General features: G+C 41.6%; 1 protein-coding gene and 1 long non-coding RNA gene across 2 annotated transcripts in view; both read left to right on the top strand.

The window, feature by feature from the left end:
• Window positions 1-16,598: 16,598 nt before the first annotated feature.
• On the top strand, window positions 16,599-70,434 carry LOC138743642 (uncharacterized). The gene is made up of 3 exons (XR_011344964.1): window positions 16,599-16,688; window positions 50,201-50,277; window positions 70,194-70,434. It is a non-coding gene; the product is annotated as an uncharacterized lncRNA (long non-coding RNA).
• Window positions 70,435-111,838: 41,404 nt separating this feature from the next.
• Window positions 111,839-121,896, top strand: part of syce3 (synaptonemal complex central element protein 3) — an 11,559-nt gene continuing 1,501 nt past the window's right edge. Inside the window, exon 1 of the mRNA XM_069899168.1 lies at window positions 111,839-112,090. Within this exon, the coding sequence (XP_069755269.1) occupies window positions 112,052-112,090 (39 nt within the window). The 5' untranslated portion in view covers window positions 111,839-112,051. The remainder of the gene's footprint in view (window positions 112,091-121,896) is intronic.

The raw sequence follows: 121,896 nt of genomic DNA, 5'->3' as shown, positions 1-121,896 counted from the left end.
ATCATGGTTGAAGTAAAAACACAAAGCTGGAGAAACTCAGCAGGTCAAACAGTGGCGTTTTGGGCTTGAGCCTTCATCAAGGTACGGAAACATGTCAGCAGTCGTCTGAATAAAAAGTTAAGGAGGAGCACAGTCCCTAAAGCAGGAGACAAAAGGTGGAGAAGGGAGGGAAGGTGTCCTGGGTAAACTTGTACCTCTCACATTGTTTGTTTTAGATTGGTCACAGTGTTCGAGCTACCGAAAGAAAATAGACACACACACACCGAGAGCAGTTCAGTTTATACAAATGTTTATTATAAATTCAAAAGCTGATTTCAAACTACAATATGTAAGCCCTTCCCAATTATACTTATCAACGCCTGGACTGGTCCCAACTGCCGAAGCGAGGCAATGACCATACACTTGTAATGGGTTGTTGAGGTGCCGGTAGCAGCTTCTCTACCTCCCCCAACTGGGACGTTAGTTGGACTCTAGAAGTTCTTCTTGCTGAGAGATGTTTCCACCCCTCAGAGAATCTCCACTTCAGCAGTGGGACCACGGCTTATATTACCCAAAAGTTGTTTACTCATAGCTTATCTCTTTGAATAAATGATTTAATTATCTTCAAGGTCTCCTGACAGTCTGCGACCAACAAAAGACAATTGCATCTTCTTGGCCTCATGGTGGAATTTAGATGTGTCTACTAATTCATATGCATTTTGGGCCTCGTGGTGTAAATTAGATTATGTCTTCCTATATTCAACTGCATCCCTGGGCTCCATGGTGGAATTTAGATTGTCTTCTGATGCAACTGTGTCCCTTCTTGCATAAGCTGGTCTAAATCCTCCATTATAGAAGGCAGAGCAGCAAGCAAGGGGAGGAGGGATGGCTAGGTGAAGGGAGTGGAGATCTGAGGGGAAATAAGGCAGGGGGTAGGGAGGGAGAATGGAGGGCTGGGGTCTAGGTGAGAGTCAATGACCCAAGCATCAGCACCTCCTGCAGCTAAAAGCATCAAGACCTTCTGCAGATAGGAGGTTGGGATCCAGATTTCTTTTGAACAGTTATGAGGTTCTTGAACTTCCCTTTGTTACATTAGTCACAGACAACTCTGACACCACAAAAAAGATCGTCTTCACTATTGCAAAGTCACTTTTTTACTTGAAGAAGTTTAACTGCATATATTTATTGTCTTTCTTTATTTTGTATTGTTTCATTTTATTTCAAATATATTTTAATTCTTTTCCAATCTTTGGCTTGGCTTCGCGGACGAAGATTTATGGAGGGGTATATCCACGTCTGCTGCAGGCTTGTTGGTGACTGACAAGTCCAATGCGGGACAGGCAGGCACAGTTGCAGCGGTTGCAAGGGAAAATTGGTTGGTTGGGGTTGGGTGTTGGGTTTTTCCTCCTTTGTCTTTTGTCAGTGAGGTGCGCTCTGCGGTCTTCTTCAAAGGAGGTTGCTGCCCGCTAAACTGTGAGGCACCAAGATGCACGGTTGGAGGTGATATCAGCCCACTGGTGGTTGTCAGTGTGGCAGGCACCAAGAGATTTCTTTAAGCAGTCCTTGTACCTCTTCTTTGGTGCACCTCTGTCTCGGTGGCCAGTGGAGAGCTCGCCATATAACATGATCTTGGGAAGGCGATGGTCCTCCATTCTGGAGATGTGACCCACCCAGCGCAGTTGGGTCTTCAGCAGCATGGATTCGATGCTTGCTGACTCAGCCAGCTTGAGTACTTCGATGTTGGTGATGAAGTCATTCCAATGAATGTTGAGGATGGAGCGGAGACAGTGCTGATGGAAGCGTTCTAGGAGCCGTAGGTTATGCCAGTAGAGGACCCATGATTTGGTGCTGAACAGGAGCGTGGATATGACAACGGCTCTGTACACGCTGATCTTTGTGTGTTTCTTCAGGTGGTTGTTTTTCCAGACTCTTTTGTGTAGTCTTCCAAAGGCGCTATTTGCCTTGGCAAGTCTGTTGTCTATCTCTTTGTCAATTCTTGCATCCGATGAAATGGTGCAGCCGAGGTAGGTAAACTGGTTGACCGTTTTGTGTTCTGTGTGCCCGATGGAGATGTGGGGGGGGCTGGCTGATGGAGGACCTCAGTTTTCTTCAGGCTGACTTCCAGGCCAAACTTTTTGGCAGTTTCTGCAAAACAGGACATCATGCGCTGGAGAGCTGGCTCTGAATGGACAACTAAAACAGCATCATCTGCAAAGAGTAGTTCACGGACAAGTTGCTCTTGTGTCTTGGTGTGAGCTTGCAGGTTTTTCTTTTCCAATATTTTAGTTTTTTATAACAAACTTCAGACATATGTATATGACAATAAACTTGTTATTGTTATTATTATCAATACTCCAGCAAATGTTCTGATGACTCCAAACCAATAGCCACATGACAAAGTTTCAGGGTGAAAACAATCTCACGAGCCTGGCTCACGGGGAAAAATATCTCAGGGTTGAGTGTGATCTCATGTATGTACTCTGACAATATCTTTGAATTTTGCATCAAAAGATGCAAGCAGGACCAGAAAAAAAATATGGATTCAAAAGGGCTTCCAGCATTTGCTAATTAAGAATTGAGGTGAATGGTCCAAATTAATACAAGTGCTTTCTAATGGTCCCAGAATGAAGTGTGACAGAAGCCATGTACATTTACTCAGTAGATTGTGGCCAGCTCTCTTAATCCAGTGGCTAAAATATAGATTAAGAATACTGACATCAGTAAACACATGGAACTAAACAAATTAATTGTATGTTCAATGTGAAGTAAAACCAAAATTGAAACAATTTAAAAAAACTATAAACTTTTAAATGTTTAAATTGAAATTTAGACATGCAGCTCAGTAAAAGGCCATTTCTGCCCACAAGTTCGTGCTGCTCAATTTACACCCAATTAACCTACACCCCCAGTACATTTGAAATGGTGGAAGGAAACTGGAGCCCACGGGGGAAACCCATGCAGTTGCAGGTACAATGTACAAACTCCTTACAGACAGCATGGTGTTCATATCCCGGTCCCAATTGCTGGGGCTGTTAAAGCATTGTGCTATCTGCTACACCAACCATGCCATCCTTTATGATCTTGTAATGAATTGTTTTGAAAAAGTAACATGGAAGGAATAACAGAGGATTAAATAATGTTATTCAAACTTAAGGGTGTTGGAGGAAGAGAAAAAATAATGAGGCTTTGGAAGATTGACATGATTTATTATAATTTTCTTCATCATAAACCTGATGCACAAACAGAATGCAAGATGTACTGTACTTCTCCAAATATTTGTCCCTTTATGCAAAGAATATGGTTATTTTTCATTATATTGTTCAGTCCACTATGTAACCTACTAAATATGACTTAAGGGATTTTCTGTCACAACTATCCATTGCTTCAAATGTCATGGCATCTTTAATAAAAGGGCTATTTAGAAATTTGACATTTTGATTGTTCTGAGATTTGTTTTCAAATGAGGCAACATAAATTAATTGTGCAAAAATGAGTCCCAAAGTAAGGTCATGAGCAATAGTCATGACTAATAAGTTGAGGAGGGTATAGAACAGTTGTGGATATGATCATTGAGCCCCAGGCATTTACAGAAAGGAACAGTGGCAAACTACCTCAAGCTCCAGAATCGTCAGCATACCCAGTTAAAACCCAGGTAACTTTCACCTCCCTATACAATGGGATAAGACTGGTCAAGGCTCACAGAGCAGTGCAACTTAATGATGTTCTCCATAACTCGTATTCTGTTTAAATCCAAATATTGCACATATGGATGGTACTTGTTAATTCTAGATTATTTAAAACAAATCTTGAGTAATTACTCTGTTCCCATGTTTCCAGGGATCACTCTTGTCCATAATTACCTTGAAAATTGCCAAAGTTTGCAGTGAACCTTCCTTTTCACAAACTATGAAAATTACACCTATAACAATTTAACAGACATGACTTTTCCTTCTAACTCTGTTTTCAGCATGTAAAATGGTTATTTCTGTGTCTCAATGTCCTCTCAAAGGAATGTTCGATGCCTTGACTATGATCATGCAGTTTTGTTTTAATGTCTTTCAGAGGAGCTCATAAATGGGCTTTACATCAGTAATGATCTGAAGATTAAAATAGGTTTAGTGTAGGATCAGTGTAAATGGGTGCTTGATGGTCAACATGGACTTGGTAAGGCTGTTTGAATATCCAAAGGCTTTGAATCCAATCTTGATATAATCATGATCCCTGCTTCTTTTGATTTTTAAGTCTCCTTTTATAGTCAGTCCAGAAAAATTCTGAGATGGAAACAGGAAAACGAATGCCATTGAGTGTTTTGATTCTTGCAGTGTAGATAAAAGATCACACTTGACTAGATGAGAACTAATGCTTTTATTATAGCTTACAATACAAGTAGGGTTCAAGAACAGGTTTCAGAGGGGTTCTGAGTTTAGGAAGGAAACCAGGGTTATATATGGGCCCCCGGGGAAGGAGAAAGGAGTTGGGTTAGTACAGCACACTTCTAATGAATCCCAGTTCACTACATTCACCTCATCCTTCAGAATTAAGGGTCTGTGGATGAAGAGAACAAGGATGAGAAGCCGGTAATAGACACAGAAAAGAAATATTTACAATATAATTTACAGATTCAGGTGATCTGGGGGTCTGGAGATCCTGGTGGAGCACCTTAGTGGGGGGTGGGGGGTGCCTTGGGCTCCTTGAATCTCTTGGTCCACCTGTGATGGAAGGGTAGTGGGCTGGGGTTCCAGTTCGATGAAAGAGGGTGGGGGGCAGGTTCACACTCCTCCTGAACCGGGTCCCCTGAGGCCCTGATTGGGAGTGGGGAGAAAAAGCTCGGGAGCTCATGGGACACCTGAGGCAACAGGTCCCGTGTTCCAGCAGGTGCCAGGTCCCTGATGGAGACGGTGTCCTCCCAGCCATCCAGGTACTTCGCATAGGCATACGTGGGGTTGGCATGGAGAAATTTCACCCTTTCCACCGAAGGGGAATCAGTCTTGCTTCTCCTCACATGCTTCTTGAGAAGGACCGGGCCAGGACTAGTGAGCCAGGCTGGGAGTGTAGTCCCTGATGCTGACCTTCTATCAAATGTAAACATGAGCTCATGAGGACTGGCATTGGTCACAGTGTGATAAGCCATAGACATGGACCAGTCAAGTACTATACCAATACAGGGCTTTTGTTAACACTAGAACCACCACTAAATTGGTAAGTGGGAAAGCATCTCCATCTGTTATACCAGTAGGGTGGTGTATCTCTACAGCCATAGCCAATAGCAAGTGGTCAGTATAATATGCTCACCCCCATTACATCATCACACAGTGCAAAGTAGTGACCGAATTGAGTGGAGCACGAAGGGGAGGACATCCTTCCAGCATGAGTCTGGAAGGCATCTTTGCTTCAGGGCAAGTTTGACAGCCTTCCAGACCGTGGTGTTCTCTTTTTCAACCTGCCTGTTCCATCGGGGGTTGTAACTGGTAGTCCTGCTGGATGTGATGCCCCTCACCAGCAGGTACTGACGCAGCTCGTCACTCATGAAGGCTGAGCCCCGGTCACTATGAATATAGCCGGGATATCCGACCAGAGTGAAAATAGATTCTAGGGCCCTCATAACAGACAAGGCAAACATGTCTAGGCATGGGATGGTGAACTGGAAGCGGGAATACTTGTTGATGACAGCAAGAAAGTAGGTGTTCCTGTTTGTGGAGGGGAGAGGTCCCTTAAAATCAACGCTGAGCTGTTTGAAGGGCCTGTATGATTTAATCAGTGTGGTTTGCACTCAGCGCAGACCTGCTGTGACCTGGTCATTTCCCTGACGTCTTCTATTGAGTAGGGCAAATTGCGGGACTTGACAAAATGAGCCATCCGGGTGACCCCTGGATCCCAGAGCTCATTGTGTATGGTCCGCAGTTGACCAGTGTTTGCGGAGGCACAGCATCCCCTAGACAAGGCATCTAGAGCGTCTTCAAGGGTCCCTCCGGTAGGTGATGTCAAAACTATAGGTGGAGAGTTCAATCCTCCACCTAGCAATTTTGTCATTCTTGATTTTTTTTTCCCCCTCTTAGTGTTGCTGAACATGAATGCAACAGAGCGCTGGTCCATGAGGAGTACATCAGGCAGTCTTGGATGACAGCATACCCCTTCGCCTCTACTCTTGAGATGAGCGCCAACTTCTGGAGCTTGTCTGTATGGAAGACGTCCCTGGTCATATTGAGGAAGGCCTGGAAGCAGTCTAGCCAATATGCAAACTCCTCAGCCACATCAGGGAAGTGGGGGTCTATTAACATCATACTGGGCTTAAACAACGGCTCCATCCTTGTTTGTCAGCTAATAAAATTGTAGCGTAGATAAAAGCTCACAGTTGACTGGAGGGAGGACTAACGCTTTTATTAGCTCACAGCACAGGGAGGGTTCATGAACAGGTTTCAGAGAGGTTCTGGGTTGAGGCAGGAAAACCAGGGTTATATAAGGGCACTGGGGGTGGAGCTGGGAGGCAGGACCAATCGTTAGTGCAGCACACTTCTAGTGAATCCCAGTTCACTATAATTCTTCTCCATTCTGTTGGTATCTCTTTATGAATAGCATTTCCATTTGGTCACAGACTGTTTAAAAAGATCATTTAAAGGTCCCTTTGTTCTTGTGGCATATTGAGATATGAAGCATAATCAGTTTTTATGTGAAGGTAATAAAATTGCCTTTCCTGTACAGATGCCTGATCCCATGAATATTATTTTATTTTTGAGTCAGCTACATTCTTTTTCAGGTTTTGTTGTGCTCGTGAATCCAAAAATGGAAGCCTGACATCAGTGGCAGAGTACAAGGCATAATTGATTTGTCAGATGAGTGAGTGCTTCTAAAGAGTTGGCCATAAAATTTAAATCCACTTTACATCCATAAAATTGACAACTCCATTTTTGAAGTAAAGGACCAACATAAAGATTTTGAACAAATAAACAAAGGAACTTAAGAACTTTAAAAAGAACTTCAAAAACCTCTTGTCACCAACTGGAGTTGAGCATGAACTACATGTGTCTTGATCTTTGGGTAAGGAAGTTGCAAAGTCCCTCCAGAGCCACGACATTCAACATTTCAGATAGCTGGTTTTCAGGAAGGCTATTATACAGTTGCATGTACATTGGGTCCTCTTTTTCTCTCCATTGCAGATTGCTTGCATTGAAAGCAATGCTCAAGTCTATGCCTGCTTGTTATTGCTCAGGGGGGCCATTGCATGTTGATGTTAGCCAAAAGAAGTTAGATGCCAGAATAATATTTCAAATGTTGGATAGTCGAGGGTTAAATTTTCTGCCAGGTGTTTCTTCTTTTTTCTTTGGCTTGGCTTCACGGATGAAGATTTATGGAGGGGTAATGTCCACGTCAGCTGCAGGCCCGTTTGTGGCTGACAAGTCCGATGCAGGACAGGCAGACACGGTTGCAGCAGTTGCAAGGGAAAATTGGTTGGTTGGGGTTGGATGTTGGGTTTTTCCTCCTTTGTCTTTTGTCAGTGAGGTGGGCTCTGCGGTCTTCTTCAAAGGAGGTTGCTGCCTGCCGAACTGTGAGGCGCCAAGATGCACGGTTGGAGGCGATATCAGCCCACTGGCTGTGGTCAATGTGGCAGGCACCAAGAGATTTCTTTAGGCAGTCCTTGTACCTCTTCTTTGGTGCACCTCTGTCTCGGTGGCCAGTGGAGAGCTCGCCATATAACACGATCTTGGGAAGGCGATGGTCCTCCATTCTGGAGACGTGACTGACCCAGCGCAGTTGGATCTTCAGCAGCGTGGATTCGATGCCAGGTGTTTAGGATATGTAGAAATGAGCATAATTTTCCTTTGCTCTGGCTTAAATCTATTTTCATTTCCACAACATGATTGTTTACAATATTGTGAGAGTAACTTGTCAACCCATGTTTCCTTGCTTAAAATGTTCTACATGGCATTGCTTCATGCTCCAATGATAACTAAGTGTAGCTCTAAATACAGCAACAAATAAAACAATGACTCAGCACTCAAACACAGGAAGGCTCAAAGCATCAGGATTTGCGAATAAATACCCCATTATGGTTATATCCCTATCATTAATTCATTCTTTAAAAGAATCTAATTATATTTGAATATTACTCTCTGGTAATCACTGTTCTCGCTAAGCTATGCACGCACACATCTTGCAGCCGGCACACAAAGGAAATGAATGTGTGCATGTAACAATTAAAAAATGAGTTTTAATAATTTCTATTCTCAATTCTATATTTGTGAATTTTATCTCAATGAGTTACTTGATTTTACTGTCACTTTAATTGTTTCTGGTAGGTATGAGTTCAGTGATGCACCTCCTAACCCCTCTCTTCCTGTCTCCTACTGGTGTTACTTTGCTAAGGATGAGTGGGGGAAAAGATTGCCATTGGGCTATTTTAAATGCTTTTGTTGGAAAATGAATGGGTTATGTCCTCAATGTATTTTGTTCATTACTAATATTATTGTGTTCTACAGTTGGTTTTGTTTTGTTTTAACCCTGTGACAGAGTGTATATATAATATATATATGTGTGTGTGTGTGTGTGTGTGTGTGTGTGTGTGTGTGTGTGTGTATATATATAAATGGTTTTGGGAGATAAATTGGGAAATGTTTGTTAGAGCAGGTTACATACAAACACTTTGAAACAGATCTTATTTGAAATATGGAGCTCTGCCCATGCTAGACAGGAGGCAGAGCTATTTTTCAAGAGATTTGAAGAGTGCTCAAGAGACTTCACTAATGGATTGTTGTTTACCAAAGGCAACAGATGAAAGAGCAGGCTGGAGCTGCTATTGTCTGAAGGTGAACTTGCTGTTGTAAGATGGTCATGTGATTTTACAAGAAGAGAGAGTCAAACAGGTGTTCTCTCTGGGAGAAAGAGAGACAAAGAGTTCACTTGACAGTGATACAGCTAGCAGAAGTAGCTGGGACTGAAACAGGACAAACTGGTAAGCTTTTGTAAGATAGCCTGGTCAAAGCCCTTGTGGTTCATGCAAGAGGAGAGGACTGGCTGTCTAATGTTTCACTTGGAATAAGAGAAAGGAACTCTGTGGTGACCTGAAAGAAAAAAATTATCATCTGGGGCAAGTTTTATCAGCAAGACACTGGAGTGGAATAACAAATTTCTCTCTGAAAACTGACAAGAACCTTCCTGAGCACTAACCATTTACCTTTTGAACACCAAAGCCTGGTGAACTTTATACATGTTAGATTCTGTGCACAGTATAAGAATTGACTGCAACCAGTGAACTTGGAGGAATGAGAAGTGAGATTGGATTGTGAACCAAAGAACTTTTCTGAACTTTACATTACACACACGCTTAGAATTAGAAGGGGGTTAAGTAAGTTAGTGATAAGTTAAATTTTGATACTATTTTCATGTTTAAAATTAATTAAAAACAACTTTTGTTTAAGTAACCATTTGTCTTAGTGAATATCTATTGTTGCTAGGTTTTGGGGTCCTCTGGGCTCGAAACAACCCTTAATGTAAGTTTTATGGATGTTTTTATCTTACTGATGTTTAATGATGCATTATCATGTGCTGGTCATGTGATCAACATAACTCTGCTGAGATTTCACAGAGTAAATTCTGCTATTTTGCATGCTTAGGTGCAAAAAAGAAGAAAGCCCAGAAGACTAAGTCTTCTAATGGTTCATTGTTAAATGCATGATTCCAGCAAATTAATTCTTCTATGCAGTTTTTAACTCACCCCACAAGGTGCCACTGCTTTCACTTTGTAAAATTAGTTCTTTTTAAATAATTTGAAAATATTAAATGTTAAAATGCTAAATGTTTTCCTGGGCAAATCTAAAAAGCTCTCAGCTAATAGCATATACATAATTGACTACATTTTAAAATGTTAAATAAACTACATGTGCATATTTGAAGAAAAGGATGTATAGCATAGACACTATTACCTTGCTAAAGGAGCAAAGGGGTTTAAACAAAAAGGAAGAAAAACCAAAGACAATGATGGCTGTATTATTTTGTTTTCTAAAGGGAGGTAATAAATGCTTGAAAACAATTCCATGGGTTGTCTATTCTTCTACGCCTTATGCAAACCCATTACACACACAAAAGGTTAGTTACCTAGTTCAAAGCATAGAATAAAATCTTAACTACTGTAAATACATTACTTCATAGAGCATAAACATACTTGTATTTTGTTAAAATACAAGAGATTGAGAGATTGGCTGTGCAAAAATGATCTTGAAACAATTTCAAGTTTACATTTGCACAAGCATTCAGTGCACACATACTTTAATCACAGGAGAAAAAAAATTGCACAACATAAGATTTTTGCACACACTGACTACTGAAACTTAGAAGAAACATTGTAATAACATCCATGTCATTCCAATATAAATGAAATAAATATTTAATGATGAACATACAGCTCTAGAAAGAGTAAAGAAGACGATGATGAGGAGATAGTTGGATTGTTTTCTATGGAATATTGGAAAGCTGAAGGGAAATGTGACAGAACATTTAGAAAATTAAGAAAGACGTTGACAGAATCTTTTGTTCCCCAGAGTAAAAATATCAGATATTATGAGGTAGGGTGTAGGCTGGGGTGGTTGAAGATATGCTGGGCAAGGTGTTGAATGCATGGAATGGATGACAGAGATAATGGTAAAAGCATACATTTGTAGCATTAAATAGATTTCTAGATAAACATGAATATACAGGGTCTGAAAGAAATTGGATCATGTGCAGGCAGAAGACACTTAGTTTAATTTGGCAACAAACATTGTGGGCTGGAGGGCCTGTTCCAGTATTGTACTGTTCTATGATCTTTAGAATTTCAAGGGCATTTTCTGAAACAAGAATTTGATTGACACAATGAACCAAAGACAATGCCTTACTTTGACTTTTCATTCACTATTTTTAATCATTTTTATATGAATGTTTGCCCCGTGACGCTGCTGCAAAATGATGAATTTTGTGATTTGTTCATGACAATAAATTGTGATTGAGTTACATGAGCATTATCTTAAAAAAAGTAGTAATAGAGACCACATAGATGCAAAATATTTTCTGCAGTACTGTTTTCTCTGAAGTATCAAATCTGTAGAATTGTAAGTAAATAACTATATTGTCACGAAAACATAAAATTAAAAGCATAAACCGCAGTGCTTACAAAAACAGCATACACAAACATATAAAAATAATAAAAACCAAAAAAAATCAGTAGCTTTAAAAAACCACACAAAATACCATAATTGGTGAAGTTTTAATTCTCAAATGGCTCTGGGATAGAAATTATTCTTGAGTCTATTTGTCCGTGATTTATTGGACCTGTAGGTCAAACAAATGATAGTTCTTAAGGATATTGGCTGTTTTCCTGATTAAAGCAAGATCGAAATAAATTCCCAAAGAGGACCAGGAGCACCCAATGATGAAGTAAGTATGTAATTTGTACAGTGTAGTGATTATTTAAAGGGTAGTGTTAATGCAGATCCTGTGAAACTGTTCGGCAAATGTTGTTCACTGCTATTTTCTTTTTGCGAGACCCATTATTTTAAAATGACAACTCCATAACTTATTAACCAACTTGGAAGCAGTGGAGTACAACAAATACCACTTAAAACCATTACTTTTTAATCGTATCACTTTTCTATAAATTATAACTAAAGTTGCTACATTTGCTGACTTGATGAGTGACAGTAGAAGCTTGGATAATTTGGAACTAATTGAATTAATCTGACCATGAATCACATTTATACTTGAGTTCCTCAACAGATTTTGATGTCAGAGTCAGAATCAAAATTAGAAAATATTGTCCTGAATGAGTCATGAAATTTGATGTTTTACACCAGCATCACGGTGCAAACATTCATATTATAACCATCCTACTACATTACTATGAAAAAAATAGTGCATTCAAAGTAAGGCAGTAATTGGCTCATTGATTATTCAGGAATCTGATGGCAGTGGGGAAGAAGCTGTCCTTGTGCTGTTGTGTGCTCGTCTTTAGGCTCCTATACTTCTTACCAGATGGTAGTAGAGTGAAGAGGGCCTGACCTGGGTGGTGGGGGTCTTTGAGGACAGAGGCTGCATTTTAAGACACCACCTCATTGAGATGTCCTCGATGGAGAGAAGTTTGTGTTTATTCCTGTTCTGAGAATGAGTGCCTCCATACCAGGCAGTGATACAACCAGTCAGAATGCTCTCCATGGTACACCTGTGGTTGTTTATGAGAGTCTTTGGTGACGATCTCCTGAGGCCCCTCACAAAGTATAGCGGCTGGCAGGCTTTCTTTGTCATTGCATCAACATGGAGGCTCCAGGACAGATTCTTGGAGATGTTGACACCCAGGAATTTGAAGTTCTTGACCCTCTCCACTTCTGAGCACCTAATGAGGACTGGGTTGTGTTCCCCTGACTTCCTCATGAAGTCCACAATAATCTCCTTGGTTTTTATGATATTGAGTCAAGGTTATTGTCATCACAACATTCAACGAGCTGATCTATCTCCCTCCTGAATGCTTCCTCATTGTCGTTTGTGATTCTGCTGACAACTGGTATCATCATCAAACTTGTAGATAGCATTGGAATTGTGCTGGCCACACCGACATGGGTGTATAATAAGTAGAGAAGTGGGCTAAGTACACATCCTTGGAGTAGGCTCGTGTTGATAATCAGTGAGGAGGAGATGTTGTTTCCAATTCGTACTGACTGTGGTCTTCCGATGAGTAATATCAAGGAACCAGTTGCAGAGAGGGTTACAAAGGCCGAGATTTTGTAGCCTCTTGACCAGCACTGAGGGAATAATGGTATTGAAGGCTAAGCTGTAGTCAATGAAGTGCAGCCATATGTATGAATTGCTGTTTTCAAGGCAATATTGTATCTGCTAAGGAGTGATTGTGACGATAGACGAATTGCAGCGGGTCCATATCTGACTTTAAGTATGTGTTTATTCTGGCCATGACCAGCCCCTCAAAGCATTTTATCACAGTAAAAGTAGTCGTTAAGGCAGATAACACTATTCTTCTTGGGCACTGGGATGTTCAAAGCCATTTTGAAGCTGGTGGGAATCTCTGACTGCAGCATGAGAGGTGGAAAATATCTGTGAACACTCTGGCTTGTTACTTGGTGCAGATTTGCAGTATCCTGCCATGTATGTCATCAGGGCCTGATGCATTGCGTGGGTTCACCCTCTTGAATGATGTTCTGATGTTGCTCTCAAAGGCAGATATCACAGGATCTTCAGCCTTTTCAGAGGTTCTAGTAGGCATAGATGGTGATTGAATGGGAATTGAAGAATCACAGCCATCTACAGGTGTTTGCTTATCCTTTTATCCGAAGTCCTTGGGACCAGACACTTCTCTATATTCGGAATATTTTGGATTATGGAATTAAAATGATGGCAGTACAGATTCTCGCAAAACAAAGACACATGGCGCTGGACGGTGGGGAGGTTGTGACGAGGCTGGATAGGATTGGTGGCATCGGTACTGGATGGAGGGCTGCAGCAGCACTGCTGCTCGCACGCCTGAGCTTCATGTGCTCTCCCCTCACTCACTCTCCCTAGGTGCGCTGCTAATCTCCCCCTGCTCGCCCACCCGAGCCACTCCCTCTGTCAAATATCCTTTCAGCGGGGTTGCTGAAATTATGCTGGAGGACAATCCCTTTATTTTTCCTATAAACATACAGTAAAACTTCAAACTTGAACTGGTTCGAGAGCACCTGAAAATACGCTCTAAATGCAGTAAAAAAAAATGTTTGGTTTTCAATTTTCGGAATCGTGGATGAAGGGATAAGGACCTGTATAGTGTTCACCCTGCTTTTTAGGCTGTTCTGGCATGTGTTCCATGCCATAGGTGCCATGCATCTGTCTCTATTGCAATTGCCACTTGGATTCAGAAATGGCCTTTGGGAGATCGTATCTGATCTCTGGCCTGAAACACCTTTGTTCTATCCCTTAGCAAGTCACCAATTCTCTGATTCCATCATTAACAACTTTCCAAAAAGTTTATCATTTATAAACTGGCTGTGCTGCAGAACAGGCTGGGTGCTGAATAAGGTGTGACTGACTAATTCATGCAGAAAAACACATCTTTTGGGGCACAAAGATTTGGAGTTAGAAAATGCAAATCATGATCTTCCAATCTTCCCCTTTAAGTATTGCTTCAGAAAGATTAGCAATTTAGATTAAAATTCCATGAAGATTTGATATGTTGGAGAAGATGCGATGTACAAATTATAAAATAAACTTCAAATTATGTGCTGCATAAAAGACTGCAGATGCAATTGTTGATAATTGTGGAGTTATTGGCAGATGCAATATCATGTGGATCAATATGAAGTTTGAATGGAAAGTGTAAGAGAAAATGTTCTTGTGGACCAGTCTCTGAAGCCAATCATGCACATGAAACCAGCAGTCAAGAAGGAAAATAATTTCTCAGACTTCGTAGGAGAAGAATTTGAGAAAAGAGGCAGGATTTTCTTGTTAAAGGACTTTTGGTGAGATCATACTTTGAGTAGTGAACACTGTTTTGAACTCATTAAGCTCAAAAGGGTAAACTAAGTTTAGAGAAAGTGCTACACAAGTGGATTAGACTTACTATATGGTTAGGGTGCGGCGGCGCACATCCTCATGGCGATCCAGCCCCGCTTGTATCGCCACGTGACGGGGCAGCCATGGGGAAATGGCATCGTCAGAGGTTTCTCTCTGACTCCAGCATCCCTTCCAGCGCGGACTCGGGGCAGCGACTATGATGTCACAATGCACCAGGTGACTGAGCTCATGCTGCCCTTATAGGGGTGGGCTGAATTTAAATAAAAACTCGTTAATGACCCTCAACGTGGTGGCTGTGTTTCTTCCACGGCTCACACTGCCACAGTGGTGACCCCAATGAGCCCAGATGTTTTTCTGGACTCAAAACACCATGGATTCAGCAGAGGTTAACGCTGTCTCCATCAAGCTTCCCCCCTTTTGGACCCACCGACTGAGAACATGGATCAGATAGGCGGAACCACAATTTCAACTCCGCAACATCTCCTCAGATGCCATGATGTTCTATCATATCGTGAGCGCTCTGGACCAAGATACGGGAGCGAGGGTGGATGACATCATTCACCACCACCCCGGCTATGGGCAAGTACACCACCCTCAAAGACCTGCTGCTTGGAACATTCAGGCTAACTGCCCAGCAACGGGCTTCTAGGCTTCTTCAACTATATGGGCTTGGGGACCGCAGTCCGTCAGCGCTGATGGATGAAATGCTGGCCCTGGCAGAAGACCACAAGCCTTGTTTTCTCTTCCACCAGATATTCCTGGAACAGATGCCAGAGGACATCCAGGAGAAGACTTTTCAAACCCGAGGAGAGCAGCAGCACGTGCGGATGCCTCTGGCGCACGAAGAGGGAGAACGAGGCAGCCCTCAACCAGGTGGCATGACAAGAGGCCAGCCAACTGCAAGCCACTCCCAAGACCAAGCCAGAGGAGGGTCAGTCGACCTGTGTTTCTACCACCAGCGCTGGGGAGCACAAGCCCGTAACTGCCACCAGCCCTGCGGGTTTCAGGAAAACAACCAGGCCAGCCGCTGTTGACATGTAGGGCAAAAGGCTGGTCAACGCCCGAATGTTCCACTCCACCTGACTGATCACAGCAGAAGCCTGCAGGCCCAAAATTGCCACCGTAGCCACTGCCAGGGATGAGTTCGATGAGCTCCTCCATGAATTCCCCACGGTTCAATGCCGTCCTGCCCCAGCATGGGATCATCCACACAGGGCCCGGTGGCTCTGCCGCACTGGAAGTCGAAGTTCTTCAGTCTGCTCTTGGGGATCAAGCTCCACCACACCACAGCATACCATCCGCAATCCAATGGATGGGTGGCGAGGTTTCACAGGCACCTGAAGGCATCGCTTATTGCCAGACTCTCTGGACCAGACTGGCTGGACGAACTACCCTGGGTCCTCCTCAGGATTAGGATGACACCCATGGAGGATCTGCATGCTTCAGCAGCGGAGATGGTCTATGGCACACCGCTTTCCCTACCGGGTGAGTTCTTCGGCCCAGACCCTGACACCATGGTCACCGACAAAAATCTTCTGGCGGACTTACGCCAGACTGGCCTCCCTAGCTCCCCCACCACTGGCACACCATGGCACCCGGCCGTTTCATCTCCCCAATGAGCATGACTTGGCCCAGTTCATTTTCGTGTGGAAGGGACCACAAAGTACACCACTACAGCGACCGTACAAGGGGGCATACAAAGTCTTGCACCAGTCCGGCGGAACCTTCACCCTGGACGTTTGGGGGAGAGAGGAAATGTTTACAGTGGACTGACTGAAGGTGGCCCATCTGGACTTATCACAGCCAGTGCAGTCGACCACACCCAAGTGCCGGGGCTGGCCGCCAAAGCGACAGGATGCGTAGCCGGTTCTGGGGGGTGTTGTGTGGTGGCGAACATCCTCATGGCGAACTGGCCCCGCTTGTATCGTCACGTAGCAGGGCAGCCATGGGGAAATGGAGTCATCAGAGGTTTCTCTCTGACTGCAGCATTGCTTCCAGCGCGCATCCTGGGCAGCGATTATGATGTCACAATGTACCAGGTGACTAAGCTCATGCTTCCCTTATAGGGGCACGCGCTGAATTTAAATAAAAACTCGTTAACGAACCCCAACGTAGTGGCTGTGTTTCTTCCACTGCTCACACCACCTCAAGGTCAACTAAATTGGTTTCACTCGAGATTAGAAGAAATGGTGAGAGGGGGATGAAATTAAGAATCTAATTGTACTGTATAAATGTCTGACATGGCTAAATAGATGAGACACATGTTTTCCTTAGTAGGGGATTCTATAACGAAAGGTCACAATTTCACGAGGACTCCCATACTGTAAAAGGGCAGGATGCGTTAGAGTTTGTCAAATTCATTCAGAAAAGTTTTCTGAATCAATACAAAGAGGTCACAACCAGAAAAAAGTGCAATTTTGGATTTCCTATTAGGGAATGAGACATGGCAGGTGACAGAAGGGAACACTTTGGATCTAGTGATCATAAGACATTAGATTCAAGATAATTGTGTAAAAAGACAGATCAGATCCTTGGTCTGAGATTCCAAACTGAAGGAAGGACAACTTTGATCATATCAGAAAGGGAGCTGGGAAGTGTGGATTGGGACAGGTTGTTTTCTGGCAAAGATGTGTTTGGTAAGTGGGAAGCCTTCAACAAAGAAACTTTGAGAGTGCAAGTGTGTTCCTCTTAGAATTGAAGGTAAGACTAACAGGTATAAGAAAACTTGATTTTTGAGCGATATTGAGGCCCTGGTTACAAAGAAGGAGGTACATAGCATGAAATACTTGAGGAGTACAAGGTAAAGGAAAATCACAAGGGATTGTATAGATATATTTATGGGGAAAAAAAAGCAAATGACAAAATTGGTGCTGTTGAACATTCCAATGTCACAGTGTCTGGGATGGGAGAGTTTGCAACAGCACTGGAGTGGGTGAATACAGGAATGGGAGTTGGACCAGTCTGAGCAGAGGAGAACCTCCACTTCTCCCTTCTCGCCCCCCCACCCCTCACTCACCCAGCCCCCAAACACAAAGCAGTTCCTCTGTGTGAGAGCCCAGGCAAGGAACACCAGTGTGCCATTCAGTTTGGGGAAGACATTGTAGCTGCCTTGGATCTGGCTTCCAGTCAGCATCAGGTCAGCACACAGTAAGTTAAGTCCTGTCCTTGCTCGAGCTGGGTTACCTCACCACAGTTCCAGGCAAACTGCAGAGCTGTGGTCTCCTGAGTTCAAGATTCAGCTCACTTAAAAAGAGCAGAACAAGAGAAAAACTTACTCCCTGAATCAATTGGTGCAGTAGAATGAATAGGAGACTCAAAATGGCAGCAGCATCTAATGTTGAAACTAAAAAGTGCAATGTACGTACAGAGGAATTTATTGTTAGAAAATATGTTCTAACGGGCCACAGCTGAGTTGCAGGCTGTAGTTTGGTCACCCTGAGTTATAGAGTGAGGTGAGGTGGAGGTCCTCCTCTGCTCATGATGGTCCATCACTGATTCCAGCAATCATCCACTCTGTTTCTGCTACAAGCTCTCTATGGTTCTGTTAAAGGGCAATTTTGGAATAAGGTATGGAGGAATGTGTTCACTCAGGGAGTTGTGAATTTGGAGCCATAGAAAGATGCAAAGGGAAAGTCTTACAATATATTTAAAGGGAGAATAGGTAAATGGAGTGGAAATTGCAGATGCTGGAATTTTTTTAAAAATCAAAAAATGCGCGAAACACTCAGTAGGTCAAGCAGCATTTGTGGAAATGGAAAAAGAGAAAAGATTTCAGATCAAACATCCATCATCAAAGAGCTCTTCAGATCAAAGATAATTGATTAAATGTGATGAAATCCCTTTACCCTGAAATATTAATCGATCTGCTGTGCATTTCTAACATTTTCTCTTTTTAGCATGGAGATGCAAATGATTAAAAATGAACATACTGAATGATAAAGCATGTTTCACAAATCCAAAAGCCTTCTCCTATTTTGTAACATCCCTTTCAAAACTATTAATGTTTCTTCCTTAAAACGGTATAATGGTTTACATTTAATTTGGTGCTGTGAAAGTGATACTCAGTTTTCTCCTTGAATGGAGAAAACAAATAATGATGGAAGTACTCAGTTGGGTAACCAGCATCTGATGAAAGAGTTTCCCAGATGTGTCCTTTCATCATAGGAAAGAAACAAAAGCAAGTTAGTTTTCAATAACAAACAAAAATGGAACAGATAGGTAGAATAAACAAGATTTGCAGGGGGAGGGGAACCAGAGTGATTGAGCAGATAGTGAGGTGGAGGTCAGTAAGGGTCATGCAAAGACAGCATGTAAAGACAGAAAGCAGAGGTTTGTACATGATAGAAATGAACTCAGATGTATCTATTTCAATGCGAGGAGTATTGTCAGTAAGGCGGATGAGCTTATGGGATTATGACATTATTGTTATTAGTGAGACTTGGTTGCTGGAGGGGCAGGACTGGCACCTCAATGTTCTGGGGTTCTGATGTTTCAGACATGATAGAGGGGAGGAATAAAAGGGGGAGGAGTGGCATTGCTAGTCAGGGAAAATATCACAGCTGTGCTTAGACAGGACAGCACTGTGAACTCACCTACAGAGGCCATTTGGGTGGAGCTAAAGATTGGGAAAGGTGCGAGCACACTAACGGACTTGTATTATAGACCACCCAATAGTCTTAGAGAATTGGAGGTCCAAATCTGTCAGGAGAAAGCAGACCATTGTAAGAAACAGAAAGTTGTGGTAGTAGATTTTAACTTCCTGCACATTGAATGGGACTCCCATACTGTAAAAGGACTGGATGGCTTGGAGTTTGTCAAATGTGTACAGGAAAGTTTTTTTTTAAATCAATATGTAGAGGTACCAATGAGAGAGGATGCAATACTTGATCTCCTATTAGAGAATCAGGCAGGTCAGGTGGCAGAAGTCTGTGTAGGTGAGCATTTTGGGTCCAGTGACCATAATGTTATTAGTTTCAATTACTTATGATAAAAATAGATCTGGACCTTGAGTTGAGGTTCTAAATTGGAGAAAGGCAAATTTTGTGTAAATGAGAAAGGATCTCAATTGGAATAAGCTGTTTTCTGGCAAGAATGTGTCTGGTAAGTGGAAGACATTCAAAGACAAGATTTTGAGGTTGCAGATTTTGCATGTTCCTACCAAGATTTAAGGTAAAATTAACAAGCAGAGGGAACCTTGGTTTTCAAGGGATATTAGTGATATGATTAAGAAGGATAGAGAGGCAACAATGAGAAAATGAGGACTTGTAGAGTATGGAAAATGTAAGAGAGTAATAAAAAATGAAATCCGAAAGGCAAAAAGAAGGCACAAGGGTGCTTTGGCAGATAATGGGAAGGTAAATCCAATGGGATTCTTCAAGTATATTAAGAGTAAGAGGATTGCAAGGGATAAAATTGGTCCCCTAGAGGATCAGAGTGGTCATTTATGTGTGGAGTCTCAAGAAATGGGGGAGATCTTAAGCAGTTTTTTTTGATTCAGTATTTACTCAGGAAACTGGCATAGACCACGCAAATGGAAGTGAAACAAATGGAAGTGGCATGAAACATATGGAGATTAAGGAGGAGGAGGTGATTGCTGCCTTACAGCGAATAAAGGCTGGATATGATATTCCCTTGGACCTAGAGTGTTGAAATTGCAAAGGCCCTGATGGATATATTCAAAATGTCCTTTAGCCATGGGAGAGGTGCTGGAGGTCTGGAGAGTAGCTCATGTTGTCCTGCTGTTTAAAAAAGGCTCCAAAAGTAAACAAGGTAACTATAGGCCAGTGAGCCTGGCATCAGTAGCTGGTAAATTATTGGAAGGATTTCTGTGAGAAAGGATATATAGGTATTTGAACAACCATGGGATGATTAAGGACAGCCAGCATGGCTTTGTGCGTGGTAGCTCATGTTCAACAAATCTTGTAGAGTTTTTCGAGGAAGTTACCAAGAAAGTAGTTGAAGGAAAGGCTGTGGATGCTGTCAACATGGACTTTAGTAAGGCTTCGACAAGGTCCCACATGGGAGATTGGTTCAGAAGGTATACATAGAAGGGTTGTAAATTGGATTTGAAATTGGCTGTGTGGGAGAAAACAGAGTGTTAGTGGATGGTTGCTTCTCAGACTAGAGGCCTGTGACAAGTGGTGTGCCTCAGGGATCTGTGTTGAGACCATTGTTGTTTGTTGTCCATATCAGTGATATGGATGATAATGTGATAAATTGGATCAGCAAGTTTGCTGATGACACAAAGATAAGAGGTGTAGTAGACAGTGAGGAAAATTTTCAAAGCTTGCAGAGGGATCTGGACCAACTGGGAGAATGGGCCAGTAAATGGATGATGGAGCTTAATGCAGACAAGTGTGAGGTATTGCATTCTTGAAGAGCAAACCAAGAAGGACATACACTGTAAATGGTAGGACACTTAGGAGTGCGGAGGAGGAAAGAGATCTGGGGATACAAGTACATTGTTACATCGTAGGTGGACTGGGTTGTAAAGAAAGCCTTCATAAATCAAAGTATTGAGAAAAGGAGTTGGGATGTTATGTTAGATATTGGTGAGGCCAAATTTGGAATATTGTGTACAGTTCTGGTCACTTAGCTACAAGAAGGATACCAATAAGATTGAAAGAGTGTAGAGAAGATTTACTACTATGTTGCTGGGTCTTCAGAAATTGAGTGAAAGGGAGAGATTAAAGAGGTTCGGACTTCATTCTTTGGAATGAAGAAGAATAAGGGGAGATTTGACAGAGGTTTACAAAATTATGAGGGGTATAGACAGAGTAAATGTGAGTGGGCTCTTGTCACAGATTACAAGAGATAAATAAAGAAAAAAAGAGAGGACACAGCTTTAGAGTGAAAGGGGAAAGGTTTAGAGGGAAGATTAGGGGGAACTTCTTCATTCAGAGAGAGGTGGGAGTGTGGAATGAGCTTCCATCTGATATAGTAGGAGTGGACTCAATCTTGAGTTTTAAGAATAAATTGGATAGATACATGGATGGGAGAGGTCTGGAGGGTTATGGAATGGGAGCAGGTTATTGAGACGAGCTGAATAGTGGTCACCGCAGACTAGAACGGCCAAATGTCCTGCTTTCTGTGCTGTAGCTTTCTATGGTTCTAATGTCTCAGTTAAAACAAGGCCAAATGTTACTAGGTTGAAGAGCCTATTTTGAAAGCAAGAGTGAGTTACCTAAAGTTGGAAAATATTGGAATCAGAAGGCTGTAATGTTCCCCTGCAGAAGATCATGTGTTGTTCCTTAGTCCTATATCAGACCTTGTTACAGGAGGCCACAGACAGAAATGTCAGAATGGGAATTAAAGTGGGAAATGTCAGAGCGGGAATTAAGTGGCAGAAAACCGGAATGAGCATAGGTGCTCCACAAAGTGATCACACCATCTACATTTCATTTCTCCAGTGACAGGGGTGACACACTGGGAACTGGAAATGCAGTACACTAGAATGGGTGAAACCCAACTATTTTTTCCACTTAATTTGTCATCTCCTGTTAGAAACAGGTTTGTAAAGTCAAAATTTTCTTTAAAATAATGGAGACACCAAATGCATATTTGAACTAATGGTCAATGTCGTGAAAAGGTTTGTCATTACAATAGTGTCTGGGTTAACTACGGTTGTGACTTACTCCTGCAGGCAATGATAAATAAATCAGTATGACTATTATGCTCAATATGACAATGCCCAATAGCAATTCTTGTGAACATCTGGACCCCCTACAATGTCATATCTCTCAGGACAGCAGCTTTATACATTTGAATATTTTTGTAGATAATAGCTTAAATGGAAGAGTACTTGAATAGTAGATTGTGAAGTGTTAAAGTAACACTATCAAACTCCTGGTGGGTTACACTAATACTGATCATACTGACCTAGATTAATACAAGAAAGTTGAATCATGGCCATGAAAGTACATTAATAGGCAATATTAGAAAGTAAATTATAGTTTAATATGTATGAAGATATGAAATGAGTTTCCATACCTTGATGAAGGGCTCAAGCCTGAAAGGTCGGTTATGTATTTTTAATTTTACTATACGAAGGACACTGTTTGACATGCTGAGTTTTTACTTCAACCACGGTGTCTGCAGACTTTCATATTTTACTTCTAAGCCAAGTTTTCATTTTGAACTACAAAATATTTAAGCTTGAAATATTATTTAATGTTTTCACCATTCTAATGAAAACAAATGAATTTGTTTAAACAAACTTACTCAGAGCCTCATTAACCTATACTGCAACATATATTCAGCACAATTATACTGTAATATCTGGTCTTTTTAAAAATATTTCAGAAGTGTTTTTTAGGACATAGCAAACTGGACTTGATATGAAATAATCACATTAACCCCTCCACCTTTCCGATGCTATTAACTATAAGCACTAATATATTGTTATGAAATAGTGGGTTAATATAATTTTAAATGTTGGAATAATTCTTTGGCTTGGCTTCGCGGACGAAGATTTATGGAGGGGGTAAAAGTCCACGTCAGCTGCAGGCTCGTTTGTGGCTGACAAGTCCGATGCGGGACAGGCAGACACGGTTGCAGCGGTTGCAAGGGAAAATTGGTTGGTTGGGGTTGGGTGTTGGGTTTTTCCTCCTTTGTCTTTTGTCAGTGAGGTGGGCTCTGCGGTCTTCTTCAAAGGAGGTTGCTGCCCGCCGAACTGTGAGGAGCCAAGATGCATGGTTGGAGGCGATATCAGCCCACTGGCGGTGGTCAATGTGGCAGGCACCAAGAAATTTCTTTAAGCAGTCCTTGTACCTCTTCTTTGGTGCACCTCTGTCTCGGTGGCCAGTGGAGAGCTCACCATATAACATGATCTTGGGAAGGCGATGGTCCTCAATTCTGGAGATGTGACCCACCCAGCGCAGTTGGGTCTTCAGCAGCATGGATTCGATGCTTGCGGACTCTGCCAGCTCAAGTACTTCGAGGTTAGTGATGAAGTCATTCCAATGAGAGGATGGAGCGGAGACAGCGCTGATAGAAGCTTTCTAGGAGCTGTAGGTGATGCCAGTAGAGGACCCATGATTTGAAGCCGAACAGGAGCGTGGGTATGACAATGGCTCTGTACACGCTGAACTTTGTGTGTTTCTTCAGGTGGTTGTTTTTCCAGACTCTTTTGTGTAGTCTTCCAAAGGCACTATTTGTCTCGGAGAGTCTGTTGTCTATCTCTTTGTTGATTCTTGCATCAGATGAAATGGTGCAGTAATGGTGCAATATAGCAAAGAGAGATGTTGTGCCGTGAGAGTATGTGGATGCTGTGCAGGCTCAATACAGATATCTATTTATAAAACAATTACACAACACAACAGTGGCCCAGGAGGCCCGAGGTCCTGTTGCTGCCACCGCTGGAGGCCCGAGGACCCGCTGCCGTCCAGGGGGGCCCAAGGTCCTGCCTGAGTCCGCCTGAGGTAACGGCCGCATCGCCCGAGCACCGAACACAGGTTGGAATAATAAATATAGAAGTATTTGATGGTTTTATGTATTTGTTGCCATTGCATATTGTACTGAACCTCTAAAGACCAATTCACATTGATTGGTTTATATTTGCAGTTTTTTCTTGTACTTTAACATTTATAGGCACATTTTTTCTTCTCTGAAGGATAATGTATAAAAACAAACAAGACTAGGAAAGCCAGACATACTATTTATATATTCATTTGAAAAGACATTCACATTGCAAATAAATATTTCAAAAGTACCCTGTATTTCATCTCTCCTCTCTCCATGTTGAACAGGGGTGCAAGTCTATCTTGGCTACTTTCATAGCTGACTGTACAATTCACCAACTTCATTACAGGTACTCCCTGAATTATGACCGTAATTTGGACCGAAGGATCGGTCATATCCCAGAAAGGAAATATGTCGGAATTGTGTAATTACCTTGTTAGTCTGCATCCTGAGGGCTCAATTTTGACATGCAAGAAAAATTACAACAGGTACATGGATCAGAGGGGTATGGAGGGCTATTATCCACGTGCAGGTCAGATGGACTTGGTAGAATAATAATTTAGCATAGACTAGAAGTGCTGAAGGCCTGTTTCTGAGCTGTGATCTTCTAAAATATGTGAACTAAATTGCAAACATTTAATAAACTAAATTATATATATTTGCCATCTTTACTTGAATGCATTGCTTACAATTTCCACCTCCGCAAAACCAGAAACCATGGCTGAACAGCAAGGTGCACTCAAGGCCAAAGACCAGGAACATGCATATAAGTAAGGTGACCCAGACCTATAAAAGAAAACCAGCACAAAGTTATCATCAGAGATAACACGAGGCAGTACCAAACCAGAAATGAGTCCTTGATAAACCTCACAGATACTAGGCACAATGGCAGGCCATCAATACCATCACAGGCTACATAGTGAAGGCAGGCAGAATAGTAAACAACAGTATAATCCCTTTCGAATTACCTTAAAGCATTCTTCGCTTACTTTTAGCAGAAGGCGAGCACACCGCTCCTACCTCGTAGATCTGCAACCAAAGTCACTACTGCAGATATCAGAATGGCCTTCCAGAGAATGAACCCACAAAAATCAACCAGACTAAGATCCTGTCATGTCCTCCATACCTATGCAGAATGACTGGAGGTTGCACTAGCAGTTATCTTCAACCTATTTCTCCACAGGCTGACGTACCCACGTGCTTTAAGAAGGCCACAAGCATTCAAGAGCTGAAGAAGGTGATAGCAACAGGCTCTGAAATCCATCATCATGAAGTGCTTTGAGGGGTTGGTCATGGGTCATATCATCTTAAGCCTACCAGCTTCCTTCAACCAAATTCAGTTTGCATATCCACCAAAATGACCACATCAATTGCCATCTCCCTGCCCTAAATTTAGCCCTTGAAAACTTGGACAAACAACAAGAACACTAATATCAGACTACTAATCAACTACAGCTCCACTTTTAACACAATATTACTAAATAAACTAATTCCCAAGCTAAGTGATCATAATATCAGCACCCCTCCCTCAATTGTCTGCAATTGGATCCATGACTTAATATCCCACAGGCTGCAATCCATAGGATCAGTTACAGCACTTCCATCGCAAACATTCTTAAGGCAGCACAACAAGGCTGTAAACTTTGTTCATTCTCTAATGTACACCCATGAATACATGGCCAAACACAGCTCCAACTCCATCTAAAATATTTAAGGGTAACATCACAGTTATGAGCAGATTCTCCAACAATGATGTAGTGTAGTACAGTAGAGAGAGAGAGAAGGACGTGAATGTAAACAGGACAACAGCCCTTCCATCAACCATGGAAAGACCAAAGGGCTGGACATAGCCCCAGACGAGGAGTGGAACTTCACTCCCCAGTCCACATTCATGGTTGAGATAATAGATAGCTTTAAGTTGCTGGGGTAAACATCTCCTTGGTGCATTCTGATTCACTCACATTGATAAAATGGACGGGAAAGTGCATCATTACCTCAGAAGCCTGAGGAAATTTGGCTTGTCACCAGCACCACATAACAACACTTACAGATGCACTATCGAAAGCATCATATTGGGGTATATCATTGCACAGAATGGAACTGCTCCACCCAAGACAAAAGGGCATTGCAAAGGATTGTGAATGTGACTCAGACCATTACACTTCCCCCAACCCCCAACCCCCTATCTATAACTCATTGAAAGACTCTTCACAGTCATACCTCTTCAACCCCCCTCCCCTTTTCATCAGGAAGATTCATGAGTATGAAATCACACACCACCAGATACAGGGTCAATTTTTTTTCTGCTATATCAGACACCTGAATAAGCCCTAAAATTGTTTAATTATGTTGCCTTTATCCACATCAATTGACCTTTCTGTAACTCTGCACTTTGTACCTTCAGATTGTATCATACTTGTACTGAGTAATGAAGTGTCCACTAGTCTGCTTGCAAAAAAACCTCTATTATTGCATCTTGGTACATGTGACAATAGACTTGAACTTGAATCTCAGGACCAGGAACCTAATTAAAGTAAAAACAACAGGAGGCTTTTGCTTCTTATTTCCAAGATGTAGAAATGATATGAAGTCATGCTGTTATAATAATCATTATATTGCATTGTTAGTTAATCCAAGATATCAGCATCTGGGTTGTAAATTGCTAGCTAAATATTGATGAAACAGGAGAAAGCTCACTAATGCTTTTGCACAATTTGAACAGAGAACATATGAAATTGACTTTCACATCTTCCATCTGAGACAAATTCCTATCCAGAATTTGCTTAACTAATTATAGGAAATTGATGGGATTTTTAAAATTCTTCTCATAAACCAGCTACATTTATTCTATTACCCATATTAATAACAATTACAATTTCCCTGTATCATTCATTCTAGTTGTTTCGTTTTATTTATTGGAAAATTTGACCTTTACTTACTGTGATCTGGGGGTCTCTCCGAATTGTCTGGTGAGATTCTGCAATGATGCATGAACTTCTTTAGCTGAAGCTACTTTGACAGTTCTATTAAGTACGGAATTCTAGGATATCGATCCAAAGTTGATCAAGGAATGATGCTACATTTCCAGGGGGGTTAGACTAACAAATGTTCAGGGTAGTGAATGAGGTACCAATCAATCAGGTTGTTCCTTCCTGGGGGAATTCAGTTTTTTGACTGTTGTTGGAGTGGCACTTTTTCAAGTAAGTGGGGAGACCACACTCCTTACTTATGCCTTGTAGATGGCCAAAAGGCTTTGGGGTATTAGGAGAGGAATAATCGACACAGGATACCTAACTTTTGATGATCTTATAGCCATTGAATTTATATGACAAGAGTTTCTGGTCAACCTTAAGAGTTTGGTGCCAGATTCAATGATAGCAAAATATTCAATGTCAAAAGAAGGCATTTAAGAACTCTTTTTTTGTTGTAGGTGGTCAGTGTCTGACACTTTTGTGGCACATATCTAAATTTTGTCAAGGTCATCCTGCATATTTGATTGTCGAACATGGCCCAAAAGAGCTATGATATAATGGGAAACCTACTAGTGTGGGTACAGCATTGTCTAATTAACAGGAAGCAGAGTTAGAATACAGGGATCATATTCTGGTTGGCTATCAGTTGCTAGTGGTGTTCAACATGATCAGTGTTGGGGCCATTTCTTTTAATATTATAAAATTAATTGTGGTTCAGCAAGCAGACACAAAACAGATAAGAAGACAGTACAACAGTGTTTAATCTATTTAAACTCAGTTGTACACCAGGAGTAGTCTCGATGGCTGCACGTGTGATTGGCTGAGAGGGGCCGGCTCCAGCCTATAGACAGGTCAATGATTGACAGCTGGCCTGGTGGAGTCAACCTCCCAAGTCGTCCTCCTGCAGGTACAGAGGTCAACCCCTGCAATAGGTTGGTGGACACGCGGCCCAGTGCTTTGGTGGTATCACCACATTCACCCCCTTCTTAAAATGAGTCCTGGGAGTTGGGGGGAGGGGTGGTATGTCTCGTTGCTGGGTAGTATTTACAAGTTCGGGCATTTCGGCAGCTGTCTGTGCCTCTGCGACCGTCACACGGTCAACTCCTGGTCCATGGTTGGTGAGGGCGGGGTTACCTGAGGGTCAGTCAAGTCTAGGGTGACCGGCAGTGTGGTGTCTGGCAGTGAAGGGGTGTATGTGTGGGTCTGGTCCATGAGGAGTGGGGCCCTCTGGAGAGGTGGGTGAAGGAGGTAGGGTCCTAGTGTATCTGGGTGGGCCAAGGGTACCCGTGGGGGAGGGGGGGGCAGGGCCCCAGCTGGTCAAGAACGTATCTTCACATCCATTGGGGTATCTGTCATAGGCGTAATTTGGGTTTGAACGGAGAAGGAGCAACTGAATGTCAAGGGGGTCAGACTTGTGGGTCCGCACATGCTTGCAGAGGAGCGTTAGCCATATTGGGAGGGAGACACTAGTCGCTGATTTCCGAGGGAATGAGAAAAGGTGCTCATGTGGGGTTTGATTGGTAGCTGTGCACAAGAGCGACCAAATGGCATGGAGTGCCTCGGGGAGGGCCTCTTGCCAGTAGTCGACAGACCAGCCTTTGGACCTCAGGGCCAGGAGTTCTGCCTTCCAGATCACCCTGTTTTCTTGCTCCACCTGCCCATTGCCCCTGGGGGTTGTAGATAATTGTATAACCAGCTTCAATGCCTCACACTATCAAATACTGGCGCAGCTCCTCACTCATGAAGCTGGACCCCCCAGTCACTGTGGATGGCTGAACATGGTGAAGATCTGCCTCAGTGCCTTGATAACAGTGGCGGTGGAGGTGTCAGGGCAAGGGATGGCAAAGAAAAAATGGTAGTATTCATGTACGACCAAGTGGAAGTAGACGTTCTTGTTCATGGAGGCGGGGAGCCCTTGAGGTCGACGTTAAGCTGCTTGAAGGGCCGAGTGGCCTTGATGACATGAGCCTGTGGCTGGTGGAAGAAGAGCATTTTGCACTCAGCACAGATGCTGTATTGACTTGGTCATGGTCCGGACTTCTTGGACTGTTTCCGGGACTTGATGAAATGATACAGGTGCTTGATGACTGGGTGGCAAAGTGTGTTGTGCAGCGCCTGCAGTTGGTCATACTGCACGCAGGAGCAGGTCCTGGACAGGTGCCGGGGGACTCATTGAACTTCCCCGGTCTGTACTGGATGTAGTAGATGAACATGGCCAGCTCAACTCTCCAGCAAGAGATCTTGTCGTTCTTGATCTTGCACCTGTGGGTGGTGCTGAACATGAATGCCACTGCATGCTGGTCAATGAGAAGGGTAAACCTCCTGCCTGCCAGGTCGTGGCACCAGTGGCGAATCGCTTCGATGATCACCTAGGCCTCCTTTTCAATGGCCGAGTGCCCAGGCTCAGAATCGTGGAGGCTCCTGGAAAAGAAGTCCATGGATCTGCCACCTTGGTTGAGAGTGGCCATGAGGGCAACATCAGAGGCATTGCACTCCACCTAGAATGGGGTGACCATGTCCACGGCATGCATCATGGCATCATGGCTTGCGTCTCGTGGGGGGAAGGGGAAAGGTAGTGGCTTCGGCCAGTGGGCAGTCCTTGTCCAAGAAGCAGGGGACCCACTGCGATTAGTAAGAGAAGAGTTCTTTCGAGGCACCTGCAGGGAGGGACAGATTCATTAGGGGGCACATGCGTTTGAGGTTGGGATCAATTACACCATGTTCCACAATGTACTCCAGGATGGTGTGGCGGGTAGTGCTGAATGCACACTTTTCCTTATTCTAAGTGAAGTTGAGCTCCTTGGCCATCCAGAGAAATCACTCCAAGTTGGTATCGTGGTCCTGCTGGTCATGGCCGCAGATGGTGACGTTGTCCAAGTACAGAAGCTCACTCTTAGATTGTGCCAGTCTACCATGCAGTCCATCTCCCACTGGAACACAGAGACACCACTTAAGACCCCAAAGGGAACCCAGCGGAACTGGTAGAGGCACCCATCTGCCTCAAAGGCAGTATAAGGTTTATCCCAAGCATGAATGGGGAGCTGGTGGTAGGCTGACTTAAGATCATTTGTGGAGAAGACCTCATAATGGGCTATCTTGTTGACCACGTCAGGGTATTCAGGGTAGGGGAGTAGGCATCCAGATTGGTGTACCATTTGATGGTCTGGCTATAGTTGATAACCATCCTCAATTTGCTGCCTTCTTTTACAACCAGGACCTGGGCTCTCCAGGGGCGGGTGCTTGGTTCTATGATACCTTCCGCCAGAATCCGTCTCAGCTCTGCCTTGATAAAGATCCTGTCGGCTGCATAATAGCGCCTGCTCATGGTAGCTATGGGCTTGCATTCTGGCGTTAGGTAGTTGAAGAGGGATGGAGGGGGGACCCACAGTGTGGAGAGGCCGCAGGTGGCCTGGGGGTGGTCGCTGGGCTTTGTGCTGTGGACGGTGAGCGGGGGGAGTGGGCCACTGAAGGCAAGGGTTAGGCTTTGGAGGTGGCATTGGAGGTCCAGTCTGAAGATGACAGGGGAACAGAGCTTAGGCATGACCAAGACCTGAACCCTTGATATATTTCCCGATCCACTATCAGATCCAATGAGCAGCATCCGACTGCCAAGATAGAGTGGCCCTGAGCAGCGAAGGTGATAGAGAAGTTTGTAGGGTATACCTTAAATTTCAGCATCCAGGCCACATTTGGGTGCACAAAGTTCTCAGTACTGCCGCTATCAAAACTGACATTTTGTTACTTTCCTGTTGTCAGCGATGTCCATCATTGAGTGCCCGAGACCATGGGGAGTGGTGGACTCTAGGACCATCTCAGGGTCCTGGTCGCTGTTCCCTGATGGTTATGGTGAATAGAGGCCAATGGCTTCTCTCTGGGGTGTGGGATGCTTCAGATGCACGATTGTGTGCGTGCACATGTTGATCACATCTTCCCGTCGGCAAGGTGAGCGAGTTGGGGCAGTCAGGGGCCGCTGGTCCACGATGGTGGCACCCGGTGGATACACATGACATCAGTGCGGTCAGGTGACCTGACCAAAAGTGAGGCCAGAGGTGATGTCATCAGTGCAGGTGGAAGTTGGGTGGAGGAAGATGGCAGTGTCTGTGGTGAGCACACAGCAGCGTTGAGGGTGGGTGGCCGGACCAGAAGTGACATCGGCGTTGTGGGTGGAAGTGGTGGGCCAAGTAATGGTGCTGCCTGGTCTTTGCACGTGGTGTCATCCAGGGGGGCTTCCGGCTGATCGTGAGGGCCACAGAATTCCTGGAGGATCTAGAGAGGCACACCTTAGTGAAGTGACCTTTCTTACCACATCGGGAGCTCTTTCAGGAGCGACTGTCCAACCCACACAGGGACATGCAAATACTTACAGCAGTGAGTTGCATCGGCGGTGGCGATAGGCCCTTCAGCGACAGCAGTCGTTGGCATCAGGCAGGCTGGAGGTTGGAGGAGTCGGGGATCAAAAAACTTCTACATGATGGACTGCAGCTTCCAGAGAGCGACTACCTCCACGATTTTGGTAAGGGTAGCAGTATTTTCTTCCAACAGTCTCTACTGGGTGGACCTTGATCACAACCCTTGCACACAGGCATCTCGGATGAGTCGCTCCATCTCCCTTTCGGTCACCCCACTCTCGGTCAGGCACGAGCGAGCTAGCTCAAGCAAAGCCGCCAGACAGCACCTGCAATCTCACCTGGCTGCTGCAACCTGATGCTGAGCACATACCAGGTGTAGAGCACGTTCGACTGGGGCCTGTATGTGTAGTCCGAGCAGTGTCTGATGTCCTGGAAAACACGGGGGCCCAGTTTGGTGCAATGTACCATGAGTTACTTTTGGTTCTTGTTAATCACCTCAGCCTGTGTCTGGATGATTGCCTCAATCTCATGCTTCTAGATCTCGAAGCACGCCAGGGCATCCGAGTGTTGTGGGTCGATTTCCAGACTCCCAATGGTGAGGAATTTCTCCATGTTCTTTACATTTTAAGTGGATTAAATTGTGGTGCACTGTGGTGCAGCAAACATACACAAAACACAGAAAAAAACTGTACTACAAGCTTCAATCCACTTAAACTCTGTTGGACACCAGTAGTAGTCTTGATGGCTCCACATGTGACTAGCCCAGGAGGGGCCAGCTCAAGTCTATATACAGGTGATTGACAGCCGGTCAGGTGGAGTCAGCCTCCCAGGTTTTCTTTCTGCAGGTACAGAGGTCACCCCCTGCAGTAGGCTGGTGGGCATGTAGCCCAGTGCTGTGGTTGTATCACCACAATAATGATTTAGATTATAGAATGAATGGCTTTCTGGCCAAGTTGGCAGAGGATACAAAGATAGGTGGAGGAACAGGTAATGTTGAGAAAATGGGGAAGGTGCAGAAGGATCTAGACAGATTAGAAGAATAGACAGATAAATGACAAATTAACTATAATGTTGGAAAGTGTACAGTCATGCACTTTGGTATAAAAAAAAAATGACTCTTTTCCAAATGGGGAGAAAATTGAAAAGATGCAAATGCAAAGGGACCTGTGAGTCCTCGTGCAGGATATCCTAAAGTTTGAATGTTGGTGATGAAGAGGGCAAATGCAATGCTGGAATATGATGCTGAGTATTCCAAGGCATTGGTGAGATCTCACTGAGTACTGTGAGCAGTTTCGGGCTCCTCATTTAAAAAAGGATTTGCTGATGTTGGAGAGAGTTCAGAGGAATTTCACAAAGATGATTCCATGAATGAAAGGGTTATCATATGAAGAGTGTTTGACAGCTCTTGGCCTGTACTCATGGATTTTAGGAGAATGGGGGGGGGGGGGGATCTCATTTAAGCATTTCAAATGTTGAAAGGCATGAATAAATGTTGAAAGTTTGTTTCCCATGGTGGAGACTCTAGGACAGGGGTGGGCAACCTTTTTTAAAAAAAACCTCACATTCCAACTTAAGTATCCTCTATGCCATAAGTGCTCCGTGTAAGGGATTACTTAAGGTGATAAGAGAATGAAAAGAAAAATTTTAAAAACCACTATTTTAATCATACCTAATTGCACGATTTCATAACTCCAAAGGAAATGGACCAATAACAATTTTTCTCAAGCAAAATATTTCACAAACAATTGGGTCTTGAGCAGTGATTCTCAACCTTCCCTTCCCACTCACATACCACCTTAAGCAATCCCTTACCAATCACAGAGCACTTATGGAATAGGGATTACTTAAAGTGGAATGTGAGTTTAAAAAAAACGTTGCCTACTCCTACTCTCAGACAAAATTGCTTGGAACAGAGAGGCAAAGAAATTTCTTCAGCCAGGGTGTGGTAAATATGTGACATTTATTGCCACAGACAGTTGTGGAGGCCACGTCATTGGGGATATTTAAGACCAAAATTGATAGATTCTTGATTTGCCAGGGCATCAAACATTATAGGGAGATGACTGGGCAGTGGGGCCAAGTGGGAAAATGGATCAGCTCATGATTAAATGTCAGGGCAAACTCGATGGGCTGAAGTAGCCTATTTCTGCTCCTATGTGTTATGGTCATGTCCTTGTAATTTCCTTCATCCATGGAAACTTGTAAATCTCTTTTGGACCTTCAGATTTATTGTCAGAATACAATACATGACATCAAATATAACCCTGAGACTTTTTTCCTGCGGGCCAGGCAGAATTTCTACTTATTTGTAGTACAAAAAACCTGTACTCAAAAAAAACTATCTATACAAGAGAGAAATGTAAATAAAGAAAAATGTAATCAAACTGACTGTGCACTACAGAAAAAAAAAATCAGTATTAAATAATGTGAAAAGTAAGAGTCCTTAAATGACCTCTGATTGAGTTCATTGATTAGGAGTTTGATGGTGGAGGGGTAGCAATTGTTTCTGAACCTGGTGGTATGAGTCTTGTGGCACCTAAACCTCTTTCCTGATGACAGCACTGAAAACAGAGCATGACCTGGGTGGTGTGGATCCTTTGTGATTGCTGCTGCTCTCTGACAGTAACATTCCATGTAGATTTTCTCAATGATGGGGAAATTTTTGCCTGTGATGTACTGGGCTGTGCACACTGCTTTGTGCAGGGCTTTCTGGTCAGAGGTATTTGTGCCTCCAAACCAGGCTGTGATGTAGTAGGACAGTACATTTTGCACCACACATCTCTATAAGTTCATCAAGGTTTTCAGTGTCTTACCTGAGGAAGTAGAAGGACTGACTTTTTTTTCTTTACAATAACATTAATGTGTGGGGTCCAGGAAAGGTACTTCAAGATAGGGACTCCCAGAAATTTTAATTTGCTCATCCTCTCCACCTCTGAGCCCCCAATTATCATTGGATTGTACACTTCTGTTTTTTTCCTTCCTGAAGTCAACAATCATCTCCTTGGTTTTGGTAATATTGAGTGCAAGGTTGTTGTTAGGTCACCATTCAGCCAAGTTTTCAATCTCCCTCCTGTATGCTCTCATCACCCTCTTTTATACAACCCACTACCATAGCATTACCAGCAAATTTGTAGATGGTTTTGTTGTAATACCGAGCCACACAGTAATAGGTATAAAGCAAGTAGAGCAGGGAGCTGTATATGCAACCCTGTGGTTCTCCAATACTGATGGAGATTGTGGTTGAGATGTTCTTACCAATCTTCACTGATTATGGTCTGGGGTGAGGATTTCCAGGATCCAATTACGCAGTGGATATATATTCCACATATCTTGAGGTCTGTTGATCAGTTTTGAGGGATGTTGGTATTGAACACCACACTGTAGAATGGAGATCCTCTCCCAGGGCTGATTCATTTATCTGGAATATCTAGTGCTGAAGTACCAATCTTTCTACCTTCCAAGGGAATTCACCTTCATTACTCTGACTTCTGTCTGTCACCCTCCACAAGAAAATGTTAAGTTAGCACGTGCCATGATCAAACATCATACGGACATCATACGGAGTATCCCAATATCTTCTCAGTCATCACTGGGGACTTCAACCCAACCAGCTTAAAGAAGGTTCTCCCAAACAAATACCAGATCTTCTCCTGCAACACCAGATAATTGAGATCTCTCAAATTCTACTACATTACAATCAAGGATGCCCTCCGCTCCATTGAACATCTGCACTTCAGAAAGTCAGATCACCAGTCTGTGTTTTTTTCTTCCTGCATACAGACAGAAACTTGAGAGCATGAACCAATGGTGAAGACTGTACAGAATTGGCCTGGGAAAGCAGAAGAGTGGTTTTGTGACTGGAGTCAGTGAACTAGGCCATGGTCAAGGACTCAGCAATGGATCTGAATGAATATGCCACAATGATTACCAACTTTATTAGAAAGTCAATTGTGTTACTTTAAGACTATCTGGATATCTTCTTTGGCTTGGCTTCGCGGACGAAGATTTATGGAGGGGGTAAAAAGTCCACGTCAGCTGCAGGCTCGTTTGTGGCTGACAAGTCCGATGCGGTACAGGCAGACACAATTGCAGCGGTAAAGCCATGGAGGAATGAAGAGACTCACAAATTATTGACGACCAGATCTGTAGTACCGAGATCAGCAGATTCAGAAATACTCTATATAGAAGTATCAGGTACAACATCCAGAAGGCCATTACCAGAGTAAAAAGGCAATTCTGGACCATTAGAGTCTCAGTCAGATGCTCAACAGCTTGGGCAAGACTTGTATGCCATCACATCAAGCAAGACAAAACAACTCAGTTCCTTCTCCGCTCACTTCAAAAGGGATAAATGATGTACCTTCTCAAGCCCCTACAGCACCTGGCAACTCTCTGCATCCAGTTTCTGAGCTTGATGTGAACAGAATCTTCAGGAGGGTGAGTCCTTGAAAACTGTCCAGCCCAGACCTTTTGCCAGACAGTGCCCTTAAAACCCATGCAAACGAACTGACTGAAGGTTTTGCAGTCATTTTCAATCTCTTGCTATTATAATCAGAGGTCCTCATCTGCTTCAAAAGGACTTGCAAGACAAGGTGACCTGCCTCAATGATGATTGGTTGGTGACACTCAAGTTCACACTGATTAAGTGCTTTGAGAGGTTGGTTAATTCCAATCTGAGGAAGGACCTGGGCCAACTTCAATTTGCCTATCATTACCACAGTCAATGCTATCTTGCTGATTATGTTTGGCTTGTTATCAAGTTTTACATCTCTTCATTCTCTACATCTTTTCTCATGCTATAGAGATGTATCTCTCAGAAAGGTAAATCAAAGCTTATGAATACAGATGAATTTGCATCTTGCTCTGTTTCATGAGAATAATGCATAGGATGGAGAGAAGATGTGAAATATGTCAAGCAGAAAATCACCTGAGCCCATACAATCAAGCACCTCTTAGAGTAATCACATTTCATTCTCCCCATGTTCTCATCAACTCCCCCCCCCCCCCCCAGACTCTACAACTCACTTACATACCAGACCAATTTACCGTGGAAAATTAATATACCAATCCACATGTCTTTGGGATAAATATTCAAATCAGAATATCAGACAAAAGCTATGTCATCACATGGAGAGCACACAAACTCAACTCAAGTTGAACCCAGTGCTGGAACTATGAGGCTACTGTGTCTGCAGCATGAGTAGAAAGAAGAGGTTAACCAGCAATAAGCTAAGAAAATATTTTAACTCTAAATGTTTAATAAATGTGGAATACCATTCCAAATATTGTTATTCTTCAGAAAATTGTCTTCCTACAAGACCTCTAAATGCAGCTGCAAGTCTTATGGTCCGAAATTATTCCTTAGAATGACATTCTCTATTCAGTAATGGTAAACAACTCATAACCTGTTGAAAAAAGCATGCTGCAGTACTAAATTCAGACATTATTGCTTGTACTGACATGTGTAGGCAAACTGAACAAATATTAAAATGGTTAGGTAAATTAAAAAACAATTATCTTTAAATGAGGTATAGAATAAAATGACAGATGGACATGCAAAGCAGTAGGTGTTGTTGGAATAATTTGATCAGCAAATAGGAAGTTATTTATTTTTTCCAATGGTGTAAAATCTCACAAGGAATTTTAGATGGTGAACATGTTTGTCCAAGAAATCTGGCAATAACATTACAGCAAATTGGATTGATTAAACGATGGAAAGATGATGATTAGATGTTCTTTGTTGGCTAGAAAAGTGTGCTAATCTTGCAGTGCACAGATTTTATTGATAACCTGCAGTTGAAAAATATAATTGAATGAAGTTCAGTTGAGCTTTGCCAAAACTTCAGAACTTGGGGTTGGATTGGCAATTGGGATGAGTGGAAATAGTGGTGATTGGGAGATGATAAATATGGAATTGATGTTTTTCTTCCAATCAGGAGTTGCAAAGGTGGGGATGGTGCAGTAGTGAGGAGAGGGGATGCAAATGATGAGAAACAGGCTTCAAACTGGGAGAAGTGGATCTTCTTGGACCTAAGAATGAAGGGTAAAGTGAGTTTAAAGAAGATGTAACCCAGTTGGAGAGGGATGGTGCTCACTGCATGCAACTAGTACTGGATGCATTCTAAAAATGTTAATGATCGCAAGGCAATCAATGCATGGGAACATACTCCCTTATGCTGAGACACAACATTTGACATCTTAGTTGAAAAAATAACTTGTTCATGATCAGAAGCAGAGGAATAAAGATCATCTTCAAGGATTGTGTGAGGTAGAATTGGTAGTGAGGATATGGTAAGTGCCCAATGGTGTGATTGTTGTTTGTAAGCATGCTGTTGATGGTATTGAAGCCAGTGCAAGACTGGTCTCCTTATATGTGGGTAAGAACATGACAGCTGAGGGATATAAGAATTCTGGTTAGGAAGGTAATGGGGAAGTGGCTTGAATAAAAGCCAGATCAATATAGATCTTAGAGATCACCTCTGTGTTCAGTTCCCAGGGCTGGCTGAAATCTATTCAGATTATCTCTATAATGCCACAGACAGCCTCCTTCCATATGGTCCATGCATGAGTACCCAAAATTGATGCAAATATAATCCACATGTGGATCAAAAGTATAATTTTTTTAAATGAAATATTAAATTGCTGTATTTGCTGCCTGATTTAACATGGGACCTTACAACAACATTATTTATAATAATCTATTTTTGTTATTTGAAACAAAAACCAAGCTGCATAATAAAATTATAACTAATTCAGGAACAGTTTTTTTTGTTTGAGGATGTACTGGATCAGTACTTCTATAAATTAAATATAATAAAACAATCAACTTATAACTGCTGCATCCTCAAGTCAGTCAATCAAAACAAAGGAATCATAAAACTGAAACTTACAAAATTAATTTGATTTTTTTAAATTTGCTGTTGCTACCAGATGGAACTTGGGAACTGACTGATTATGTTTATTCTGATGAAGCAATAAATTTTCCAAAAGTCAAATTATATATTTGATAATCATGTTTAATACATCCCTTCCTTCAGAATAAAACCACATACTGTGCACTGTGTCATAGAACTACAATACATTATTGAAAAATGATTAGTTTGTTCAGCAAGTTATCAAAAAATTAACTGTATTGAAATGAAGAGTCTTGAAATATATGACAAATCAATCAGTTTATGGTTACCAATGATTCACTTATTCCAATGCCATCCTTTCTTGCCCCAATTCTTGCTATTACATAAAAATCAGAAAATGATAGAATGGTTACAGCCATGAAAGAGGCCATTTGGCCCATCCAACTCATTGGTTCACTGGAAGAGCAAATGATCAGTTCAAGGCCTCAGCCCTATCTCTGCGCCCTGGCAATTATTTATTCACCACATATTTATGTAATTATTTCTTGAAGGCCAACATGGAACTTCTTTGCACTCACTGGTCAAGCAGAGTATTTCAGTTTCCAAACACATAATACACAAAAGAATGTTTTCCTCACCTCATTCTGAATATTCTTCCCTTTTATTTTCTACCTTTGATCTCTAATTTTTGACCACTGCACAAAAGGGAATAGCCTGGTACTATGCACTTTGTCCTAACTCCCTCATTATTTTATATTATCCGCACTTCCTCATTGTCTCTTAAAAAAAATACATGCTAGTCTCTCTATTCTTTACTTGTAACTCTAGTACCTCATCCAGCAACCATTCTCATAAATCTTTTCTGAGATGTCTTCAAGGATTGTTTATTGTCATGTACACAAAATTTGTTTTATTTTGTTTCTCCAATGCTTCTATTACAAGGTAAATGCAGAAACAGTGTGGCCCAAAGGATCAGCATGACTTTCCTGCTTTTTTTCGATATTTTTATTGGTAAAGCCTAAAATGTTGTGTGCTCTCTTCAATCTTCCATCCCACTTTTACTGACTCATCCACCCTATGCCAAGGTTAAAAATAAAATTTGCCCATTTAAGACAGCAATAAGGCAACTATTCTCTCTCACATGATTGTAATTGTTTGGAATCATTTTCTTTAAAGTAGCAATAGAAACAGATTCTTTGCAATATATTGAAAGCAGAGGTAGAAAGATATTTGATTAATTGAGGGAAGATGAAAGATTAGAGTGGGTAATCAGGAATGTTGCAATCAAATTAGGGGTCATCTTGTTAAACAGCAGTGCAGGTTTGAGGGCTTGATAGGATTATTACTGTTCCTACTGCATATGCACATATTCTGGCATGTTATGCCCTTGCCTTTCTGTCTTCTAAATATCAAGGCCAATATTTAGTCAGATATACATACATATAGCATGGTTACAGGCCCTTCTGGCCCACAAGCTCATGCCACCCAATACCCCAATTCACTTGCAACCCCCTCAAGTTTTGAAGGATGGGAGGAAACCCATACAGAATGGAGAGAACAGATAAACAGCGCCAGATCCAAACTCAGTCACTGGAGCTGTAATTGCTTTGTACTAACTGATGCACGAACCATGCCACCTTGCTGAAATTGTGCATTGAAAGTGATGCTAAATTGCATTATGATGTCTGCCTTTATTGAAGGGTATCTTCCATGATTTGGGGAGTACTCAATGTTTTCCCAGGGGAATTGTGGAGATTTATTGTAAGTGGCAACTTTAGAAGATCTATGTTATTCCATCAGTTAATTTGATTACCTTTCTGGACAATAGACCTACCAGTCCCCCTCCCAGACTCAGGTAACCAGACCCAGGTCAGTCTGGACTGGTCAACCTTGATGTAATATGCTCCATTCTTTTCCTAATAAAAGCCTTGGTTTGAGTCAACAAGTCTTTGAGTCATTTGACGTGCTACAGTCTCCCTTGTCGATTCCTCCCTCTCCACCTTTCGTCCTCTTGGGTCCTACCACTGGGAGTGCAGGAGATGCTCTATTGTGCATATACCTCCTCCCTCACCACCATTAAGGGCCCCAAATAGTCCTTCCAAGTGAAGCAACATTTCACTTTGGATCTGCAGGGGTTATCTAGTTCATCCGGAGCTCCTGTTGTGGTCTCTTCTACATTAGAGAGACTGGGCGCAGACTGGGAGATTGCTTTGTCCGCACCAATAGCATGGATCTCCAAGTGGCCACTCATTTCAATTTGCCATCTCATTCCCTTGATGTCATGTCTGTCCATGGTCTCATGCACTGCCAGCCTGAGAACAATACCTCATCTTCCAACTGGGCACCCTCCAACCAGATGGCATTAATGTTGACTTCTCTGGCTTTCATTAAACCCCTTCCCCACTTCATAAGTGGTACCTTTATGATAGGATCCATTTGGACCCTGAATATTCTCTGCCTCCAACTTTTCAACATTTCTGAAGGACATTTTGTAACTTGACATACTCTTGCCACACATTTCCCCCATTTACTTCAGCTAAGTAAATTTTATTCTTCCAGTGAGGCCTTAATCAATACTGCCCATCATTTTGCCTCTGGAATATATAGATATATAGTATATAATTATATCGTTTAGTACCATCATTAAGATGTTGAGAATTAATTTATGAATTAGTTAGTTAGGGTATATTTTAAAAGGTTTTGGCTTTCATTATGTGAAAATATCGAATGCATAATGCAATGAATACAACGAAGATATTATGGTCAAAAAGGAAATTAAGAAATTACTTGGATAGGAAGAACAGAAGAATATTGAGACAGATACCTTTAAAAAGTTTGAAGGGATGGGTTTTTACCAGAGCTCTCCAGGCAACAGTTTGTGTCTCAATACCAATTATTCTGAAGAGCAATAAAATAAGCGCACTATGCAAGTAGAGAAGCAGGTCAGGAAAGAATACTTTTAACAGACAAGCCAATTAAGATGATGACATCAGAATGGTCTTTACAGTAAAAGCTGTCTAAACAGCATAGATGATAAAGACATTATTAAAATCAGAGTTGATGAAGGATAACAACCACATTACTTCATCAAGGAGGAACTGGTTGGTGATATTTGTTTACTTGTAATTGGTTCACAAATAGGCTGAGCCAATTAGATAGCGGTGGACAGGGAATATTTGCCAACCCCTTGAAATAGAATACTAAAGTTCATGTACAAAGGGTTAAAAGTACGCAGCAAATGAAAAAAGGAAGAAAAAGCTATTGTTGCCTATCATGATAGAGTTTGGAACAACCTCATATATTAGACTATTATTGCAAGGGAACTGTCATATCGGTTAGGGTCATTCGTCTGTTTCTTTATTGATTAACACCAAGACACAAGAGCAACTTGTCCGTGAACTACTCATTGCAGACGACGCCGCATTAGTTGCCCATTCAGAGCCAGCTCTCCAGCGCATGACGTCCTGTTTTGTGGAAACTGCCAAAATGTTTGGCCTGGAAGTCAGCCTGAAGAAAACTGAGGTCCTCCATCAGCCAGCTCCCCACCATGACTACCAGCCCCCCCACATCTCCATCGGGCACACAGAACTCAAAACGGTCAATCAGTTTACCTAGCTCGGCTGCACCATTTCATCTGATGCAAGGATTGACAAAGAGATAGACAACAGACTCGCCAAGGCAAATAGCGCCTTTGGAAGACTACACAAAAGAGTCTGGAAAAACAATCACCTGAAGAAACACACAAAGATCAGCATGTACAGAGCCGTTGTCATACCCACGCTCCTGTTCGGCTCCGAATCATGGGTCCTCTACCAGCATCACCTATGGCTCCTAGAACGCTTCCATCAGTGTTGTCTCCGCTCCATCCTCAACATTCATTGGAATGACTTCATCACCAACATCGAAGTCCTCGAGCTGGCAGAATCCACAAACATCGAATCCACGCTGCTGGAGACCCAACTGCGCTGGGTGGGTCACGCCTCCAGAATGGAGGACCATCGCCTTCCCAAGATCGTGTTCTATGGTGAGCTCTCCACTGGCCACCGAAACAGAGGTGCACCAAAGAAGAGGTACAAGGACTGGTTAAAGAAATCTCTTGGTGCCTGCCACATTGACCACTGCCAGTGGGCTGATATCGCCTCCAACCGTGCATCTTGGCGCCTCACAGTTCGGCAGGCATCAACCTCCTTTGAAGAAGACCACAGAGCCCACCTCACTGACAAAAGACAAAGGAGGAAAAACCCAACACCCAACCCCAACCCACCAATTTTCCCTTGCAACCGCTGCAACCGTGCCTGCCTGTCACGCATCGGACTTGTCAGTCACCAATGAGCCTGCAGCAGATGTGGACATACCCCTCCATAAACCTTCATCCGTGAAGCCAAGCCAAAGAAGAAAGAACTGATAATTGTAGCAAATGTAATTACTTTATTAAACAATAACATTTACTTATTTTTCAGTCATTCATTCAGCAATTTGTGATATTTCAAAAAAGTTAAACATCTAGATTCTTTGAACCAGTAATAAACCTTTTTCATCTGCTTCTACTTACTCAGTTTTTCAGAGCTATGGATAATGTGAATCTTTCCAGATCTGTAGGTTCTAAGGTGCCTGAAAAGGCCAAATGGGATCTACTGAGAACCACAGTGCTTGATAAAGCTGGCAGATCAGTAATTTGGACCTTCTGTGTACTCACAAGGAGTAGACTCAATATTCCAATTTCACCACAGATGTTCCTTAATTTTGAGAGTCATGGGCAAGAATCCCACAATCAGTGAGGATATTACATTTCAAGGAACTTTTGAGAATGTGACTGAATTATTTCCTTTGTCTGCCTGTTAGAGTCCTGCTGTGATGAAGCTCAGAGCCTTGTGTCAGGCATGTAAATGATGTGGTCTAACTATTGTTAGGTCTGTTTTGTTCATGAATGAGTAAGTCAGACACCAGACTGAGTCGAAATCAAGGTTCTTTGTTCTTTATTACCGGATTGTAACACTTGCAACTAACAGTGTTAGTTGGAGAAGGCGCATTCTGCCGTTATCAGCAAGTGGTGTTTTTTTTATACCTCAGGATACGTACTTAGCAAATTATCATACCATTACATTGTCCAATGAATAAACTGTTGCTATCCTTCTCTGTTAGTCTGCTGCACATCATTCTTGTTAGTGCAAAGCTGATCTTGAGTGTACAAGGTCACATCTGCATTCTGTTACTCCTTAGTACTGGGTGACTCCTTCTCCGGTCCAATCTCATGATGTTTTTACCTTACAATATTGAAGCTGATTTTGTCTAATTCAAGCCTCCATGCAGTAGATATTGTTCTGGGAAAGAAAGCTCATATTGGTTCACTTATTCTACAAGTGGATTTGCAGGATTTTGATAGGACAATATTGAATTCTCCATTGCTCTGAGGTGTCCTCTATGAGTAGTCTAAAGTGTACAAGAGAGCCTTATAATGAATAGAGTAGAAGACTGAATATCGAGGCTACTTGGGGATTGGGTCAGTCCAGATTTTTGAACTTTACAGATTCTCGGGCAATACTTTTAAAAATCAAATTTAAGGAGAAATAAAGACAGGTAAATTTTGATCATTTATTCATTAGAAAATGCAGTATTGCTTCTGCTTAAATATTCTGTCCACTAGTGGTTTTAACTTTGGCATCCATTTCAAAATCAGTCTTGTTTTAAAAACAAAGCTTACTGCCAACTATGAAGTTGAATTCAATGCATGTGCGAGAAATCTTACCATCCAAATCTTTCAGTAGTTTCATTGCAAAACTTGCCATGTCTACGAAAAACACATCAAAATGGTGGAGGACCTCACCCGGTCTTTTCAGCATTCATTAAATTCAAAGATACATCGCCAACGTTTCAGGCCTCAGCCCTTCTTCAAGGAATAAGCAGAATGCGACAGGAAATCTCAGAATTCAGACAGTACCGGCCGGGGAAGGGGTCCAGACCAACAAAAGGCGTTAATTGGATAAGATAAGGGGAAAGGTGAGAATTTATCCTGTCTGAGCACTGAACGAAATGAGACAGGGAAGGGAGAGACAGAGCTGAGGGAAGGGAACGGGGTATGAAGTGGGGAAGGGGTTTAATGAAAGCCAGAGAAGTCAACATTAATGCCATCTGGTTGGAGGGTGCCCAGTTGGAAGATGAGGTATTGTTCTTCCAGTTTGCATGAGACCATGGACAGACATGACATCAAAGGAATGAGATGGCAAATTGAAACGAGTGGCCATTGGGAGATCCATGCTATTGCTGCGGAGAAAGCAATCTCCCAGTCTGCGCCCAGTCTCTCTAATGTAGAAGAGACCACAACAGGAGCTCCAGATGAAGTAGATGAACCCTGCAGAAGTGAAATGTTGCTTCACTTGGAAGGATTATTTGGGGCCCTTAATGGTGGTGAGGGAGGAGGTATATGTACAATAGAGCATCTCCTGCACTCCCAGTGGTAGGACCCAAGAGGACGAAAGATGGAGAGGGAGGAATCGACAAGGGAGAATGTAGCACGTCAAATGACTCAAAGACTTGTTGATTCAAACCAAGGCTTTTATTAGCAAAAGACTGGAGCATATTACATCAAGGTTGACCAGTCCAGACTGACCTGGGTCTGGTTAGCAGCAGCCTTTTATGACCTGCCAGTCAGCATGGCTAAGGCTCTCAGCCAATCACTACGACTATATGTAAATATATTCAAATATATACATTGGTGATAGTATTCTGTACTATCACAGAGTCATAGAGGGAGTGGTCCCTGTAGAAGGCAGAGTGGGGAATATGTGTCTAGTGGTGAGATCATGTAAAAGATGGCAGAAATGGCTGAGGATCATGTGTTGAATGTGGAGGAGGATGTGTTGGATGAAGTGGCTAGTGGGGTGATTGGTGAGGACAAGAGGAATTCTGTCCTTGTCACACATGGTGGCAAAGTGAGCCAAGGAAGATCTGTGGGTTATGCAGGATATGTGGGTGAGTGTAGAGTTGATGGTGGTAGAGGGAAAGCTACATTGTTTGAAGAAGGAGAACATCTCTGATGATCTGGCTTGGAAGTCCTCGACTTGGGTGCAGATGCAGAAGAACTGAGATAATGGAATACAATCTTTACAGGGGACAGGGTAGAAAGGCATGTCATTGAGGTGGCTATGGGAGTTGGTGGGTTTGTAGAAGATGTCCATTCAGAGTTTGTCTCCTTAGATGGAGACAGAGAAATGGAGGAAAGGGAGAGTTTTACTAGAGATTGACCAAATGAATTTGAGGTCGGGTGGAAATTGGCAGCAAAGTGGATGAAATCAATGAGCTCATCATGGGTCTATGAGGCAGCATCAAAGTAGTCATCGATGTAGTTGAGGGGCTTTGCTTGTGTAGGCTCGTAGCATGGATTGCTGCACAGGCCAACAAAAAGGCAGGAATAGCTGGGGCTCAAGCAGGTACCCATTATTATGACCTGGAGAGAGTGGGATGAGTTAAAGGAGAAATTATTGAGGATGAAGATGCATTTTTCCTGCAGGATGTAAGGTAAAACATCATGAGATGGGAATGTGTAAGGAGTTACCCTGTACAGGGCTGTAACAAGATGTGAATGCATCCTTGTACTTACAAGATAAGAGAGACATTGATGGATTGAGAGGCAGGAAGCTAGCAGGGAAAGGATAGCAACAGTTTTAGTCATTGGACAAGTAATGATATGATGATGTTCTAAGCACGTATCCAAGGGTATAAAAAATCACCATTTTGCTGATAACAGCAGAATGCATTCTCCGACTAACATGGTTAGTTGCAAGTGTTACAATCCGGTAATAAAGAACAAAGAACCCTGATTTCGACTCAGTCTGGTGTTTGTCTCACTCATTCATGAACAAAGCAGACCTAACAAGGAGGAGGGTGGCAGTGGAGGGGGACTGGTAGGTCCATTGTCCAGAAGTAAACAAAGTGCTTTGAGGCTTTCAGTATGGGGAATGGAGGTGTATAGTGATTGGATGCCCATAGTAAACATGAAGCAGTCAAGTTCAGGGAAATAGAAGTTATTGAAGAGATGAAGGGTGTGTGAAATGTCCCGGATGTAGGTAGGGAAGGACTAGACCAGGGGGGACAAAACTGAGTCGAGATATGCGGAGACCAATTTGGTGGGGCATTTATACTGTTTGCTAGTGTTCAATTATATTTTAAACCAATTTAACAAAATAATTGTTTTCGCTGTAGCTTGTCCAGATCAATTGGACTGGGCTACAGAGATGAAATACCTCAGTCTGCTATTCTGCTAGCTACATAGTTCACACAAAATCCGTAGGTGAATCTCAACAGTTGCTGAGTATGCAAAAGACAATTCTTCAGTGATTAACTAACTGTGAACTACCACTATGCCAAACCATATTCCTGAATGCAACTTCATTTCTTTATTGATTACCACAGGGCAATAAAGTGAATGAAAGCTTTAAAAAAATAGAATAATACTTCAGGAAAAAAATACAGAAATAACTGTCACCTTCAGTGACCCATAATGTAATCAGCAACTCCTGTTTAGAATTGCAAATGAAATGCTTCCTTTGAATGGGAAAAGATAAAATCAGCTATAACCAGTGCATTGCAAAACAAAGATTTAAAGAAAAATAACATTTGACAAGAATATAAACATAATTTTTTTTTCACTTGCTGTCGCTGGGCATCTGTGGCACTTAAGCATGCATGCATACACATAAAAGCCCACTAAATTTAAAAAAGTTGGGAGTTTTTGAAAAGTCCAGATTCTGAGACCAGGTTGACATGCTCCCAGGTTTGTTTTTTTTTATATATTGTCTCCTTTTGTTTGTTTCTTTTAATGCGTTCTTTAGGTTGCTTGGATATCTTCTTGGCTTATGTTATCTTTCGATTATTTCTGTGACCCATTTGCAAACAATGTAATTCTGTTCCATTTTCTTTTCTTTTGTAACTGTTATGTGTTTGTTGATTTATCATTTTGAGGTGGGGGGATGAGGGAGGGGAAAAAGACTTTATATTATACTCTGTAAAAGGGGACTAATGTTCTCCTGTGCTGTTTGAACTGCATGAGTCTGTAAAATCAAAAATAAATTATTTTAAAAAAACTCCAGATTCTTGGGTGGTTTGGACTTCTGGCATCCAGATTATTTAACTTCCACTGCACTATGATTTGCAGCATAATGACCACAGTGACCGAGTTTCAATCCTGATCGCTAATGATGTTTGGAGTTTACACATTCTCTTGCTGACCATGTGCAGTTTGGAAGAATCTGCTGAGCCTCTGAATGCCCATCTGCGAGGATGTGACTGAGCCGTCCTCTTCCTTAAGACTGTGGATCTCAGAGCTCCCTCTGTGAACCTTTTGGAAGAAGCAGCATGAGTACATCTCATCCTCTTCCACTGTGTGGATTCTGGATCAGAAGATAATCTTGAAGAACTCCAAAGTGAATAGTGTGGCTTGAATCCACCCCTCGAGACTTTAGAAGAGTTGCTGGAGGTCATTCTGGAGTTAGTTCAGTTCTCTCTGCCTCTGCCTTACTCTCTGAACACCTTTGAGGATAAAGAACCTCTTGATGTTCTCCTTGGTCGCTTCCCACCAGTTCATTGAGGAAATCAAAGAGGGGTTTTAAGTTTCTGCAACCAGCATTCTCCTTTTTAATTCCTCTACATTTTATGTGGTCAGTAACTTCATATTCAGTTTCCATTTTCCCCTGCCTGCCTTCTGAACCTCCTGTAGGTGACAGGAGGCATGAAGGAGGCAATTGTCAGAGAAGAACACCAGCTTGATGTCAGTGGTTCTGTCAGTGATCACCTTCAACACGAAGAAGTTTATCCGAGATTGGGTTGAGCAGTCTGATCTTGACCAAGTAGACTGTGGCTGTGCACCACCTGAAGACATCATATGGCTCTGCGTGATGGTCTCCAACAGGAATCTGGAGGAATGGTCCTGTTTGCTGTTGGCACTTAAGCCATCCAAGGAGACTATTTAGTGATTTACAATCTTTGTTGGACTGTCTCTAAGGGAAGTCTATCCATTTTTTATATAAGTTGACCAAATTATATACAATCTAGATCAGTGGTTTTCAAACTGCCCACTTAACCCACATTCCATCTTAAGCAAGGGATTGCTTAAGGTGGTATGTGAGTGGGAAGGGAAGGTTGAGAACCACTGCTCTAGATTCTTGAAAAAAATTGTCATTTGGCCCATTTTCTTTGGAGTTATGAAACCATGCACATAACAAGTCAATTAAATACATTTAAAACAGTGATTTTCAACCTTTTTTCTTTCCACTCACCTACCACCTTAAATCATCCCTTCCTAATCACAAAGCACCTATGGCATAAGGATGACTTAAGGTGGTAGGTGAGTGGAATATAAAAGTTTGAAAACCACTGATTTAGACTATGTTACCCTGGAAGTTCTGGACTTACCTTTGGGTAAGTCAACAGGTTTATATTCCACAACTAGATCTCTGTGGCAAAATGTAGCCAAACCAGTGAGGTTCAAGCATGTGCTGCTGGATTTCAGCATTTATGCACAGATCTCAAGATTAAAGATATTTAACAGAGTAATAACTGCCATATCTGTTGAGGACAGTCTTTTTTCCATAAATTTCAGACCCTTTTTATTTCTGGATTTTCAAATTGATGAAGGTTAGCTGGCATGATGAAGACAGGCACCGTTATTGATCATGGTAATCCTCTCGGTACCATAGTATCCATGGTGATGTCACTACAAAATCTGCAACTAACAGTTTATGTACTGACTTTTGTCAATATCATTGACCTCTTGCCTTGATTTCACTGGTAATTTCAAAGATACATGAGAAAAAGATGCATATGCAGTTAATACCAAAATCTTTTAGTGAGTGATTTTCATTGTTACATTGAAATCCACATTAAACTGAGAGAATTTCTTTTTCACAATCTAACATGTACATTAAAAAAAAACTGTCAGGTCTTAAAGTGTATTTAATCTTTTTTCTGCCCCAAACATGTATTTTGCTAGACCCAAAGTGTACATTTAATCTCAGTTCGTGTGATTAACCTTTGTTTATTTCCTGACTAGCTGTAAATCACTTATGGAACATTTTGCAAAGTAATTTATCATTGAAAATTAAATTTAATTCAGAATATCGCTTTCTATTTCACAGCTTAACATTGCGCCTTTCTCCATATTCTGTCAGTGTAAATTTCTTTGCTGGCCTTAAATTATTATAGAGCAAAATTAAATATTTAGCTGATTCTGGAGAATGAGCAAATAAATTACAAAGATAATTCACGATGGAGAAAAATGAAAAACAGTTCATAGAACATAAATAGAATGACACATTATCTAATATCATTAAAATGGACAATATGTCAGTGTTCATGCTTTACCTGATGAGCCTTTTCCATTATTAATTCATCTTACTCTATTAACTGTTCTTTCATTCTATTCTTCAACATATACTTATCGGGGGTTGAAGGTCAATTGGGTGTAATTGGGCTGCATGGTCTCGTGGGCCAAAAGGGCCTGTTGCTGTGCGATATGTCTAAATTTAATATTTACTTTTGGATTTCCTAACATTGAAACATTTTTTATCAATCTAATTACATGACTTCATAATTTTTAACATCTCCAAACAGACCTCCCTTAAATCTTCCACTTTCTAGTATAACTATAATTGGTTATTAGTTTTCTTTTGAACAGAAGGTGAGATGTATAAAATTATTAGAAACCTGGATCAAGCAAGTCGAAAGGACCTATTCTGTCAGCATAGGGGTTATAAAACTAAGGGATAGATATAAAACTAAGGGGTAGATATAAATTAATCAGATTCGGAGGTAATAAAAATAAAACCCAAAGGATGATAGATATCTGGAACACATTGACTGAAAAGGTTGTAGAAGCAAACACACTAATAACACTTGAAGACCTATAACTTGCATGACTATAGTTCAAATGTCAAATGTATAGGCTAAGCTACAGTTGGTATTTCATTTTTTTTGACTGGCTCAGACTGAATGGTCACTTCCTGTGCTATTAATTTTCTATGATTCTCTAGCTGCTCAGATCTGGATTCATTAAAAAAAAATGCTTATTTTCCAGTGCTTAAAAGTTTGAAGGGATTTGACAGGTCACTAATTTTGAAATTTCTCTGGAAATCAACTTCACAACATGAAGAGGTAAGATGCTAAAATGATCACCCTTCCAAATCTGCCATGCTCATGTTTCTTTCCATTTATAAATACAAGGAAGAGCATTAGAGGACAAATATTTGTTTCTATTTTGTAGTGGAGTTTCACTCTCTTGTTTCATAATTTCTGTTTAACAAGCAAGAAATCTATGTGTTTTCTTAGAGAAGGCATTATTTCCAATAGAAAAACATTCTGTATGTGACATGTCCAAACTTTCACTTGATTGCCTCCTTAAGTTCATTGCTGGTATTGATTATTCTGTGTAAGCTACTTGACGCTTGAATTTAATCATGCTTATAAGCTTAGTTGTCCACTATTCTGCATCTGCATCAATGTTGTTCAATTAGATTGAAGGTTGGAATCATTTTTTAAGTCTTTATAAAATTGTGCATGACTTATTATTCATATTTGATGCTTCTTGCAACATGATTAAAATGCTGCAGCAAACAACATTAGGTCTAATTTTCTTCCAGTCCAAATTAAGTTTGCAATACTAATGCCAATAAATTTCAAAAAAGATCGGTAGATAGATAAATAGATAGACAGATAGAGATATCTATATAAGAATTACAGATTGGTTAACAAAAATAAACAATGATTAATGCATTAATATTAGATTTAAATACTATAAGATGGAGTTACTGTCCAAATGGAAACTAAGGTACCTAATTGAGTTTGTGAAATTAGACCACTCCAATAAGCCAAATTTAAACATGCTGTATACAAAAATGTCGTAAAGATAAAAATACATAACCAACATTTTGGGCATGAGGTGTTCATCAAGATATGAGAAAAAAAAAGAGGCAAGACCCTGAATGAAATGGTGGGGTAGCTGGCCAAAATGGCGCTGTCGGGGGTTTTCTCCCGACCTCGGCACCAGGCTCAGAAGCCTGCGCTTGGCAACCCACGTGATGCCCCAGTGACACAGGGGCCTCCCAGTTCTCAGCCAGATCCGGGCTGGGAGTATAAGACCAGCCAGGCAGCCTGAAATAAATCAGTTTTTGCTCACTGAACTCAACCCGACTGGTTGTGCGATCCTTCATTTAGCAGTGTAGCTGCCACTACAATTGGTGACCCCGACAGGTTTAAACATCTTTAAATCCGACATGAATGACCCTTCGGTCAACGCTATAGCCATCAAACTTCCTGACTTCTGGGTTCAGGTGCCGGAGACCTGGTTCAGCCATGCAGAGGCTAAGTTCAACCTCCGCCAGATTTCATCGGATTTGACCAAGTTCTACCACGTGGTCGCCGCCCTGGACCAGGCCACCGCCAAATGAGTGCTGCACCTCGTTCAGCACCCACCCGCGGAAGATAAATACGGGACCATTAAGCGGGTGCTCACTGGCTCCCTCGGCCTCTCCAGGTGCCAGCGTGTCGCTCGGATCTGCACCTCAACGCCTTGGGGGACAGAACTCCAATCAAATTGATGGATGAGATGCTCACACTCATGGGCAATCATACCAACTGCCCATTCTTCGAGCATATCTTTGTCGACCATCTGCCTGACGAAATCCGGCCGTTGCTGTCCCAGGAGAGCTTTGTTGACCTTAGGAAGGTCACTCAAAAGTCTCAGGAGCTATGGTTCGAATGATTCCCGGGAAGCTCAGCAGTCCAGCAGGTTACGAGTCATGGGTATGACCACGCCAAGCCCTCCTCTAGCGCTGCGGTGGAACACCCGGCCCCTGCAGGGGCCTCAAAGAGCATAGCCAGAAGCAAGCCATCAACTTCAGGCCTCTGCTTCTTCCACCAGCGCTGGCGAGCCAAGGCTTGGAAGTGTCTTTAGCCCTACTCATTCCAGGAAAATGAGCAGGCCGGCTGCTGTTAATGGCTGCAGCGGCTGGCCAACAACACAGCCTTCTCTACCTGTGGGATTCAGTCAGTCGCTGACATCACAGCCTTGTCTACCTGCGGGATTCAGTCAGTGGCCAACGCTTCCTTGTCGACACTGGGGCCCAAATCAGCGTCATTCCAGCCACAGCCATCAAGTCCCGGAACCGGCCTCGAGGACCTCCCCTCCATGCAGCCAATTCGACGGAGATCCGAACGGATGGAGACAAGATTGTCCACTTCCAGATTAGCCAGCGGAAGTTCTCGTGGAGGTTCACCGTTTTGTCTCTCCCAATCACCATCCTGGGTTTCGACTTCCTCCTTGCACACGTTCTCCTGGTCGACATTCGAGGAAGGCGACTGGTAAATGCCCATACCTTCCAATCCGTTCTCCTCAACGCCTCCCGCATAGAGCAGCCACAGATGGCCACGGTCAGCATGCCCAATGACGAGTTTCAACGTTACCTGGATGAATTCCCATCCCTCCTCAACCTGCAGTTCTCCGCCGCCTCATCATGCAACGGGATGTTTCATTACATCCCCACCCAAGGCTCACCGGTCCATGCCAAGGCACGCCATCTCTCGCCGGATAAGCTCCAGATAGCGAAGGAAGATTTCTCGCATCTGCAGGAGCTGGGGATCATTCAACACTCTGTCAGACCTTGGGCCTCACCACTCCACCTGGTCCTGAAAGCCTCCGGTGGCTAGTGCTCCTGTGGAGATTATCAAGGGCTTATCGACGTGACAGTACCTGACCACTACCCGATCCCTCACATCCATGACTTTACGGCCAAGCTTCATGACGTGAGGGTATTCTCCAAGGTCGACCTGGTGCGCAGATATCACCAAATCCCGGTGCACCCTGAGGACATACCCAAAACGGCCATCATCACCCCCTTCGGCTTGTTCGAGTTCCTACGCATGCCATTCAGGCTCAAGAATGCCGCCCAGACCTTCCAGCACCTCCTGGACACAGTGGACAGGGATTTGAATTTCGTATTCATTTACGTGGATAACATCCTTGTCACCAGTAGAGACACTCTCCCGACTGGCTGACTTCAGCCTAACGATATATCCAGCCAAATGCCAGTTCGGGAAAGAGTCCATGCAGTTCCTGGGCCATACCATCAAAGCCGAAGGAGCTACACCTGCCGCTACGAAGGTCGCTGCAGTCAGGGAGTTCCCACGCCCGGACAACCTCAAGGGTCTACAGGAGTTCGCGGGTATGGTCATTTTCTATAACTGCTTCATTCCAGGCGCTGCGCGCATCATGCAGCCGCTCTTTGCTTTCATCGCAGCCAAAGACAAGACACTCGGCTGGACTCCATTCGAAGCCACGAAAGATGCCCTCACGAAGGTTACCCTGCCCGTCCACCCACACACCGACCTACATATGGTGCTCTCCATCGATGCTTCTGCCACAGCCTCAGCGCCATCCTGGAGCAGCAGATGAATGGACAAATGGAAACCACTGGCATTCTTTACCCAACTTCTTCACCCGCCAGAGCACAAGTATCGACTTCGATTGTGAGTTTCTGGGCATGTACCTGGTGGTGCACCATTTCCGCTATTTCTTGGAGGGGAGGCCTTTCACCATTTTTACTGACCACAAACCCCTCACTCAGGTGCTTGCAATGGCAAGAGATCCCTGGTCAGCCCGCCAACAGCGTCACCTCTCCTTCATTTTGGAGTTCACCACTGACATTCGGCACAAGATGGAGAAGGACAATATAGTTGCCTATGAACTCTCATGACCGGCCATTTGCGCGCTGACACCTGGCCTCGACTTTGACCAGTTCTCCCAGGACCATAAGTTCGACGTGGAGACATGGGCCTGGGGTTCCAGGACCTCCCAACTCCTCGTGGTGAGGGCACCGTCCTGTGTGATGTCTCCATGGTCACCCCGCATCCAGTGATTCCCCAGCAGTGGTGCAGGCAAGTCTTCCACCATATCCGTGACCTTTGCACCTTTCCATCAGGTCCACGGTCTGTATGGTGGCAGAACATTTCATCTGGCATGGGTTTCGAAAGCAGATTGCGGACTGCACCCATTGCCAGCTTTCCAAGGTACACAGGCACACCAGAGCACCCGTACAAGATTTTGAACACGTCCAGGCTTGGTTCAGCCACATACATGTGGACATCGTCGGACCCTTACCCATTTCCCGAGGTAACCGTTACCTTTTCACAGTGGTAGACCACACCACTCGTTGGCCCGAGGTGATCCCGATGCCAGACGCCTCCACGGACCTGCTCCCGTGCATTTTTGAACGGTTGGGTTGCCTGGTTCAGCATCCCAAACCACCTCACCAGTGATCGGGGTGCCCAGTTCACCTCTGCGCTCTGGGCACAGCTCGCCAACAGGCTGGGGATTGAGCTACATCACACCACAGCCTTTCACCCACAGGCCAATGGGCTAATCGAGCGATTGCACCGCCACCTTAAGTCGGCAGTGATGGCCCGCTTCACTGGCCCCGATTGGGTGGATAAGCTGTCTTGGGTGCTCCTGGGCATCCACTCAACACACAAAGAAGACCTACAGGTATCATCAGCTGAGCTGGTCTACGGTGCACCACTAGCCCTACCCAGTGAGTTCGTCAGCGCACCTCACAACCCCCAGCAGTTACTGCACGGTCTACTTCCCTGCCTCCGGGCTCAGTTGGACTCCTGCACAACCCCAGACATGGGACACAGGCCTCTTACGTCTCCAGCGAGCTGTACGTTTTTATCAGGCAGGGCCCATCCGCAGCATCTCTACAAAGACCATATGAAGGGCTGTACAAAGTCGTCCAGCATTCAGGATCCACTTTCACACTGGACATTGGTGGTAAGAGAGAACTGTTTACGGTGGACAGGTTAAAGCCAGCCCACTTTGACCCCACTGAGCCAGTAGTTGTGGCCCAACCCAAGAAGTGAGGCCACCCGGCAAAAAAGGACATTGGTGCTGGTTCTGGGGGGAGGGGGGCCATTAGGCAGGCAAACCGCCCCCGCTTCTCGCGCACATGGCGGGGCAGCTGGCCAAAATGGCGCCGCCGGGGTTTCCTCCCGACCTCGGCACTGGGCTCAGAAGCCCGTGCTTGGCGACCCACATGATGCCCCAGTGGCACAGGGGCCCCCCAGCACAGTTCTCAGCCAGGTCCAAGCTGGGAGTATAAGACCAGTCAGGCAGCCTTCAATAAATCAGTTTTTGCTCACTGAACTCAACCCGTCTGGTTGTGCGATCCTTCAGTTAGCAGTGTACATGCCGCTAAACATCCTACATTTTTTTATAGTTGCACATTCAGATTTTTTATTCTACTTCAGTCGTCTTTAATATGTAACCTTTGAAATCCTGCCTCATAAACATTTTTCCTTTTTCTGTCTGCAGACCAAAGTTTTATTCTACCTATTTCAATGGTAGTCATGTATCACAATTGGTTCACCCATTTCCACTCTTAGGGTACCCCGACACTTGGGAAGAACCACATTAAGCCAGGTTTATATTAGCAATTGCAAAAATATCTGTCCATCACCCCACCAGGTGTCATCTGAGGTAAATGCATTACCACATTTTGCTGTTCCCATATATATTCCAGTTCGGCCCTACTAGTCCATGCCGTAACAAATCCCCACCCTCCTAGTCCCACTGACCAGCACCCGGTCCATACACCTCCAGTCCTCTCCTATCCATGTAACTATCCAGTCTTTCCTTAAATGTAACCAATGATCCCGCCTCGACCACGTCTGCCGGAAGCTCATTCCACATCCCCACCACTCTTTGCGTAAAGAAATTTCCCCTCATGTTCCCCTTATAATTTTCCCCCTTAAATCTTAAACCATGCCCTCTAGTTTGAATCTCCCCCACTCTTAATTGAAAAAGCCTATCCACGTTTACTCTGTCTGTCCCTTTTAAAATCTTAATCACCTCTATCAAGACCCCTCTCAATCTTCTACGCTCCAGAGAAAAAAAAGCCCCAGTCTGCACAACCTTTCCCTGTAACTCAAACCTTGAAATCCTGTTAACATTCTCGTGAACCTTCTCTGTACTCTCTCTATTTTGTTTATATCTTTCCTATAATTTGGTGACCAAAACTGTACACAGTACTCCAAATTAATGTAAGACAATAATGTTATGACAATAGCAGTCATGACTGGAAAAAAAGGCAGAATTGATTGTTGAATATTTATGGATACAAAACTAATAAACCGCAGATGTTTGGACATCTTGAAGGTGGTTCATCACTAACTCAAGCACAATTGCACAGATGCTGACATGTTGTAAATGAATAAAAAGGCTCTTTCCTTTGTTCAATTTTCTTTGCTTTGTATCTTTATTCATTCAATGTTCCTCATTAGTGCTATATAGTCCTCTCTTTGCATATTACATGGCATATTTTGAAATTAAATTAACAATCTTTGTATTTTGACCCAGAACTCTCTTGTAATTATTTTGGAGAAAAAGCATATTGTTTTTTTTTTAAATTACAGGGCTGGGAACAATAAATGAGCAAGCCCAGTGCATCATGCATGGGCTTACTCATTTATTGTTCCCAGCCCTGTAAGTTTCCATCATAATTTAAATGTTAAACAGCTCAATAGGCAATCCTACCTGTTAAGTATAAGCCCACCCTCTGCTGGACATCATGACATTTACCCTTACATATATAACCCTGTGTGTAAGTAACCATGTTAGTCTAATAGAAGTAAAGGATGAGAAAACATCACGTCTCCAAGTCCTAAATGTGTAAGTGCATACACAACAGTGTTGACGAGGAATGAAATGCACCCTACACTGACTCCATGCACCAACCATGATAAGGTAGAAAACGACTACCCAACAAGCCCAATAAATTCCCTACAAAAGATCAAGTTGAAAGCATGACAAGATGGCAGAAAGAAAGTTTGGGGAATTCAACGAAGTAGAAGAAAGTTGGGATAATTACATAGAATGGTTTAACCACTACTGCATAGCCCACGATATTGTGGAAGGTTCAGTAAACCGCAAACGTGCCCTCTTCCTTAGTATAATGGGCAGCAAAACATTTGACGTCCTTAAAGAGGATCCAGGGATGAAGACATTCAATGAATTATGCATAGCTTTAAGGATCCATTTAAGCCCCAAAACACCAGTTATGGCAGAAAGGCATAAAAGGAGACAAGGACCAGGAGTAACAGTAAGTGAATACCTGGCATCATTGCGCAAACTGGAGGAGAATTGTTATTTCGAGCAGTTTCTAAATCAGACAGTGATGGGGCTGGTAAATCGCCAAGCAAGGCAAAAATTATTAGCAATGGATGAAGATGTAACATTATAAATTGCATACAGAGCTGCCTGCAGCTCTGAAATGGAGGATAAAAACTTGGATTTGGGTCAACCAGACCTACTGGTCGGGAGGTCTTCCCACCAACAATGCTTCTGTTATGGGGAAATAAAACCACCAACCAGAAAATGGTTTCTTCAAAAATTCTAAAAGCAACCATTGCAAAACAGAAGGACATATCAAAGCTAAATGTCTGCTTCTAAAGCACAGGTGGTCTGAAAATAAGCAGGCAGCTAAATTCAAAACAATTGCAGAGAGAGAGAGGCAACCTAGCAAAGATGATGATAACACTCCAATGGCTGATCTTCAAGCTCCTGAATTTTCAGCTCCTAAGATATTTCACATCCGAGGAATAAATAGAGGAAACACAGCAATCTTTATACAGCTAAAAATAAACGGACATCCCCTGAACATGGAGTTAGACACAGGAGCAGAGGTGTACCTAATGTGTAAAGGAATGCTTGCTATCACGCCTCCCGGTAAAAGCAACTGAAATGACTCTAAGATCTGTTACAGGAGACGGAATCAAACTGTTTGGAAAATGTACAGTCCAAGTACAATACAAACAACAGCAACCAAAAACATTCTCTCTCTATACTGTAGATATCCAGGGACTAGCACTTTTCGGAAGAAACTGGCTAAAACACATTTCCCTGGACTGGCTGGAAATCAATTCAACACTAAATGAAGACCACATGGACACCTCCCAGCCAGAACTTGACCCAAATGCTCAAAAACCACGTTGTGGTTTTACAACAAGAACTGGGAAAATCAAAGTTGTTCAAGCTGAACTGCAGAATTGATAATACAGAACCAAAATTCTTTAAAGCCAGAGCACTCCTATTTGCTTTGAAACTGAAAATTGAGGCTGAATGAAACAGACTAAAACATGAAGGCATATTAGAACAAATGCAATACAGTGAATGGGCAGTGCCCATCATACCCGTATGAAAACCAAACAGTGAGATTCGCATTTGAAGCGATTACAAAGTCACCATCAATCTATCACTCAATACCTGAACACCCCCATGCCCAAGGCAAAAGAATTGTTCCAAGCACTAAACGGAGGGCAAACATTCACAAAACTAGATTTGTCACAAACATATCAACAGATAGAATTGGACAAAAAAATCAAAGGAATATGGGACAATCAATACTCATCTGGGACTATTCACCTCTACACGCATGCCTTATGGAATTTTAGCAGCACCTGTGATTTTTCAAGCAACAATGGATTCTGAATTGGGTGTTACCTAGATGATATCATCATCATGGGCCAAATTATAGTGAACCTTGAAAAGGTTTTAACTGTACTACAACAGGTTAATATATGATTGTGAAAGGACAAATGTGTCTTCATGCACACCTCAATAACATATCTTGGATTTACAATCGACAATGAGGGAGTGCGAACGAATCCAGCATGAATAGAAGCCATTCGCAAGGCCCTATACCCAACGAACAAATTGGAATTACAGTCCTTCCTAGGACTTGTTAATCACTACCGAAAACATATCCCTAATATGTCTACACTATGCAGCCCGCTGAACCCTAACTCAAGAAAGATTAACCATGGTATTGGAATACAGAAACTAAAAACAGTCGATCAATTAAAGGAAATATTAATATCAACAAATAAGATGTTGATCCACGACGACCCTAGTAAAAAAGTTACTCTCGCTGTGGATGCTTCACCAGTGGGACTAGGAGCGTTAGTATCCCAAATCACAGAAAAAAGTGAACAACCAGTAGCGTATGTTTTGCGAACATTAACCACAAGCGAACCCAATTACGCCCAACTAGAAAAAGGATTGGCAATAATTTTTGGTGTAAAAAAATTCCATCAATATCTTTACAGAAGAAAATTCAGCCTGATCACAGACAACAAGCCTCTTCGTTTAATCCTGGGGCCACTCAAAGGTATACTAGTATTAGCTGTGGCCAGAATTCAAAGATAGGCCATGCTACTAGCGGCATTTAACTATGATATAAAACATAAACCTGGAACACTCAACAGCCATGCAGATGCCTTATCATGCATGCCGCTGTCCGAGACAGAACAACGAGAAGAAATTATTAAATGGACAGCAGAGGCAGCGGGGCATCAACCAAGAACAATTTCAACAACTGCCCATTATAGCCCAGATGATCGGGAAGGAAACCTGAAAAGAGGCAACATTAAGCAAAATCCTATATGTCACCCTTAATGGGTGGCCCAAATCTGAAGTCATCCCAAAAGATCTAAAACCTTACCACACATGCCGTTATGAACTATCAGTTGAAGAAGGATGCTTTCTATAGGGTACCTGTACAATTATTCCAGCCAAATGGCAAAATATCATGTTATCAGAACTGCAGCACAACCATCCAGAAATGGTATGAATGAAGGCATTGGCCTGGATGCATGTCTGGTGCTACCCCCCCCCAAAACAGAGACATTGAAACAACAATAAGAGAATGCAAAGTGTCAGTCAATATAGCCAAAGCTAATCCCATGGAAATTACCATCCAAACCCAGGCATCAGATCCATGTTGACTTCACCAGACCATTCATGGGTGAAACTTTCCTTATAGCTGTGGATGCACACTCCAAATGGTCAGTAGTTTCACAGCTGAAAAACAGCATAGCAGATCCCACGAATGACTGTCTACAAGCTATCTTTGCCACTTACAGATTGACTCATGAATTAGCTATGGACAATGGGCCTCAATTTCCATCAGTACATCATTAAAAATTTATGCACGACAACAATATCAGACATATTTTGTCTGCACTCTATCACCCAAGTACTAATGGGGAAGCAGAACGTTTTGTACAAACATTCAAAAAAGTAATGAAAACCATGAAACTTCTAAATGTCTCCTGGACACACAAAATCACAGATTTCCTATTGGGATACAAAAAACACGCCACATTCTATCACAAAATGCACCCCAGCAGAACTAATCTTTGGCCGCAACCTGCAGACCAGGCTGTCCACAGTTTATCCAGATCTGGGTCTCTGATTGCAAAAAACAGCATCGCTACAAACCTAACCTAGAACATTGGAAGTGGGCAAGAGAGTTTTGGTACAAGATTATAGAAAATATAAAGACCCATGGGTAGTAGGAGTAATCTTACAAAAACTGAGCCCCTGGTCATACTCTGTTCTAGTGGGGGGGGGGGGGGGGGGGGGAATTGTGGAAGCAACACATTGACCAATTATGAGCATTAACTGACACTAAGGTCTATGAAATGCCTCATGAACTGGAGGAGGTGGAACCAGACCTGCTGTGGCCTGCCCCAATCATCACACCCCTCAGGCCGGGTGAGGGGGAGGGCAGAGATGGTCGGGGAGCTGAGGAGTCCAGTAACTGAGACACACAGCCAGGAAGGCAGCGAAGACGGGCATTCACCACCGAACGTCAGCGAAGGCGGGCAGTCGCCGCCGACTCAACCACCGACCCGACTATCTACGGGTCCAGAGCAAATACCGGCACAGCAAACCACACTGAGGTGGTCCAAAAAAGAAAGAAGACCACCTGAATGTTTTAAGGACTATGTGGCCTGATTATTATTAAATACTTTCACTCTTATAATTACTCATGAGATGAGATCTAATTCTCACTTGTAATCCTGGGCCCAAAGTTCGAAGGGGCCCAGTCAACATTAATCGCTGAGGGGGGGAGAAAGAGTGTTGGGTATAAGTCCACCTTCTGCTGGACATCATGACACCCACATCATGATGTCACCGTTCCATATATAATCCTGTGTGTCAGTAGCCATTTTAGTCTAATAGAAGTAAAGGATGAGAAAACATCATGTCTCTGAGTCCTAATTGTGTGAGTCCATACACAACACTATCTGACTGTTCTGACATCACTTACGGAGGATCAAATAGTTAAATCATCCATGATGTTAACGGAATGTTGGCATCTTTGCCTTTAATTATCCTTGAGTCTGTATTTAGTCATCTCTGCAGAAAAAAAATACATTCTAAAAGCAGAAATAAGATGGTATGGCAGAAATGAGAATTAGCTGGAAAAAAATCACCAGAATAACCCTAGCATCTGCAATTTTCTTGTTTTAACAATTTGTTTTTTTTACTTGTCACACTTGTGCTATCGTTTCCCTTCATTGATGGTGCATTCATCAAATCGAAGGCTTCGAAAAGTCCATATGCTCACATAATTTCATTTTATCATTATATTCAGGATTTGAAATGGACTGGCTTGAACATAGTTACTGCCTTTTCCTAGTCGACCTAATTCTGTAAAATTTATCTGTGTGGTGTGGGATTTCAGCCACATGATAGGTTTTATGGTTTGGAATGATAAAGTCTACTCCCTGAGGAATAAGTGAACCAATGAAGTTTTTACAGAAATCTGCCTACAATATCATAATCCCACAAAGTTATCTGTTTCTGCAGCTCATTTGATCATGTGTCTATAGACAAATCACTGGATTTAAATAATTTAATTTTAACATCTGTTGAATAAGATCCTAAGATGCCTGAACTGCTGGCCCATTAACACTTCACGTCACTTTTATTTTCATTTGATTTTCTATTTCTCACCTATTTTCAAGTATGGCTTCTTCATTATTCTTGTCTCCAAATGGTGATATGTAAAGGCAGAAGCTGAAGCTCATTGCACAAAATTTGAAAGGTTTCTGATGCTAACAATTCAGTGCTAGCTGCATAGAGGGTGTAACTATAATTGCCTAAGAAGTAAAAATAATAATTCCCCCAACAAAAAAAAACTTATGATATATCTTCTCAATATCATTCATTGAAATTATTGTATGAATATTAAAAATCATAGGTATTTCTGAGCCTGACCCTCTAAAAACCTGAAAATCAGTAAAGGACTGGTAACAGGAACCATGCAATATTTTTCTTTCTGAAAATTGTCCTAAATAGGATGTGTGAAATCACTCATCATTCACAGTTATATTTAACTGATCAGTGCTTGTAAATTAACTTTGTTTCATCGTGATATTCTGCATTCACTCAAATTCTTCTGAGGTTTTTGCCACACTAGTTACCCAAGTTTAATATCTGCAGCCACAAAATCAGTTGGGATAATTTCAGTGTGAGCTTCCTGCCCCAGTGGTGCCACTGAAGAGCTGCACTGGAGCAGAAAATATATCCGGTTGAGTCACCTGCTTGTGATTCGTATAAGAGAAGCATTTAAAGCAGGTCTACAATTATGCTGCTTGTTCACATTTTTAAATGCAGAATTAAAAACAATTCATGTAATCAAGAATGTTAAAATGCCATTCAGCCAAACAAAATCAGCCCCAAATGAAAATTACAGAAATTGGGGCTGCCTGATTAGCTGCAGAAATCCAGTGATACACTTGAAAGTTTCAGGCTGGAACAAAAGTATCCTTATTAAAATATCTGGATCCATTGTCTGTGGTAGATCTCCCTTTTCTTTTAACAGATTTATATCCTTATGTCATTGACTTGAGTATTAAAGGGAAGACATTAGGTATTCAACCTTTTCTATAAAGGTAGGAGTTTCCACAGGAGCCCATCATCTTCCATTTGTGGAATTCGCTATTCAGGACAAACTTTACTTTGTATCCCGGAGGGTGATTGACACCCGACAAGGTGGGGCTTGATCCATTCAGGCCGACTAATTGACAGCCGACCAATAGTATCTCACAATAACGTGGAGTCACTTATTTTAATCCAGTAACCAAAATGAATTCTATTGCTAATGTGCTGTTTACAGCCCAATGGCGCTCTACTAGTTATTAATCAGATGACTTGCACTGGTTTTACTTTGCATCCCCTTTCTGATTTAGCAAAATTTATTTTATGAAATTGTTAATTGTTAAACCTGCAGTTTAAACACCCAGGATATACATTTTATTTTACAAAATGCTTTCATAGAAACATAGAAACATAGAAGATAGGAGCAGGAGTAGGTCATTCGACCCTTCGAGCCTGCTCCGCCATTCAACGAGATCATGGCTGATCTTAAAGTTCAGTACCCCGTCCCCGCCTTCTCTCCATAACTTTTAATACCCTTATACAGAAGAAATATATCTAATTCCCTCTTAAATATATTTAATGAACCTGCCTCTACTGCCCTCTATGGGAATGAATTCCACAGATTCACCACCCTCTGGGTAAAGAAATTCCTCCTCATCTCGGTCCTAAATGGTTTGCCTATTATCCTCAAACCATGGCCCTGGGTTCTGGATTTTCCCATCATTGGAAACATCCCATCTGCATCCATTCTGTCCAGTCCTGCCAGAATTTTATATGTCTCTATGAGATCCCCTCTCAATCTTCTAAACTCCAGCGAGTACAATCCCAATTTGCGCAATCTTTCCTCATAAGTCATTCCTGTCATTCCAGGTATCAGCCTGGTGAATCGCCTCTGCGCTCCCTCCATTGCAAGAACATCCTTCCTTAGATCAGGTGACCAAAACTGCACACAATACTCCAGGTGGGGTCTCACCAAGGCCCTGTACAGCTGCAGTAAGATATCCTTGTTCCTATACTCAAACCCTCTTGATATGAAGGCCAACATACCATTTAACCGCCTGCTGTAACTGCATGCTCGCCTTCAGAGACTGATGTACAAGTACCCCTAGGTCTCTCTGCACTTCCCCATCTCTTAATATATTGCCATTCAAATAGTAATCTGCCCTCTGGTTTGTATTACCAAAGTGGATAACCTCACATTTATCCACATTGTAGTGCATTTGTCATGTATCTGCCCAGTCCCTCAATTTATCCAAATCACACTGGAGCTTCCTGACCCCCTCTTCCGTGCACACAATCCCTCCTAGCTTAGTGTCATCTGCAAATTTGGAGATATTATATCCAATCCCCTCATCCAGATCATTAATGTAAATTGTGAACAGCTGGGGTCCCAGTACAGATCCCTGTGGCACCCCACTGCTCACCGCCTGCCACTCAGAAAACGAGCCATTTATCCCAACTCTCTGTCTTCTACCTGCCAGCCAGTTCTCAATCCACATCAATACTTTGCCCCCAATCCCATGAGCCTTGATTTTGTAAGCCAGTCATTTATGCGGGACCTTATCGAAGGCCTTTTGGAAGTCCAGGTACACCACATCCACTGGCTCTCCCCCATCTATTTTACCTGTCACCAATTCCAATAGATTTGTCAAGCACGATTTACCTTTTGTAAATTCATGTTGACTCCATCCGATCCCTTCTCTGCTAGTCATATGCTCCGCTATTACATCCTTAATAATGGATTCCATCATTTTGCCCACTACTGATGTAAGGCTCACCGACCTATAATTCCCCGCTTTTTTTCTACCCCCCTTTTTAAATAGTGGGGTAACATTAGCTACCCTCCAATCCATGGGTGTTGATCCTGAGTCTATCGAGTTCTGGAAAATAATTTTTAAAGCATCTGCTATCTGAATGGCCACTTCCTTAAGTACCCTAGGATGTAGATTATCAGGCCCTTGGGATTTATCTGCCTTCAATCTCATCAATTTCCCCAAGACCATGTCCTTAGAGATACTGATTTCTTTCAGTTCCTCCCTTGCATTAGTCTCTATGTTTCCCAACATCCTTGGGAGGTTATTTGTATCCTCTCTTGTAAAAACAGAACTAAAGTAAGAATTTAATTGGTCTGCCATTTCACGCTGCTGAAGATCCAGCTGCGCTGGATGGGTCACGTCTCCAGAATGGAGGACCATCGCCTTCCCAAGATCGTGTTATATGGCGAGCTCTCCACTGGCCACCGTGACAGAGGTGCACCAAAGAAAAGGTACAAGGACTGCCTAAAGAAATCTCTTGGTGCCTGCCACATTGACCACCGCCAGTGGGCTGATAACGCCTCAAACCGTGCATCTTGGCGCCTCACAGTTTGGCGGGCAGCAACCTCCTTTGAAGTAGACCGCAGAGCCCACCTCACTGACAAAAGGCAAAGGAGGAAAAACCCAACACCCAACCCCAACCAACCAATTTTCCCCTGCAACCGCTGCAACCGTGTCTGCCTGTCCCGCATCGGACTTGTCAGCCACAAACGAGCCTGCAGCTGACGTGGACTTTTTACCCCCTCCATAAATCTTCGTCCGCGAAGCCAAGCCAAAGAAGATTATATATTCCCCTGATTCCGACTGCAAGGGACCTACTCTGGATTTCACCAATCTTTTCCTCTTGACATATTTATAAAAGCTTTTGCAGTCGGTTTTTATATTTGCCGCAAGCTTACTTTCGTAATTTATTTTTGCTCTCTTGATTAATCCCTTTGTCCTCCTTTGGTGCATCTTGAACTGCTCCCAGTCTTCGGTTGTGGTACTTTTTTTGGCCAATTGATATGCTCTCTCTTTGGACCTAATGCTGTCTCTAATTTCCCTTGTTATATTTGTTACAGTCTCAGGTACAATGAACTAACATCTCCCAATAGTTTGTTTATTATAATAGGACAGATCTTCTGCCATAAACTCAGCACTTACACTGAAACTAAAATTGCAGATGCTGAAATCTAAAATAAAAACAGAAAATGTTGGAAATACATTGGATGATGCTATAGCAGCTAAAGTAAGCGAATTTATTGCTAATCCCCCGGCAGACAACCAGTACACCAGGTTCCGTTAATTTCTCCTGAACACGCTGGAATTGACTAGGCACAAGCGCGGCATGCGGCTTTTAAATATGGAGGGACTGGGTGACAGGAATCCATCCGATCTAATGAATGAGATGCTCGCATTAGCAGATGGTCATTCTCATTGCTTGCTTTTTGAGACTCTATTCCTGACCAAACTCTCAGGTCATGTTGCAATACCAATAGCTAACATGGATTTCCGCCGGCCCCATGGCGTTGTCCGGGAGGCTGACAGGCTCTACCGTACACCAATGCAAGAGTCTGCTCTCACATACAGCCTATTTTCACAGCAGATACATCTCCCATGTCCTATGAACCTCCTGAGTCAAAGAAGGAGGAACGTACTGACAGGTGGCGAGAATGGTGTTTTTATAACCATCGCCATTGGGGAAAAAAATGCCTATAGATGTGTCTCACCATGTAGCTATTACAGAAAATAGTCGGGTAATGAGAAAGCCGGCTGCCAATAATGGTCTCGGCAGCTGGCACAAATACGGGCCTACAGTATCTTCAAGATGACGGTGGTAAACGCAAGTTTCTCGTAGTCAGGGATGCTGTGTCATATTGCTCCTGCCAACCTATTTTGAGAAAAGACATCAGCAATAACACCTGGCTCTTCAAATGGACTTCCATTCTCAGCTTTGGCACATGACGGGTCACAATTGGGATAGTAGGTGCGATATTCCATTGGAATTGCGTCTTGCTTTCTGTTGCACAGCCCATTTTAGGTGCAATTTTTTAAGATCCTATGACGTGCTAGTAGACGTGAAGCAGAGGAAATTAGTTAATGCCACCATTTTTCAAATACATACCCATTGGTATGCAGCAAAGGGAGAGTTTCCCAACTCGGGGTGCACACCCTGCACAAAGACGCCTATGTGCCCTGCTCAGCAAATTTCCTGGTATTCTCTCTATTAATTTCAGTACCTTCAAAACAGCCATTACATCAACACCTCAGGCCCACTGATTTATGCCAGGGATTGCCATCTTCTGCCTGATAAGCTGCGGCAGGCAAAGGCAGAATTTACTGCAATGGAGTACCCAAGAAAACAGGTGGATGGAGACCCTGCAGCAATTACCGTTGGCTCAGTAATATAACTACACCACCTGACAGATACCCTATTCCTCATATACAAGATTTTGCTGCCCATCTGCACAATTGCCGTGTTTTCTCCAAAGTTGATTTTGTCAAGGGATACTATCAAATCCTAGTCGATAAGGATGACATTCCTAAAACCAATGCCACCTGTCAGTACGCCTTTTGGGCTTTTTTAATTCCTTAGGACACCATTTGGGTTGAAGAACACCGCTCAAATGTTCCATAGGCTTATGGACGCTTTGGGTAGGGATTTAGAGTTCGCTTACATCTACTTAGATGACATCCTCATTATGGTGCACTGTTAGCCAGAATCAGACACACACAAAGATTAAGACTGTACAACAGTCCACAAGGACTTCCACAGAGCCAGGCTGGCTGTGGCTGCAGCAACTCTGAGTGAGGCCTCGGGAGGCCGTCGCAGGCTTATATCCCGGAGGGTGATTGACACCCGACAAGGTGGGGCTTGATCCATTCAGGCCGACTAATTGACAGCCGACCAGCTGTTGTCCTGTCCCCTTACACTCCTGCAGGTACAGAGGTTTCCCCTTGCAGTAGGCCGGTGGTGTACCACCACACTCATAGCCAGTCAAAATGAGCTGAGGAATTCAGTCTTATCATCAACCCTAACAAATGTCAATTTGACAAGTCCACCATCGACTTCCAGGGACACAGAATCATGGCCAAAGGTGTCTTTCCCTTATCCAGCAAGGTAGACGCAGTCTGTGCTTTTCTGAAACTTACCATGGTTAAGGGACTGGAGGAATTTTTGGGCAGGATAAACTTCTATCACTGCTTCATTCCAGCAGCCACTGACATTTTTTGACCACTGTTTCAGATACTCAACACTTCTGATCTGTTTTAGAGAGTTGGCATTTCACTGCAGTTATGGACCATAAGCCACTCTTTTTTGCCTTCAGCAGAATAACGAATCCACGGTTGCCCAAGCAGCAGCGTCACTTGTCATACATTTCTGAATTCACAACGAATGTATGCCATGTCTCAGGTAAAAATAACCTCGTCGCTGATGTGCTGTCCAGGCTGACTGTACATCATATTCAGGGTGGTGCTAATATTGCTGAATTGGCCAGTGCACAGGCCATGGACACGATTTTCAGACATTCAGTACTGCCATTACTAACCTGGACATACAGCAGGTGGCATTACAACTGGGCAGCCCAACCCTACTTTGTGACATGTCTTTAGGCTACCCTAGACCAGTGATTCCGGCATCTTGGTGATCCCTTTTTGACCAGGTACATAGCTTGTCACATCGATCCATCAGAACATCCATCAAGTTCATGTCGTAAAAATATGTATGACATGGACTGAAAAAAAGACTTTGCGCATTGGGCCCGCACATGTACCTCCTGCCAGACTTCAAAAATTCAGCGGCACACCAAGGCGCCTCTTCAATCTTTCCCAATGGTTTGAACATGTGCATGTGGACCTAGTTGGGCCATTGCCAATATCTGAAAACATGACATACATCCTAACAGTCGTAGACTTTTTCACGTGCTGGCCAGAGGCTATCTCATTCCCATCCAGTGACACTGAGACATGCACCAGAGCATTCATTGTCAATTGGATCTCTAGATTTGGTGTCCCGACACACAAATTCAGATTGCGGAGCGCAATTCACCTCTGCATTATGGACTGCCCTTCTGCACCATGTCACAGAATAACACCCATAGTCCAACGGCCTTGTGGAACATTTCCACAAGCAACTCAAGTCCGCACTTAAGGCTCCACTCACCAGTCCCAATTGGCTCAATGAGTTACCATAGGTTCTACTGAGAGTGCGCAGGCCTCCCAAGAAAGACTTGCCTGCATCATCTGCAGAGATGGTTTATGGTATGGTACTTTCAGTTCCAGGGGACATTCACTTTGCATCCAACTCTGACCTGGACATCCTTCAGCAGCTTTGATGTGGTGTTGCAGTCTGCAAACCTACTCCAAATAATTGGCATGGAACCCCTAAACGGCATGTGCCCCCACCTCTCCTTGATGCTGACTTTGTTTTTGTACACAGACAGGTCCCAGGAACACTGTTGCAATGACTGTATGAGGGTCCTTTCCATGGATTAAGAAGGACAGGGTTGTATATACTTTGGACATGAGGAGCATTCACAACTGTTCAATGAGGACAGACTCAAGCCTGCCCATGTGGATCCCACTTCACCGTCAGCCCAGGCGGCAAGGGCATCCACCTTAGGTGCATGTGGCTGGTGTATTGGTTTATGGCGACGGTTCTGGGGGGGTGGTGTAGCAGCCATTTAGTGGGCCGAGTGGGTGCACAGTGCAGTATCTATCTTGGGTAAACTTGTACCTCTCACTTTGTTCATTTTAGATTGGTCACAGTGTTCGAACTACCGAAAGAAAATAGACACACACACCGAGAGCAGTTCAGTTTATACAAGCCTTTATTACTAAATCTAAAGCTGAATTCACACTACAATATGCAAGCCCTTCCCAATTATACTTATCAACGCCTGGACTGGTCCCAACTGCCAAAGCGAGGCACACTTGTAGTAGGTTGTCAGGGCGCCGGTAGCACCTTCTCTACCTCCCTCGACCGGGACATTAGCTGGACTCTTTAAGTTCTTCTTCTTGCTGAGAGATGTAGCCACCTCTTCCAGAGTCTCTCTCTTCAGCAGTGGGACCAGGGCTTATATTACCCAAAAGTTGTTTACTTCAGATCTTATCTTTTTGAACAAATGGTTTATTATCTTCCTCTTGCTGAGAGATGTTGCCACCTCTTGGAGAGTCTCTCACTTCAGCAGTGGGACCATGGCTCATATCACCCCAAAAGTTGTTTACCTCAAATCCTATCTCTTTGAACAAATGGTTTAATTATCTTCAAGGTCTCCTGACAGTCTGCGACCAACAAATGTAAACTGGTCTGGGCCTCATAAGTGTAAATTAGATAATGTCTTCCTATTCAACTGCATCCTGGGCCCCATGGTGGGTGTTTACTAAATATGCATCCTGGGCTCATGGTGGAATTTAGATTATGTCTTCTGATTCCAAACAGGTTCTCACCCTTGCAGCTGCAGAAGTAAAAACACAGTTTAATTCTTTCATTACAGTATCGTGAACCGTCGTCTGGGTACTCACCGGTTAATGGACTGCACACGTGCGGTACTGCATGCCGAGTTGGTTTGCTGTGCCTCCTGCCAGAAGACGTGGGACTTTCACTGTGCTTAATTTAAACCTGCCAGTCCCGTGGATCGGCGGCAAACTCATAATGATGTCACCACCCTGTCCAATGGACCCAGGGACGTGAGGTATATAAAAGAAGCATGTAAAGCCCAAATAAAAAGACTTGTGTTGACTAACGTGGTGTGTGTGTATTGCTTTATAAGCTCTACCAAATTAGTCGCTACAATTTCTGAATTTTATGATTCTCAAGTGCCTCTTTTTTGCTTCTCTTTCTCTTCTAGGTAAGGATATCAAATTAATGGTGCCTCTTTGTGTGCCTTATGGGCAAACAAAAATTTAGGTCACGTCTCCAGAATGGAGGACCATCGCCTTCCCAAGATCATGGCCACCGTGACAGAGATGCACCAAAGAAGAGGTACAAGGACTGCCTAAAGAAATCTCTTGGTGACTGCCACATTGACCACCGCCAGTGGGCTGATATCGCCTCAAACCATGCATCTTGGCGCCTCACAGTTCGGCAGGCAGCAACTTCCTTTGAAGAAGACCGCAGAGCCCACCTCACTGACAAAAGACAAAGGAGGAAAAACCCAACACCCAACCCCAACCAACCAATTTTCCCTTGCAACCGCTGCAACCATGTCTGCCTGTCCCGCATTGGATTTGTCAGCCACAAACGAGCCTGCAGCTGACGTGGACATTACTCCTCCATAAATCTTCGTCCGCGAAGCCAAGCCAAAGAAAGAAGAAGAATAAAGGAATCAAACTTTTGCTGACAATTGTTGGAATCTAGGGGTTAAAACATTATGAAAGAAATGATTAATTAATAAGTGTATATTTACTGCATGGGTCAGGGAAAAAGAGGAATGTGATTAAGTGGCAATCACAGCATGGAGCAAAGTTGGCTGAGCAAAATGGTCTGCTCCCAAATACAGGGAGAGGAAATGCATAAAACGATTTAGGAGGAATGCTCAAACTGAAGGAGGTGGTGAGTAGCACAGGAGACACACAGGCCAGACCAGAACAAAGAATGGCCTGCAAGAAACAAAGGGAATGGAAAACCAGTCTAGGAGGAAGATTAAGGCATGAGGATGTGTTAAAGAGAACAGCAGAAATTGGCCAGACAGGAACAGAATGGTGATTAGAAATATCTGGGGATGAATTAATTTCTGATCAACACAACAGGATAGTCTGGCCTGGAGGATTAAGATGGGAGTGCTACACCCCAGATATCTGCAAAACAGGAGATGACTTGTGATAACCCTTATGCAAAAAGATCTAGCAAAGGAAGACAACTTTTGTTCTGTATGATAAGATTGATCTATATAAACTGAGCGAACTGGACAATAGGGGTCAGTCTTGGGGAGTAGCTCACTGTGCAGGTGACCTATGAACTAATGAGTGACCCAGAGCTCTGTTAAGTTTTATTCTTGTGCTGTGTAATAAATTGACTGTTGAACCGAATACCTTCTCCTACCACTTCATTCAAAGAACGCGCTGGACTCAGACTACACATAGACTAAATTAAGAGTAAGTTAAAGCCAGAGTCCGACACAATCTCTATCCTGCCTCTACTTTCACGTGGTTAAACCCTGATCTTTCATTCCCTTCTGGATCTTGCTGTCTCCATCTCAAGAAATAGGGTAACTATTAACATGCATCACAAGCCTACAAGTTCCACTGAAAGCCTTTGACCAAAAATACTAACTCTGTTTCTCTTCCCACAGACATAGCCTGGCCTGCTAGCTATTTTCTAAATTTTCTATTTTTAATCTTACAATGGGACTTAACCAGTGAACACCTCAGAAGTCCTGGTTTCCCATGCAATTGCAGGCCAAAGCTTCTGGCAGTTACATTTGTTCTGCTGCCACAGGCTGTGTCTGTGTTTTGTTTCACTTGAGTACTTCATGGGCCTATGTTACAGTGCAGTCTTCTGCAGGCTTCCCAGTTGCAGTTCCATTAAAATTAATGTAAGAAATCAGCTGACAGGAAAGAAAAATGGTTATTTTTAAATTATTTAATTTAGTTTCAATGTTTTTTTCATATCTGATTGTGCTTTGTTACTTTTTTTAAATTTAAAATACCAAGAGTTTTAACAAAATTAAAGGTTCTAAGTGTTCCATAAACTCATCAAGAGGTCATAGTTTTGAACAGGCCTACTCATGAAAGAGGCTATCACAACCCCAGAATGCAATAAGTCCCATTTTCACTCAATGAAATTTAATGAAACAAGTTTCTTCCAGAGGTCCATTACCTCCTGTAAAGAGAACCACTTCTCAACATGTAACCCACTGTGATAGTACAGACCTATCACCAACGTATATAGTTACAGTATCTAGAGTGTAATGACTGTGCTTATAGCGATTGGCTGAGAGTTTAGCCATACCTATTGTCTGGGCCTTAAAGGGTTGTGTCCCTAGCCAGGTCGGATCATTCCGGATTGGTCGGCCACCTGTGAAGAGCTCCTGTCTTTTGCTAATAAAAGCCTTGGTTTGGATCAACAAGTCTTTAGTTCTTTTGACGAGCTCTACACCCACAACTAAGATTTGATTGTAAAACTGTGGTCCCCTTGTTCTGTCTAATCTATTTAATTGAAACACATTTCATTCCTTTCATCATCCTAAATCAACCAGACCACCACCAAACCTAACTTCCTTTTTAGAGTCTAAAGCAGTGGTTTTCAAACATTTTCTTTCCTCTCACATGCCACCTTATTTAATCCCCATGCCGTAGGTGCTCTGTGATTAGTAATGGATTGCTTAAAGTGGTATGTGAGTAGGGGAAAAAAGGTAAAGAACCACTGCTCTAGACCCAATTGTTACTGAAATAGTTTGCTTGAGAAAAATTGTCATTGGCCCACTCTTTTTTGGAGTTATGAAACCGTGCACGAGTCAATAAGATACAATTAAAACAGAGGTTTTCAAACTTTTCTCCCCCACTCACATACCACTTTAAGTAATCCCTTACTAATCATAGAGAACCTATGGCCTAGGAATTACATATGTGAGTGGAATGAAAAAGTTGGAAAACTCAGGTCAAAAGTGTTGAAATCCAATCTTCTAGGCTATCTGGTTAATTAATGTCATCTTGATAATCATATGGAGTTTATTGTCTTATATTTCATGGAATATACGTATACATTAAAATTCGTACTTGCTGCAATCAAACAGGTATTTCAAGAAAGAAAATTACAATAGTATACATAAATAAAAAAATAAATAATACAAAAAAATAGTTAATATTCACAGTTACCATAGTGCAAGAGATTTAAAAAAAACCCTGACGTTATAATAAAAATGGTTTATAACAGCCCTTTTTGACCAGAGCTCTCTAATGATTAGTGTAATATGGGCAATTCAAAAACCAGAAAGCCATTGGAAAGAAACGGTCCTTGAGCCTAGAGATGCTGAACTTCAGTATTCTGTTCTTTCTACTTGAAGGTAGCAGTGAGAAGAGGTCATGACCAAGGTAGTGGGGGTCCTTTATAATCTTGGTGGCCACATAGATGTTATCAATGGATGGGAGGTTAGAGCCTGTGATGCACCTGGCTATACTTGTTACCTTACAGCCTTCTGTGTTCCAAGGCACTTGAATTTCCAAAGCAGATGGTGATACAACCAATCAGTATACATTACAAAATGCACCTGTAGAAGTTTGATGGAGTATTTAACAACATGCCAAATCTCCTCAGACTTCTCAGAAAGTAGAGCCTTGGTGTGGCTTCTTCACAGTTAACTCAATGTGTTGGCTTCAGAGAGCTCTTCTGAAATATGAGCTCCCAGGAACTTTAAAGTACTAGCCTTCTCCACCTCCATCCCATCAATGCTGACAAATGCATGGTCCCTCAACCTGACGTTCTTAAAATCAACAGTAACCTATTTGGTCTCAGTGATATTGAGAGGAGGATTATTGTTTTGACACTACTCAATCAGATCTCCATCTGTATTCTGCCTCATCACTTTCAGTTATTTGGCCAAAATTCATGGTGTTGTCAGTGAATTTATAGATTGTTTTGGAGCTGAACTTGGCTACACAGTCATGAGTGTTCAGAGACTAGAGTAGTGGACTAAGCACACAGCTTTGGGGTGCCCCTGTATTGATTATCAGTTGCAAATCTGTGGTCACAAGTTTTACTGGTATGATAGCTTTGAATTCCAAACTGGAGTCAACAAGCATTTGTTTTGTGGTCTAGGTGAGCTAATGTTGAGTGGAGGGCCAGCAAGATGGCATCTACCTGTTGTTACAAGAGGCAAACTGATGTAGATCCAGTCAAGTCTTTTCTGACATAGGAGTGGATATGCTCCATAGTCACTCAAATCTTTTCATCATGATAGACATACAGCCTGTACTAATGACCTATAGTCATTAAGGCATGTCACCTTGCTTTGGGTGGGCACCAGAAGCACCTGGGGACTTCTATTGTCATAAGAAGCTGATAATGCCACAAAACCTACACCCAGTTGTTTACATTTTTTAAGGACACAATCAAGTACACTGTCAAGGCTGGAAGCTTTGTAGTACTTTATTAAGACTTAGCATTGTAGATATATTGGTACCAAGAAGAGTGTGGTAACCTGGCTAAATCCTTGCTTACCAATGACACTCACATCCAGAGTGATGAAGTGTTTTGAGAGGCTGGTGTCTGAGCGGTGACAAGGATCCATTCCAATTTGCCTACCACAGCAACAGTTCTACGGAAGATGTCATTTCACTAGCTTTAGAGAAAGCCCTGGAATACCTGGACAGCAATGAGACCTAGATCAGGATACTTTTATTTAATATAATCAGCTACCAGTTTGGCATTCAACATTGTCAAAACTGATCAGCAAAATTGAAGAACTGGGCTTCAATACCCCACTGTGTAATTGGATCCTGGATTTCCTCACCTCCAGACCATAATCGATGAGGATTGGTAAGAACATCTCCTCCACAATCTCCATCAGTACCGGAGCACCACAGGACAGGGTTCTGAACCCTCTACTTGCTTTACACCTATGACTGCATGGCTCAGTATGAGATCTATCTACAAATTTGCTGATTACACCACAGAGGTGGGTTATATAAAAAGAGTCAGTTTACAGGAATATTTAGTCATCATTCATCATTGGGGATCAGAGATGGAGAGGATGACCAAATTTCAACTTCTGGGAGAAGGACCTTTCTGAGACCCAATGCACTAATGCCATCATGAGGAAAGCACATCAGCACCACTGCTTCCTCAGGATTTGCATAAATTTGGTATACATTGAAAACCTTGGCAAACTTCTCTGGATGTGGAGTGGAAAATGTGGAGTGGAAAATGTACATCATGGTATGCGGACACCAATACATCTGAGTGGAAAGCCCTGTAAAACATAGTCGACACATCCCAGGACATGACAGGTGAAATTTTCCCCACCATTGAGAATGCTGCAGCAATAATCAAGTACCCACACCAGACATAACAGGGTCTGTTCTTGGTGCTGCCATCAGGAAAGAGGTATAGATCAGTGGTTCTCAACCTTTTCCTTTCCACTCACATACTTCTTTAAGTAATCCCTATGCCATCAGTACTCTGTAATTATTAAGGGATTGCTTAAGGTGCTATGTGAGTGGGAAGGGAAGGTTGAGAATCACTGCATTAGACCCAATAGTTTCTGAAATATTTTGCTTGAGAAAAAATTTCATTGGACTATTTCCTTTGGAGTTATGAAACTGTGCACATAATGAATCAATTAAGTAATGATTAAAACAATGGTTTTCAAACTTTTTCTTCCCACCCATGTACCATCATAAGCACTAATCACAGAGTACATATGGCATAGGGAAAGGTTGAGAACCACTGGTATAGATCATACTACCAGTTGCTACTCCTCCAAGATCTGCAGGAAAAAGAATCTCAAGGTTATATGTGATGTCATGGATGTACTCTGACAATAAAACTGATCATTGAACTTAATCTATTCAAAATCTCCATTATCAACTTCTGTTTGAGACTAAAAATGCAGTTCCAAGGCTGCATACAATAAAACTAGTCAACCTCTAATTGTTGAAAGACTGTATCCAGAATCCTAATTACTTCATATGATGCATGACCTAGAATGTTCAGATCTTTCTTTCCTCAGGTTCTTTCATGCGTTTCTCAAAAGTGGGTAAGAACATTGAGCTTTCAGCCTCCTCAGATGCATAACACTGAACTCATTCAAATTTATCAATCATTTATGATTTACCAATCGTGACCCTAATCACTAAAAGCATCATTTAGCAGAGCATTTAACATGGTATAATATAATATGGTATCATCTACAAATGTATCAATAAGATTGAAAGGGTGCAAAGAAAATTTGCAAGGATGTTGTCAGGACTGTAAATGCTGAGTTATATGGAAAGGTTGAATAAGTTTAGACTTTATTTCCTGGAGTGTTGGAGAATGAGGGGAGATTTGATAGAGGTATACAAAATTATTAAAGGTATAGATAGGGTAAATGAAAGGCTTTTACCACTGAGGTTGGGTGAGTCAAGGGTGAGAAAAAAACTAGAGGACATGGGTTAACATTCACTCAGAAGGTGGTGAGAATGTGAAAAAAGCTGCCAGCGAAAGTGGTGGATGAGAGTGTGAATTCGACATTTCAGAGAAGATTGGTTAGGAACACGGATCAGAGGGGTATGGAGGGCTACGTGTAAAGGATAAAACCTTGTGTTTTTTAATTCTGAGTTAATTTTGTGCCTATCTCTTTAAGAGAGCTATCGTTTGTAGTGTAACCATAATGACTATGATGTAATATGTTGTAATATCCACCCAGATTAACGGCTTGCTTATCATTCTTCAGGATGTGAAGTGTGAGCATGAGAAATATTTCTTTTAAATTTTTTTGCATCCCTTTAAATATTATGCATCTCTTTAAAGTTTGAGCTTCTTTATATAAATTTTATATCTCTATCATTATACAGTAAATGCTTTGTTATTCATTGTTATGAAAGTCTTAATGTGAAGCTATGCAAAATATTTATCTGTTTTAGCAATGAATTAAAGCAACATTTAAAGCATCAAGCCACCGAGTTGGGTTTATTGAATTAAAGAGAACAAAATTTGGAATATCATAGCTCATCCTTTGGAAGATGATACTTTGAAATTAGGATATATTAGAATTAGGAAAGTGTTATCAATACTATGGTCCGGGTGCAGGTTGATGAGACTAGGCAGAATAATAGCTTGATGGGCTCTTAATTGCTTTATTTTTCTCAAGAACAAGAAATATTAGTGACTTCATCTCAGAAGTGAAATTTAGCTGTTACATAATTGATAGCTGGATGGGAAATTTTGATAAAATGGAAAGACATCTCTCCACCTACTCATATTCAATGGTTACAGGTCATGTGCTTCCCAAATTTAGAAAAAAAAATCACATAATGTTAAAGATATAAAGGTGAATTTTTATAAGACGTGGGACCCTTTCATGGAGTATTACCATAATTTAAAGAATTAAGGTGTTTGGATGGTTCTGAACAGCGTTGTCTGCTTTTTGAATATCATCCTTTGTTTCCTATTTATATTAGATACGCATGTTAGCCTTGTTTAGAGGAAGAGGTTTGATGAATGGGCTTTTTTTTTCTTTTTTAATATTTTGATATAATGGGTTTGATTAGAAAGGGTCTGCACAATTTGCTCTATGTATGATCAAGGATTGATTTTAAATGTACAAATTATCTGTCTTTTCTTATATACCATCTTATGTATTGGATTTATATGTGTGAGTTTTCTATTAAACTCAATAAAAATATTTTAAAAAGGACTAGTTGGGCTGGAGGGCCTGTTTGCGTACTGCAGTGTTCAATGGCTCTCTGGTTCTAAATTTTCAGTTTGAGATGCAACCTTCAGAAAAATGGTAAGTAGTAACCAGTAGCAATTCCAACCCTATTCCCTGACAAACAGAGTTTGTTGGGTTTCTCTCACCCATCAACCTGATCAATGGCTTCATGCTTAGCAAACTTTATGGTGCCATCTGTGAAGCCCAGATCTCCCACCCTGATGGTGCCATGATTGTAGCTAGTGATTTCAACCACATCAACCTGAAAACTGTTCTACCAAAAGCCAGTTCACAGGGATCATACGCCAGGCTGCTGTTCATCGATTTCAGCTTGGTGTTCAAAATGATCATACCCTAGAACAGGGGTAGGCAACCTTTTAAATTCTATGCATCAAAATAAATGGTGGCTGCCATGTTGTATTTGGCTTCGGCCTTTTAATAGGTTGAGAATGAATGGGGGGAGAAAGAGGGGTGGATGGAGTGGAGAAGAAAGAGGCATGTGCTTATTGTATGTGGGGGTTGATGGCGGCGGTGACCATGGAGAGTGGCGGCACTGGGGGGGGGGGGTGGTACTGGCTGGGGGTGGGGATGGCACTGGCCGGGTGGGGTGGCTGGTGGCACTGAGGGAGAGGGAGGAATCATTCTCCATCTACACTAATCATGCCTTTCTACACTTAACATGCCACCTTCTACCTTAACCGACACTCCTTCAATGCTACACTTCTAATAATCAAATAAGCTACTTTTGGTGCATTTGCCATATGTTGGCCATCCATCCATGCCCTAGAAGCTCATGGAGAAGTTATCTTCACTGGGACTTAACACCCCTCTCTTTAACTGGATTCCAGACTTCCTAATGGAAAGACCATTGTCTGTCTGGGCTGGTAGCAGAACGCTGAGCACCATCACACTGAGCACTGGCACACCTCAGTGTTGTGTGCTCAACCTGCTCTTGTTCACGCTACTGACCCACAACTGCACACCAGATCTAGCTCCAATGGAGTCGTCAAGTTTGTAGATTACATGACAGTAGTTGGCCTCATCGGCAACAACAATGATTCGATGAAAGAGGTGTGAAATGGTGCAAGAATAACAACCTTAATCTCAATGTGGACAAGATGAAGGAGATGATTGTAGGCTTTAGGAGGACCAGGGTTGATTACCCTCTACTAAACTTAATAGTTCATGAGTAGAGAGCATAGAGAGCACCAAGTTCTTTGGTGCTATCCTGGACATAAAACATCTCCTCACTTGTCAGGAAAGCATAAAAGCTTTATCAAAAGCATCCTGGCTGGCTGCATCACAGTGCAGGAGAGCACCAGATCAGAGGTCAATCCACAGGATCATAAGAGCAGCAGAGAGGATCTCTGGGATTTCCCCCCCCCCCCCCACCCCCCATCGACATGATCTACTGGGATCATTGTTTGAAGAGGGTGCACAAAACCACTGAGGTCCCCTTCCACCCTGTACACAGCATCTTCCAGCTACTCCTGTCAGAAAAGAGATGCAGGAGCATCAGAGCCAGAATCAAAATCTGAAAGTCTATCCACTCTGTGGTTAAAGTAAAAACACAATATTGGAGAAACTCAGTAGGTCAAACAGTGTCCTTTATATAGCAAAGATCAAGATAGAGAACCAACGTTTCAGGCTTGAGCCTTTCATCGAGTTGTAGAAATGCCAGAGGCAGAAGCACCAGGGCTGGAACCAGCATAGCTTCTTCTGATGGGCAGTGATGAACTGCTCATACAAACAATCAATGATTCAGTTATTTATTTAACAATAATATTTATTGATTTTAATATTTGTATAGAAGTACTGTGCATATGTACCATTTGTCTGGATGTGTGTTATGTCTGTTTGTGTATTTGAAGTATGTTGCACCAAGGGCTAGAGAACATTGTTTCATTGGGTTGTACTTATTCAATCAGATGATAAATAAATCTGAACTTGAATTAGATTTGTAAAACAAGGCTTATTTTTTATAAAGCTACATTATATGATTCAATATGTTGCTCTATGAAAACTATCCAGTATGACCTTCTTGATAATTCTATTGTGCTTTTTTCTTGTTACTGATGTTTAAATAATGGGTCTATGGTTCATTGAAGTTGACATTAGCTTCCTTTCATTGAATAGAAGATGTGATAGTGTGTAGTGAACCACAGACAAACATCTTCCTGACAATTATCAAGTGAATATCAGTTGCTCTATTTTCTTAGATTAATAGAATCATAAAAATAGCAGCACTAATGTGCCACGACTGGCAAAGAATGAAGTGCCAACAATACAACTTCAGAGATATTTACTGAAGATCATCATCTGACTCTCTCATATTCATGAAACAATATTTATTTATTTATTTGTATAGATGAAATAAATACATGTCCTGCATATGTATTGTTCATCTGTATGTGTGTTTTGACTGACTGTGTTATGCACCGAGGACCAGAGAAACATGTTTCGTCGGGTTGTACTTGTTGAATCAGATGACAATAAATTTTACTTCTTGTAATTCCCATAAAAAACATAATGCAGGAAACTTTGTTTCTACATCTAACAAAATAGAACAGAAGTGAAGATAAATTTTCAAGTCCAAAAATTAAATATTGTGACCTACCTATTCCTGCAGAAAGCAATTGAAAATTTTGTACCATAGAGAAGAGTGGTAATGAATACTTTCCAGTCATTTTGCTTCATGCTTTAATTTCAACCTGGCAATTCCTAGATGAATCATATATTAGACAAGTGTATATCAGATGCCACAGAGATATTTATTTCAAGAACACTTTTCTGCATGAAACATTTTTTGGACTGCACGTTCACTCGATTTCTGTCCCCCTATTTACTTAGCGCATTCCCTTTCTAATCTCTCGTCCAACCCACCAATCTCTTCCCTCAACAATTTTCTGATCAGATATGACTTTCCCAGTGAAAGTCAGTGAGTTATAATGCGATGTATTATGTAAAGGAAGATTTCCGTTTGTTAAGTACAGCAATCAGGCATCCTATTTGGGAATATCCAATATCATGAAAAAAAAATTCTAAATATTCTAAAATTATTCAATGACATCAGTCTGCAAGTACAAGTTCAAATTTATTATGAGGACAGACATGACATCACATACAACCCTGTTCATTTTCCTACTTATTGGTAGGGTAAACTGTACTCAAGAAAAAGATAAGTATACCTAAGAGAGAAATGTTAACAAACTGACTGTGCAAATACCGAAAACAAACAGAAAAATATTCAATAATAAATAATGTGCAAAGTAAGAGGCCTTAAATTTATCTCTGATTGAAGTCTGATGGCAGAAGAGTAAAAACTGATCTTGAACTTAGTGGTACAGGTTTTGTGGCACCCACACCTCTTTCCTAATGGCAGCAGTGAGAACAGAGCATGAGTTGATGATGTGAATCCTTGATGATTACGGCTGCCCTCTGACGTCATGAAGGTGGGAAGAATTTTGCCTGTGATGTTCTGAGCTGTATCCACCTCCTTTTGCAGAATTTTTCTCTCAAATGTATTGATGTCCCCATACTAGCCCATGATCCAGCCAGTCAGCACACTTTCCACCACACATTTGCAGAAGTTTGCCAAGGTTTCTGTTGTCATGCTGAACCTCCACAAATTTCTGCAAGACCAGCCCTGAGTTGTCAGCTGCCTGCCAAAAACATTACATTTCACTCTGAACCAATTGTTTGTGGCCTCTTGCAATGTGACATGGAGGCCCACCATAAAGAACAGCTCATCTTCCTTCTGAGCATGTTGCATTCCTCTGATTTCCATATCAAATATTCTAATATTGGGCAAATCACTCTTTATTTCTAACTGTCAGTACCAGATATCAATATTTCTGCCACTCATCCATATTTGACTTTTTTTCCTGATTTTTTTGTTATTTCATTAGTATAGTTTGGCCTGTTTGGTATTTCATACAGCTAAACTACTTGTTACATATAATGAAGAGAAAGAACATTATCTGATGCTTAATGCCACATTAACTCATTTGATTTCATTCAATTAGTTATATCCCTTTGTTCTACCCATCAAACTAACTTGTTTTCACTCTTTCCTGTTTTTAGGTGTTTTTGTAGTGCAACTCTGCTTTGAAGATGGCTCAGTGAAAAGAAAAAGAGTTGAACTTACCTTTTATTGGAGAAGGCCTACAAGGCAGATCCAGCATTGCTTTCAACTCAGGAGCGTCTGGGGTCATCTTCTGGAGCTGAGGGAGGCGGGGTGAGTGTTCAGTACCTACGCCTATTGTTGTGACATCATCCATATGCGCTGAGAGGGAAAGCAGCCTACACCCAAAATGGTGACTAATGAGCAGGTAAGAGCACTGGAGATGTTTCAAGGAGTCTTAGAACTCAGGCAGATCTCCTGCACAACATAATTACCTTTATTAGGTCATATGGGATTTTAAAAATCACACTCCTGGGTCACGGGCTGACGACATCAACATGACATCATCAGCCCACCCCTTCACAGCCACTTTCAACGGGTTTGCCTTCAAGGAGGAAGTGGAGAGTGTTGCTCCACCTATGACTCTAACCGCGCCCCCCCCCCCCCCCCACACAGACAGATCAGAGATCGCCTCCTGAACCTGTTCTGAGCTTTCAACAAGGCAAGTTGTGATGTAAAGGTGGAGAATATCTGCCTTTACATTCGCTTTTGTTTTCCCACTATAAAAAGGCCTCGTGTTCAATCTTAAGTGTAAGGAGCACAAATAATGATGGCTACTGACCCCTGTATTCCATCAGGAATTTTTATTTAAATATATATTACAGGATTTCTTATGTTGATGGCAGGATCAGGACTTCATCCCCATCTCTAATTACATGCATTCCCAGGAACTTAAAGGAACTAGCACTATCCACCACCAATCAGAAGGACAAAAACCCAAACACTATCCTTTTGTCAATTCAAGTTACACCTCTAAAGGTGGCTGTGCAATCTCCAGCTGAATGTTAGAAAGTATGAGACAACTTTACCAAACTAAATATATCCCTCACAGGACAAAGAAGTGAAGGACTGACTAACCACGCTAAGTCATGACCTACTTCAGTAAGAGGAAACACAATACAAGTACAGGATCAGACTGTGTGGCTAAATACAGGAAATTCAGCAAGTTCCTTCTCTACTTTGAGTATTCCATAAAAAGTATCCTGCGTAGATGCATCACAGCTTGTTCTGTCGACTCCATCCAAGATTGCAAGAAATTCCAATATGTTGTGAATGCAGCTCAAGCCACCACACAAACCTCTCTGCTCCGTCAACTCAATCTATTTCTCATGCTATCTCAGGAAAGCTGGCAACATACTGAAGGACCCAACCCACCCCAGTCACACTCTCTTCTCCCTGCTTTTATTAGATAGAAGATAGAGGAGCCTGAAAACACTAACCTCCAGATTCAATCACAGTTTCACTTTTACTGTAATCAGAATTTTTAATTAACGACTCACTGATTGAAAAAAAGATGCCTTCACAGCATTAATGGTGCATTTCTCTATACACCTCTCTTTGTCTTTGTTCAATAACCCTGCATGCATTGACTTATTGTAACACAACACCCAGCACATTGTTTTAGTATTGCACTACCTGCTGTACCTAAGTATGGGTTGACTTGCCTGAAAAGTACACAGAATAAAGCATTTCAGACTATTTCAGTCCATGTAACAATGAATAATTCAATTCACTACAATAGTTATGAAAACCTGCCATACAGTTACATTAGATTTACGATGTCTATTAACAGCATACTGGGCTTGAGTAACGCCTCCATCCTTGTTTGTAAGCTAATAAAATTGTAGCGTAGATAAAAGCTCACACTCAACTGGAGGGAGAACTAATGCTTTTATTAGCTTACAACACAGGTAGGGTTCATGTACTGGCTTCAGAGGGGTTCTGGGTTTAGGCAGAAAACCAGCATTATATATGGGCCTCCAGGGCAGGACCAGTCGTTAATACAGCATACTTCTAGAGAATCGCAGTGAGCGAGCAGCCTGTTGAGCTGAGCTTCATTCATTCATCACCTCCCTCTCAATTCCCTTCCCTTTACTCACTTTGTTCTTCTCTGGACCTGCAGAGACTGGATGGTGACCTCAAAGAAAGGAAGATGGGGGGGGGGGGGGGGGTATGCTTCATGTTTAACTCTTTGTGGTGCTCAGACCATAAGGCAGAGAGTCACCACTTTGTCCAGCACCGCTCACAGAAACCTACACCACCTGGTGTCCCTAGGCAGTCTTCCCTCCAAGTATTTACCAGTTCTGAGTCTGTTCATACATCAAGTAATAAACGTGAAATTGCCACCTGCCTTAGTTTGCTATTTCCAGACTTACGAGGGCAAATATTAAACAGAGGGATTTTACCAAGACTTTCAACAACTATTTCCTGAAACTACATGGGATTCTCTTTTGAAACATGTTCACTCATCGTCTCTTTGTGTTACGCATTCATTAATACAATTTAAAGTAGTCCAGCAGGCACATTTTACCAAGGTTCAGTTAGCTAAATTTTATCTTAATATTTCTACTAAATATGATAAATGCATAACTGAGGAAGGTACTTTGTACTACATTTTAGCTAAGTCCTTCTCTCTTCAATTTCTGGTAAGGGGTATTTCATACTTTATCATTTGTTCTTGATATTAAGTTTACTCTTTGCTCTTTTTTTGCTATTTTTGGAGTGAGTGGGGCCAATGGGATTTAATGTTGACTTCTTCACAATCCCGTATAGTGGCATTTGCTTTCATCATTGCTAGAAGGGCCATTTTGCTGAGATGGAAAGATGATACTCAATGTGTCGGATGTGATGGCACATCTCTCTAGAAAAAGGTGGGTGTTCTACTACTACAATAGACTTTCTCTTTGCAGTTCTTTTCTGTTATTTTCAAAATTTATAGATTGATTATTTTTGGGTTTTTTTCCTCAACCTCATTGTTAATATTTTTAGTAGTGGAATCCTTAATTGGACAGCAGCCCTCATAGGATAGGTCTAGATTCTTAATTTAGCAATTTTTTTTCTTTCTTGCTGTTTTTTACATTTTAATAATATGGGATCATATGTAATTTGTTCTCTGTATTTTGGTATTTGTTACTTTATCATTATTATAATATGTACCCATGCAATTAGTGTCTGTTAAAACCAATAAAGATTGAAAAGGAAAGAATGGACGGATTTCGCTCTACTTAAAAGAGAGGATGTAATTTATTGCGATTACAATTATTCTGTTATGGAACTGTGAATTATCTGTTAAATGCTGATCAGTGGTGTGGAACAGGTGACTTGCATGCTGAATACTGCTTTCAAAATCTATTCCTTTACCTTCAATAAAATGAATGTTAGAGATGGAGAATAATGAACTGATACTGTTTGGGAGCATGTTTACTACCCAAGGATGAAATTTCAGGAAAATCATTTTTTTTATTTACAGCATGGGAAAAGCAGATCTGACTATTTAAACCCATGTCGCTCAATTAACACCCAAATTAACATAATCCCGTATGGTTTAGAGGGTAGGAGGAAACCAGAGCACCCAGGGAAACCCCACAGTGGCATGAGGAGAACATAGTCTGTCAGGTACAGTATGCCATTGTGGTGATCCTTGGTATTGCATCCTTGTATGTAGAATGGATGACCGCAGAAATAAGCTGACTAGGGGGAAGTAGTCCCCTTGCTTGCATATGTGTTCCAGTCCACTGCTCTCAGCTCAGACTGGAACTAACTCATAGATGGCTAACACTGCCATGTTCTTGCTAATAAAATCCTATGTTATTCACTAACTCCTGTCTCATGAGTTATTGAGTGCAGTTCAATTTTATGAGGAAAGTTCGTGCCCGATCTGAAAACAGAGTCAGGGATGAAGACAATGCAAGTTGGAGGAGCATGGGTTTGCTGACCAGAGGCTCAACAACCGCCTCCTCCATTCCATCCACTGAAGGCTGAAGCACCGGTGCATGTTCAAGCCCCACAGCCAGTGTAGCTTCCTGCACCACCAGAACAGATGCCTGCATCCAGACCTCAACCTCTGCTAAGAATGGAGCAAATTCTGAAACCTGATAGGCTCGAGCTCGACCCACGAGCCCCGGAGGCTGCGACTCTCTGTGAGCATTGGCTGTGGTGCCTGGAAGCATTTTTAAATGTGGCTGGGATAGTGGATGATGACCAGATGCTACTCCTACTTCTGTCCCGGAATCACACCATGGCCTATGTACTGATAAGAAACAAAGAGACTTATTCGGCTGCTATCGTTGCTCTGAGAGAAAAATATGTGGGCCAGCAGAATGAAGTATATGCCAGACACTTGCTGGCTACTCGTAAGTGACATTATCCTGACCCTTTCAAAGCTGGGGAAAGCCTGCTTAAGGAGAGTAGAATCTGTTGAAGAATTTGTTGCTATACTGTCCTGGACTCATTGGTCTCTGGAGTGAAATCAAACTATACGAGACAGTGGCTGCTAGAAACAGGTGAGCTGGATTTAAATCAAGCTATAAGAATCAAGTCTCAAGACTTTGCGTTTAGAAGGGGGGGGGATATCTACTCATCTGAACCGGCTGCTGAATCATGTCTGTGTGCCCTGCTCTACTCCATACTCTGCCGATCGACTCGAATGTCCAGACTCAAGACTTAGTCATTGGCCCTGCCATGGCTGTGGCTCCACAAAATCAACTGAAATGCAACTTCTGTGGACAAGCTAAGCATCCAATGCACTGGTAGAGAGACTGTGTGTTTTAAATGTGGCAAGAGGGGTCACTATGGAAAGGTCTGCAGAGGGCTCTCTAAAAGGACAGCCAAAACTGCTGTTATCTCTGGGGAAGAGCTGGGAACAGCCATCAATCCTTTCTGCCTGCTTATCTCAAAATCTCCTGCCTGCTCACAATGCTTTGTGTGAGTCTTGTTGGACAGCACCACCTTGTTAGGAATTAAAGTACCTTTAAAGAAATTGCTCGAGACAAAAATTGAGAACAAAGAACATTTATTACTACAACAATGCAAAGTTGGGTGCTTCCCCTTACCCTGGGAATACACACACACACTGGGGCTCACCCAACTTTTATACAGTTGATTTCAGTGTAGGAATACCCTCCCCCTTACATTCTTCTGCCTCCTGCTGGAGAGGTTTGGCATTAGGCAATCCTGCCTGCCTACGTGCAATTTCAGTATACTTGGAGAACCAGGGGGGGGGTATCCTGTCGGTGTCCCTTCATGTCATTGTCCTTATTCACACCTTCCTGATTCTCGGGGCTACAGTCTCTTGATATGCAGAGTTGACTCATTCTATCTAGGGTTGGCTAATTTCATATGTATAAATCTGTGTATGGTTAGCTAATTAGAAATGTATGACTTGGTACTTCTGTCCAGGGCTAGGAGACCCTTATCTGATCCAGACTACCTCAACTTCCTACATTCTATTGTACCTTACCATTCCTTATCTTAGTCCTATGGTCTTGTCACAAAGGATAGAAGATTCTTATGTTAATCGTGCTGACTCTGCTTTCCTGCATCCTAAGCCCCAAACTTATCCTGTTTGAACTGGTTTCAGCCATTTTACTGATGAACTTTAGTTTCTTCCATGTTCATAATTTTAGATCAATTTTCCCATCTCTCACAATCCTCACTTTTCTTTTAGATCAGTAATACTGATCTTTCACCATGATCAGTGTTACTGATCTTTGGTTACTAGTGTCAGTGTGACTGATCCCCCCCCCCCCCCCTTCCTCACTTTTCTTTTAGATCAGTAATACTGATCTTTCAATTGTAAGGTGTAGTTTTACCCAGCTGGTCAATAACCGAATTGTAATGTCTGTGTAAAGTCTTTAGGTAGGGGAGCACCATGAAGGTCAGGGGAGTGAGTCCAGCTGCTTATTAGGGTTTGGAGTATCAGGCTCCAGTTCTCAGTAAAGAGTCTAGTCCATCCCATACGTTGAAATATTGAAGCAGTGTCTTTGAAGCACACGACCTTTGTAAGTGTTGTCCCGACGAAGTCTGTGAGAGGCGCTGCCTTCAGCAGCGAACGAGTAGCAGTCTATGAGAAGTGCTGCCTTCAGCAGCGAACGAGTAGCAGTCTCTGAGAAGCGCTGCCTTCAGCAGCGAACGAGTAGCAGTAGTCAGGCGGTTCCGTTTGATTGTGGCTCGTATCTGATGTCCTCTTCAGCCCCGAACCCTAGGGCCACCGATCTCCGAAGGCTGTTTGGAGCCTGATATTAAAGTGTCAAGCAGCTCACGTTGTTGGAAACTGGTGCTCCCCTTCACGGGGTGATGAAAAGAGACCAAGCTGGGGGGGGATTGTTTCTTGTGATTTAACTGTGTGTTGCAGCTTGTCTGCTAACATTAGCATATGTATCATTGAACTTGTGAGTTGCAGCCTGTCTGTGTACATTAGCATATGTATTAACTCTCTCTCTCTCTGTTACATGTACAATCCTGACTACCATTCTGTCTGTCTTTGTCCCACCATGTCCTTTGTGCTATCGCTTCAAAACTCCTGTCTTTAATACCTGTGTAGGCTAAGATACAAATTAAATGTACTCCACTAAAGCTGTTCAGTTCCCCTGGTCCGTATTGGAATCCCTTGTTAACCCATATCCCACTATGACTATACATTAAATCTATGCCCTGTCTACATTCTAAAGGAGCACAATTGTAACCTCTGCTGCCCCTATTCCAGGGGGACTTAAAACATTAACGAACAATATTCCAAAAAATGAGTAAAACAACAATGAAAGTAAAACCCATTGAAAGCAGCAATAAAATATAACAATAACTGAATAAACAACAATAAATGTAAAGCTCATTGAAAACAGCAATAAAATACAACAATAACTGAATAAACCACAATAAATGTAAAGCTCATTGAAAACAGCAATAAAATACAACAATAACTGAATAAACCATTAAAGAAACGAAAAAAAATGTTAAATTACGGCACTTTGTAACAATCTGACTTTCCTTTGTGTTAGTGTAAAAATTGTAAAATGAAACACAAACCATATTTGCATGGGTTTTGAATATGTTAGACCTTATTAAAATGCAGTTGGAGCTGCTTGTCTGTATGGGGCACAACCCTCCAATTTGTTAGAGTGAGTACATAACAGACATTGCAGCACAAGAGCCCCTGCAAGAGAACTTGAAACATATTCAACCTTTAGTTCTGCCTTAAGTAAAATGCCTTGTGCCACAGCTCACAGGAGCTGGCCTTATTTAAAACAGTCTGTAAAACAGGCACCAAAAAAAGTTAAAAGATGTTCTTATGAAGATTGCACACACAATAATTTAAGTACAGGCTAGTTTCTATTATATTCCACTTAAAAGTTCTGCTGCATGAATCCTGGAGCTTGTGGAGTCATTATTGAATCAAGAAATATTGGTGCCATGCCAATCTCATTCTAACATGCCAATTTCTCCAGTCCTTAAGTCAAGATGTACTGAATAGCATCCGGTACAAGATCTGTGAGTTCTTAATGATATTATTCTTATGCACCCAATTGTTCTGAACTATGCCACCAATTTAAATCATATTCCACCTATTGCAGTACTCACACAGCACCATAGACCAGTTCGCAGGTTTATTTCTCCATTAAGCTGAATCCAGTCGCGCAGGGTTTACCTCCGTGATTATTTACAATGTAACTTCTGCACTACCGGATTTAAATATAAACCTGATGAATGGGGAAAGTTATCATGAATTAAATAACAGCGGCAATACAGAGAAATTGTGCTGAGGCATTAATTTCACTCCAGAGGAAAATGCACCAGAGAAATGAATGATTAAACTTATAGGAATCCCCATAGGAATCCCCAGAGGTATCTTTATTCTCCAGAGGTGGGTGATCTTTAAACTCACGGACCTTGACTGCTGAATGTGTAGAAGAAATGTATTAAATGTGTTGATAGGGCTCCATACCTCTAACTGCAAGACAAGAGCCTGAAGCCTCAATTTCAAGTGCCACAGTGCACTTAAAGGGACATGCACACTCCTGCTTCAACTGGCTGATCCAGCCACTTTACACATCAGATCCTTTCTTTATCTCACATACACTTAAAGTTAAGATGTATAGAACTCACCCTATTTGCGCAAACATTTCTCCCTGCAAATGTTATAACATCACTCAACTCTCAGGTACTCCCTGTGCAAAATCACATTTAAATACAATTTATTTCATAAATTGGAATTAACTGGTAGTTAAATTCGCTAATTCTACAGTATTGAAAAATGATCCTTTATGACATTTAATTTTTAGCATGAATTTTAATCAATATTGGTCAGTGACTGAAGTGGGAAGTCGTGATTTATGAAATTATCTCTGGTCTCTACTCTCCCACTCCCTGCACTTCTCCCAACATTCAGGAGCTGGCACACAGTCCCTGCCTTTTCCATGTTACTCATCTACTATTACTTTAACTGCTTGCATCAAAATGTTAGCCTTTGCTTTCTGCTTATCCTCAGATGTCTGGACAAATGCTTTTTGTGTGATCTGTAGAAGCTGGGTTATTCCCTGCTCATGCCAATTTTCTGTCTTTTGTAATTTTCTCCTAATGTCTGGGGCTGAGTTGGTAACAAAACCTGTTAGTACCAATTGTTCCCCTGCTGGGGATTCTATGTCGAGACCCCCATATTGTATATATATATGGTCCCAAAAATTGGTCTAACTGTTCGGCACATCCCTGGGGATCTTCTATCAGGGAGGTCAGTTCTTTCTTAAAGTTACACACTTCAGTACTGGTCAGGGGCACATTTACGAAACCGAGACCCTCTCCCATGGGAACTTCCCGCAGTGGTCTCATCCAATTGGTTTCTGGCTTATTAGGTCTGGGTTCCTGCTCCCTGGGAAATGAATCAAAGGGTTCTGCCCTTTCTTCCTGAAGAGTCTCACGCTGTTCTGAATTAAAGTTACCTCTCTCTCCTGCCAACAGAGGTGGTAATCGAGTGCTTTGTGAGCAAGTTATCATACCACTCCTGCTCTCTTCTCTCTTCTCTAGTGGTGGGGGAGGTGGGGAAGGTGCAGAAGGGTAGGTCATAGGAGGGGAAGGAAAGATAGGAGCTGGCATAGGAGGAACATAGGGTGGAGGGAGGGAATGTAACACATCCCAACCCTGTGATTCAGGGACAAGAGGTTCCTCCTCTCTCTTATCCCTGGATTCTTTCTCATTCAAAACCAGCTGTTCAATGGATCCCTTGAGCCAGCAGGCTGCATATTCCCTGCTCTCAACATTGTCTTTCTGGTTTTGATAGAGCCATAGGTTCAAAGCTTTACACATCCATTCATCCTCGGATCCGAATTTTGGCCAGTACACGGAGCTCCCTTTAACCGGGTATTTAACCCATTCATTACAACAATACCTGACCATCGTCAGTTTGTCTTTACCGCGGGTCTTTCCTGTGCCCCACTCAGATAACATCATCCCAAGCGGGCTGTACGTAGCTATCTGGTGGTCACGTCCTGTGTCAGGACTCTCATCTCTACTGCCCGCTATTCCCATGCTTAGGAACAAGTAAAATACTCTTACCGAGTTCTGGCAGTACTGCTCTAGTGCGCGTCCTTCCGCCGTTTGTTCTCAATGCCTCTTCTCGGATATCACTCGCTTCTTCCACTGACCAGCCACCCGTCGCCCGTGAGTCCAGCTGAATCAGCCGGGGTGCACCTACTCTCGTCGTCGGGGTACTCTGTCAGTGGAGGGAGTGTGATCCCAAAGAAATTGCTCGAGACAAAAATTGAGAACAAAGAACATTTATTACTACAACAATGCAAAGTTGGGTGCTTCCCCTTACCCTGGGAATACACACACACACTGGGGCTCACCCAACTTTTATACAGTTGATTTCAGTGTAGGAATACCCTCCCCCTTACATTCTTCTGCCTCCTGCTGGAGAGGTTTGGCATTAGGCAATCCTGCCTGCCTACGTGCAATTTCAGTATACTTGGAGAACCAGGGGGGGGGGTATCCTGTCGGTGTCCCTTCATGTCATTGTCCTTATTCACACCTTCCTGATTCTCGGGGCTACAGTCTCTTGATATGCAGAGTTGACTCATTCTATCTAGGGTTGGCTAATTTCATATGTATAAATCTGTGTATGGTTAGCTAATTAGAAATGTATGACTTGGTACTTCTGTCCAGGGCTAGGAGACCCTTATCTGATCCAGACTACCTCAACTTCCTACATTCTATTGTACCTTACCATTCCTTATCTTAGTCCTATGGTCTTGTCACAAAGGATAGAAGATTCTTATGTTAATCGTGCTGACTCTGCTTTCCTGCATCCTAAGCCCCAAACTTATCCTGTTTGAACTGGTTTCAGCCATTTTACTGATGAACTTTAGTTTCTTCCATGTTCATAATTTTAGATCAATTTTCCCATCTCTCACAACCTGAAGACAAACAACATGAAGAACAGGATGTTGCAACACTGACAATGCTGGCTGGCCTCGCTGGAGCTAAATCTGGCAAGTAGCCATGACTTAACACATTCCATGCAGAATATAGAAGTAAATGGACACCCTACAAACTACCTGTTCAACAGTGGAAGCACCGTGAGCTTTATCAACCCTTGTGCGGCTGCCCTCTGCACTCTCGAAGTGCGAAACACTAACCGTAAAATTTGCCTAGCCTCGAGCTCCCACACTGCAGAGGTACACAGCTACTGCCTTCCTGACCTGTCCATCAAGGGCACTGAATATTTACGACTGTTTTTCCTACCAAATCTCTGTGCCCATAATCTTAGAGCTGGATTTTCAGTGCCAGCACAAAAGCATAACCCTAGATTGCAATGGACCCCACCCGCCTTTGGTAGTCAGACAACCCTCCTGCAACCTCTCAACACTGAGGGTGTCCCTGTCATGACTATTCACCAGTCTCACACCCGACTCCAGACCCACAGCAACTGGTGCTACTGCTGTCGACCGGTCATTTATCAAATCATAAGTACAACGGCTTCCCATGGCATGCTCAAGTCGTAGTAGTAAAACAAGGAAAAAAAGAATTGGATGATTGTCGATTACAGCCAAACTATAAATAAATTTGCTCAATTGGATGCTTATCCTTTAGCAAGAATAAATGACATGGTGAACTACAAGGTTTTCTCCACCATAAACCTAAAATCTGCCTATCACCAGCTGCCTATTCATGAAAGTGACCGTATTTATACAGCTTTCGAAGCTGATGGTAGGCTATATCAATTTTTCTGCATCCCTTTTGGGGTCATTAATAAAGTGTCTATATTCCAGAGAGAAATAGACTGCATGGTGGATGACAATAACTTAACTGCCACCTAACCTTACTTAGATAATGTCACAATATGCAGTCAAAATTTACAGGACCAGAACGCTAATCGTGACAAATTTCTCCAAGTTGCCCAGAACCTAAACCTCACACACAATGAACAAAAGTGCATTTTTCATGCAACTAAATTGTCCATCCTGGGCTATATGGTCAAAAATGGTGTGATCAGCCCAGATCCTGATCGAATGCATCCTCTCATGGAACTACCGGCCCCTACTACTCAAAGTCCTTAAAAGATATCTGGGATTTTTCTCCTACTATGCCAGTGAGAGCCTCGCTACGCCAACAAGTCCAACCTCTTATCAAAATGTCCTCTTTTCCCCTCTCAGAACAAGCTCTTGCTGTTTTCACTAATATCAAGCAAGACATTGCCAGAGCCTTCATGCACGCTATCAACGAATCTAAGCCATTCCAAGTGGAAAGCGACACCTCAGATTTTGCCCTGGCTGCTACCTTAAATCAAGCAGGCAGACCCATTGCCTTCTTGTCCCACACCGTGCAGGGCCCTGAAATACGATGCTCCTTAGTTGAGAAAGTGGTTCAGGCAATTGTTGAAGCTATTAGACACTGGCGACATTACGTAGTAGGTAAATGATTCACCCTAGTCACTGACCAATGATCTGTAGCCTTCATGTTCAACATCCAGGCTCGTAGCAAAATTAAAAATGATAAAAATGCTCCGCTGGAGATTGGAACTATCCAGCTTCAACAACATTCTGTATTGCCCAGGCAAACACAATAAACCCTCTGATGCCCTATCCAAAGGTACTTGTGCTTCTGTAAATTTTTCTCAACTCCGAAAATTACACAATCAATTATGCCACTCTGAGGTAACAAGGCTATATCACTTGTGAAATCATGTAACCTCCTTTACACTGTTGATGAGGTTTGTGCAGTCACTTGCAATTGCCAAATCTGTGCAGAGTGCAAACCAGTTTTACCAACCACCACGCACCAACCTCATCAAATCTACCCATCTCTTTGAACGCCTCAGTATCGACTTCAAAGGGCCCCTACCTTCCACCAATGCCAACAAATATATCCTTACCATTATCAATGAATTCTCCTGTTTCCTTTTCCTAATTCCCTGCAGACACATCCTCCACTATGGTGATCAAGTGCCTCGATCACCTCTTCTTCCTCTTTGGTTATCCAAAATACACAGTGGCAGGGGATTCTCCTTCATGAGTGATGAACTCCGCCAATACCTACTGGCCAGAGGCATTGCCAGTAGCCATACCACTAGCTGCAACCCACAAGGTAATAGGCAAGTAGAGAAAGAAATCGCCACAATCTGGAAGACCATACTCCTTGCTCTCAAAACTAAACACCTCCCTGTCTCCTGCTGGCAGGAACTTATCCCAACCGTGTTGCATTCTATTTGTTTCCTCCTTTGCACAGCCACCAATGTGACACTTCATGAACATATGTTTTCCTTCCCAAGGATATCGACTACTGGAACAACCTCGCCTAGCTGGTTCAAAACCCCTGTAACAGTGCTGTTAAAGTGTCATGTCACACCCCACAAATCAGATGCATTAGTTGAACGAGTTCAATTTATTTATGCTAATCTGTATTATGCCTTTGTCATTTTTCCAGACAGGAGGGAGGACACCATGTTTGTCCGAAACCTCACACCAGCTGGGGCAACTGAGTCACCATCTCACAATACTGTATATAGAGACCTCAAAGCAGTGGATCTCAAAATTTCCCTCCAAACCACCAAAATATTAGAAATACAAAGACTTTAAAGTTTTGGGTCTCAACCTTTCTCCCACCACTCCCCTCAATATTGTATATAGAGTGACCTTAAAGTTGTGAGTCTCCAACATTACACACGCTCCACACAATATTGATAAAACAGAACACTTATTGCAGTAGGTCTCAACCATTCATGCCCATTCAACACAACATTATATATACAGAGCCTTTAAAGCAGTGGGTCTCCAACTTGTTGCATCACTCACTACAATATTGTATATGCAGAGACTTTCAAGTAGTGGGTGTCACACTTCCCCCCCCATCACCCCAAAATATTGGATAGAGTCATTATAGCAATAGGTCTCAACGTTTTCCCCACTCTCCCCACAATATTGTATATAAAGAGATCTAACCTCAAACACCCAGCCCACCCACACAAATATCGCACAGTACCCAACTACCTAACTCTTGTGGCCATGGGGATGAAAGATTGTTGACCCTAGGGGCTCTTCACCCCATCTCGTCTATTTTCTGCCACAAGAATCTAATCATACTCCTACAGATGATGGCGCCGAACATCCACCCATGATGCCATCATTTCCACCATCCTTTACGGTACCGACCATTGGACCTTCTCCAACTCATGTGTCTCTAACTCAAATTTCAGGAGCTGAGACAGTCCAGACGTCACATCAAGCCACCGGACAGACTCAACCTGTAATTGTAACTACTAATACTACACTTGTGTATCTTAATTTAGCCTTTTATCCATTATTTTTCCATTCTGTCATGGTTGGCTTTCATTTTTTTTAAAGAAAAGGGGGAGAAGAGGTGAGTGTGGTGATCCTTGGTATTGTTTGTATGCAAAATATAGTTGCTCACTGCTAGCTTATAAGAAAGACTGGTGCTATAGGCTGATTGTGGGGAAGTAGCCTCCTTCCTTGTGTTCCAGTCCACTGCTTTCATAGATGGCTAACACTTGCCATGTTCTTGTTAATAAGAGCCAGTGTTATTCACGTAACTCCTGTCTTGTGAGTTATTGACTGCGGTTCAGCCATTAGTGTGTTCTTACAAAAAATGCCAGATTCGAACCCAGGTAATAGTGTAGTGCTAACCATTACACTAACCATGCCGCCCTAATGTAGGGCATATATGGACAAAATCTAATTGAGGCAATTGCACATTTTTTTCTCCTTACAAAGACCAAGGAAAATAAATAAAAACTATAAATAACAAATGAATTTGTAAAAGTGTGTTCTCTTAGATAATGTATAAACTTTTCATGAAGATGGGAGCAAATATTCAGTTAACAGACTGTCTAGTTGTGCTTTGCTTATAGCAGTTGTTTGAATAAAATTCTGTTTGAATACAATGCCATCACCCAGAATGAAAAAGCTGGTTGATGTTGCTCGCAGTTGGAGTGACTCTCTTAAAGTGTCCTTATCCCTGCTTAGTAGTCTTTATCTTTATTAGTATACTTTTAAGTGTATTAGTAAGGCTTTATCTGTAAACTTGGGGAATGGGTTGGGGGAGTATTTATCAAGTCCAGTGACTAGTGGAGTTCTACAGGGATCTGTTCTGGAACCCAAGCTCTTTGTGATTTTTATAAATGACGTAGAGGATGAAGTGGAAGGATGGGTCAGTAAGTTTGCAGATGATACAAAAGTTGGAGGAATTCTAGACGGTGCTGAAGGTTGCCGTAGGTTACAAAGGGATATAGACAGGATGCAAAGTTGGGCAGAAAAGAGTGAGGTGATGCATTTTGGAAGAACAAACCAGAACACTGAGTACAGGGTTAATGGTCGGTTACTTAAGAATGTGGATGAACAGTGGGACTTTGGAGTCTAAATCCATATATCCCTCAAGGTCACCACGCAAGTTCAATTTCATATTTATTTTCAGAGTACATACATGATATCATATACAACCCTGAAATTCTTTTTTTTCTGCTGGAAAGGTATAATTACCAATTATTGGTCATGCAAATAAAACCTGAACACAGCATATACATGTAAACAAATAAAGAACTGTATACAGATAATGAATGTAAACAAACTGACTGAGCAGTAGAGAGAATATTTTTTTTAATCAATGAAGTGCACAAGTCATTGAGTTTGTTGTTGGGGAGTCTGATGATGGAGGGGTAGTATTGCTGCCCTTAAACCTGTTGGTGCGAGTCTTGTGGCACCTGTACCTCTTTCCTGGTGGCAGCAGTGAGAACAGAGTGTGTGGATCCTTGATGATTGATGCTGCTCTCCGATGGAAGAGTTCCCTGTAGATGTTCTCAATAGTGGGGAGAGATTTGCCTATGATGTCCTGGGCTGTGTACACTACCTTTTGGAGGGCTTTCATGTCCCCACACCAGACCGTAATGCAGCCCATCAGCACACTTTCCACCACATATGTGTAGAAATTTGCCAAGGTTTCTGGTGTCATACCAACCTCTGCAAGCCCCAGAGGAAGTAGAGGTGCTGATGTGCTTTCTTCACTATGCCATTAGTGTGTTAGGTCCAAGGAAGATCTTCTGAAATAGTGACTCCCAAGAACTTAAATTTGCTCACTCTCTCTACCTCTGAATTCAAATGATCACTGGATTCTATACTTCTGACTTTCTCTACCTGAATCCATCAGCTCCTTAGTTTTGATAAATTGAGTGCAAGACTGTTGTTGGTGCACCATTCAGCTAAGTTTTGAATCTTCCTCCTGTATACTGGTTATCAATGCAATATTGTGGTATTGTCAGCAAATTTGTAGATGGCATTATTCTCATACTGAGCCACACAGTTGTAGGTATAAAGTGAGTAGAGCACAGGGCTAAGAATGTGCCTTGTGATGTTCAGGTATTGATAGGAGATTGTGGCAGAGATGTTCTAACCAATCCTCACTGATTGTGGTCTGTAGGTGAGGAAATCCACAATCCATTTACACAGGGAAGTCTTCGAGTTTGCAGATCAGTTTTAAGGGGATGATTGTGTCAAATGCTAAAAGGTAATCGATAAAGAACATCCTGATGAATGCATCTTTTCTGTCAAGATATGGACAGGATGGGATCATTGGGATGTCGGGGATGTGTTACTGTTGTCAAATCAGTTGTAAAAGGCATTGAGCTCCTCTGGGAGTAAAGCTTTCCTGTCTGCTACTTCAACAGATTTGATTTTGTAGCAGGTTATGACATTTAGGCCTTGTCACGGCTGTTGGGTGTCCTTAGTTTATTTCCATTTTCATCCAAAATCTCTCCTTTGCCCAGGAGATAGTTGTTCACAGGTCACACCTGCTTCTTATGCATTGATCTGGATCTCTGGACTTAAAACACCTGTGATCTTCCTCTCAGTGGGTTCCAGATTTCATTGTTCATCCAGGGCTTGATTGGGGAAACCCTGAACAATTTGATGGGAACACACTCATCCACAGGAGTTTTGATAAAGTCTGTGACCGCCATGGTTCAGATTCTAAGCTGAGTCCTTGACCACCACCCATTCCACTGACTTAAGGAAGTCCTGTAACCATTCTTCAACCTCCTGTGACACCTTCTGGCTATCCTGATCTCTGGAGCCTCTCTTTTTAGGCTTTATCTGTATGAAGGCAGGAGCACAACCAGGTGATCTGACTTGCCAAAATGCAGTCTCAGGAAAGAACAGTAGTCCTTCCTTATTTTTGTGTAGCAGTAATCAAGTGTGCTGGTTATATGCTGATGGTAGTTGGGGAGAGTTTTCTTGACGTAGCCCAAGTTAAAATCATCAACAAAGATTTGTAGTGCATCAGCTGGGGCCATCTCTTGTTTACTAACCACAGCATGCAGCTTTACAATGTAATTCCTCAGTCTCTGACATTCCAGGGAAAAAAGCTCCAGCCCATCTAGTCTTTCTGCATATCTCAAACCTTCCAGTTGTGATAACATCCTTGTTAATCTTTTATGAACCCTTTCCAACTTATTAACATCTTTGCCATAGCTAGGCAACCAAACCAACATGCAATACTCCAAGTTTGTTATCACGATCTCATGTAATTGTAACATTACATCCCATCTCTTGTACCCAATACTGTAAAAATGAAGACAGCATGCCAAACACCTTCTTCACCACCCTATCCATCTACCTTTTAGAAAATTGTACTCCTGGATCTCTCAGTTCTACAATACACTCCAGAGCCATGCCATTAACTGTGTCAGCCTTGTCCTTTGCACTGTCCTAATTAATGTCCCACTCTTTGGCCCACTTTCCCAGTTGATCCATATCAGATCTGATCATCTTTGTCACTATCTTTTTATTTTTAAAGTATTTTATTAATTTAAATAAAGAACTTATACAAACAAAAAGGGTACAATTATGGACAGTTATATAAACTAAATGAGATATTCCAAATATCACTAACATACATAAATTGTAAATAGTATATACCTTGAATAATACAAAAAAAGGAAAGAAAATAATGGAGGAGAAAAACTCAAACCCATTATCTAACTGTGTTGCCAGATGACTGGTATTAAAAGAAAAATTAAGGTTAAAAAATATAAGGAACGTGGAAAAGATACAAGTCAGACAATTTAATTACATTGGAGTAAAATTATAAAGTAGGATAGTGAGTCATAAATGACTCCCATAACTTCAGGAATCTTATATCTGAATTATTAATCGAATAATTAATCTTTTTCATAATCAAACAGGACATGATGTCACCCAACCACTGATCATGAGGAGGCAGGGCAGCATCCTTCCATTTCAGTAAAATCGCATGCCTCACCAAGAGAGGCAAAAGAAATAACATGACTCTGAACCAGGGATAAAAACTCATTCCTTCCTGTAGTGCCGAAGACGGCCACCAAAGGATTCGGTGTTAAATCTATATTGAAAATTTTTGATAAAGTATGGAAAACCTCTCTCCAGTATTTTTCTGGACTAGGTCAAGTCCAGAACATATGAATTAATGACGCTTTTCTCCTCTTACACCTATCACACCAAGAAGTCATATTTGGAATAAAAGTGAGACATTTTAGCCTCTATGTACCACATTGAATTGTAATAGACAATGTCGAGCACATAACGAAGAGCTATTAACCAACTTAAGAATTGTGTACCCATCCATATCCAATATAGTCAAATTTAAATCTTCTTATATCATTTTCAATCTATTCCAATATTTGTCCCTAAATTGTTTTTTGACTTACTTGACTCAGCCATATTGTCTTACATATGGAAGAGTAAATATCCTATCCTTAATAAAGTTCTTCTTCAAAGATCGAAGAAAGATGATGGAATGGCTCTACCTAACTTTAGATTCTACTATTGGGAATATACTATCAATATACAAAATCTTATGTATTGATCCTTTTTTCATAATCATTCTGACTGCCCATTATGGATATCAATGGAGCTGAATTCTTCCCAAAATTTTACCAACTCAGCACTTCTGGGCTGTTCATTTCAATTCTCAACTAAGTTAATAGATAATCCAATTGTTAAATATTCTATGAGAATTTGGACACAATTTAGAAAACATTTTGCATTTCATAATTTTGATCTCTCAAGTCCTATCATATTTTTTGTTTTAATTTTTTTAGTTTAACAAAAACCTTTTATACAACATATCCTAATGATAACATAAATCAAATTATATAATGTACATTATCACATAACAATTGTAAATTAGAAGCATAACCAAAAATATTACAAAACTTGTCCAAAAATAATATTCAATACAAAAATTATACAATACACACAAAATTCCTTTATATATTTTATTTCTCTGATGTGATCATGTTCTGTGATATGATCTGTGATCTGTAGTTAAACTCCCCCCTTTACTGATTAGTCTTAATAATAAAGTCCTATTGTATCCAATCACTTTTTTCAACCCTCTTTACATGATGATATTTTTCAGAGATGGTATAGAGAGGGTATTTGAAGCTTTAAGGATCTATTAATTAATGGATATTTTGCATCATTTGAATAGATTACTGCTAAATTTAACTTGCCCAAGTCACAATTCTTTAGATATATTCAAGTCTAGCATTTTCTTGAATCACGTTTCTAATTTCTCAAGAGAGTCTGAATCAAATTTTGTAGTTGAGTTTCAGCTTAATGCCCTCTCATAAAGGTTTAATATCTTATTTAAGAGAAATTGTTATGTTTAAATCAGACTTTATTAGTTAAAATCAAAAATGCTTGGGAACTGGTTTTAAATCTTTGTCACTGTCAATGAAATGTTACATAAGGAACAAGTTCAACAGGTCTGAGAAGCAGTCTGAACACATTGATTGTTACAAAAGTCTTAATTTGCTCATGGTGGAAATTCACCACAGGGATTTACACTCAATCACACTGAGTACATTACGACAATTACATCGAACACTACTAAACAAGCAATAACTATAAACAGTGTTAGGTATAGATATAATGAAGATGAAGGGGCAACAACAGAACCCAGCACACATCAACCCAGTGCAAGTATGGCATGAAGATTAATTAAAAAGAAAAAAAACAATACAATAATGGTTTGTTAGCGTGCACCACAAAGCTCCACACCCCTTATTGGCACATTGTTGCCTCTGGCTAGTGACTTGGAGTGGAACTCGGCTCATACCTTACAGAAAAAGAGACCCAGCTGCTCCTCGTGTTGGTTTTATAGCCACCTGCTGGTCAATGGGGCCAGCCCAGGTGATGAACAGCGCCAGTGGTGATGTGTGTGGACTTTGCAAAAGGCCACTTACAAAGTGAGTGCTCAGCATGGGTGATCTTGACCTTAATTGACAGATGTGGTCATTTCTAATCAGATTCCCATCAGAGAGGTCACATAACCCTCTACACTGCACTATACCATCAATTTTAGTGACAGTTCATAGTTCAAATTTATTGTCAGAGTATATACCATTACATACAACTCAAATTCTTTTTCCTGTGGACCAGGCAGAATTTCAATTTATTGCTGATGCAAAAAAAAAACTACACTCAACTTACGTAAGCAAAAGAGAGAAATGTAATCAAGAAGGAAGTGCAATACAGAATATAAATATTTATAAATAATGTTCAAAGTAAAAGTCCTTAAATGAATCCCTGATTTGTTGTTTAGGGGTCCAATGGTGGAGGGATAGCAACTGTTCCTAAACCTGGTAATACAAGGTTTATGGCACCTACACATCTTTCCCGAAGGCAGCAATAAGAACAACCACGACCTGGGTAGTGTGGAACCTTGACAATTGCTGCTGCAGATTTTCTCGATGGTGGCGAGAATTTTGCCTGTGAGGTACTGGGCTGTATCCACTACCTTTTTCAGGGCTTTCTGCTCAGAGTTACTGCTGCCCCCATACCAGGCCATGATGCAGCCAGTCAGCACACTTTCCACTATACATCTGTAGAAGTTTACCAAGGTTTTTGATGTCATACCAAATCTCCAGAAACTCCAAGCAGAGGCACTAAAGCGCTTTCTGCACGATGATATTCATGTTGAGTCCAGTAAAGGTTCACCAAAATAGTGATTCCAGGAATTTAAATTTGCTCACTTCTCCACTACTGATCCCCCAATGATCACTGGATTACATTTCTGGTTTTCCCCTCCAGAAGTCCACAATCAGCTACTTGTTTTTAGTGACGGAGTGTGAGGTTTTGTTAGTACACTATTCAGCCAAGTATTCAATCTCCCTCCTGTCTGTTGACTCATCACACCCTTTCATACAAATTTGTAGATGGTGTTATCATACCCAACCAGCCATAGGTGTAAAGTGAGTAGAGCATGGGGCTAAGAATGTAGTCCTGTGGTGCTGATGAAGATTGAGGAAGAGATGTTCTTACCAATCCCCACTGATTAAGGTCTTGATGTGAGGAAATTCATGATAAAATTACACTGGGGTATCGAGGCCCAGGTCTCGGAGTTTGCTGATCAGTTTTGAGGGGATGATGGTGTTGAATTTCAAACCGTAGTCGATAAAGAGCTTCCTGATGTTTGTGTTTGCTGTCCAAGTATTCCAAGCCTTTGTGAAGAACCAATGTGATGGCATCTGCTGTAGATCTGTTGCTGCAGTACGCAAATTGGAATGGATCCATGTCACCATTCATACAGGAACTGATATGCTTCAACACAGCCTCTCAAAATACTTCAACACTGTAGCCATAAGTGCCAATGGTCTGTAGTCATTTAGGTTACCACACTCTTCTTTGGTACAAGTACAATTGAGACATTTATGAATCAGATGGATACCGTGCCCCTGCCAGAGAGAGATGTTGAAGATATCTGTGAAAATGTAGGCAAGTGGATCACCACAGGATTTCAGTACTCATTTGGGTAATCCATCCAGACTGGATTCTTTCACTCTCCTGAAGGCAGCCCGCACATCATCCTTAGATACTAACAGTTGCGGGACATGGGAGTGTGCAGTGGATCTTCTTTATTCTGCTTATCAAATTGGGTACAGATTGGGCATAGAAGGTGAAGCTCTGCTATCTCCTACTGCACTGGATTTAGTTTTGTAGAAGGCACTGCCACAGTTGTTGGGTATTCTTTGCCTTTTTCATTTTCGTCTGGGATCTCTATTTTGCCCAGGACATGGCTTTTCATAGGTCACACCTGCACACCTTGTGTCGTTTTCTGGATCTCTAAATGCCTGCGGTCTGGCTCTCAGCAGGTTCAGGATTTTGTTGTTCATCCAGGGCATCTGGTTAGAGAAAACCTGAATGATTTTTTGGAGACACACTCATCAACAGCTGTTTTGATTAAGTGTATAATGACCCTGTGTAATCATTCTGATCCTCAGCTGAGTTCCTGAACATAACCCAATCCACTGACTAAAGGCAGTCCTGTAACCATTCTTCAGCCTTCTGCAACTTCCTTCTAGCTGTTCTAATCCCTGGAGCCACTCTTGTTAGGCTTTGTCTGTATGTATCCTCAAATTTATTTACTATTGTTATTCAAATGATTTATACACAATGCAATATGGACTGTACTCGTTGGAGTAGAGAAGAATGAGGGTGGACCCCAGAGACATTTTGAATGCTGTAAGGCCTGGATAGAGTAGATGTGGTAAGGATGTTTCCTAAGGTAGGGAATTCTAAAATAAGAGAATATAATTTTAGGATAAAAGGGTGTCAATTTAAAACATGGATGTAGAAAATAAATTTTAGTCATGAGTCTGTGGAACATGTCACAGGAAGCTGTGGAAGGCAGATATTGACAAGTATTTGATTAGTCAAGACATCAAGGGTTACAGGAAGAAAGCCGGGGAGAGAGTGGATCAGCTCATTAGAATGGCATAACAAACTCAATGTGCCAAATGGCCTACTTCTGCTCCTGTACTGGGTGATCTTGTTATTTACAACAGTGGATCCAGCTGGTTAGAGGCCAGAAATCTGAAACAAACAATGCTCCACTACCACCTCTGACTCCCATCATCAAAATACAAATCTGCATCCACTTGGCCAACTCACTCTCCCTGATTAGTAATGCAACAACAGCCCTTACCTTTCTCTCCATCCCCTCTAAAACAAAACCCATAAACATTGAGCTGTCAGTCATGTCCTTCCTGCAGCCAAATCTCTTAATGACCACAACATCCTAATTCAAAATACTGATCATCTGCCTTACCCATCATATTCCTTACATTAAATACACTTCAACCCTTTCAGACTCTGTGTTCATTCACTTATCCTCCCTTTCAGTAATTCTTGCTATTACATCTGCCAACCTCCTTCATTTGCTGCCCTGTTTTCCACTTGAAGTTAAAATCACCCCAAGTAAGAACACCACACCTCACTAGTTTTGATGTAACCCATCTCTCTACCCTGTTCAGCCTGCCCTGGAAAAGAACCCAATGATCAATATGTAGCCCACCTGCACCAGTTCTTTGTCATGGTTTGAACTGCACTACCTTCCTATTTCTTGCCTTATTAGTATATGGCCTGGGTAGATTATAACCCTGGAAATGCTTTGTAACTTGCTACCTAAACTCCCTAAAATCATTCTGCATGACCACATCTCCCTTCTTCTGTCATTGGTTTCATATGGGCCACAACTTCTGGCTGCTTTCCCTCCAGTCATAATTTTTAATTTAGACATACAGCACATTAATAGGCTATTTCAGCCCATGAGCCTCTGCTGCCCAATTACACCCAATTGAGCTACAACTCCTGGTACATTTCGAACAGTGGGAGGAAACCAGAGCGCCTGGAGGAAACCCACGCAAGGATAGGAAGAACATACATTTGTGGCCCGAAATGTGAAGTTAATAAAACATCGAATGCAAGTTTTATCAGGTAAACTACTCAGTGTCTTTATTCTCCAGTTTCCTTTGTTCTCCTGCTTGTGCTCTTATCTCTCTCTCATACCACGTGACTTCCGGTACATCTCATACATATTCATTATCATGACATCCCTCCTTTAATCAGAAATAAACTTTACCTTCACCTTCCAATATCCCTCGGAAACCTACAAACATCGTAACTAATGGTAATGCTATAACTCAACTACATAAAATTTACTTCCTACAGCACTCATACATGCACTTTATGATATAAGATTAAATACTGTCCCAAAGTTCTTATTAAAACTATGGCACAAAGTCTTCGTATCGTTTGGGCACTTTCCGGTTTCGTTTCGGCCTGCCTGCGATATTGTCGTCACTTCTCGGTTGTTCACTCTCAGCGTCAGAAATACTGCTCGCCACGGCTTCGGGTGTTTCTGGCGCTCTAGTCACTTCATCAGGAGTGCTGGTAACTGCCTCTGGAACATCATCAGGTCTCTCAGTTTCAGCATCTCGTATTGGCCTTTCAACCTCTTCGCTCGATGTATCTCTGGACTGGTACCTTTTTACACCTGATACATTTCTCTTATACAGGACTCCAGTCGGAGACTTGACTGTCACCATACTGCCACTTCTGGATACGACAGTTTAGGGTTGATGGTAATAAGGTGTGTCTAGCTTACCACCAGTTTCATGCCTCACTAGAACATTATCTCCTGGCATGATGTCTGAGTACTTGGCTCCACGTTTCGAATCTGTGTACAGCTTTGCTGCACCTTTCTTTTCAGCATCGTGGTCCCTCATCTCCTGGTCGTCTCGGATTTCCTTTATTTCTGGCATTTTTGTGCGGATTTTTCTCCCAAAAAATGCTTCTGCAGGACTTTTTCCAGTGGTTGCATGAGGCGTTGCTCGATAGACAGCCACATAAGATAGCAATGCTTCTCGCCAATTTTGTCCTTCTGCGTGTGCAATTCTCAATCGTTTTTCAATGGACTGATTTTGTCTCTCTACTTCTCCGTTGGCTTGCGGCCATTTCGGAGTTACTTTATGATGGTGGATACCTGTGGTCCTCATGTATTCCGCAAATGTCTCTGAAATGAATTGTGGATCATTGTCAGAGTATAATGTAACAGGTAATCCATATCTTGCGAATATCTCTGCTAACGCTTGTATTGTTTTTTCAGTGGTTGTGGACTTCAACACCAAGTACTCATAGTATCTGCTGTAGTAATCTATCACTACCATGATTGATTCACCCGTCGGTAAAGGTCCAAGAAAATCAACAGCTACGTCAATCCATGGTCCTGTCGGGAGTTGCGTACTCCGGATCGGTTCTGGCGGATTACTCCTACTTGTGATTTGACATCCGTGACAAGTTTTAACAAATTTCTCTGCGTCTTTATCACAACCTGGCCACCATACCTTGGTCCTGAGGTTTTGCTTGGTACCAACAATACCTAGGTGTCCTTCATGCGCTAAGGATACGATCTTCGGTCTCAATCTTTGCGGTATCACCAATCTGCAACCTCTTAATACACACTGTCCGATGCAACAAAGTTCGTCTCTAATGGGAATGTAAGCCTTGTGAGTACACTTGTCCCATTGCCCACTCTGTATGCATTCTCTTACTTCCATGAGTTCTGGATCACGTTCGGATTCTCTCTCGACCTCCTTCGTAGTCACAGCTTTCGGTGTCGACTGAATAGCTACGAAGCGTACAAAGCTCTCTGTTTCTGTTCCCAATTCTGACTTGGATTGTGGACCACCATCCTTCACCAATCTGGACAGCGGATCTGCAATGTTTGCTTTCCCTGCAATGTGGATTACTTTATATTTGTAGGGTTGTAGTCTGAGTACCCATCTCTCTATTCTGGCACATGGTTTGGATCTAGGTGCATAGATCACCTCTAATGGCTTATGATCTGTGATGAGTTCAAATTCAATGCCGTATAAATATGCATGGAACCTCTCACAGGCCCATACAAGTCTGAGTGCTTCTTTCTCTGTCTGAGAGTATCTTCTTTCCACATCTGATAACGATCTGCTGGCATAGGCAATGATTCTTGGTCCTCCATCATGCATCTGGACCAACATGGCTCCTAAACCAACCGGGCTGGCATCCGCTATGACTTTGGTTGATGCCGCCAGATCGTAATATCCAAGAGTTTCTGCATCTGTCAGGCTTTGCTTCAGCGCTGTGAACACTTTCTTCTGCTCAGATCCAAAATGAAATTGTACACCTTTCCTGGTTAGTTTCCTTAGTGGTTCTGCCACTGTAGTGAAATTAGGAATGAACTTTGCACAAAAATTGACCAATCCCAGGAAAGTCCTCACCTCTGTTGCGTTCTGAGGTGCACGTGCCTCTTCAATAGCTTTCACCTTGGCCTCTGCAGGGTTTAGTCCTTCCCGTGTAAGTCTGTGTCCCATGAAGTCCATTTCTGACACACCGAACTGGCACTTGTTTCCATTCACGGTAAGGCCTGTCTCCTGTAGTCTAGATAGTATACGCCTCAACCGTTTGTCATGCTCTTTCTTCATTGGTGCATGGACTATGATGTCGTCAGAAATGTTGGCAACTCCAGGAATGCCTTGAATCACTCGATGGATTTCATACTGGTAGATCTCCGAAGCTGCATTAATTCCAAATGATAGTATCTTGTAACGATACAATCCACAGTGAGTCACAAATGTTGTTACATCTCGGGAACCTGGATCCAGCTCTAATTGATGATAGCCCCATTTCAGATCAATTTTTGAGAATACCTTGCTGGTATTTAGTTCTTGAAGTATTTCCTCCACTGTTGGTATAGGGTGTCGTTCTCTAATTATAGCTTCATTGGCCATTCTCATGTCAACACAGTCTTATGTCACCCTTTGGTTTGGGCACAATCACTACGGGACTGACCCATTGTGTCGAATGTTCCACCGGTTCAATAATGTCTTGTTCGATCAATTCTTTAATTTTGGCTTCGACTTTCCCATGAAGTCCAAACGGAGTTCGGCGCATTGGTTGTGCCTTGGGTTTGACCGTTTCATCTACCACTAGCTTCAATTGTCGACCTTTCAGCTTTCCTACTCGTGGAAGACTGCGGGGAATTCATGCTTCATATCCTCGTATGACTGAATTGAATTGACACAAGCTCCAATATGAAGTATTGCCAGGTCTTGCGCTGTGCTTCTACTCAGCAATGGTTCTCCCCTCTCTTCTATGACCATAAACTCTGCTTTGGTGTACTTATCTCCAGCTTCAACAGTTGCAGTAAAACATCCAATGGTCTGCAATGGCTTGGTTGCTGTGTATGGATACAGTTTTCTGGAACACTTCTTTGAGGTACAGATGATCTTTTTCCTTTTCAACTTCTCCCATAAATGTCGATCAATCACATTACTGTCACTGCCTGAGTCTACAATGACCTGCACTGTCACTCCACCAATGATCACTGGGACCTTCTCATGACGTATTTCATTCAACGTAAATTGGTAACAACTCTGTTCCTCCTGGGTATCATCATCGTCACCGTCTATCTGGCGAATGGTATCTTTCTTTCCAGGATACTTTCCTTTCCCCCAGGCTTTGCCTTTGGAAGTTGTACTCTTCCTCTTCTGGTCTGCATTGGACTTGCTTTTGCACTTCTTTGCAAAGTGGTCCTTACCTCCACACTTTCTGCAAACTTTGCCTTTGGCCGGGCAATATGGGTCTTTTCCAAAGTGACCTCGTTTTCCACATCGATAACACTCCACGTCCTGTGTCGACGTATATCTTGGCTGGTTATGGCGATGTGAGAGCCTCTTAATTTGCTGGCTTGAGTTGTCTTTCAGGATCATGGTATGAAATTGCCCTTCAACAGCCTCTAATGCAGCAGCAATGGCTAAAGCATCGGTGAGTTCCAACTCACTCCCTCTTTCCAGTAGACGTCTTCTGAGTTTATCTGATCTACAGTGCTGTACGACTTGATCAAATAATTGGTTGTCCAAATCAGCTGGCATGTAATTGCATCCAACAGCTAGCTGGCGTAGTCTCGTCATGTACTGAGCAATTGTCTGGCCATCTTCTTGTCTCGTTCTCCGAAACAAATGGCATTGAAATGTAGCATTCGGTGTCACTACATAGTGTGCATTTAATGCATCTACCGCTTTCCGGTACTCATCCTTTCTTCCAGTATTCAAAAGTGTCTTAAATGTTTCCCGAACTGCAGGTCCCGCAGTGAAAAGTAACGCCCTTCTCTGCGCTTTTTGTTCAACTGTACCGGTATCTACAAATAGGCCACGACTGTCGGCGTAGGATTCAAATTCTTCCAGCCATGCCTTCCACTTCACACTTACAGTGCTTGCATCACCCGTTGGGTCAAAATGAGCAATTCCACTTTGTGTTAGAAAGTCACCGTCTGCACCAGCCATGAGGAAATATTCCAGCCCCAAAAGTACTGAGTCAAAGAGAAAATTCTTATCACCTTGAAGTTCTCTTTAATCCTCTGTAATCTTCTTTAGTCTTTAATTTTCTTCAAGCTTCTTTCATCCTCGTCGCCAATGTCACATTTGTGGCCCGAAATGTGAAGTTAATAAAACATCGAACGCAAGTTTTATCAGGTAAACTACTCAGTGTCTTTATTCTCCAGTTTCCTTTGTTCTCCTGCTTGTGCTCTTATCTCTCTCTCATACCACGTGACTTCCGGTACATCTCATATATATTCATTATCATGACAGTCCTTACTGACAGCATAGGATTTCAACCCTGGACCTGATCCAGGTCAGCATTGTGCTAACCACTAAGCTATCCATGCCACCAGCTGGTCAAATATCCATGTACTAATGGAGGTAACACATCATGCTAGGGTCTCACATGCTGCCACAGAAACAACTATTTACACCCCCAACTGTGAAGTCTCCTCCTCCTACAACTTATCATTAGACCTGACTTCTCACTTCCCTGCTGAGCCTTAGAGCCAGTCATGTTATTTCTGTTTAAGCCATTCCCTTCAGTCCCTCCTTCCCCACCTCCATCGAGATCCTGCAGGCATAGGGGAAATGGCCTATCTGCAGATGGCAGAGGCTGTCTAGCTGAGGCTCAGCAGGGAAGGGTGAAGTCAGCTAGAGCAATTGTCGTAGATTATACAGTTCAGGACAGAAATAGGCCACAAACAAGACTCCTAAGCTACAGGGACAGATTTTTTTTTCCAAAAATATACTTTACTCACAATAAATTATTTACAAGAAAACTGTTCAAGACTTTTTACGTTCATAGTGCTAATCATGTCGATACATTCTCATCATTGTTCATTTTACATTCTTCTCTTAATACTCCATTACCAACACTGTGGCACATTGTCATTTCTCTTCTCTCCCCCCCCTCCACCCTCTGTTGTTTGAGGGACTTCCCCCTCACTCTCAATGTCCAGTAATGGGAGGACTGTAGACTGTGGTCCTTCCCCACAGTCCCCTCATATTGGCTGCACGGACTCCTGCAGCCTGGAATGTGTCAGTCAGCTCCGACATCTCCATGTGCTGAAAGACCAATAGGTTTCATGCCAACCAAAGAACACCTTTAACCGAGTTGATTATCTTCCAGCAGTTCTAGATGTCGGACTCCGACTGTGTCTGTGGGAACAGCCTGTAGATCAGAGTCCTCATTCCTGCTGCCGCTGGGGATGAACTGTGAAAGGGACCCTTACATCCTTTTCCCACACTCTTCGGGAATCTGCATTCAGTAACATGATGGGTGCCGGTCGGGTGTCACTCATGGAAAGTGGCCAATGTGGTACAGGTTTGCCATGTTCTTTCACCCCAGTTGACCACACAATTTAATCAATTTTATGGCAGAAAATATTTGTTCTAAAGTTGAAAATGTAAGATGTTGCATAGTTTAATTCCCAAACAACTACACTGCAGAATATGGCCTGAAATATTACCACATACTCTGTGAAATGAGCATTTATTTCGTGGCCTTGAAATAATAACCTTCTCTACTGATCTTTCTTCTCTTCTGCGAGATTTTTTTTGGATTTTTGCCATGAGGGATTTGGCAAAGCTACTTCCAAACCCTAAGCTTCCCATTCATTTCCAATTACTGTACAGTTCACCTACCGAATATCGCCCGGACCGCTCATCTGCTAAAAACGCAGCACAGGTTAAATGCTGTAGGAACTCAGCCGGCCTTGCAGCACTGACCGTTAAACCCAGGTCTGCAACAAAAAAAAAGGAAGAGGCGGTGTGATTATTGCAGTCAAAGCCCAGAGGAGCTGGGGGAACTAACGTTTCTGGCGTCTCCACGCAGGGTTTGGCGGCATTACCACCGTGAAGCAAAGACGCTGCCTTCCTTACTGTGCACCTTTCATTCCTAGTTTAGGAATGGTGCATGATGGTTATAATATGAATGTTTGCACTATGATGTTGCCGCAAAACACCAAGTGTCAGGGCTTGTTCGTGACCATAAATCCGGATTCTGATCACAGCGTCCGCAACCGGAGTTTAAACGGGCGGCGGCGGTTAAACGAAGGGCGCCCACCGACCCAGAGCTGAAGGGGTTGGCTCAGCACGAGACCCCACCCTCCAGCCCCCGGGTCCAGCGCGAGCATCCTCACGCTCCCCTTCACTGCGAACCAGCCCTGTCACGCGGGGAGTGGCGACGACTGCGTTGGGCGCGAGCCGTTGGAGCCGTTGGGCGCGAGCCGTTGGAGCCGTTGGGCGCGAGCCGTTGGAGCCGTTGGGCGCGAGCCGTTGGAGCCGTTGGGCGCGAGCCGTTGGAGCCGTTGGGCGCGCGCGCCGTCTAACCCGTCATCCCGCATCGGGCGGCCTGCGGCCATGGCTCACGGACAGGAGCGGGCCTTCATCCACCCTCAGGTACGGAGCTGGTGGTTGGGCCGCGGACGGGAGACGAGCCGGATGATTCTGACCCCGGGTGGGGGTTGGGGGGGGGGGAGGGGGACACTGTGACGGGGAGGGGCCGGGGGGGGGTGGAAGGTTACCGCTGCACTCCGCCCCGTTTTAATCCCACCCCTCATGAACGAACGCCATTGCTGCTGTTACAGGACTGACGTCTGGACAAGGTGGAGGGAGAAATGTGGAGGGGAGACATCAGTGGAGAGTGGTGGAGGTTGGAACATTAGGGCTTCTTTGGCAGGCACATGGGGTGAAAGAAAAACACAGGAGAGGGTTAAGGGGTAGGAAGGGTTTGGTACTCTTTTTTAAAGTATGATTCAAACCCCTTCATCTGCTTATTGCTGCTCCTGTTTGTTACTTCATTCGTTTAGAGCATTGTTTAATATTAAATGTTCCCAGCAGCAGCATCTTTTCTGTCATTCATTGCATTCTGCCGTTTAGAAAGTGAGATTTTGTTTGGCCATTACGTGAAAGACCGAAACCTAACGGCACATCATCTAAGTGAAGATGTGAAATGAAAGTGACAAACTATTTGGACAAGTGTCCAAAGTGTACGCCACACCTGATGCCACGCAATGCTCAATTATCTGGTGTCAATCTGCCTTTGAGGTCAAAGGGCAGGAATTTCCTGTGTCTTGTCGATTTCAAGGTATTAGGTATTATAAACTATCATTTCCATTTTTGATAGAAGGAGGATAAACATGTCAGGAATTCATATTAGTGCAACTTGTGGGATGTAAAAGATAACTGAAGAAATATAGATCTGCAGTCAACATGGTCAACACTATGGTTTTCAATTCATAAATCTCAGTCAGAAATCTGTGGCTCTCTCGAACTTGTATTCCCTTACTGATCTGTCGGAAACACAGTCCAAAACTTCACCCCCAAATGAAGTAATCGACACAAAGCAAAAAGTATTTTAACCAAAAAGAAATGTAGGAGAAGGCTTACTGGATGTATTTGAAGCAAGATGAGGGAGAAGGAACCTCTTTTGAAGGATACTTCATTATCAGCATGGAATGTGGAGTTATCGAATAAGGATATTTGAAGAACCAGGATTACATCCGAATCTACAGCAGGTGTGGCCAAACTTGCTGAATGTAAGAGCCACATTCGATAAACTTCCGATGTTTGAGAGCCACAAGTCATGAACAAAATCTACATCAACTCTGATGTGCACATTTTGTTCCAAAACTTTTATATAAATATTAAGAAATACATTTACAGGCTAGGAGGACTTAGACTTTTGGATTTAAAAAAAATGCTATCGAGCTGCACAGGTTAGATTTCTCGCAGTCTTCTTTGTGGAAGACAGCCCCACCTCTTGGATTAAAATAGGAATGTACTCAATAGGAGAGGGAGACGCAAAGGATTTTATCTATAAATGGAGTGTAAAATCACTAAAAAAAACCAGATAATCTCATACTAATACATGTGATCAGCACGAGACAGGAAATTAATGAATGTATAGGACAAAAAGTAGGGATGTCAAAGGTTCCACTGTGTAAAAATGTTATTGCCTATGAACGTAGGCAATAGAATATTGAATGCGTAGTATGACAAAGGAATAAGATATATTGAAGACTGTTACACAGAAGGAGCTGTTATGTCCTTCGAGCAACTAAAACATAAAAACAAAGTGGCTAATAGCACCTTCTACTGTTTTCTCCAGTTAAGATCATTCCTAAGAGAAAGATGGGGACCAACATTGACCCCATCTGAAACTAGTAAAATGGAACGAATGATATAGATAGGGAATCGACCTAAATTTATAACAGAAATGCATTATGCCCTCCAAAGTGAAAGTGCAAAACCAGGTTTACAGAGGTCAAGGGAAAGATGGAGTCAGACTTGTGTATAGTAATCTCAGAAAGAAGCTGGTCAGATTGGCGTATGGACAGCATGTCATCAATGATAAATGCAAGATATGGACTAGTTCAGTATAATTATCTGCACCAATTATATTACTTCATAGAAATTACATAGATCAAAAGCAGAAATTTCAGAGATGTGTTTCAGTTGTGGGACTGAAATAGAAACTTTTCTACAGGTTATGTGGTCGTGTGTAAAGATGAGGCCATTCTAGCAAGATATCGCAGAAAAATTAACCCGGATAACAGGAGTGGCCCTCACGGGTGACCTGTAGCTATACCTATTAGGCAATTTTATTAAAATAAGTTTCAAATTGACTAAATATCAAATCTCATTTATAAAAATAGCACTGGCGATAGCAAAAAAATGTATTGCGATCACTTGGAAGTCCGACTCCCCTCTACTTATAGTATGATGGACTGCGGAAATGAACAGCTGTATACCTATGGATAAAATCATTATAATTTAAAGAATAAGTATGACACTTTTTTAACTTTATTCATTCATTCAAAAAACAAATAATATATGACATATACAGCAATTAAACATGAACATGAACATTTTTTTAAATATAGAAAAAAAAGAAAAGAAAAGAACCCCCCCTTCAGCCAACTCTCCTAAGGAGAGCCATAAAAAAGAAAAAAGAAAGCATATTTAAATATACATATTAAAATCTAATCAATATAAATTGAAATGTAAATATTCCGAGTATAAAAGCCACTTGTTAATAAAAACATTATAATTATCATGCAAAACATACATATTTTTTTCCATTATTAAACAATATTTCATCTCATTATGCCATCAATTAATATCAATCATATTTGTATCTTTCCACAGACTAGCAATACATTTTTTCACTACGGACAAAGCTAAATATACAAAAGCAAGCTAAAACTTATCTAATCCCAAGCCTTTCAGAGGTTGCAAACTACCCAGTAAAAATACTGTTGGATCTAAAACTATTTTAATCTTATACAGATATTCTAAAAACAATTGAATTTTCTTCCAAAAATATTGTATATGTATACAAAACCAAACAGCATGAAAAAAAGTTCCAACCGTATCACCACATTGAAAGCACAAATCTGATTCATTAAAACCATATTTTTAAAAAATTTTTCAGGTGTCAAATATAATTGATGTAAAAAATTGTAATTAATCTTTGCATAATGTGTATTTATCAGTCTAGTTACACTATCATAACCAATCCTCTTCAGAAAAAGTAAAACCAATATCCGCTTCCCATTTAATTTTAGATCTATCCCAACCCATTTTATCCATACCATACTGTAATATTTGATACATAAATGAAATATAACCCTTCTCTGGTACCTTCATAAGGGAAGTCTCAAATTTAGTCATTTTAGGTAAAATCATATCTCTACCAAACATAGTTTACCAAAGATTGAATTTGACAATAAAGAAATAAAGAATTCTTATCATTACCAAAATCTTCCCTCATCTGATTAAAAGATAAAAACTTACCCTCTTTAAAACAATCTCCCAAATTTTTCACACCTTTAAATTTCCAATGCAATAAACTTTGATTATGTATTGAAAAAGAAATAAGTTGATTATTATACAACGGAGTCAAAGCCAATAATTTACCCCTAGAGCCTATCATTTTATTTTTCTTTATCCATAACTTCATTAATTTTTTTTAGTATAGACACATTATATTGTTGTAACAAATTTATATTCCACCTAAACCAAAATTGATGTATTTCAAATTCAGAAATACTTGCCATCTCAATTTTAGCCCAACTAGGAGGCAATGAACTAATAAATTTAAGTTGGGCTGCCTCATAATAATGTTGAAAATGTGGTAAACGTAGTCCCCCTAACTCATATTTCCAAGTTAATTTATTCAAAGCTACTCTCAAAAATTTACCCCTCCATAAAAACTCCCTAACCATTTTATTTAAATCCCAAAAAAAAATGTTATCAAGTAAATACGGAATAGATTGAAACAAAAATTGTATACGTGGAAAGATATTCATCTTAATTGTATTTATCCTTCCCATTAAATTAATAGGTAAATCTTTCCATTTAATCACATCAGTTTTAATTTTTTTCATTAACGGAGCATAATTTAATTTATATAAAGATTGATAATTAACTTTCAAAATTATACCCAGATATTTAATTTGATCAGTCCATTTCAAATTAATAATATTCTTATAAACTGAATAATCTCCTTCACTTACCGGTAATTTTTTCCCAATTAACTTTATATCCAGAAAGACATCCATATTGTATTAAACATTCCTTCAAATGCAAAAGTGACTGAGCTGGGTTTGTTAAATACACCAATACGTCATCAGCAAATAAATTAATTTTATACTCCTTATCTAAAACTTTCATACCTTGTATCTGTGTATTTTGTCTTATCAACTGTGTTAAAGGTTCAATCACTAACGCAAACAAAACTGGTGATAAAGGACAACCTTGACGAGTTGATCGAGTTAACTTAATCGATTCAGAAATCAAACTATTCGTCAATACCTTAGCTACCGGTTTACTATATAGAACCCTAATCCAACCAATAAAAGAAGGACCAAACTTAAATTTCTCCAAAACTTTAAACAAAAAAGTCCATTCAACTCTATCAAATGCTTTTTCTGCATCTAAGGATATCACCATCGAATGATTTAAAGATTGTCGAAATCTATTAATCAAACTAATCACACGCAAAATATTATCTGAAGCATAACTATTCTTTATAAAACCTGTTTGATCAATATGAATCAACTTTGGTAAAAATTTAGCCAATCTATTCGCTAATATTTTAGCTATTATTTTATAATCTACATTTAACAACAAAATTGGTCTATATGAAGATACTTTCAAAGGATCTCTATCTTTTTTTGGAATTACTGTAATTAAAGCCCTAGAACAAGACTCAGGTAAATCATAATGTTCTCCAACTTGACATAATACATCCCCAAACACTGTAGATAAATCATCATTAAAAAAATTATAAAATTCAACTGAAAATCCATCATCACCAGGCAATTTACCATTCGGCATTTCTAGCATAGCCATTTTAATTTCCGAATCAGTAAATGGTTCTTCTAACTCCTGTATATCTCCATCCTCTAATATTGGTAAATTCAACTGTGATTTAAAAAATCAATTGATCCAGTTTCCTGTTTTCCTTCAGATGTATATAACTTTTTATAAAATGAATAAAATTCATCATTAATCTCACTAGTTTTATAAGTAATAAGAGAATTCCGTCTAACAGCATTAATAGTCCTCGATATCTGTTCTTTCTTTAATTGCCACGCCAATACCTTATGTGTTTTCTCTCCCCATTCATAATACCGTTGTTTAGTCCTATTAATCACACATTCAAATTGATAAGATTGCAAAGTATTATATTTTAATTTCAGTCTAGATAATTCTATTTTCTGATCTTCTGTAGCATCTTTCTGAAATTATTTTTCTAACTCATCGATCTGTTTCTCTAATTCAAGACTCTGATTTAATCGATTCTTTTTTATTTTAGAAGTATAACTAATTATTTATCCTCTCAAATAGGCTTTCATAGCATCCCATAATACAAACTTACTTTGAATAGAATTAGAATTTTCTCTCAAACAAACAATAATTTGTTTTTTTCAAAAAATCAATAAATTCCATATTTTTTAACAACATTGTATTAAATCTCCAACGATAAGCTATTTGAATGTTGTCAGAAGTTTCATATGTAAAATATAACAGAGAATGATCTGAAATCACCCTACTTTTATATTCCACTTGTTGTATTTTCCCTTGTAAATGTGCCAATACTAAAAAGAAAATGATTCATGTCTAGATGAATAAAAGGAAAAATCTTTCTCTGTCGGATTAAGACCTCTCCAAATATCTACTAAATTAAGATCTTTCATCAACGCTTGGACCTGGATTGCCATCTTGGATTTTTTTAAATTTCTTCAGAAATTTATCTAATAAAGGTTCTAAAACACAATTAAAATCACCACCAACTAAAACATTATCATTAGCTTGACCCAAACATAAAAATGTATCCGAAATAAATACTTCATCATCTGCATTTGGAGCATAAATATTAAGTAAAGTCCAAAATTCACTAAAAATCTTACAATTCAATTTAAGAATACATCCTGCCTTTTCCTTCATTGATTGTAATTCAAAAGATAAAATTTTATGTATCAAAATTGCTACATCTTTAGCTCTAGAATTAAATGAAGAAGAATATACATGCCCAACCCAATCCCTTTTTAATTTCACGCTTTCCTTCACATTCAAATGTGTTTCTTGTTAAAAGGCAATATCAATTTTCATTTTCTTAATATACACCAAGACTCGCTTATGTTTAATCGGACTATTTAATCCTTGAACATTAAAATTAGCAAACCTCAACTTTGACATATCTACTATTATTACTAAATACCAATAATATCTTTATATAAAAACTCAAATCAATGTATATAGGCCCTCCAATAAAAAAAATCTCAAATTAAAAACGAAAAAAAAATAAAGAAAAAAAAGAAACCCCCCCCAAAAAAAAACTACCAAAAGGTAGTAATCCCCTAAACAAAAATTGGGTGTGGGTCACCCACCAGTGACTGATGACTAGTAAAGAACTTAGTGCAGCTCTCTCCCTCCCCAGACAAACAGTCAGTAATATCAAAATATCATAATAACAAAAGAAAAAAATAGAATTAGAAAATTATTTTTTTCATCCAGATGATTCCAATCTCGAAAATCTCATTTCGTTAGGAGGTAGACTCTTTCCATTCCCGTCTTTCCCATTTCTTCCATTTCCAGAGCTACCAATTTTTTCTTTAGGAGATAATGGTGGACTACGTCTTTGTCCTCTTATATCTGGCAATGAATCAGCAAAAATCATTGCTTCACGATCAGTTTCAAAAAACCGAAATTGATAGTCTCCGTAAAACCTTCAACACTGTAGGGTAACAAAAAGTAGATTTATAACCTTTACGCCACAAAACTTCTTTAACTGGATTGAATCGACGTCTGCGTTGAATAACATCTTGACTTAGATCAGGATAAAAAAAGACTCTGCTAATCTGAATCAATAATGGGGTTTCTCATTGTCTCGCATTTTGTGCTGCAAGTCGAAGTATTGCTTCTCTATCCAAATAACTCAAACATCGAATTATTACTGGTCTCGTGGTTGACCAGCTGAGGGTATTCTTCTTAAAGCTCTATGGACTCTTTTCCAATCCCCCAGAGAAAAATTCTTGCCCTAATATTTGTGGAATCAGTCTTTAAAAAAAATGAAGAGGATCTTGTCCTTCTATACCTTCTGGCAAACCAACAATTTTCACATTATTCCTTTCACTTTGATTTTCCAAATAATCTATTTTTCTTTCTAGCTCCTTCTCACATTCTCCTAATTCTATGACTGATTTTTCCACCTTCAACACTTTTTCTGTGTTAGAAGTCGCTTGTTGTTTACAGTCCAAAAAGGCAGTCTTAAGTTTTTTTTAAATTCTTCATAAGATGCAACCACACGTGTCTTAACCATATTTAATTCTGAACTTATACCAGCATTCATTTGAACCATTTCATTCATTTGAGATGTCAACAAATCCATTCCAGGTTTTATAACAGCTTGAATAATTGCATTCAATTGCATACACTGTAAATCAGTAAAACTCAGCTCTGCTCTCTCTGACGTAGTGGCAGAACAAGGTAACTGCAGGTCCTGCTGCAACTCAACAGAAGGCATTTTAAAAGTTTTACTGTGCGTCTGGATCCCAGTGACGGCACCCCAACTTCCTCAGGGGGTCGCCACTGGTCTCCCCCAGTATCTCGTTGTTTTCTCATCAATTCACGAAGAAAAACGATTTCTTCAGATTGAAATGCTACCTGATGCATTTCCAACAATGGAGTTGTCTTCCTGCGTGCTCCCTCCATTGAAATCGAAAGGCTTTCCTAATCGGGGTCCACTTCTTGGAAACACGCAACTTCTTCCGGAGAATGGGTAATTCCAGCACCATCCTTCATTTGATGAGCAATAGATATATTTTTTTCAGCCCCCACAGGCAATCTTTGGTGTTTAGACAATGAAGAGATTGATCCTGGGGCTGAATCAAGTCATCTAGGCCCCAGATCTTCAGCACTTCGAAAATGTAACTTCTTATGAACTTGAGGTTTAGTCTTTTTACCATTAGTGGCCATAATAATTCCTTAATACTTTAAACTAAAATTTAAAAAGTTTAAACTTGAAAACAAAGGGTTAAAAAACGGGTATTCAAAAGTCTGGCCAGAGAGGTTGAGATTGCACGTCTAGACTCTACGCCATCTTGCCACGCCACCAAGTATGACACTTTTGTAAAGTTCTGGCAGCCATACGTGGACCACATGGTGCCACAAATACAATAACAGAAAGGAATATAAATGGTGATATTATATATACCTAAAAGTGATTTCCTCAACTGTATTCTGTATTCTATATAGTTAAAGGATATATAAGCTCTGACAGTGTGTGGATCTGTATGTTTTGTTTTTGTTTTTTGTTGTTGTTTGTAAAAGTTTAATATATTGCGTTATCGAAGATTTTATGCATACTTTTGAAAGAAAACCAAAAATAAAATATTCAAAGATAAAAGAAATACATGTATGTAATAATATTTATTTCATGTATGTCATTTTTAAACTACAATTTGTAATAGTTTCAATAATCAAAAAGTATACATACGGTATATACTGGTGTCATAGTCAAATTTTGTGGTCCAATTTTTAGGGTAAAATTTAGGGTATCAACTATTACAGGCATGCTACAGGTTGCAGTAAATTCCTATGTTGTTTGAAGCGTCGGGAGCTGCAGTGAGCAGGCAGCCAGGGCCTAGGTGAGAGTCTGCTGTCGGGGTGTCAGGAGCTCTGGTGGGCAGGCAGCGGGGGCCTAGCTGAGAGTCCAGTCAGGACGTTGGAAGCTCTGTTGAGCAGATGGTGGAGGCCTAGGTGAGAATCTGCAGTTGGGACATTGAGAACTCTGGAGAACAGGTGGCCTAGGTCACATTTACACTCCCGCTAATTTCACTGCCCACAACAAAGCTACACACTCTACATTTACACAATCTCAAGTCTTGCCCACTAACACTACCATTGTGAGCACCAGTTTGTATGATTCCTGTCTCAGCCAAACTATTTCCACAACATTATATGTCAAAGAACCACATATGGCTCACTAGCTTCTAAGGTTTTTCAGAATGGGTTTATTACATCTTAACATACGAGAAATAGTTGAGACTGAGCCTCATCTTTTCGGAAGTTTACTTGTTTTCTTAAAGCCTGTAGAATGCACATTTTTGCAAACACAACCATTTTTAGAGATTCACCATTGTGGTGTCTATCAAAGATTAAAACATGAGATAAGTCCTCAAAATTTTCATGAAATCTGCTGCTGGCTTGGAGGAGGACAACTGTTGACCACACACATTCATTTCTACAAAAATGACAACATTAGTTACTGTATTTACATTATGACCAAGAAAGACACAAGGCAAGTATCAGTTTCCTATTCCAAATTAAAGCTATGAAGTTAAAATCCTTGTTGGTGTTCAGTTGACATTCCAGGAAGATGACAAATATAACTTTGATTTGGGGTCCAATCAACTCTGAGCTTGTCTATTTCCTGTATTGGGTGTGCTTCAGATGAATACTAGTCTGCTGCATGTTATAATATATGATGTACTTCAGTAAGTTTTATTATATTTAAATTGTATGCTTCCCTAAACATTAGAAATCCTGTGTATGTTTACTCCATAGAGTTATTACAGGCAATTTCAGTGACCTATGATTTTTATCTTGATTGCTTACTTAGGATAATTTAGAGTTCAGTATTTCTGAATTGTTTTGGTGCACTTAGGATGAATCGGAGTATGACATCATAACTT

This window comes from Narcine bancroftii, chromosome 9, assembly GCF_036971445.1.
Source record: "Narcine bancroftii isolate sNarBan1 chromosome 9, sNarBan1.hap1, whole genome shotgun sequence".
Lineage (NCBI taxonomy): Eukaryota > Metazoa > Chordata > Chondrichthyes > Torpediniformes > Narcinidae > Narcine > Narcine bancroftii.
The sequence above is the reverse complement of the archived record's forward strand: the minus strand, read 5'-3'. Positions and strand labels throughout refer to the sequence as shown.